This window comes from Salvelinus sp. IW2-2015, linkage group LG13 (genome assembly GCF_002910315.2).
Source record: "Salvelinus sp. IW2-2015 linkage group LG13, ASM291031v2, whole genome shotgun sequence".
Taxonomy (NCBI): domain Eukaryota; kingdom Metazoa; phylum Chordata; class Actinopteri; order Salmoniformes; family Salmonidae; genus Salvelinus; species Salvelinus sp. IW2-2015.
In genome coordinates this window covers 11,867,004-11,993,811 of record NC_036853.1, presented here as the reverse complement: position 1 = coordinate 11,993,811, position 126,808 = coordinate 11,867,004, and the positions used below count along the sequence as shown (strand labels likewise).

General features: G+C 42.2%; 2 protein-coding genes across 7 annotated transcripts; both read left to right on the top strand.

Moving 5' to 3' along the window:
- Positions 1 to 5,769: 5,769 nt before the first annotated feature.
- On the top strand, positions 5,770 to 69,160 carry LOC111972124 (guanine nucleotide binding protein (G protein), alpha 11b (Gq class)). 5 transcript variants are annotated; one of them, XM_023998985.2, is made up of 8 exons: positions 5,775 to 6,370; positions 6,779 to 7,015; positions 54,020 to 54,204; positions 55,383 to 55,537; positions 58,507 to 58,635; positions 61,141 to 61,270; positions 63,229 to 63,382; positions 63,766 to 69,160. In XM_023998985.2, the coding sequence occupies exons 2-8, from the start codon at positions 6,880 to 6,882 to the stop codon at positions 63,954 to 63,956; spliced, it is 1,080 nt and encodes a 359-aa protein (XP_023854753.1). In that variant the 5' UTR covers positions 5,775 to 6,370; positions 6,779 to 6,879; the 3' UTR covers positions 63,957 to 69,160. The 5 variants fall into 5 exon arrangements, with proteins under 5 accessions (XP_023854756.1, XP_023854753.1, XP_023854754.1 ...); XM_023998986.2 differs by having other exon boundaries at positions 5,775 to 6,723; positions 6,890 to 7,015; XM_023998987.2 differs by having other exon boundaries at positions 5,775 to 6,727; positions 6,890 to 7,015.
- A 291-nt stretch (positions 69,161 to 69,451) lies between these two features.
- On the top strand, positions 69,452 to 111,712 carry LOC111972121 (TLE family member 5). 2 transcript variants are annotated; one of them, XM_023998983.1, is made up of 7 exons: positions 69,452 to 70,433; positions 98,641 to 98,729; positions 101,462 to 101,525; positions 105,183 to 105,227; positions 106,687 to 106,749; positions 107,095 to 107,169; positions 108,218 to 111,712. In XM_023998983.1, exons 1-7 carry the CDS (start codon positions 70,407 to 70,409, stop codon positions 108,443 to 108,445), a joined length of 591 nt encoding a protein of 196 aa, XP_023854751.1. In that variant the 5' UTR covers positions 69,452 to 70,406; the 3' UTR covers positions 108,446 to 111,712. The 2 variants fall into 2 exon arrangements, with proteins under 2 accessions (XP_023854751.1, XP_023854752.1); XM_023998984.1 differs by having other exon boundaries at positions 69,454 to 70,433; positions 108,221 to 111,712.
- The last annotated feature ends 15,096 nt before the right edge of the window (positions 111,713 to 126,808 follow it).

Below are 126,808 nucleotides of genomic sequence, written 5' to 3'. Positions count from 1 at the left end.
TGTCAACCCCATAGAAAACATTTTGGGAAGGAGTGAAAGTCCGTGTTGGCCAGCAAAGCCCCAACATCAGTCAGAGGTAGATCTCTGGAGGAATGGCCAAAATACGAGAAAGTGGGTCAAACATTGGGTGAAGATTTAAATCCGTTACAGAAAACGGTTGACCTCTGTCATTGCCAACAAAGGGTATATAACAAAGTATTGAGATACACTTTTGTTATTGACCAAATACTTATTTTCCACCATAATTTGCAAATAAATTCATTAAAAATCTTACAATGTGATTTTCTGGATTTTTTTTCTCATTTTGTCTGTCATAGTTGAAGTGTACCTATGATGAACATTACAGGCCTCTCTCATCTTTTTAAGTGGGAGAACTTGCACAATTGGTGGCTGACTAAATACTTTTTTGCCCCACTGTATTTATCTTAATTTCAATTCCTGAGAATTTGTCCAATCCCCATTGCGGTGTTTTAAATGCCAAATAATGGGACATATAGTTGTTCAGTGTAAAGGAAAGGAAATATGTGCCAAGTGTGGAGGGGGACATGATTACGGTGAATATGGGAGCAATGTGAAGGTTAAGTGTTGTAATTGTTAAGGGGAACATAGTGCAGCATTTGGTGGATAACAGGTGCAGAGAGAGGCTAGAGAGGCTCACAGATATAGAATCAGTCATTATGTATTGTATGCAGAGTCTGTAAGATAGATAGGTGGAACTACAGTGCGGAATGATGGAGCTTCCATGGCTGCTCCTGTACTAAGTGGACCAAATGTCGTGCTGGTGAATCTGCTGGTCCTGGCATGGTTTCGAGACCTTTTCAGCAAATCTTGCACTCATTAATGTGCTGTGTCAAAGGACACTTTGATAGTGAATAAAGTTAACTTCATAGCTTTCATTGCTAAGGTTATCAACACGACTTGGGTTGTGGAAAGCAGAAATGCCAGGTTGAAGGTTATTGTGGATACGGCAAAAGAGTCACTGGGGGTAACAGATGTTACTTTTGAAAAGGTTGTAGACATGCTGAATAATCCTAATTGTTTCAGCATGATATAGATTAAGTTTAATGGGTTGGGGGGCTTGGGAGGTTGTTGTTTCACTTTGGACATCCACTTCCGCCATGCTCCTTCACCTTGTATGGTGTCTTATTTCCATTGTTAGAGCGGTAACTCTAATATCTTATAGGGTGTCCAATCAAAAATGCTTTTTTTGACAAATGGGTAACAAAATGTTAATTGTGTAGATACTCCTCTAGGGAAAACAAAGGTCTGAACCGCATGTCTTTACCATAATCCGTTCAAAAGTCATTGGAGTTTTAACGCTTGTAGGATAGCTAGAATTAGGGTGATTAAATCAATTGAGGCCAGAATGAAATCAGGAAAATTGCATCGCGTCAGCTAGAATGGATTCTGTCCAAGAATTAAGGCTAATGGCTACCTGACACGCCCACTTTCCTAATGAACTCATCATCTTACTTTACGAATCTGCAGAATGCAAAACAATATAGAGGTAAGATGGATATCGATTTTCAGACATGACATAGTATTTTCATGTTTTAGTAAACGCTTGTCCTATTAATTCAAAATCCCTGTTCTTTTTAGAAGATTTCTCACAAAAACAAGTGTATCTCAGTGAAATGTCAACGGAGCACTGAGCATATCAAGCTTTTTATTTTCAAAGCCTTTTACATTTAATTCAGCTCCTGTCATGCTAATTTTGCGACCCGCAGAAACAACTTTGAAGACAACGATCAAAAAGTGTAAAATCCTCAAAAGCTGTTACTAGAAACCTGCACCGCTACCGTCAACAGAGCTCCATGCTTATTTTCGGATGTATTAGGTTACGTAATTGCCTAAAAACACTTTTTGGATATAATGTTAATATGTTAGAGAAAGACCCCACTGAATGATTCAGAACTTTAATACTCATATTTATCTTGCCAAAACTGATTTTATACCATAAGGAAGTTAAATTCCACTACGGAAGGGGGTTTCATCACCTAGGCAGATATACAGTACCATTCAAAGGTTTTTCTTTATTTTTACTATTTTCTATATTGTAGAATAATAGTGAAGACATCAAAACTATGAAATAACACACATGGGATTATGTAGTAACCAAAAAAGTTCAAAGTAGCCACCCTTTGCCTTGATGACAGCTTTGCACAATCTTGGCATTCTCTCAACCAGCTTGATGAGGTAGTCACCTGGAATACTTTTGCAACAGTCTTGAAGGTGTTCCCACATATACTGAGCACTTGGCTGCTTTTCCTTCACTCTATGGTCCAACTCATCCCAAACCATCTCAATTGGGTTGAGGTCGGGTGATTGTGGAGGCCAGGTCATCTGATGCAGCACTCCATCACTCTCCTTCTAGGTCAAATAGCACTTACACAGCCTGGAGGTGTGTTTTGGGTCATTGTCCTGTTGAAAAACAAATTATAGTCCCACTAAGCCCAAACCAGATGGGATGGCGTATCACCATAGAATGTTGTGGTAGCTATGCTGGTTAAGTGTGCCTTGAATTCTAAATAAATCACAGACAGTGTCACCAGCAAAGCACCATCACTCCTCCTCCTCCATGCTTCACGGTGGGAACCACACATGCGGAGATAATCCGTTCACCTACTCGGCAGCTCACAAAGAGACAGAGGTTGGAACCCAAAAAATCTAATTTGGACTCATCAGACCAAAGTACAGATTTCCACCGGTCTTATGTCCATTGCTCATGTTTCTTGGCCTAAGCAAGTCTCTTCTTCTTATTGGTGTCCTATAGTAGTGGTTTCTTTGCAGCAATTCAACCATGAAAACCTGATTCATGCAGTCTCCTCTGAACAGTTGATGTTGAGATGTGTCTGTTACTTGAACTCCGTGAAGCATTTGTTTCTGAGGCTGATAACTCTAAAGAACTTGTCCTCTGCAGCAGAGGTAACTCTGGGTCTTCCTTTCCTGTGGCGGTCCTCATGAGAGCCAGTTTCATCATAGCGCTTGATGGTTTTTGCGACGACTTGAAGAAAGAATTCTAGTTCTTTGAAATGTTCCTGATTGACTGACCTTCATGTCTTAAAGTAATGATGGACTGTCATTTCTCTTTGCTTATTTGAGCTGTTCTTGCCATAATATGGACTTGGTCTTTTACCAAATAGGCATATCTTTCTGTATAATCAACCCTACTTTATCACAACACAACTGATGGCTCAAGACGCATTAAGAAGGAAAAATTCCACAAATTAACTTTTAACAAGGCACATCTGTTAATTGAATTGCATTCCAGATGAATACCTAATGGAGAAGGTTGTGAGAATGTCAGAAGTGTGCAAGCTGTCATCAAGGCAATTAGTGGCTACGTTGAAGAATCTCAAATATAAAATATATTTTTATTTGATTAACACTTCTTTGGTTACTACATGATTCCATATTTTGTTATTTCATAGTTTTGATTTATTCACTATTCTAATACAAACTAGTAAAAATCAGGAAAACCTTGAATGAGAGGTGTGGTCAAACTTTTGGCTGGTCCTGTAGTAACACTGCTCAAAAAAAATAAGGAACACTTAAACAACACAATGTAACTCCAAGTCAATCACACTTCTGTGAAATCAACAATGTCCACTTAGGAAGCAACACTGATTGAAAAAATTTCACATGCTGTTGTGCGCAAATGGAATAGACAAAAGGTGGAATTATAGGAATTAGCAAGACCCCCAAAAAAAGGAGTGATTCTGCAGTGGTGGACCACAGACCACTTCTCAGTTCCTATGCTTCCTGGCTGATGTTTTTGGTCACTTTTGAATGCTGGCGGTGTTCTCACTCTAGTGTGTAGCATGAGACGGAGTCTACAACCCACACAAGTGGCTCAGGTAGTGCAGCTCATCCAGGATGGCACATCAATGCGAACTGTTGGCAAGAAAGTTTGCTGTGTCTGTCAGCATAGTGTCCAGAGCATGGAGGCGCTTACCAGGAGACAGGCCAGTACATCAGGAGACGTGGAGGAGGCCGTAGGAGGGCAACAACCCAGCAGCAGGACGCTACCTCCGCCTTTGTGCAAGGAGGAGACTACCAGAGCCCTGCAAAATGACCTCCAGCAGGCACAAATGTGCATGTGTCTGCTCAAACGGTCAGAAACAGACTCCATGAGGGTGGTATGAGGGCCCGAGTCCACAGGTGGTGGTTGTGCTTTACAAGCCCAACACCGTGCAGGACGTTTGGCATTTGCCAGAAAACACCAATATTGGCAAATTCGCCTTGGCGCCCTGTGCACTTCACAGATGAGAGCAGGTTCACACTGAGCACATGAGCCAAATGGTGACAGACGTGACAGTCTGAGACGCCGTGGAGAACGTTCTGCTGCCTGCACCATCCTCCAGCATGACCGGTTTGGCGGTGGTGAGTCATGGGTGTGGGGTGTGCATTTCTTTGTGGGGGCCGCACAGCCCTCCATGTGCTCGCCAGAGGTAGCCTGACTGCCATTAGGTACCGAGATGAGATCCTCAGAGCCCTTGTGAGACCATATGCTGACACATGCACATTTGTGGCCTGCTGGAGGTCATTTTGCAGGGCTCTTGGTAGGGCTCCTCCTTGCACAAAGGCGGAGGTAGCGGTCCTGCTGCTGGGTTGTTGCCCTCCTACGGCCTCCTCCACGTCTCCTGATGTACTGGCCTGTCTCCTGGTAGCGCCTTCATGCTCTGGACACTACGCTGACAGACACAGCAACCTTCTTGCCACAGTTCGCATTGATTGTGCCATCCTGGATGAGCTGCACTACCTGAGCCACTTGTGGGTTGTAGACTCCATCTCATGCTACCACTAGAGTGAGAGCACCGCAGCATTCAAAAGTGACCAAAACATCAGCCAGGAAGCATAGGAACTGAGAAGTGGTCTGTGGTCACCACCTGCAGAATCACTCCTTTTTTGGGTGTCTTGCTAGTTGCCTATAATTTCCACCTTTTGTCATTCCATTTGCACAACAGCATGTGACATTTATGTCAATCAGTGTTGCTTCTAAGTGGGACAGTTTGATTTCACAGAAGTGTGATTGACTTGGAGTTACATTGTGTTGTTTAAGTGTTCCCTTTATTTTTTTGAGCCGTGTATAATAGACAATCTTTTATTAAACAATGTTGTATTCCTGACATCACAACTAGGAAATAGTAACTTCGATGAGTATATGAACATGGGCGGCAGGTAGCCTAGTGGTTAGAGCGTTAGGCCTGTAACCGAAAGGTTGCTGGAATAAATCCCTGAGCTGAGAAGGTAAAAATCTGTCGTTCTATCCCTGAACAATGCCGTTAACCCACTGTTTCCCGGTAGGACGTTATTGTAAATAAGAATTTGTACTCAACTAACTTACCTGGTAAAAAAAAAAAACCGCGGCAGTGACTAACGACGTTTGACAGGAGATGGGCGTTGTCCATCCAGTCATATCTGGAACGGTGGTTGACGTTCCTCGAAAGAATATAGTTCGTCACTAGTTGTCATAATTATATCTAAACCACGCCAATTTCTACAAATTACCGTCTTAAACTGTGATTTCAAACCTAACTATAACCACTGCTAACCTTTATATAATGACCAAAAAGTACATTTCTGATTTAATGAATTTGTACGAGCCAATTTCGACTTTGTGGCTGGGGTAACTAGTGACAACCAAAGGAAAGAGTTTGTAGGTTTCTCTAACAAACTTTTGAAACCTGCCCGTAGACAGCGTAAACCCCACCCATTCACTTATGATTAACCACCCCCATTCTCCGTTTTGATTTGCTTTCGCTCTGTCAGTCACTTTTTCCCGAAGTGTCGCCAGCAACAAAGTAGTGTGTACATCACACCGAGGGATGAAGGAAAAAAATTCAAAGGGGGGCGAAAAACAGATAAGGTCACTTTTGCTGTCAGTTAGGTTTTTATACATTTTTGATAGCTAGTTTGAGTCTACCTAGCTAGCTACGTTTTTGGAAAATGTTACCACAATGAAGAACGTTAGCTAGCCAAATTTGGCGTTTTAGCTGGGCTAAATGTAATATAAATGGCTAGCTATCCATTTTAGCCAGCTAGCTAACGTTACCGCTAGCGGGTAAGCCATATTTAGCTAGCTTGCAAAAGCAACACACGAGATAGCTAGCTTGCTATCCTAGCTAAATAATAAAAAGATTTAAGGATTATTTTGCGGCTTTTTATCTTTTTCTTAAATCCCTGTTGTGGTTTGCCTTTTGACAACTAGTTACTCCTTTAGTTAGCTGATGGACAGTTTCACAGACGTTCTTTGTCACTTCTCGGGCGTTTTAAGGTAACGTTATTGGTTCTGGGGCGGCTAGGCGAAGCAGGAGACTGTACAGATGTGGCAGCCAAGTTTGTCCCCTTGTCTCCGGGACCTGGGTTGGTAAGCACACGGCAATTTAGATGCGTTGGAGTTGATGCTACAGCCAACTACAACATTTGGCAAGAAATGTATTGTTCGTTTTTGGAGAGAAACGCAAAATAGCTAGCTAAGTTAGTTATCCAGATGACTGTCAAGTGTTAAGCTAGCAAATTCAGCTGTCGTCGCTGGCTAGTTGCTGTCGAGTTTAGCAGAGCTAACTGGGCCCTATTATCTATATTTGTGTCTGCTTCAACTATATTAACTCAAACTTGACAGTTGCACGAGACTTGCAGGCTGTGAAATATTCGGTGTAGCTGCTGCCAATGCTACAGTAGCTCGCACACAGGCGTCTTCGAAGGAGTGCAAACTTAATCGTAGGTAACTGACTACATTTGTTGCATCCACAACACTCATTTGTTTTTACCACAGGACTATCCATTCTGATTTACAAAAGGGATCAGAACAATTATTTGCTACTAAGTGTGAGGCGTGGGCGCCCCATTCAAGTCGGGCTTTTAAATACTGCGGTGATGACTTTAGAATCCATGATGGCTTGTTGCCTGAGCGAGGAGGCGAAGGAGTCCAAACGAATCAACGCCGAGATCGATAAGCAGCTTCGCCGAGACAAGCGAGACGCGAGGAGGGAACTCAAACTGCTTTTATTGGGTACAGTAACATTAAACCATTCTTCCTCCATACACACCCCAAACCCATAATTGAATTACGCAGAAAGATGCCTGAATTCTTCAATTGCTTGAATTCGTATGTGATTGCTCTAAATGTCGGAGTCAATAAGGCATCATTGCTGAAGTGATACCATTCATCAGGGCATAAATTATGCTGTTGCTATGTCTAATGATATGACAGTGTATTTGCTGTATAAATATTTATAGTATGCAAAGCAAGTTGCCCCCAATTACATAACAGGACTGCTGAAGTAAACCACAGTTTCCATATGTTGATAACGTTATCCGATTTATATAAAAAAGATTTCACTTCATAATTTGAATGGCATTGAGAAGAACACAGTACTCGAAATCCTGCTACTACATAGGCCCAACACCCATGATTCTACACAAATTATGGTAACATTGAAATGGCCCATCTGTCAAAGCTGTACATTCAACAACACCAGTGGTGCCTGGAGAAGTGGCTATACTGTAATTTTGCCAAAATGTTTTCCTATAGTTTTATTTTTTTCTGATCTTTCAGGTTTTCACTCTGTCACATTTTTGTTGTATAGAAAAAGGACACGTGATGTAAGTCCTCAACAATGCTTATCATCAGGAGACCATTTTTGAGGTCTGGGAAAAATTTGATGTTTTTGTTGTTGTTGTTACTGTATTGTTGTCATATTTATAAAAAAAAAATGTAACCTTTATTTAACTAGGCAAGTCAGTTAACCCACTGTTCAAAAGAATTTGTTCTTAACTGCCTTTTTCAGGGGCAGAACGACAGATTTTTACCTTGTCAGCTCTGGGATTTGATCCAGAAACCTTTCGGTTACTGGTCTAACCACTAGGCTACCTGCCGCCGTATGTGATGGCAGAGTTTGCAAATCAAATGCCATCCCGATTGATACAAATCATCATTATATCATTCTACCAATGATATAATGCAGTCAACATTTTAATTGGAAGGTTATTTTGGGAAAGCCTTAAGACATTTTTATTCAAACAGAGGATGATGACTGAATTACGCATGGCAAAGATTCAACCAAGGCTTCGGACCAAACTTATTCAATACCTGGTTAGCATATCCTGAGTTACCATTTACTGGTAGATATCATAAGTTCAAATTATTTTCTTACCAACCCTACCGGCTACCGATGTCGTTCTTCTCCGAGCTGCTCCATGCAATAACCAGTTGAGAGCTGTGCGCTCTTGCTGTCTAGATGCTAGTCTATTCCACTGAAACGGTGCGCATGTGAATGTATATTTCACGTTGGTTTGTGTAGGCAACTTTGTGCATGATTTCTCTCTTGTACTACATTTTTAATACGGCGTATACCTCCACTACACTACTTTGGGATTAAGAAGTGAAAAAGTGCCCACTGGAAGAAAAAGTGGGTATACCTGCGTATAGCCTCAACAACACCACTGAACAACAAACACTGGCTCAGTTGACCTTAGTTCACTCTAGATTTGTCCTCTGTTTTTATCAAAGATTAATTATGTTATCATAGATGTCTATAGTTTGAATGGCAAACTGAAATCAACTTTGCATGCATTACTAGAGTATAGGCTAGTTTACGCTGTTCAGTAAGTAAGCTACAGTGGGTTAAGTCTCATGGGTTCTGTAGTCAGAGCTAATGTCTCTTCAGATCGTTTTTGTGTTTTTATAGTTGAGGGAAAAGGAGCAGCAATTAAGAAAATAATTAGATCAGAGACATAATCTGGAGCTTGGGTCACAAAATCAGACATCCTCGTGGTGGGACTTGTGCCTCTAGGGCTGACATAACTGAGCTGTATCACAGTGACTGTCAGGTTGATGACATGGTTGTAAAAAATACAACATAGAGGCTTCTTGGACAACATAGAGGCATCACACAACTGACTTCACCTTGTTCATACTTTTCTCTTACACGCAGAGGAGTTTAGTAGGGAGCGAAGTGCCATAATTTAACCCATTGGTGATGGTAAGTAGGGCCATAAGTTTTACCTGACCACATAAACTCTGGTTTCTAGTTATAAATTATCAGGTTTTCTTGGTGAGGTTAGGAAAAACTAATGGCCCTAGTAATGGCTGGTTTGATCCTGATGGTTTCTGTAATAGTAGCAACTGACCTCTATAAGGAGTGACCAATGTACAGTATGAATACCAGCATGGACATAGTTTACTTTTACACAGCACTACAGCTTGGATCAGCACAAATGCTGGTGGAGTGGACATTAGTGTTGCGCTTATACCGAAACTGGTACTTTTTCAATAAATGGTTTGGTAGTAGAATTTGTTACGTTCGGTACTTCAGTCAAATGTGGCTCACGTGATAGACAGACTTGATCCTCTCAATCTGTGCAGCCCCTTTTATAGTGCAAAGTGTCTACTCTACTTACTCATTCATTGCTAGAGCTGTCTGGGCTGCATTGTTAGCTCCCCACTCATGCTGTACAGAAGTTAACACACTTCAATAAATGCAACACGGCATGTAGAGATGTTAAAACTGTTCATTACTGTTTTTGAAACAATGTCCATACAGGCTAGAACACTTTTATTATTTATTATTATTTTTATTTTATTTATTTTTTTACAATTCAAGAGATACCAGTAGCTTCCAGCTTTAATTGTAGGCTAACTTTCCATGCTAGTTTACAGATGAATTCATTACCCTAGTACTTTGTTTGTGATCATATTTAAACTGTAATGCAAAATATTCTGATTTCTAAGATGATTGTCACCAAAAAAGTATTAATTCACTTAGTCTCTCTCAACAAACTCATTCATGTCTTCGTCTCTGTCTCCCTCTCCTCCTGTCTGGTTTCCACTAGATTCCATAGCCACATTCTGCCTTGGAAATGACATCATTACTTTCTTAAAGAGACAGCGCACAATTTTATAAAAGAGAGCTTTTTGATGCAAATGTTGTTGATCAGTACAATAAAATGTTATATCAGTTGCCTATAAAATAAGTCCTAAATGGAAGGGATTGTCTCTAGCCCAATGAAATCACCTAATACAAGCTCAATAACTCTGCAGGCACACACTCCTATTGAGTAATAAGCATTCACCTGTATTGTGAATAGACCTAGGCTACATCTTGATTTACACAGTTTATGAATAGAGATTTACCATTGTTTTGTAGTTAGATTTGTAAAAAACAAAGTCAAATTGATTCATTAATGCATACATGTGCGGTCTCCAAAAAATGGACATACAATTTTTCAAGTGTAATGGTGTGGAACTCAAGATGCCCAACGATTGAACAGAGCAGTTGCTGAGTTTCTGTCTGGATCAAGTGCCATTCTATGACTTTGGCTAATAAACTTTATTTTTTGTTGTTGTGGTATCGCAAAGGGCTTCATTTAGAGTTCAGATATCAGCATTTTCAAAACGCAGACATCAAATTAACTTTTTAAACTATTTCACCTGCATTTGAAAGTCTTTTTTTGGTTCAATATAGTGATCAGGAGCGTGCAAATATAGTTTTCCTTTACAGAAAATACATTAGTGCAACACATTAGGCAGAAAATAGCTTAATTTTCAGAAGATGATGACAGAAATGCAACCCTGTTTGGCTAGCAGCCACAAATTAATTGACAGTTAAAAAGCAAGGTAGTTTTTGCAAAATTGATGCATGGTCATCATATTTAATGTTTATCATACAATGTATGATATATATATATTTGTAATAATGACAATTACAACAATACTGACAACACTTATTTTAACTTAATATAATACATAATAAAAATAAAAAAAAGTCTCAAATAAATAATGGAACATGTTCAATTTGGTTTAAATAATGCAAAAACACTGAAGAAAGTAAAAGTGCGATATGTGCCATGTAAAAAAGCTAACGTTTAAGTTCCTTGCTCAGAACATGAGAACTAATGAAAGCTGGTGGTTCCTTTTAACACGAGTCTTCAATATTCCCAGGTAAGAAGTTTTAGGTTGTAGGTATTATAGGACTATTTCATATACCTTTGGCTATTGGATGTTCTTATAGGCACTATAGTATTGCCAGCCTAATCTCGGGAGTTGATAGGCTTGAAGTAATAAACATTGCTGTATTCAAGCATTGCGAAGAGCTGCTGGCAAACGCAGTAAAGTGCTGTTTGAATGAATGCTTACGAGCATGCTGCTGCCTACCACTGCTCAGTCAGACTGCTCTATCAAATCATAGACTTAATTATAATATAATAAACACACAGAAATATGAGCCTTAGGTCATTAATAGTTTCCGGATTTGACCATATCATTTAGAAAACAAAACGTTTATTCTTTCAGTGAAATACGGAACCGTTACGTATTTTATCGAATGGGTGGCATCCATAAGTCTAAATATCTCTATTACATTGCACAACCTTCAATGTTATGTCATAATTATGTAAAATAATTACGGTCTTTGTTAGGAAGAAATGGTCTTCACACAGTTCGCAACGAGCCAGGCTCCCCGAACTGCTGCATATACCCTTGACTCTGCTTGCGCTGAACACAAGAGAAGTGACACAATTTCCCTAGTTAATATTGCCTGCTAACATGAATTTCTTAACTAAATATGCAGATTTAAAAAATATACTTGTGTATTGATTTTTAGAAAGGCATTGATGTTTATGGTTAGGTACATTGGTGCAACGACAGTGCTTTTTTCACGAATGCGCTTGTTAAATCATCACCCGTTTGGCGAAGTAGGCTGTGATTCGATGATAAATTGATTATTTGCAACGCACAACAAGCTAGTTAAACTAGTAATATCATCAACCATGTGTACCCTCACTTCACACCGATTGACTGTGCTGTTCATGCATTGAATCTGCTCCTCAAGGACATCATGGCACTGAAAACAATGGATACACTCTACAAGAGAGCCAAAGAAATGGTTAGGTATGTGAAGGGTCATCAAGCTATTGCAGCAATCTATCTCACCAAGCAAAGTGAGAAGAATAAGAGCACCACATTGAAGCTGCCCAGCAACACCCGTTGGGGTGGTGTTGTTATCATGTTTGACAGTCTCCTGGAGGGGAAGGAGTCTCCAAGAAATGGCCATATCGCAGTCTGCCGATATGGACAGCCCCATCAAGAGGATCCTCCTGGATGATGTATTTTGGGAGAGAGTGGTAAGCAGCCTGAAACTCCTGAAACCTATAGCAGTTGCCATTGCATGGATTGAGGGAGACAATGCCATCCTGTCTGATGTTCAGACTCGGCTTGCAGATGTAAGAGAAGAAATKCGTACCGCCCTGCCCACTTCACTGTTGCACCAGGCAGAGGAAACTGCAGTTCTGAAATACATCAAAAAGTGTGAAGACTTCTGCCTGAAGCCCAAACACGCCGCAGTGTACATGTTGGACCCCAAGTATGCTGGCAAGAGCATCCTGTCTGGTGCAGAGATCAACAAGGCCTATGGTGTCATCACTACCGTATCTTACCACCTTGGCCTGGATGAGGCCAAATTTTCCACCGTGCCAAATTTGAGGATTTTTGAGCCTAACAACAAGCCATTCTCAACAATGTTGGAATGTGTCAGTGAAGATGAGGCCTCAGTCTGATGTTCTCGGTGGACATTGAGGAGGTCCAGGGAGAAGACATGGAAGCCTGAGAGGAAGACAACCAAAGCTTTTGTTTCTAGACTATCATTTTACAGATGTATGTTGAAAACGTTTGTGGGAGATCATTCAGTATTCCCTTCTGTTGTTCAGTGAAATCATCCCATTTCATTAAAGTTCAATTTGAAACTACATTTTATTTGTTTTTCTATTGGAAGGATTTAGTAATTTCAATTATTTCAACTTATGTTATATGGTAAATATATCCAATACAAAAAACATCTCCATTTTAAATATTAATTTGCATATATTTCCGTTAATTCCCATATTCCCTTTAATTCCCACGGAAAGTTTCCACCTGAATATTCCCCCAAAATGTGCAAACCTAATCGTGATACTGAACCTGGTATCGACGTCAAAATTCTGATATTTCGACAACACTAGTGTACGTAATGTGAATTTGAAAATCAGTCTTTTGTACTTTACCAGGTCATGTTTTTGGTGCTCAAGAATTAAGTATTAGGCTTATTGTAGGTGACTATTTTATACTGGGAAATGTACAGTATTTTGAAGGTGTTACTGAAATGTTAGACAAATAGGCTATGTTTTGCTACATTATCAGGTAGATTTCCCCTCTAGAATGTAAAATGTAAATGTAATGTGTTAAACTTGTTCAGAAACTCTGTCCATGTCTCTACACACACTTGGAACTGCCAGTTTCCCTCTATTTGCTGCTCATAATTGCACGTCTTAATTGGTTCTTCTCAGTGTTAATGAGATTTGTTTGGAAGCCTATTTCTTAGTGTGTTTAAAACCATAGGCTTTAATCCGGAAACCCTGGATCATCAAGGTCTTTGTACAAGCTCATCTCTGTCAAGGGGCATTGGTTAAGCATACTAATAGTTTAATATAGCCAGCCGTTGATTTATTTTTTGACCACTGCCTTATTAATTCTGGAACAGTTATTGCCAATTCATAAGCCAACTAAGGCATGATGGCCTTTTATGAAAGGAAATGCGAAGAACAAGGCCTAGCTGCTACACTAGCAGTGTGTGAACAGAGGCCAGGAAACCTGGGCAATCTGGGAGATTCTAGCGACTGTCAAATCTTTTGTGTTTTTATGTTTCAGGTTAATTCAGGAGAGAATATAGTGTTTGGCCTATATCTGGATTAAGGGTGGCTTTTGGGAACAAATGGGTTTCCAGGGATTTGGAGAAAGTTGGGCAAATTGTACACATTTTAATGAATGGCCTTAGGCTGAGTCTACACCTGACATTAAAAATAACTTCTGAAATCCAATTACATTAAACCATTCAGATGACAATCCATTCATGGGCTTTGTTCTGCAAATGTATCCCATCTCAAATATACACAGACCTGCCAACATGCACTCATTTTGCGTACCAACTACCCAATTCTCTGTCCATGTACGAGATCTGAGTTAAAAGTACGCAGAAATGAATAGGGCCTGATTTTTATTTATTTCGCTTTTTAGTAAAAAAATTAATCCACTGAGTAAATCTAACATCCCGATTCTCGAGCTGCAACACACAGACATGTATGGAGTTTGTGTCAACGGAAATGGAGATTAATACATAATTATTCGACATAACCACCCAGTGTCTGCCCCTCCTACTGTTTGTTGTGATGCTGAGTTTGCCGACTGTCAGCTGTACGTAAACACATGGACAAATCCCTTTTCCACTCCGTGGAAAGGTAAACCCCAATTCGGTGCGTGCTACATCTCCAATTTGCCTCGTGCGTCTGGCACTCAAAAAAATTGGACAGGGTTGGCAGATCTCTACAAATGCATCTATGTTGTGATCGGCTAAAACATCTAGAAATTGCTACAACGCAGATTTAAAACATCCATGTCCATCAGTGGAGGTGGTCAATCACTATTAGATCCCAAGTATCCTTGGGATCTAATAGTGTCTTGGAATCTAATAGTGTCTTGGGATCTAATAGGGCTAGGCTTAATTGTCATACAAATGCCCACAGTTAGTCATTTTTGCTGAAACATGTTTTGAGCTTGTAATATATCATAATGCACCTTTTCAAAATTAGCTATGACATACCTAATGAATACAACATCGTTTTGGTGAAACCCCTGTCTCAAAAACAAATAGTTTTTACCGCTTGGAACTTTTGGAAATGTAGCTTCTCCTCCTGACTGTGCCATACTGCTGGTAATTTTTTTTATCATACAAGGGTAACTTAAATAAGGCTTTAGACTGGCAAGCAGTGGACTGATTGTCTTGTCAGATAAGGTTTTGAGACACACAGGTTGAAATATACTCAACAAAAATATAAAAGCAACATGCTACAATTTTAACTATTTTACTGAGTTAAAGTTCAAATAAGGAAATTGGTGAATTTACAAATTCATTAGGCCCTAATATATGAATTTCACATTACTGGGAATTCAGATATGCATCTGTTGGTCGCAGATACCTTAAAAAAAAAAAAAATAGGGGCGTGGATCAGAAAACCAGTCAGTATCTGGTGTGGCCACCATTTGCCTCATGCAGCACGACACCTCCTTCGCATAGAGTTGATCAGGCTGTTGATTGTCGCCTGTGGAATGTTGTTCCATTCTTCAAAGGCTGTGCGAAGTAGCTGGATATTTTGGCGGGAACTGGAACAAGTTGTCGATCCAGAGCATCCGAAACATGCTCAATGGGTGAGTGGAACATTTTCAGCTTCCAGCAATTGTGTACAGATCCTTGCGACATGGGGTTGTGCATTATCCTGCTGAAACATAAGGTGATGGGGTCGGATGAAAGGCATGACAATGGCCCTCAGGATCTCGTCACAGTATCTCTGTGCATTAAAATTGCCATCGGAAAAATGCAATTGTGTTCATTGTCCATAGCTTATACCTGCCAATACAATAACCCCACGACCACCATGGGGCACTCTGTTCACAATGTTGACATCCGCAAACCGCTCACCCACACAACACCATACACGTGGTCTGCGGTTGTGAGGACGGTTGGACATTCTCTAAAGTGACGTTGGAGGCAGCTAATGGTAGAGAAATTAATTCAGTTAACTTGCAACAGCTTTGGTGGACATTCATGTCAATTGCACGCTCCCTCAACTTGAGACATCTGTGGCATTGTGTTGTGACAATTGTCCCCAGCACAAGGTGCACCTGGGTAATGAGCATGCTGTTTTAATCAACTTCTTGATATGCCACACCTGTCAAGTGGATGGATTATCTTGGCAAAGGAGAAATGCTCGCTAACGGATGTAAATTTAAATATACACTACCATTCAAAAGTTTGGTCACTTAGAAATGTCCTTGTTCTTGAAAGAAAAGTAAAAAAAAATCTTAAAATAACATCATTGATCAGAAATGCAGTGTAGACATTGATGTCGCAAATTATTATTGTAGGTGGAAACGGCTGACTTATATTTTTTTTATGGAATATCTACATAGGCGTACAGGGGCCCATTATCAGCAACCACCACTCCTGTGTTCCAATGGCAAGTTGTTAGCTAATCCAAGTTTATAATAAAAAAAAAAATGGTAATTGATCATTTAGAAAACCCTTTTGCAATTATGTTAGCACAGCTGAAAATTGTTGTGCTGATTAGAAGCAATAAAACTGGCCTTCTTTAGACTAGTTGAGTATCTGGAGCATCAGCATTTGTGGGTTCTGAGAAATGAAGGCTATTCCATGTGAGAAATTGCCAAGAAACTGAAGATCTCGTACAAAGATGTGTACTACTCCCTTTAGAGCCAGTTTGTGCTACTCTGACCAGAATAGAAGGAGTGGGAGGCCCTGGTGCACAACTGCGCAAGAGGACAAGTACATTAGTGTCTAGATTGAGAAACCGACGCCTCACAAGTCCTCAACTGACAGCTTAATTAAATAGTACCCGCAAAACACCAGTCTCAACGTCAACAGTGAAGAGGCAACTCTGGGATGCTGGCCTTCTAGGCAGATTCCTCTGTCCAGTGTCTGTGTTCTTTTGCCCATCTTAATCTTTCATTTTTATTGGCCAGTCTGAGGCTTTTTCTTTGCAACTCTGCTTAGAAGGCCAGCATCCCGGAGTCGCCTGTTGACATTGAGACTGGTGTTTTGCGGGTACCATTTAATGAATTTCTTTCAAAAACAAGGACATTTCTAAGTGACCCCAAACTTTTGAACGATAGTGTATAATTGTTTTTATTTAACCTTTATTTACCTAGGCAAGTCAGTTAATACCAAATTCTTATTTACAATGACAACCTGCTGTTCCCCGGTAGGCCAACTGCCTTGTTCAGGGGCAGAATGACAGATTTTTACCTTGTCAGCTCGGGGATTAGATCTAGCAACCTTTCGGTTACTGGCCCAACGCTCTAGCCGCTAGGCTAACTGCAGCCCCATGTAAACAAATTTGTGCACAATGTTGAGAGAAATAAGCTTTTTGTGTGTATGGAACATTTCGGGGATCTTTTACTTCAGCTCATGAAACATGGGACCAACACTTAACATGGTGTGTTTTTTTGTTCAGTGTATGTTTCTGAACGTTTACCTTATGGCTTCATGGAAGAAATGACCACCATGTCACAGTTCTTCTGTCTGTAGTTCACATAAGTTCTTGTCATGACTAGATTAGTCAGTCATGCTAGTTAGCAGCTGGCTTTAAGTGTATGGCCCCAGTCATGAACACTGCTTCATACAATATCTCTCCTCAGAGAAAACAAGCCTGGCCTTCCTCAGCACAGTTGGCCTTGGTGAGGTCTCTGCAGAAAAGGAGGAAAGTAATCAAGATTCGACTTAACTGGTCCTTCTATAAGACCATAAAGTCAGGTTTCTTGTCGGTTGAAATGTGATGGGGAATTTCAACAAACCTCATTGGAGTTTTTCTTGATCATGTGACTCGTTTAGGAAAGCTACAGGCTGCATAGCTGATTCCTGGCCCTTCCCACTGGTTAATACAGATGTAGAAGGAGCAAGGAAAGACATAAGGTAGGCCAAGGTATAATCTTGCCAGAAGTGTGAACGGTTTTAGCAGCTCTGTTAAGAGTAAGGCTCCAACAACTCCCCAGTTCAGTGGCAGTGTGCAAGCAGGCATCTGAATTGGCAAGGATATTGTTAAACATTGACTAAAAATATCAAAGTAGAGGGGGAAATATTGCCCCGCTTTTCCTCCCAAATAAATAATGAGATGGTCAAATTAAAATGTTGAAAGATCAACTCTAAATTGCTGTAATCTTTCAGTTAGGGGATGGAAAAGGATGTCAAATTATGTTATTAGTATTCAAAGAATGACGGTGTGAAGCAATATGGCATCAAATGTAGTTTACGGAAGTTCAATCTTTAAGGCTGGTCTGAATGCTCATTTAACTTCATCCAGTAAGCATAACATAATTCACGTTGTTTCCTTTTCTACGGGCATAGTGGGAATGAATACAAACAGATCAGCAGAGCTTCTTGTTTTTTTCTCTTTCCTGTTATCCATGTGCACATTATTTACCTTATAGCCTCTAAGCACGGCATAATAATGCACATCCCTCATGCTAGCTGTTTAACCTATGGGCTTTTGCAATCATCACCTTTGTCTCTCATCCAATGTGCGTAAATCTTGATGTATTTATGTCAAATTACCCTCGTTCTCTCATAAGGTGATTTTCAACAACAGTTTTCGAAAACCATCCACCTCCCAACCACCAGCAGCTATAACCTCAAGGCCTGTCATTGGAACTCCTTTCCCCCTCGAGGCCCAAACTATTTAAATAATGTCATATTGTATTGCGTCTTTGTTCGTTCATTTAAGCCTGAACTCGATTGAACTTGAGTTCTATCTAATTCATTCTCACTTAATTTAGGATCCATATTCACTATTCTGTAGTGCATTGTGCTTGGTCGTTCTTGTATTAAGGTGGCATTTGTCACCCGCCTTTGCAACCATTAAAAACACGGCATGTGTTTTTGTTTATATTGAACGGTTTATGATTAAACAATGCAATTCCTTTATACTGCACATTTTTTACATTATTTTAAGGTACTTAGTGCAAGCAAATTGGGTTGTTTTTGAGAGTCTCTCTGCCCTACCGATTATCTCAAACGAGGTATGTGTGTTGCGCACGTGTAATAAACAGTCAAAATAATGAATTAACAGCTTTGGAAATTCATATTTTTCTAATCATTTATATAGCCTAGATATATATATATATTTTTTTTTTACTGACTGGGATAATTGACTGGCCCGAAACATTTCTAAATCTTCCCTGGGCCAGCGGGCAGCCTGGAATGTTGAGCCCTTTTCATTGGTGTTACTGCCTTGAAAATCACTAATTGCAAAGATGAACAAGGACCTTGAGGATTCCCTCCAGTAGCAAACTGTTATCAGGGGAGGGGTCTATATTACTATATATTTGTTTTTAGCTAATCACAGTCACATTTGAGAATTACGTTGATAATTTGTCTGAATAGTGTTCAGTACACACAGGTTGACAGTCTTTGTTACTCAGGGAAATTACATTGTGAGCAAAATGATTAGTCATTTCACTTTCATAAATTATTTTTAAAGGGTTAATGAACTTGGATTTGAGCATCTGTGGCCTCCATTTAAGAACGCCGATCTAGTGGTGGTGGTGTTCTGTTTCAGAACAAAATAAATGTGCTGTTGTGATTTGTCCTCTTCTCAGGGGTGTGGCTGATTGTGTTAGCTGTTTAGAGGAGCTGGCAGGCCGGCTTAGGAGGTGCACTCCTCGTTGTAGCAAATGAAAGTCACAAGTGAATAAATGTGTACAGAACTGAGCTGGAGAGCTGCAGCAGCAACAGCCGTGTATGAGGTTTACTCTGTTACACTTTCATTCATGCCAGACTCTGTGTGTGTGTGTGTGTGTGTGTGTGTGTGTGTGTGTGTGTGTGTGTGTGTGTGTGTGTTGGAGTGCATGTAATGTTCTTGTACACATGCCTTTTAGTTAGGTAGCTGTAATTATAGGTCAAGACAGATGGTTGCCTAGCCACCCAACCCCCCCGGTCCTACATTTTTGGTGTTTTGAAAGACTCTGCTCTCTGGAACAGAAGGAAGTGTATTTAGGCTGCTGAGCTCCAGACTCAGATCCCAGGCAGCTCAACTTGTTGATGTCCAAGACGAGCTCTCTTCTGGCTAATGAGAGGCTGCTCTGCTGTGAGTGGATTTGTGTCCCCAGCCCCCTCTGCCTCCCACTGGGTGGCCCACCTCTACCTCCCTCCACCGCCACTGTGCCAGGCAGCACATCCACTGACACACTTAGTCCCTGTGCTGAAACCCTCCAAGATATGTGTGTGTGTGAGAGGGGGAGCTGAGTGCCAGGACTCAGAAGTGTGCGTGTTCTCATCTCTCTGCTCTGTGTTTTCAGCTGACACATCGACTGCAGAGTAGGGATGTAGAGATTCGCCGATATGTATTGGTCCCCGATTTAGAAATTTTTTAAGATCCAGTGCATCAGTCTGCAGACCCCAAACCAATTCAAATGTAGCATGCATCTGTCAGAAAAGCGATTTCATTGTACCTTCCCAAAATACCTAATATTTTGTGACAACTGATGCGTCCTTTCCGCTCTCCTTCAGTGTCAAACTGCGTGTAATTGTGTTGAGTCATTGATCTACAAGTCATTTTGTATGTCGAACAGTCCCAGGCAATATCAGTAGGCTAGTCAAACTGCGCACTGTACTCAGCTTCAGGAGCTGAACAATGTGAGGTAGGTTGCCTGTTCCTGATCTGCATGGTACTTTCAGCTAAAATGGCTTATGTGATATTGGGCTTTATTAGTTGAGAAACCTATGTAATTTGCTAGGTTATCTACAGTGGCATGAAAAAGTATGTGAACCCTTTGGAATTATCTGGATTTCTGCATAAATTGGTCATAAAATTTGATATGATCTTAATCTAAGTCACAGCAATAGACAAACAGTCTGCTTAATCTAATAAAACACAAACAATTATATGTTTTCATGTCTTTATTGAACTCACAGTGCAGGGTGGGAAAAGTATGTGAACCCTTGGATTTAATAATTGGTTGACCCTCCTTTGGCAGCAATAACCTCAACCAAAAGTTGTATGTAGTTGCGGGTCAGACCTGCACAACAGTCAGGAGGAATTTTAGACCATTCCTTTTTACAAAACTGTTTAGTTCAGCAATATTCTTGGAATGTCTGGTGTGAACTGCTCTCTTGAGGTCAGGCCACAGCATCTCAATCGGATTGAGGTCATGGTTCTGACTTGGTCACTCCAGAAGATGTATTTTCTTCTGTTGAAGCCATTTTGTTGATTTACTTCTGTGTTTTGGGTCGTTGTCCTGTTGCATCACCCAACTTCTGTTGAGCTTCAATTGGCCTTAAATTCTCCTGCAAAATGTCTTGATAAACGTGGGAATTAATTTCTATCGATGATTGCAAGTTGTCCATGCCCTGAGGCAGCAAAGCAGCTCTAATCATGATGCTCCCTCCACCATACTTAAGAACTTCTTATGGCTGAGATCCCGTTAACGGGATCGACTTGACAACAGCCAGTGAAAGTGCAGGGCGCCAAATTCAAATAACAGAAATCTCATAATTAAAAATTCCTCAAACACAAGTATTTTACACCATTTTAAAGATAAACTTGTTAATCCCACCACAGTGTCCGATTTCAAAAAGCCTTTACGACGAAAGCACACCATCTGATTATGTTAGGTCAGTACCTAGTCACAGAAAAACACAGCCATTTTTCCAGCCAAAGAGAGGAGTCACAAAAAGCAGAAATAGAGAGAAAATTCATCACTAACCTTTGATGATCATCAGATGACACTCATAGGACTACATGTTACACAATACATGTGTGTTTTGTTCGATAAAGTTCATATTTATATCCAAAAATCTTTTTTACATTGGCACGCTATGTTCAGTAATGTTTTGCCTCCAAAACATCCAGTGATTTTGCAGAGAGCCACATCAATTTACAGAAATACTCATAATAAACATTGATAAAAGATACAAGTGTTTCACATGGAACTTTAGATAAACTTCTCCTTAATGCAACCGCTGTGTCAGATTTCAAAAAAACTTTATGGAAAAAGCACACCATGCAATAATCTGAGTACGGCGCTCAGACACAAAAAGAAGCCATACAGGTACCCGCCATGTTGTGGAGTCAACAGAAGTCAGAAATAGCATTATAAGTATTCACTTACCTTTGATGGTCTTCATCAGAATGCACTCACAGGAATCCCAGTTCCACAATAAATGTTTGTTTTATTTGATAAAGTCCATCATTTATGTCCAAATACCTAATTTTTGTTCGCGTTTAGTTCAAAAATCCAAATTCATGACGCGCAGGCCAAACGAAAAGTCAAATTCCTTTACAGTTCGTAGAAACATGTCAAACGATGTATAGAATCAATCTTTAGGATGTTCTTAACATAAATCTTCAATGTTTTAACCAGAGAATTCCTTTGTCTTCAGAAATGAAAAGGAACGCAGCTACCTCTCACGGGGGCGCGCCTGAGTGAGCTCGTGGCACTCTGCCAGACCCCTTACTCAATCAGCTCTTATTCCCCCATCCTTCACAGTAGAAGCCTGAAACAAGGTTCTAAAGACTATTGACATCTAGTGGAAGCCTTAGGAAGTGCATTATGACCCCATAGATACTGTATATTGGATAGGCAAACCTACAAACCTCAGATTTCCCACTTCCTGGTTGGATTATTTCTCAGGTCTTTGCCTGCCATATGAGTTCTGTTATACTCAGACATCATTCAAACAGTTTTAGAATCTTGAGTGTTTTTATCCAAATCTACTAATAATATGCATATCTTAGCTTCTAGGCCTGAGTAGCAGGCAGTTTACTCTGGGCACCTTATTCATCCAAGCTACTCAATACTGCCCCCAGCCATAAGAAGTTAACAGTTGGGATGAGGTTTTGATGATGGTGTGCTGTGCCATTTTTTTCTCCACACACAGGTTTGTGTGTTCCTTCCATACGACTTGAGTCTCGTCTGTCCACAGAATATTTTGGAACATCCAGGTGCTCTTTTGCGAATTTCAGACGTGCCGCAATGTTTTTTTTTGACAGCAGTGGCTTCTTCCATGGTGTCCTCCCATGAACACCATTCTTCATTAGTGTTTTACGTATCGTAGACTCGTCAACAGAGATGTTAGCATGTTCCAGAGATTTCTGTAAGTCTTTAGCTGACACTTTAGGATTCTTCTTAACCTCATTGAGCATTCTGCGCTGTGTTCTTGCAGTAATCTTTGCAGGACGGCCACTCCTAGGGAGAGTAGCAACAGTGCTGAACTTTCTCAATTTATAGACAGTTCAACTCACCGTGGACTGATGAACATCAAGGCTTTTAGAGATCCTTTTGTAACCCTTTCCAGCTTTATGCAAGTCAACAATTCTTAATAGTGATGCAACTGACATTTTTGCCGATACTGATATCCAATATTTTCCTTGCCCCCCAAAAAACGATACCGATATTGAAAATTTGAGGCCTTTTTTAGCATTCTATTACAGTTAAATAGTTAATACACACGGACGCAGCGGTCTAAGGCACCTCATCTCAGTGCAAGAGGCATCACTACAGTCCCTGGTTTGAATCCAGGCTGTATCACATCCAGCCGTGATTGGGAGTCCCATAGGGAGGCGCAAAATTGGCCCAGCGTCGTCCGTATTTGGCCGGGGTAGGCCGTCATTGTAAATAAGAATTTGTTCTTAACTGACTTGCCTAGTTAAATAAAGGTTACGCACCACACTGACCAAAAAGTTATTTTGTTGGCATTTACGTATGTCCCCATTACCAGTAAAACATAATCAAAACCCATTTCTTTCACTTACTTGCTGTTTCGTTGTTCAGTCGTTTCATTCTCAACCTGGATTTTTATGGAACACCATTTGGGTCTTTGCATGTAAAAAAAAATACACGTCAAATAACACTGTTTGACATGTCAGATAAGCTTGTTGACCAATCAGGACCTGAAAATTATTATGTGACGTGCAGTCATTTAACTCGTTCATAATTTTTTATGTAATTATTGCACATTGATTACAATCACTCGTATTTCATATGCCACAACGATTCATCGATACGTATTAGAGGTCGACCAATTATGATTTTATTTATTTATTTTTCTTCCTCCTTCTATAAATTTTACCCCCTTTTCTCCCCAATTTTCGTGGTATCCAATCGCTAGTAATTACTATCTTGTCTCATCGCTACAACTCCCGTGCGGGCTCGGGAGAGACGAAGGTCGAAAGCCATGCGTCCTCCGAAACACAACCCAACCAAGCCGCACTGCTTCTTAACACAGCGCGCCTCCAACCCGGAAGCCAGCCGCACCAATGTGTCGGAGGAAATACCGTGCACCTGGCCCCCTRGGTTAGCGCGCACTGCGCCCGGCCCGCCACAGGAGTCGCTGGWGCGCGATGAGACAAGGATATCCCTACCGGCCAAACCCTCCCTAACCCGGACGACGCTAGGCCAATTGTGCGTCGCCCCACGGACCTCCCGGTCGCGGCCGGCTGCGACAGAGCCTGGGCGCGAACCCAGAGACTCTGGTGGCACAGCTAGCGCTGCGATGCAGTGCCCTAGACCACTGCGCCACCCGGGAGGCCCCGGTTATGATTTTAACCAATTTGGTCCTCCAATAATTGGAGGACCAAAAAAAGCCGATGCCGATTAATCGACCCGATTTAAAATTAAAAATTATTTGTAATAATGACAATTACAACAATACTGAATGAACACTTATTTTAACTTAATATAATACATCAGTAAAATCAATTTAGCCTCAAATACATAAACATGTTCAATTTGGTTTAAATAATGCAAAAACAAAGTGTTGGAGAAGAAAGTAAAAGTGCAATATGTGACATGTAAGAATGCTAACGTTTAAGTTCCTTGCTCAGAACATGAGAAAGCTGGTGGTTCCTTTTAACATGAGTCTTCAATATTCCCAGGTAAGAAGTTTTAGGTTGTAGTTATTATAGGAATTATAGGACTATTTCTCTCTATACCATTTTGTATTTCATATACCTTTGACTATTGGATATTCTTATAGACACTTTAGTATTGCCAGTGTAACAGTATAGCTTCCGTCCCTCTCCTCGCTCCTACCTGGGCTCGAACGAGGAACACATCGACAACAGCCACCCTCGAAGCAGCGTTACCCATGCATAGCAAGGGGAACAACTACTCCAAGTCTGAGCGAGTGACGTTTGAAACGCTAGCCATTTCACATCGGTTACACGAGCCTAATCTCGGGAGTTGATAGGCTTGAATTCATAAACATCAGAGCTGCTGGCAAAACACACGAAAGTGCTGTTTGAATGAATGCTTACGAGCCTGCTGGTGCCTACCATCGCTCAGTCAGACTGCTCTATCAAATCATAGACTTAATTATAACATAATAACACACACAAATACGAGCCTTAGGTCATTAATATGGTCGAATCCGGAAACTATCATCTCGAAAACAAAACATTTATTATTTCAGTGAAATACGGAAGTGTTCCGTATTTTATCTAACGGGTGGCATCCATAAGTCTAAATATTCCTGTTACATTGCACAACCTTCAATGTTATGTCATAATTACGTAAGATTCTGGCAAATTAGTTCGCAACGAGCCAGGCAGCCCAAACTGTTGCATATACCCTGACTCTGCGTGCAATGAACGCAAGAGAAGTGACACAATTTCACCTGGTTAATATTGCCTGCTAACCTGGATTTCTTTTAGCTAAATATGCAGGTTTAAAAATATATACTTCTGTGTATTGATTTTAAGAAAGGCATTGATGTTTATGGTTAGGTGCAACGATTGTGCTTTTTTCACAAATGCGCTTTTGTTAAATCATCCCCTGTTTGGCGAAGTTGGCTGTCTTTGTTAGGAAGAAATAGTCTTCACACAGTTCGCAACGAGCCAGGCAGCCCAAACTGCTGCATATACACTGACTCTGTTGCAAGAGAAGTGACACAAAGAAATTCATGTTAGCAGGCAATATTAACTAAATATGCATGTTTAAAAATATAAACTTGTGTATTGATTTTAAGAAAGGCATTGATGTTTATGTTTAGGTACCCTTTTCGCGAATGCGCACCGTATCGATTATACGCAACACAGGACACGCTAGATAAACTAGTAATATCATCAACCATGTGTAGTTAACTAGTGATTATGATTGATTGTTTTTTATAAGTTTAATGCTAGCTAGCAACTTACCTTGGCTTCTTACTGCATTCACGTAACAGGCAGGCTCGTCGTGGAGTGCAATGAGAGGCAGGTGGTCAGAGCGTTGGACTAGTTAGTCGTAAGGTTGCAAGATTGAATCTCCGAGCTGACATGGTAAAAATCTGTCGTTCTGCCCCTGAACAAGGCAGTTAACCCACCGTTCCTAGGCCGTCATTGAAAATAAGAATGTGTTCTTAACTGACTTGCCTTGTTAAATAAAGGTGTAAAAATACAGATTTCCGATTGTTATGAAAACTTGATATCGGCCCTAATTAATCGGCCATTTCGATTAATCGGTCAAGCTCTAATACGAATGCTATGATGCTGGTAAAGTTGTCTCGCGCACCTACAGTGCTGGTCATATTTTAATTTCTTAAGCTAGCTAGTTCATGGATGCAAACAATGTCTTCCCCAAAAACATAGCAAAACGACATCCTTTTCAGTAGCTATATAGTTAGCTAGCTAACTATATAAGATTCCATTTCATACTCAATGGAGTATGGAAGAAGCAAGGCCAACATGGAAGCCTTAACCAATTAGCCTGATGGTTCAGTCTGTTTTAGCTAGCTAACTATATAGCTAGGTGTCATCTAAAATAACCTTAATTTATAAGACGTTCTTATTTGATTAATGGTCGGCCTCATCTATGTGAAGCTAGCCACAATAAGGATTAGCCACAATAGTGGACTTTGCGGTTAGCCTTCAAAATAAAAGTATGTAATTGACAGTGATGCAAATGAATACAAATAGTAGAATTATGCCTTAATTGAATAGATCATGCTAAACGAGGTTGGAATGTTACTTATTTCATACGTATTTCACTGTACAGCCTTACCTATGGATTGTGGCTCAATGATATGGGGTTTCAGTCTACTCCGTGACACCCAGAGAACATTAGCATTGTAGCTCTTATTGCAGGACTGTGAATTGAGACACATTTATTGTCAACTTATGTGTATTGATAACACTATTCCCGAGGAAAAATAATACTGCATGGTTGTTTTGGAGTCTGATAACTCTGAGGAGGACGTTAGGGAAAAAATATATTGGGTATTGAGTAGACTGATACCCCATTTCATTGTTCCCCAATCCTTAGGCAAAGCTGTACAGTGCAATATGAATGTCAATTGTAACCTTCTGCATCATTTTCAAAGAGGTACTTTTATTTTGAATGAAAACCGCAAATTCCACGATTGTGGCTAATCCTTATTGTGGCTAGCTTCACAACCCGGTCAGGTCGAGCCTCACTAGCCAGATGAAGCTAGCTGGCTGCTTATAACGTTAGCTTTGGGCAACAGGGTTAAGTAGCTGGCTAGCCATTTATTTTTATGAACTGAAGTTCAATTTCAATAGGCGAACAACAAGTGGCTACCTAGCTAATACTTAGCAATGATTTAAGAATTATTGTGACCTAAGAATAGTGAAAATGACTGCAGTTTCTACTGGTCATTGTTTTCAGGCTGGTTGTATTGGCGCTAGCTAGGTACCAAGCTAAAGCTAGCTAGCTACCCCAGAAGTTGCGGTGGACAAATAATGCTTTATTGCCAACACGGTATTGTAAACCCATCGTTCGTGGCCGGTGTTTGGTTGTTTGCAGACTTTTTTTGTACAGCTTTGACAGTGGTACTGATAGCAGTGGTGGTGCTTGGCTTGCACGTGCAAATTCAGAACACACAACATTCTATAATAGAACGGTGTTATTTGACGTGTCAAATTTAAAAAGCTTATTTAATGCGTCAAATGGTGTTATTTGACGTATATCAATTTTGACACGCAAAGACCCAAACGGCGTTCCATAGTATGTCGTGAAGCTAATAGCAGTGACGCTATTACTGTCTAACTCCGGTAGGGCAACATCTGAACAATGGCGCACTTGGTAATGTTGGTGTGTACCGGTGCTCGACCAGTCGCGAAAGCCAGCATCACCCACGACAGAACGGTTGATTGTCAAGGGCAATGAATTCCGTTATCTTGCCGTTAATGGATTTTGCCTTGAATTGTCTCGCTGAAATGTTTTTACTCTTTCAAATGACATCTCGACTTGTTGACTGCTCGATCCACACAGAAGACATTGTGGGCTAGGTCAGGAATGCTGTGTTGCACGTGTAGTGCAACATTTTATGTGGCGTCATTATGTGATGTACCTATGTTATGTAGGTATGCACGTCAGCTTTGACATCGTTTTTCACATCGGCGTTAAACTAGACATCGGGCAGATACCGATGTTGGCATTTTTTGCTAATATTGGCCGATTTCCAATATGTTCACCGATATATCGTGCATCCCTAATTCTTAATCTTAGGTCTTCTGAGATTTTGTTCGAGGCATGGTTCACATCAGGCAATGCTTCATGTGAATAGCAAACTCACATTTTGTGAGTTTTTTTTTATATTGCAGGGCAGCTCTAACCAACATCTCCAATCTCGTCTCATTGATTGGACTCCAGATTAGCTGACTCCTTTTGGAGAATTCATTAGCCTAGGGGTTCACATACTTTTTCCAACATACACTGTGAATGTTTAAATTATGTATTCAATATAGTCAAGAAAAAAACAATAATTTGTGTGTTAGTAGTTTAAGCACACTGTCTATTGTTGTGACAGAGGAAGATCAGATCACATTTTTTGACAAATTTATTTAGAAATCCAGGTTAATTCCAAAGGGTTCACACACTTTTTCTTGCAACTGTTGAAAATTGTAAGCTACCGGAGAGAGCTCATCTGGCTATACCTGCTGAACAGCGCTTACAGTAGATGTTCATGTTGACCATTTGTTCATGTTCACCATCACCAATAGTTTTGGTAATTTTGCTTTAAAGAATCAGAACGTATTCAGACCACTTGCCCTTTTCCACGTTACAGCCTTATTCTAAAATTGATTAAATTGTTTATTTCCCTCATCAATCCCTCATCAATCTACACACGTTACCCCATAATGACGAAGCAATACATTTATTTTAACATTTATTACAAATTTTTCAAAAACTGATTACATTTTACATAAGTACATTTACATTTTTACATTTAAGTCATTTAGCAGACGCTCTTATCCAGAGCGACTTACAAATTGGTGCATTCACCTTATGATATCCAGTGGAACAACCACTTTACAATAGTGCATCTAACTCTTTTAAGGGGGGGGGGGGTTAGAGGATTACTTTATCCTATCCTAGGTATTCCTTAAAGAGGTGGGGTTTCAGGGTGTCCGGAAGGTGTGATTGACTCCGCTGACCTGGCGCGTGAGGGAGTTTGTTCCACCATTGGGTGCCAGAGCAGCGAACAGTTTTGATGGGCTGAGCGGAACTGTACTTCCTCAGAGGGGGAGGCGAGCAGGCCAGAGGTGGATGAACGCAGTGCCCTTGTTTGGGTGTAGGGCCTGATCAGAGCCTGAAGGTACGGAGGGTGCGCTCCCTCACAGCTCCGTAGGCAAGCACCATGGTCTTGTAGCGGATGCGAGCTTCAACTGGAAGCCAGTGGAGAGAGCGAGGAGGGCGGTGACGTGAGAGAACTTGGGAAAGTTGAACACCAGACGGGCTGCGGCGTTCTGGATGAGTTGTAGGGTTTAATGGACAGGCAGGGAGCCCAGCCAACAGCGAGTTGCAGATAATCCAGACGGAGAATGACAAGTGCCTGGATTAGGACCTGCGCCGCTTCCTGCGTGAGGCAGGGTCGTACTCTTGCGAATGTTGTAGAGCAACCTGAACTACGAACGGGTCACCGCCTTGATGTTAGTTGAGACACAGAGGTGTTGTCCAGGATCACGCCAAGGTTCTTAGCACTCTGGAGAGAGGACACAATGGAGTTGTCAACCGTGATGGCGAGATCATGGAACGGGCAGTCCTTCCCCGGGAGGAAGAGCAGCTCCGTCTTGCCGAGGTTCAGCTTGAGGTGGTGATCCGTATCACACTGATATGTCTGCCAGACATGCAGAGATGCGATTCACCACCTGGTTATCAGAGGGGAAGAGAAAGATTAATTGTGTGTCGTCTGCATAGCAATGATAGGAGAGACCATGTGAGGATATGACAGAGCCAAGTGACTTGGTGTATAGCGAGAATAGGAGAGGCCTAGAACAGAGCCCTGGGGGACACCAGTGGTGAGAGCACGTGGTGCGAGACAGATCTCGCCACGCCACCTGGTAGGAGCACCTGTCAGGTAGGACGCAATCCAAGCTGGGCCGCGCCGGAGATGCCCAGCTCAGAGAGGGTGGAGAGGAGATCTGATGTTCACAGTATCAAAGGCAGCCGATAGGTCTAGAAGGGAGAGAAGGAGAGAGAGTTAGCTTTAGCAGTGCGGAGCGCCTCCGTGACACAGAGAAGAGCCAGTCTCAGTTGATATGACATGTCTTGAACCTGACTGATTTGGATCAAGAAGGTCATTCTGAGAGAGATAGCAGGAGAGCTGGCCAAGGACGGCACGTTCAGAGTTTTGGAGAGAAAGAAGAGGATACTGGTCTGTAGTTGTTGACATCGGAGGGATCGAGTGTAGGTTTTTTCAGAAGGGGTGCAACTCTCGCTCTCTTGAAGACGGAAGGGACGTAGCCGCGGTCAAGGATGAGTTGTGATGAGCGAGGTGAGTAAGGAGAAGGTCTCGGAAATGGTCTGGAGAAGGAGGGATAGGGTAAGGGCGTTGTTCGGCGGCCGTCAGACGCGAGATTTTCATCGAGAGAGAGGGGAGAAAGAGGTCAAAGCACAGGGTAGGGCAGTGTGAGCAGAACCAGCGGTGTCGTTTGACTAGCAAACGAGGATCGGATGTCGTCGACCTTCTTTTCAAAATGGTTGACGAAGTCTCAGAGAGAGGGAGAGGAAGGAGGAGGATTCAGAGGGAGGAAGGTGGCAAAGGCTTCCTAGGGTTAGAGCAGATGCTTGGAATTTAGAGTTGTAGAAATTGGCTTTAGCAGCAGAGACAGAAGAGGGAGATGTTAGGGAGGGTGAAAGGATGCAGGTCCGCAGGGAGGCGAGTTTTCTCATTTCGCTCGGCTGCCCGGAGCCCTGTTCTGTGAGCTCGCAATGAGTCGTCGAGCCACGGAGCAGGAGGGGAGACGCGGCCTGGAGGATAGGGGACATAGAGAGTCAAAGGATGCAGAAAGGGAGGAGAGGAGGGTTGAGGAGCAGAATCAGGAGATAGGTTGGAGAAGGTTGAGCAGAGGGAAGATGATAGGATGGAGAGAGATAGCGGGGGAGAGAGAGCGAAGTTGGACGGCCGGATACATCGAGTAGGGGCAGTGTGGGAAGTGTTGGATGAGAGCGAGAGGGAAAGATACAAGTATGTGGTGGAGACTTGGAGGGAGTTGCAGAGATTAGTGGAAGACAGCATCTAGAAAGATGAGTCAAGCGTATTGCCTGCTTGTGAGAGGGGGAAGTGAGAGGTGAGGTTAAGAGGAGAGGAGTGGAAGAAGGAGCAGAGAGGATGAGTCAAAGGTAGACGTGGGAGGAGTCACCAGAATGTGAGAGGTGAGCCATCTCAGGAAAGGAACTTATCAGGGCGTCAAGCTCATTGATGAACTTCCAAGGGAACCTGGAGGCGATATAATGATAAGGATGTTAAGCTTGAAAGGCTGGAACTGTGACAGCATGGATTAAAGAGGCATAGACAGATGGGTCAGGGAGAAAGAGAGAATGTCCATTGGGAGAGATGGGATCAGTACCACCCGCTGCCAGAAGCTCTCGGGGTGTGCGAGAACACTGGGCAAGACGAGGAAGGAGCAGTGAGTAGCAGTTTATCAGTGGTAATCCATGTTTCCGTCAGTGCCAAGAAAGTCGAGGGACTGGAGGAAGCATAGGCTGAGAATCTGCTTGTTGGCCGCAGATCGGCAGTTCAGAGCTGCCTGAGACCTGGAACTCCACGTGGTGCGCGCTGGACACCAGGTTAGAGTAGCAGCGGCCACGCGGTGTGAGCGTTTGTATGGTCTGTGCAGAGAGGAGAGACAGGGAAACAGACACATGTTGACAGGCTACAGAAGGGCTACGCTAATGCAAGAGATTGGATGACAAGTGGACTAACGTCTCGAATGTCAGAAAGTTAAGCTTACGTTGCAAAAAATCTTATTGACTAAAATGATATAGTACTGCTGGCTGGTGAATAGGCTTAGGCATGGCTCGTTGTGACTTTGTTTGAGTGTACTGGCTAGGTACCTCTAATGGCTAGGTAACCTCTACAATTCTCTAGACTACACAATTATTCTTGGATACAAACAGGCTATGTACCAGCTAAGATCAAACAATCAAACTGTGGTAATGAAATAATGAATACTACTGTAACTACCTGTGGGCAAAGCGGAATGCAACTACTCGCTCAAACAAACGGAAGTGCGTATCGTAAAGGGAAGGCAATAGAAGTGTTGTTTCTTGATTTGTCTTTTGTGTCTTTAGAGGACTGCTTCACCTTAATGTCCCCTTTCCCTTTTTTTCTATCCTTATTTTGTCCCACTTTGTCCCTTCTTTGTCCCTTCTTCTCTTCTGCCAACTAGACACTCCTTGTTAGCTAGCTAGCTTCTTTCAGGAATGTCCCTAGCAACTGCCTAGCAACAGGTAAACAACTTAGCTAGCTAAGAAAACGGTATAATTTTATGACAAATTTTTACTTTTTCAAAAGCCTTTCTTCTTTGTTTGCTGCTTGTTTGGTCTCCTATTCAGTTTGTAGTTTTCTTTTGATTTTTTTTCGATGTACTTTACTCTAAAAAAACATTTAAATTTCAATATTTGTAGGAGCTCATCTTTTCAYCTGCTGCTGCTTAATTTGGAACATTATTAGTATTCAGAACCTTTACTCAGTACTTTGTTGAAGCACCTTTGGCAGCAATTACAGCCTTGAGTCTTCTTGGGTATGACGCTACAGGCTTGGCACACCTGTATTCTTCTCTGTAGATCCTCTCAACCTCTGTCAGGTTGGATGGGGAGCGTTTCTGCACAGCCGTTTTCAGGTCTCTCCGGAGATATTCGATCGGTTTCAAGTCCGGGCTCTGGGTGGGCCACTCAAGGACATTGAGACTTGTCCCGAAGCCACTCCAGCATTGTCTTGGCTGTGTGCTAGGGGTCATTGGCCTGTTGGAAGGTGAACCCTTTGCCCCAGTCTGAGGTACTGAACGCACTGGAGCAGGTTTTCATCAAGTATCTCTCTGTACTTTGCTCCGTTCATCTTTGCCTCGATCCTGACTAGTCTCCCAGTCCCTGCCGCTGAAAAACACCCCCACAGCATGATGCTGCCACCACCATGCTTCACCGTAGGGATGGTGCCAGGTTTCTTCCAGACGTGACGCTTGGCATTCAGGCCAAATAGTTACATTTTGGTTTCATCAGACCCGATCATCTTTTTTTCTCATGGTCTGAGAGTCCTTTAGGTGCCTTTTGGCAAACTCTGAGGGCTGTCATGTGCCTTTTACTGAGGAGTGGCTTCCGTCAGGCCACTCTACCATGAAGGCCTGATTTGTTGGAATCATGCAGAGATGGTTGTCCTTCTCCCATCTCAACAGCGGAAATCTGGAGGTCTGTCAGAATGACCATCGAGTTCTTGGTCACCTCCATCTCGCTGTGGAAAAAGTGAAGGGGTCTGAATACTTTCTAAATGCACTGTATATGGTCATGTTTTAGATATACAGGGTGAAGTTAATCATTTCATAGCGAGGATGCTACAGCATTTGCTTTTGTGAGGCGTACTTCATGGCTGAAGCAAGGGAAGAGAAGACCACTAAACTTCCAAATGGTCAAAAACATTCGATTTTGAGATGGGGGATTAAATCCAAAGTTATTGGTCGTGTACACATTTTGTACCAGGTCGGCCCCCCCTTAGCATCCAGAACAGCCTGAATTCTTCAGTGTATGGAAAAGTTTCACAGGGATGTTGGTCCAGCAACTGCACGATGGCATCACACTGTTGCTGCAGGTTGGACAGTGGTACACTACCACCACCAGCCTGTACCGTTGATACCAGGCAGGATGGGTCCATGGACTCATGATGCTTACGCCAAATCCTGACTCTGCCATCAGCATGACACAACAGGAACCTTGATTTTGTCAGACCAGGCAACGTTTTCCACTCCTCAATTGTCCAGTGCTGGTGATTGCGTGCCCACTGGAGCTGCTTGTTGTTTTTAGCTGATACGAGAGGAACCTGGTGTGGTTGTCTGCTGCAATAGCCCTTTTGTGACAAGGATCGACAAGTTCTGTGTTACGAGATGCCGTTCTGCACACCACTGGTGTACTGCCCCGTTATTTGTCTGTGGTCACTGCTAGCTTGCACAATTCTTGCCATTCTCTTTCAACCGCTCTCATCAAAGAGCTGTTTTTACCTACAGGACTGCCGCTGACTGGATGTTTTTTGTCTCATCATTCTCTGTAAACTCTATACACTGCCGTGTGTGAAAAGTCCAGCAGGGCGGGCGTTTCTGAGATACAGTATCCGGCGCGCTTGGCACCAACAATCATACCCCACACAAAGTTGAAGGTGCAGAGCAGTGTACTGGGCGGAGCCAAGCTAGTGGTGACAATTTAAGTCTGATGGCCTGGAGATCTAAACTGTTTTTTAGTCTCTGTCCCAGCTTTGATGCACTTGTACTGTCTCCGCCTTCTAGATGGTAGTGGGGTGAACAGGCTATGGCTTGGGTGTCTGAGGTCCCTTTGCTCTTTATGGCCTTCTTGTGACACCGGGTGTTGTAGATGTCCTGGAGGGCACTCCTGGTGATGTGTTGTGCTGACTGGACCACCCTCTGGAGAGCCCTGCGGTTGGTGCAATTGGCGTACCAGGCGGTGATGCAGTACAGCCCGACAGAATGCTCTCAAGGGTGCATCTGTACACATTTGTGAGGCTCTTAGGGGCCAAGATGAATTTCTTCAGCCTTTGTTGTGCCTTCGCCACACTGTCTGTGGGAATGGAACATGTAGCTTTTCACCCTCTCCACTGTTGATGTGGGCTTGATGACTGCTGTCTCCTGAAGTCCACAATCCGCTCCTTTGTTTTATTGACGTTGAGGGGGAGAGCTAATCATTGTCTATGACACAGCTAATTTGTAAACAATCAATATTAATACATTAGTAGGTAAAACACTTGGCAAGGTAGTAGGGTGAAGGTGATTTCAGAACCAAAGTGTGTGGGGGTGACAAAACATGCTACATTGCCCCCCCCCCCCCAAATCTGTTAGTGGGTTGGTAGATGCCTAGTCTCCCTTATGGCTCAACTCATAGTACAGTACATACAACATTTACACAAACACAGTCAGCTCAGACTGATCCAACTCAGAGGCTGCGTTTACACAATCAGCCCAATTCAGTTTTTTTTTTCTCCACTAATTGTCCTTTTTGACCAATCAGATCCATTTTAGACAGTTGGAAAACTGAGCTAATTTGGGAATCTCGTCTTGTGTGAGTCATTTTAGGGGAACACTGATGCATTTATGTGAGTCAGGTCTACCCTAGACATTTCTAGGGGTGTGTGATTCTGCTCAGGGAAATAGACTAACTTATTTGCTTGTACCCCCCCCCCCCCCCCACGAGCTATTCATATTTACTTTGATAGGGCATATGTTAATTCTGTGTGTTATTTTATGGCTGGTTATCTGTTTAATTTGCACATACAGCACCTGTTGAGATGCAAAGGAGATTGGGTGGTAAGACAAAGTGTTTGTTTTTCGGCGCACCCAAATAATTGTCTTTGATTTGACACCCATTATGTATTACCAGCAACTGTACTGACTAAGGAGCACCAGGCTGACACTAAACTGCTTCATTTACTCATCCAAAGCTGCTAGTGGCCCACAACACATGGCCCGGTCCTGGCTGTTCTGCTGCCCCCACCTGAGACAAAAAAAAATCCCGCCCTCATGACATTGTCATAAATTTGATCTCCTACTGCTTACTCAATCGATAGTTTCATATCGGGAAATTTATTTTTGAGATGTATCGTTTGGACAATATTGCAATATTATTATTTTTGAACGTAGCTTTAGTTTTCAAGTTCAAATATACATGTGAAATTTCTTTGAAATCATACTACTTAGCAGTTACAGCTACTTTGCTGTACCTGCACCAAAATTCTAGTATTTTTACTTCATAACTTTTTACTTCATAACTTGTTATCCATCTTCTTTTTAAATAGGGAAACAATTTGTTTTCAGCACTTATTTCCATGACATATCAAAACTCGTTTTCTCATGGCTCTCTTGTCCATCTGCAGCAGACATATGGTGAGCAGTATGTTTTGAACATCGAATTGCAATCAAATCACAGTATCAAATCGCATTATGTATAGAATCACAATACATATCGTATCGTGATAATATGGTATAGTGAGTTCACTGGCAATTCCCAGCCCTACTAAATGGTAAGGTAGCCTATATGTGTTGTTGGAGGTGCGTCTTGGTCAGTTTAGCTCGGGAAATGCCGCTCCGTCGAATCCTGCCTAATGGGCCCTGCCCACTCATGAGCTTATTTGAAATATGAAATAGCTTGTACAGCCTGACCTGTCATTCTAGTTTATGGCACACAACATAGAGAATCCTAGATTTGTATTTAATACAGCTATCTGCTTCAGCCAACCACATGCATTTGTTTTGTGTACCAGTAGTCTCACTTGCCATTAATTATGGCCCCATCTCTCTTGAATGCTCTGAATTGTCTTTCATGTGTGAGCTGACTGCTGCTGCCATCAAAATGAATCCCCTGATTTTATCTATACAGAAGCTATCAATGTTCAAGACAATCTCCTTCCAGCTATTAATGGGCTGTAGGAAATCTTAGCAACATGTTAATCCTGACCCCGGGATGACTCGGCTAAATCTAGAGTACACCTTTGCCCACAGTGGGTGAGCTCAGTCTTCCACAGAGGGATAACTCAAACTGTTGCAGATAGAGGCATGCCTCTCTTTTGAGATGGGAAGCAGTGGCATTGTTTTTTTTCAAAGTGGTATATTATCGCTGTGTTAATGTTAACTGGTGGTGGCTACAGTGAGATGAGACCAGTGTTTTTTGTACCATTGAAATTCTTTGGCGGCCCGGCTAAGCATTTTTATTCGGGTCGCGTAAGTCCAAAGTGTACAAATATTCGGGATGGAAAATACTTTGTCTACTTAAACTTAAAAGATCACCAAAATAAAAGCTATACAGTCAAGGAGAATTTGAAAAATCTCAAAGCAATGATTTTAAGAGTATAGATTTTGTTTGAGCAAAAAAACACTGCATTAGCCATGGCAAAATGTGTAGAAAGGCAGGAAATTACCTTTAAAACGGCACAATTTTCTCTTCTCCATGGCAGAAATATGTAGAATCACAGGAAATGTGCTGTAAAACTGCAACCTATCTCTCAGCTGCATAGCACAATGAGTTGAATTGCAGGATATTGGCTTAGAAATATAAATGTTTCTCCACACCGCCATGATGGGGACTTCTAAAATTCAGCTGTGCTGACCGCACCCCCTGCCACGCCCACCACATTTTTGATCCAGAAAAACCCTGGAGACTAGAGGGTGTTTGCGTTGGAGCTTTATCGCCATGCAAACTGTAGAGTGGCCACAGGATTTCCATGTCTAATAATCACTAGCGTCCTAGACAGAGCTGAGACTGACCGGCATAGAACAGTTAGTGGTGGAGGCTGTGAGGTCTGCTCTGCTGCTGCTGAGGTAATGACCGTTCCAATGTCTTAGTGGCTTGGAGTGAGGTGTCAACAGCTGGCAAGTTGTGGCAACACCATGTCACCAAGGTTGTGGGTTTAATTCCTGCCTGGGCCTCCTACTCAAAATACTGTACAGTGTCGCTTTTGATAAAATCGTAAGGTAAATGGTAACCATATTATAGGTTCACCCACATAAGTATAGGCCTAAAATATATTCACTCACCTTATGGGCCACTGTGACTGCAGTGCTTCATCAATGGAGTTATTTTCATTTTGTTCTAATGAGATGTAGACCCAGCAATCTAGAAGTGTCACATTAGACATGGCTGTGATTTACACACTGACACTGAGCACCTAGGCCATCCTGATATATCAGCCTGTTCTAGGAAGTTATTCCTAGACACCGTGCTTCTACATCTGCATTGCTTGCTCTTGGGGTTTTAGGCTGGGTTTCTGTATAAGCACTTTGTGAGATCTGCTGATGTGAAAGGGCTTTATATATAAATTTGATTTGAAATGAATGAATAGACCGCATGAGATTGTGTATTTGGTATGAAAATTGCTCATTGATAACTGGGCAGTACTGTACTCTGTGCGAAGAAAGGCTATGGCCTGGTACTTGTCTACTGAACAAAAATAGAAACAACATGCAACAATTTCAACAATTTTACTGAGTTAGTTCATATAAGGAAATCAGTCAATTGAAATAAATAAATTAGGCCCTAATCTATGGATTTCACATGACTGGGCAGGGGCACAGTCACTGAGCCAGGCATACCCACTAGGGAGTCAGGCCCAGCCAATCGGAATGAGTTTTTCCCCACAAAAGGGCTTTATTACAGACAGAAATAATCCTCAGTTTCATCAGCTGTCTGGGTGGCTGGTCTCAGACGATCCCGCAGGTGAATAAGCCAGATGTGGAGGTCCTGGGCTGGCGTGGCTACACGTGGTCTGGGTTGTGAGGCCGGTTGGACGTACTGCCAAATTCTAAAAAATTACGTTGGAGGCGGCTTAAAGTAGAGAAATGAACATTCAGTTATCTGGCAACAACTCTGGTGGATGTTTTCTGCAGTCAGCATGCCAATTGTATGCTCCCTGTGGCATTGTCTTGTGTAGGGTTGACCCCATTTAGTCGATTGTTTGCTTGATAAGCTATTGGTTGACCAAGATTTCTTTAGTTGAGAAGTAGCAAAAAAACATTTTATCATGGTGTATAAGACACCCATCTGATTCGCGCTGAGTGGCCCGCCATTGTGGAGGCCTGGGGATGGCACAGTCCATCAGTCTGACGCGCTGTTGAAATTGTATATGGTTATTTTACATAGTGGTGCAACACTAATAAGAAAATACGGTGTCAACTCTCAGTGATTGCTTTTGTTTGTTTTGTGCATATGAATTGATCAGAAAAAAATATTGAGCCTATTTAATGCAACCCTTGCTGTTAATAGATCGCAAAGCAGCATACGACTGACCTTTAAAAAAAAAAAAAGCATCTAAAGTGCAATTGCACTGTTAAGCTCATGTCTGAAGCCTGGGGGATTTTAGGACGTACTGCGGATCGCTAAAATATCCTAATGATTATGATCACACTTCCTCAATTCAAGTATTATGGCAACACTATAGGAAAGATGGTTTACAAACTTGGGAATCACCTGGACATTTTGAAATACTGTATATTCACGCCTAGATGCCTAGAATTAAAATCCTCCAGGCTTCCATCATAACTGTCAATTTGTTGGGGGAAAAATCAAGAATTACAGGGTTCAGTTTAGAAAAAAATTATCCAGTCCGAATTGTTCTCTGGTATCCTGGACATTCTGGAGTAACAATTACAACCAACGTTCTCTAGTAATACTAGTCCCGTGCGAATAGGTCTTTGGTCACGTGCATTCGATGCATACATTGGTCAGGTAAAGAGAGCAAGGGTTGAGGGAATATAAAATGTTTTAACTAAACAAATTAGGGATTTCAGTAACAACTTTTCAGTCAGAAATGGCTGTAATTATGTTGCAGCTTCAGCAACACTGACAGCACGATAAACACTTATGTGGTGGTTGCTGCAGCAGGGAGCAGAGCAAGACAATGGGTGCTAGTCAGTCACTCACTGTCTTTAAAAAATATATATTATAATAATTTTTGACACAGCGCACCAAGTCTGAGGCCAGCCCGCACAATCAAATCAATTGCTGGTCGGACTCCCTCTAGTCATTTGTGTGTCTTAATTATTTAATCAAACTGTGTGCTTAAAGCATCAGACAAGCTCAGTGAATATAGTTGATTAAAAACACATAGGATGTGTCAATATATGGAAAAATGCACATTAAATGTTGACCAATCAATTGGTTGAAAGAACAGACGACTCTTAGTCAACCAATCTTTTTTTGTAGTCTGGGACAGCCCTAGTTGTGACAACTGCACTTTTTAGTGGCCTTTTATTGTCCCTGGCACAAGGTGCACCTGTGTAATGATCATGCTGTTTAATCCGCTTCTTGATATGCCACACCTGTCAAATGGATAGATTATCTTGGCAAAGGAGAAATGCTCACTAACAGTTATGTAAACAAATTTGTGCACAAACTGAGAGAAATAAGATTTTTGTCCGAACATTTCTGGGTTCTTTTATTTCAGCTCATGAAACATGGGACTAACCCTTTATATGTTGTGTTAATATTTTAGTTCAGTGTAGTTCTAACCTGTGTTTGACTGCTTTGTTGGTTGAGCAAACAGTGATATTGACACACCCCGAGTTTCGTCAGTTCTGTGGCAGCTTGTGAAAGCCTTAACCAGATAACCCTCTCCTATGTCACTCCCAGACATGGCATTGCTGCACACTTGTGTATCCCTGTCTGATCCTCCCTATTGGATCTAAGGTGAGTGAGTCTATCCAAATGTTAAATTCATTAGGATTATGATGATGCTATGATACCAAAACACTATTACACGACATGTAAGATATGGGGCTAGGCCACCCCTTGTGGCCTAGAAAGGCCTAAACCTTTAAGACCGTGTCTGATGTGTGTCTGCGTTGTCAGGCATCACCAGCGTGGGCTTCGCTTGCTCAGTCCCTGTGTTGCTTTCTCTGAGTTCCAGAAAGAGAAGTTAGACGGTCGGAGCGCATTTAGATTAACCCAAGGAGAGATTGCAAAGCCCACTAGTCCTTTACCCAGTGGGAAATATGTCTATTCCAGTACTGCTAGTTCTGATTTAAATGGGAACCAAAATAGGCAAAATAGATTGACATCTAAGTCCTTTAGAAGGAAAAGATTGTTGGGAACGCTCTCCAAACTGGAATAGAGCTGCTCTCCACAGAGAGATGCTCTCGCTCTCCCTCTCTGTCTCGCTCTGCCCACTCAGTGGATACTCAGATTACTCCTCTGATTTCAGTCAGCGGAACAAACAGAATCTGCTAAAGACAGACGAATCCACCCGGATGGCGATTTCTCTCCTCCGACCCACTCCCTCCCTCCTACCCTCCTGATGCTTATCATTGTGTGAGAGGCACGGGAGAAATGACTGTCATTTGGTCTTGTCGTAAGGCTGCAGCCTGTAGGATCCATGTCCAGGGCCTGAGGAAGTGCCTTGGCAGCGGGTGGTGAGGCCGGAGCTGCATCTTAAGTCTTAAACAGAGGCTAGGTGAATATGGAAGATGTCTACCAATTTGGTTTCGCCTGTCTAGTTCTTTGATCTTAGTGCATATGGAAGAAAGGAGACAAGAAGAGGACACAACGGAAGACTATTGAGATATAGGCTACCTAGTGCCTACAAGTCTGCTCCACGCAGGCAGGGACAGGAAGCAGCCTTGACCAAGCTGCTGCTGATACACCAGCACAGACAGAGGGGGAGGAGGGACTGGGGGAGGGAGGGATCATCTTGTGACAGGGTCACGGGAAATTAATAAGGAAGAATTGTATATATCAGTACTGCAAAACTTGTTTGGAGCAGCTGTCCAACATCAAGACGGGAATCTTAAATGCAAATCTCCCCGGCCGGGTGGGTCCCCAAGTGTTAGGGTTTTGAGTTCCTTTAAAACCTGGCCTGCTAACCGCCAAACCCATTGAAGCCTCCTTGTGAACACAGCCTGGGGCCTCGTATCCAGCCAGTGTTCTGATGACATTCTGTTGAACTGGCTGCCTCATCGCATCGCAGGGGAACATTATGGGAATAATTTACAAAAGGGGGCCTTACTCCTCTACTCTGTCAAACTTACTGCAGTTTTTTTCTCCTCAGTGAGGAAGCCAACCGCAGCCTCAAGTTATTGCCCTCCGTTAGTTTGGAGCGGAAAAGCATCCCTTTGCCTTCGGCAACCACCACAAAATGAAATGTATCTGTTTTGACTGATTTCTTTATCACTCCGAGCTCATGGTTATCAGAGAGGTTGAAGCCTGGTTCTGTGGTTAGGCATGACGCGTCTCTGCTTCACTAATCTCTGTTAACCCAGAAGTAAAATCTTGCGTAATTTGGTCAGCTGCGTAGTTAACTTCTGTGCTCATAAGTGTTAGAAATTGTTAGAACCGGCAACAGTCTCTACCATCACACAATAATCCTTCCTCCTGATTCGTTTGATTGCTCATGCCTTGTCCAGTTCTTCTAATCGCTGACTCTCACACAGTACCTGGTATGACATCTGGACATTTTTACTAGGTCCCTTCACTTCCCTCCCCGTCTCCCTGGGCTGCCTCCAGGGTTCCATTTGACTATCTGAGGTTCCTCTTCATTCAGTAGGATTCAGTGAGAGAGAGCGGTTTCAAGGACAGTGCACGTGAGACTAATTGTGTCCCTCTCATTGAAGTCAGACCGTCTGTAGGAAACACTGTCTAGCCTGAAAACAAGTTAACTGACTAGCAGAGCTCCTCTCTGAGGAAGACAAACTCCAGTCAGGGCTTTGACACATCAATGCAACTTTATCACAGCGAGGAGAGTAAAGCGTACAGCACTACAACACACACACACTATATATACAAAAGTATATGGTAACACGCGTTCAAATGAGTGCATTCGGCTATTTCAGCCACATCTGTTGCTGACAGGTGTATAAAATCGAGCACACAGCCATGCAATCTCCATAGACAAACATTACCAGTAGAATGGCCTTACCGAAAAGCTGTGACTTTCAACGTGGCACCGTCATAGGATGCCACCTTTCCAACAACTCAGTTCGTCAAATGTCTGCCCTGGTCAACTGTAAGTGCTGTTATTGTGAAGTAGAAAAGTCTAGGAGCAACAACTGCTCAGCCGCGAAGTGGTAGGCCACACAAGCTCACAGAACAGGACCGCTGAGTGCTCAAGCGTGTAAAAACACTCACTCCAGAGTTCCAAACTGCCTCTGGAAGCAATGTCAGAACTATTCTTTGGGAGCTTCATGAAATGGGTTTCCATGGCTGAACAGCCGCACGCACACAAGCCTAAGATCACTATGTGCAATGCCAAGAGTCAGCTAGAGTGGTGTAAAGCTCGCCGCCATTGGACTCTGGAGCAGTGGAAACTCGTTCTCTGGTGTGATGAATCACCCTTCACCACCTGGCAGTCCAACGGGTGAATCTGGGTTTGGCGGATGCCAGGAGAACGCTACCTGCCCAAATGCATAGTGCCAACTGTAAGGTTTGGTGGAGGGAGATATATAATAGTCTGGGGCTGTTTTTTTTCATGGTTCGGGCACCTTAGTTCCAGTGAAGGGAAATCTTAACCCAACAGCATACAATGACATTCTAGACGATTCTGTGCTTCCAACTTTGTGGCAACAGTTTGGGGATGGCCCTTTCCTGTTTCAGCATGACAATGCCACCGTGCACAAAGCGAGGTTCATGCAGAAATGGTTTGTCGAGATCAGTGTAGAAGAACTTGACTTGCCTGCACAGAGCCCTAACCCAATCCAACACCTTTGGGATGAATTGGAACGCCGACTGCGAGCCAGGCCTAATCGACCGACCTCACTATGCTGCAAGTTCCTGCAGCAATGTTCCAACATCTAGTGGAAAGCCTTCCCAGAAGAGAAGAGGCTGTTATAGAAGCAAAGGGTGGACCAACTCCATATTAATGCCCATGATATTGGAATGAGATGTTCGACGAGCAGGTGTCTACATACTTTTTGTCATGTAGTGTACATACACACACATTATACGCCTACTGATCATTCCTTTATTAGAGGCCGTAGAAAATAATTCCAGATGAAATATAATAGGCCCTGGTTGGCACATTGTCAAAATGGACAATGTCCTAAAAAAAAAAGGCTTATGTCCTCAATCCATCCACCTAACACTAGGCCTATCCTTTGTTAGCCTATGTGTTTTTTGTATTTTTTTCTCGGTGCATGAAATGACCTCGTTTCAAACGGTAGCTACTATCTGAAGAACTTGAGACTTTGACAATTTTTAGGGCCTTCCTCTGACACCGCCTGGTATAGAGGTCCTGGATGGCAGGAAGCTTGGCCCCAGTGATGTCATGGGCCGTTCACACTACCCTCTGTAGGCCGCGCAGTTGCCAAATCAGGCAGTGACGCAACCAATCAGGATGCTCTCGATGGTGCAGCTGAAGAACCTTTTGAGAATCTGAGGACCTATGCCAAATCTTTTCAGTCTCCTGAGGGGGTTTTGTCATGCCCTCTTCACGACTTTCTTGGTGTGCTTGGACCATGTTAGTTTGTTGGTGATGTGGACACCAAGGAACTTGAAGTTCTCAACGTGCTCCATTACAGCCCCATCGATGAGAATGGGAGCGTGCTCGGTCCCCCTTTTCCTGTAGTCCACAATCATCTCCTTTGTCTTGATCACGTTGAGGGAGAGGTTGTTGTCCTGACACCACACTGCCAGTTCTCTGACCTCCTCCCTAGAGGGTGTCTCATTGTTGTCGGTGATCAGGCCTACCACTGTTGTCATTGGAAAACTTAATGATGGTGTTGGAGTCGTGCCTGGCCGTGCAGTCATGAGTGAACAGGGAGTACAGGAGGGGACTGAGCATGCACCCCTGAGGAGACCCTGTGTTGAGGATCAGCGTGGTGGATGTGTTGTTACCTACCCTTATCACCTGGGGGCAGCCCGTCAGGAAGTCCAGGATCCAGTTGCAGAGAAAGGTGTTTAGTCCCAGGGTCCTTAGCTTATTGATGAGCTTTGAGGGCACTATGGTGTTGAACGCTGAGCTGTAGTCAATGAATAGCATTCTCACATAGGTGTTCCTTTTGTCCAGGTGGGAAAGGGCAGTGTGGAGGACAATAGAGATTGCATCATCTTTGGATATGTTGGGGCGCTATGCAAATTGGAGTGGGTCTACAGTTTCTGGGATGAAGGTGTTGATGTGAGCCATGACCACCCTTTCAAAGCACTTTATGGCTACAGTTGTGAGTGCTACAGGTCAGTAGTCATTTAAGCAGGTTACCTTAGTGTTCTTGGGCACAGGCACTATGGTGGTCTGCTTAAAACATGTTGGTATTACAGACTCGGACAGGGAGAGGTTGAAATGTCAGTGAAGACACTTGCCAGTTGGTCAGCGCATGCTCGCAGTACACGTCCTGGTAATCCGTCTGGCCCTGAGGCCTTGTGAATGTTGACCTGTTTAAAGGTCTTACTCACAACGGCTGAGCAGAGCGTGATCACACAGTCTTCTGGAACAGCTGGTGCTCTCATGCATGTTTCAATGTTATTTGCCTCGAGGCGAGCATAGAAGTAGTTTAGCTCGTCTGGTAGGCTCGTGTCACTGGTCAGCTCTCGGCTGTGCTTCCCTTTGTAGTCTGTAATGGTTTGCAAGCCCACTGCTTGCCTTGTCTTGCTGCTCGGGCTTCTGAGGTCTGAAAGGAGTAGCAGCAGCCGCCATGCAGCCAAGTCTACGGCGACAAAGAGAACAGATGTTAATGGGCTATTTCATGTTGCTCCCCAGCCTGGCATGTGTGCAACGATGGCAGAACAAACAGGGTGAGCGGGTAGCACTCAACACTGAAGAGGCAGAAGGACAGTGGGAGGGATAGAGTGGACGAAAGGATGGGTATTGAAGAGGAGACTACGTAGAGGGAGAAAGGAGGAGAACAGAGATCGAGAAGAGCTGCTGAAGCGGTGGAGACAGCCTGGATACTGGGAGTGGAGAGGATGGCTTGTTGGAGTGGGTGAAGGGCCGACCCTGCCCACCACACGTTTTCATTTGAGGAGGCTTTCCTGACAGAGGTGCGACGGTTTCCGTCATATGGATTCTAAATCTCTGGGGGAATGGGGGTGTCTGGTTTGAAGCATGTCTGTTTTATGGAAATATATTCCCAAATATTTTATCTTTTAAGCTGTGTTCAGTTGAAGGGAATTCTATAATACCCAGTGGCCCTCAACTCAAACAGTGGTGTGAAGCCTACTGTAGCTGCTGGCAAAGTAATTAAAAACTTCTACTTTATCACTCCAGTCAGGATGCAACTTTTCAGTGGTACTGTTTTTGCCATGTAATGTATAAAACAAAATCAGACAACCCCATAGTAAAATAGTTTACCTAGTCGGCTTGTTTGTTCTATGTGAGAGATTCTTCTTGCGGTGTATTCAAGTTACAATAGGGAGGGAAACATGTATTCTGACAAGCAGTCCGTGCACAACAATTCAGTATGCAATTGCGGGATTAAACTTTTGAAAGCAGTTTTGGAAAATCTATTAAAGACTTTTGGACTTTGTTAAAAAATTGGGCTCCCAGTTTTTTCCCCGTTGCACAATTGAAGGAGTAAATAAATAAAATGGTAGCAAATTCAGTTACTATCGGAGTTTCAAGCATGGTTTAGAAGCAGCTGCACAACAATAGTGATGGGTCGTTCATGAACGTAAGGCTTTTAAAATGTTGTTAAGTTTCTTTTTGGGGAATGTCGGGAACCGAATAGCATATGTGAAAGAGCTGTTCATTTGGCTCCCTGATTTGCATACTTTTAATATAGCTTTTTTTACTCCAGACATCGATTATCTGCAGATAAATTGTAAAAACATTCTCTGAATATGGTAATTCCTAAGTGCAGGAACAATATAGTGAGGTGAGAGCCTCATTCTGTTCCACGCTAATTTTTTCAGTGCATACATTTTCTTTTTGCAAGTCATCTAATTTTGTCAGGTAAAAATGTCTTAACTCACATTTCACCATCTGACATAATGGTAGGCAATGTTTTAGGCTTTCAATTTTCACACTTTTTCAAGTTACAAGACTGAACGAAGAGCTGTTTGAAAGCTAAATGATCCGGCTGACAGAAAAGACTCCCTCGCTACCCAACAGAGCTCAAAGGGCACAATGGTGTCTTAAAAGGGCGATGACATACATTGTAGTAGAAACCAAAAAAATCAAATTTTTCAAGTGAATAACAATCATACATTTTATATATTTAGAATAAAATTACTAATAATCACAATCAGGATGTGTCCAATGGGGTAAATGCAGATGGACAAACCCCATGCTTCAGCTTACAGTGCATTCGGGAAGTTTTCAGACCACTTTTTCCACATTTTATGTTTACATCCTTATTCTAAAATGTATTAATTGTTTTTCCCTCATCTACACACACTACCCCATGAGGACAAAGCGAAAACAGGTTTTAATTTTTTTTTGCAAATCTATTTAAAATTAAAATAAAAAACCTTATTTACAAAAGGATTCAGACCCCTTGCTATGAGACTCGAAATTGTGCTCAGATGCATCCTGTTTCTATTGATCATCCTTGAGTTTCTACACCTTGGAGTCCACTTGTGGTAAATTCAATTGATTGGAAATGATTTAGAAAGGCACACACCTGTCCTATGTAAGGTCCCACAGTTCACAGTGCATGGTCAGAGCAAAAACCAAGCCGTGAGATCAAAGCAATTGTCCGTAGAGCTCCGAGACAGGATTGTCGAGGCACAGATCTGTGGAAGGATACCAAAATAATGTCTGCAGCGTTGAAGGTCCACAAGAACACAGTGGCCTCAATCATTCTTAAATGGAAGAAGTATAGAACCACCAAGACTCTTCCTAGGCCAAACTGAGCAATTGTGGGAGAAGGGCCTTGGTCAGGGAGGTGACCAAGAACCCGATGGTCACTCTGACAGAGCTCCAGAGTTCCTCTGTGGAGATGGGAGAACCATCCACAAGGACAACCATCTCTGCAGCACTCCACCAATCAGGCCTTTTATGGTAGTGGCCATACGAAAGCCACTCCCCAGCAAAAGGCACATGACAGCGCTCTTGGAGTTTGCCAAAAGGCACCTAAAGACTCTCAGACCATGAGGAACAAGATTATCTGGTTTGATGAAACCAAGATTGAACCCTTTGGCCTGAATGCCAAGCGTCATGTCTGGAGGAAACCTGGCACCCATCCCTACCATGATTCATGGTGATGGCAGCATCATGCTGTGGGGAATGTTTTTCAGCGGCAGGGACTGGGAGACTAGTCAGGATCAAGGGAAGGATGAACAGAGCAAAGTACAGAGAGATACTTGATGAAAACCTGCTCCAGAGTCCTTAGTACCTCAGACTGGGGCGACGGTTCACCTTCCAACGACCCTGAACACACAGCCAAGACAATGCAGGAGTGACTTCGGGTCTACTCTCTGAATGTCCTTGAGTGGCCCAGCCAGAGCCTGGACTTGAACCTGATTGAACATCTCTGGAGAGACCTGAAAATAGCTGTGTAGTAACACTCCCCATCCAAACAGACAGAGCTTGAGAGGGTCTGCACAGAATAATGGGAGAAACTCCCCAAATACAGGTGTGCCAAGCTTGTAGCATCATACCCAAGAAGACTCGATGCTGTAATTGCTGCCAAAGGTGCTTCAACACAGTACTGAGTAAAGGGTCTGAATACTTATGTAAATGTGATTAACCTATTTTTGCTTTGTCATTATGGGTTTGAATCAGTTTTAGAATAATGCTGTAACGTAACAATGTGTAAAAAGTTAAGGGGTCTGAATTCTTTCCGAAGGCACTTGTAACTAGGAATAAAGAGGCCTATTCTGCACTTGAATTGCGTTCCCATGCAAAACTAGACAGATAGCTAACAACTAAGTCTTCAATAAAACTCCCAAGGCGTGACTTTTATTGAATTAATATATTGAAAACGTTTGTTGTGAAACCGCAAAATACAGAAAAGAATATACTTTATTATTCAATTCACATCGACATACTGTAGCTGTACATTATATATTTCAAGTTGAAGTTGCATAAATATAAAGCACGTGCTAATGTACCATGTATCTGGCACGATGCCAAACCATATAACTAATTTTTACTCAATTGGTAATTGGCTAACTCTTTTAATTACTCTAATGTGCAACCACCTCTGTACAATAACAAAGCATATTACACTAGAAACAGTTACAAAACTTCAGTATTGTATGTTTTACAATTCGTTTACATGACATACGAGCAAAGTAATACAGCTGACGGCATACATGAAAGGCAAGGCAATTTGTGTGAGTAAATGCAACCAACTAACATTGATAAGTAAGCAATTCTATCAATAACAAGATTATCATCACTAGCAATATGCTTGAATCGAACTTACAAACAAATATTTTCCGAGGCTGAAGCGTGACAAGAAATAACTGCACTGAAAGACCTGTTGTTGTTTTTAGCTGCTTCTATGCGTGCAGAACGAATTCTCTTCTACTTGTTTTCGTACAGTCTTTCTAAATACCAGAAAGCTCCAATAGGGGGCGATAAACACCATGGAACACAATGAAAATCCATTTTAACCACTAATAAAATAATCTGTTACCTTCTTACAGGATGGCAGCACATGGCCAATAGTAAACAGTAGCAGCAACATGTGTGATGAGTCAAAAGTTATTGCAAAAATCACTGCAGATAGTCCGGGTAGCAATTTGGTTAACTATTTAATTAACGATTTAGCAGTCTTATAGCTTGGGGGTAGAAACCGTTCAGGGTCCTTTTGGTTCCTGACTAGGTGCATCGGTACCGCTTGCCGTGGCGGTAGCAGAGAGAACAGTCTATGACTTGGGTGGCTGAAGTCTTTGAGTGATGTACTGGACTGTCCGCACTACCCTCTGTAGCGCCTTGCGGTCATACCAAGCAGTGATGGAGCCAGTCAAGATGCTCTCAATGGTGCAGCTGTAGAACTTTTTGAGGATCTGAGAGCCCATGCCAAATTTTTCAGCAAATGTAATCATGGTGTTGGAGTCGTTCGCAGCCACGCAGTCGTAGGTGAACAGTACAGGAGCGGACTAAGCTGCTTCAGGGCACCCTTGTTGAGGGTCAGCGTGGCGAATGTGTTGTTGCCTACCCTGTTGTTGCTACCCTCACCTGCGTCCCGTCAGGAGATCCAGTTGCAGAGGGAGATGTTTAGTCCCAGAGTCCTTATCTTAGTGATGAGCTTGGTAGGGCACTCTGGTGTTGAATGCAGATCTGTAGTCAATGAACAGCATTCTCACGTAGGTGTTCCTTTTGTCCAAGTGGAAAAGGGCAGTGTGGAGTGCAATAGAGATTGCGTCACCTGTGGATCTGTTTGGGCGGTATGCGAATTGGAGTGGGTCCGGAGTTTCTGGGATGATGTTGATGTGAGTCATGACCAGCCTTTCAGAGGATTTCATGGTTAGAGATGTGAGTGCTACGGGGCGATAGTCATTTAGACAGGCTACCTTAGTGTTCTTGGGCACAGGAAATATGGTTCTCTGCTTTAAACATGTAGGTATTACAGACTGGGTCAGGGAGAGGTTGAAAATGTCAGTGAAGATACTTGCCAGCTGGTCAGCGCATGTGCCGAGTATGTCTCCTGGTAATCCATCTGTCCTTGTGAATGTTAAGCTCTTTAAAGGTCTTAATCACATTGACCAAGGAGAGCATAATCACACTGTCATCTGGGATAGCTGGTACTCACCAACATCTGTAGCACCTTGCGGTCAGGTGCCTTGCAGTTGCCTTACTAAGCGGTGATGCTGTAGAACTGTGAGGATCTGAGGACCTTCTGCTGGGTACAATAAAAGGTCACTCTAAAATGTGCACACAGTACAATCCCACAGATGTCTCAAGTTGAGGGAGCATGCAATTGGCATGCTGACTGCAGTAATGTTCCACAGAGCTGTTGCCAGAGAATTGAATGTTTATTTCTGTACCATAAGCCACCTCAAGTCATTTTAGAGAATTTGGCAGTAAGCCCAACCGGCCTCAACAGCAGACCATGTGTACGGCTGATACACCAGCCTAGGACCTCTATCTGGCTTCTTTACCTGTGGGATCATCTGAGACCAGCAACCTGGACAGCTGATGAAACGGAGTATGCACAGCCGAAGAATTTCTGCACAAACTGTCAGAAACCGTCTCAAGGAAGCTCATCTGCATGGTTGTCATCCTCACCAGGGTTTTGACTTGACTGCAGTTTGGCATCGTAACTGACTTCGGTGGGCAAATGCTCACATTCGATGTCCACTGGCATGCTGGAGAAGTGTGCTCTTCACAGATTAATCTGGGTTTCAACTGTTCGGGGCAGATGGCAGACGGCGTGTATGGTGTCATGTGGATGAGCGGTTTGGTGATGTCAACGTTGTGAACAGAGTGCCCCATGGTGGCGGGGTTATGGTATGGGCATGCATAAGCTACGGACAAGGAACACAATTGCATTTTATCGATGGAAATTTGAATGCAGAGATATCGTGACGAGATCCTGGGACCCATTGTCATGCAATTCTTCCACCGCCATCACCTCATGTTTTAGCATGATAATGCACGGCCACATGCCGTAAGGATCTGTTCACAATTCCTGGAAGCTGAAAAATGTCCCAGTTCTTTCCTGGCATGCTTACTCAACAGACATGTCACCCATTGAGCAAGTTTGGGGGCTCTGGATCGACGTGTTCCAGTTCCCGCCAATATATAACAACTTCGCACAACCATTGAAGAGGAGTGGGACAACATTCCACAGGCCACAATCAACAGCCTGAAATATTTGTATGAACATAAGATTCAACAACTGAGACAAACTGAACAAGTTCCACAGACATGTGACTAACAGAAATTGAATAATGTGTCCCTGAACAAAGGTGGGCTCAAAAGTAAGGCAGTATCTGTTGAGGCCACCAGCTGCATTAAGTACTGCAGTGCATCTCATCCTCATGGATTGCACCAGATTTGCCAGTTCTTGCTGTGAGATGTTACCCCACTCTCCCACCAAGGCACCTGCAAGTTCCCGGACATTTCTGGGGGGAATGGCCCTAGCCCTCACCCTCCAATCGAACAGGTCCTAGACGTGCTCAATGGGATTGAGGTCCAGGCTCTTCGTTGGCCATGGCAGAACACTGACATTCCTGTCTTGCAGGAAATCACGCACAGAACAAGCAGTGTATAATTGTCATGCCAGAGGGTCATGTCAGGTTGAGCCTGCAGGAAGGGTACCACATGAGGGAGGACGATGTCTTCCCTGTAACGAACAGTGTTGAGATTGCCTGCAATGACAACAAGCTCAGTCCGATGATGCTGTGACACCGCCCCAGACCATGACGGACCTTCCACTTCCAAATCGATCCCGCTCCAGAGTACAGGCCTCAGTGTAATGCTCATTCCTTCGACAATAAACGCGAATCCGACCATCACCCCTGGTGAGACAAAACCGTGACTCGTCAGTGAAGAGCATTTTTTGACAGTCCTGTCTGGTCCAGCGACGGTGGGTTTGTGCCCATAGGCGACGTTGTTGCCGGTGATGTCTGGTCAGGACCTGCCTTACAACAGGCCTACAAGCCCTCAGTCCAGCCTCTCTCAGCCTATTGTGGACAGTCTGAGCACTGATGGAGGGATTGTGCGTTCCTGGTGTAACTCAGTTGTTGTTGCCATCCTGTACCTGTTCCGCAGGTGTGATGTTCGGATGTACCAATCCTGTGCAGGTGTTGTTACATGTGGTCTACCACTGTGAGGACGATCAGCTGTCCGTCCTGTCTCCCTGTAGCGCTGTCTTAGGCGTCTCACGGTACGGGCATTGCAATTTATTGCCCTGGCCACATCTGCAGTCCTCATGCCTCCTTGCAGCATGCCTAAGGCACGTTCACGCAGATGAGCAGGGAGCCTGGGCATCTTTATTTTGGTGTTTTTCTGAGTCAGTAGAAAGGCCTCTTTCGTGTCCTAAGTTTTCATAACTGTGACCTTAATTGCCTACCGTCTGTAAGCTGTTAGTGTCTTAACGACCGTTCCATAGGTGCATGTTCATTAATTGTTTATGGTTCATTGGACAAGCATGGGAAACGGTGTTTAAACCCTTTACAATGAAGATCTGTGAAGTTATTTGGATTTTTACGAATTATCTTGGAAAGACAGCGGGCGGGGTAGTGCTCTAATACTTAAATGTTCTTTACACCTGCTATTTTATGTGAAGACTCAACATTCTCAAATTTACCATTGTTGGACACAACCGTTAGAAATGTCTATATAAAGATGCACAAGGTTTGGGACCTGCACTGGGACAGTCTTTCACAACTTCCTTCACTCTCCAGGATGAACTCTGCTATTCTATGGTGCCTGATTCATTTAGTCTCAGGTCTGTAGTAGTAGTATGTGTGGGCATCGGGAATGTCTGCACACAATATCGGCCACCTGAGGCTGTTTCTCTGCACAAATCTCTTCAACCACCCCATGCACTTGTAGCATTATGCACCTGCAGCGTTTTACACTTGTAGCATTATGTGCTAAGCTTTAGGTCTCTTGGTAGAAAGGAAACTGGGTTGCCAGGGCAAGTTTCACCTGTGAGTGTGTGTCTGTGTTAGTGTGCCCACTAATTGTCTATGTAAAGTCTTTATTTTCCCCAGGGGGCCATTAATTTTGCAGCACATAGTAAAAACAATGTACAAATTACAATAAATATACTAAAATACAATATGTCCAGCAATATGTAGACAGGATAGCTAGAAAATATTTTTTCATTGTTTTGGCAATTCTCACACAAACGTCAGAATAGGGATGAAGCTTATTTGACATGCTTTTTACATTTGTATCACAAACAATTTTTGGGAAAATCTTGATGAAAGTGGCCATTTTAAAGTGCCCACTTTTTAGACCTATACATGCCTCCTGAAAGACCCTATGATCTGTGAACCGTACATGATACAGAAAATATATTGGTGTCCTTATACTCTTATAATGTTTACATATGGAATATGTCTAGATAAAGAAAATATATCAAATAAATGTACTAAACATTAAACATCTAGTGTACCTTTTCTATTTAGTTTATTTTAAGACCCTACTGTATTGTTTGAAACAATAAACTCTACAGGTATATCACATTTCCAGAGTGAGCTCTGCTAATTTTACTTTAATCTGAGATAACAAAAATATTTTCGCCCTAAAGCAGGAATCCACATTAGGTGAAACTGCCACTTGCCTAGGAGCCTTTCTTAATCTTTTTTTTTGGTTTATAAAAGGAGTACTGGAGCATCCATCATTCTTGGTAAACAAATTATTATAATAATCGTACATACCCTGCTGTTCAACTGCATGTGCAATGATGTCTGAGGGGAGAAAACGTGTTTGTTATTTCAAGTAACTTCCTCGTTGTAATTTTGCAAATGGACATGGCAGTTTCCCGGCTATGGATTCGATCTTAAACATAGGGAGCCTGTATCTGCGCTGTGAGGGATACAACATATTTCTCTGTGAATAAAAGAGTACCGCAGTGTCTTGGATAGTGGACTGCACTCTCAAACTGAATCCATTTGGGAGCCCCTGGTCTAATCTTTCCATTGTCCTGTCTGTCTACTCAGGCACTGGCGAGAGTGGCAAGAGCACATTCATCAAACAGATGCGCATCATCCATGGGACGGGCTACACTGACGAGGACAAAAGAGGCTTCACCAAGCTGGTGTACCAGAACATCTTCACCTCCATGCAGTCCATGATCCGGGCCTCCGAGACCCTCAAGATCCAGTACAAGTATGAACAGAACAAGGTGAGTCTGACTTGGGGTTAGGGAGAGGGGATGGGGATTGGGGTCCACTCATTGGACAATGACCATATTGGTCAATGTATTTCATTATATATCTATAGGCTACATTAGGGATCACTAATGGGAGCAGCAAATGGTTAGCGGCCAGTCTTTGCTGATTTCTTTTGATTTTCCCATGATGTCAAGCAAAGACGCGCTGAGTTTGAAGGTAGGCCTTGAAATGCATCCACAGGTACACCTCCAATTGACTCAAATGATGTCAATTAGCCTATCAGAAGCTTCTAAAGCTATAACATCWTTTTCTGGAATTTTCCAAGCTGTTTAAAGGCACAGTCAACTTAGTGTATGTAAACTTCTGACCCACTAGAATTGTGATACTGTGAAATAAGCTGTCTCTAAACAATTGTTGGAAATATTACTTGTGTCATGCACAAAGTAGATGTCCTAACTGACTTGCCAAAACTATAGTTTGTTAACAAGAAATTTTTGGAGTGGTTGAAAAACGAGTTTTAATGACTCCAACCTAAGTGTATGTAAACTTCCGACTTCAACTGTATGCATGTAACTTGGCGTTGCATGCAGATATCCATAGCAAGTGAAATTGATGTATTTGAATTAGGACTGGTGAACCGGAGGTGCGCACCCATCAGGACTTCTATAGCCTAGTCATAGTATAGCCTAGGTTGGGAATACTACTATAAAATCAGCTACGGACTAATTCCCTTCTGGCATTGTCTGAATTCTCATCCACTCATAGGACCGCTCACTGGCAACTGTTGGCTGGCAATCTCCGCATCGAATTGTCCAGCCACAGCTTTATATGTCCGCACCATCAAATGCAAACCGTATTCAAATAGACCATAAAAGTAGCTGTAAACCATGCCATAAAACGTAATGGACTGCTACAGCTACTCCAATCTGCTCTGTCCAGGTACAGACACTAAGTCACTGCCGAGGAGAGGCCTGGATGTATCAATGGCAAGACAGTCTGTCTTTAGGCCTAAATCTATCGATAATAATCTGTACAAATGACCTAACATGTTCTGATTTAACTTTGATCAGAATGCAGAAATGTGTAAATAATCCTGGAGCACTGGTACAGTGAATGTGAGTGACGCTGTCCAACCTTTTACTCTTTTCAAACTGTTTCCCATATCTGGTGTCCTCTTCCTCCCCCCCAGTCCAATGCGCTGCTCGTGCGAGAAGTGGACGTGGAGAAGGTGTGTTCCTTCGAACAGCCCTACATCAGTGCAATAAAGATGCTTTGGACAGACCCTGGCATCCAGGAGGCCTACGACCGCAGACGCGAATATCAGCTCTCGGACTCAACCAAATAGTAAGTCTATTTCTGGCATACACACACAATAGCTACAGTGGTTAGAGATTGAGAAGCGATAGAATGAGAGAGATTGAGATTTTTAAATTGAAGAGAATGAGTTACCATAATAGTGAATATCATCTCTCCCTGACTCTATTAAATAGTGTTTCGTAGGAGAAAGTGAAAGGGATTTAGAGACCAAAAGAAAGAGGAAAAAAACTGATGGAAAGAGGAAGAACAGACGGCAACGTTTCTCATCCTGCTCCACCTTAGTTCTATTTGAACTAACCTAACGAGACCTGAATTTCATGTTTGTTATGTAGAATTATAGGTCTGAATTTGTTCAACCCTAAAATGCAGAGTAAGCACTTTGTCACCATGACTAGTGCTTATAGCTTTCCAGGGACAAAACACTTTGTTGTAATATGACTCAGAATCAATGTAGTGATTAGACTACTCTGTATTTTTATGACTGATAAGGTTATCAAGACTGTAAAAATGAACCCAAATGTCCACATGGACCATTTTAGGATGTTATGATACTTGGCCCTAAAGACTTGCGCTATTGTGATTCAGCCCCCCTAACAGGGTTAGTGATAATTGTTACAAACAGATACTGCCTACCGTTAGTTTGTGAGGAGTAACAGGATACAGCTGTAATATATTAATGTACAGTGCCTTCAGAAAGTATTCATACCCCTTGACTTATTCCACATTTTATCAGTTTGAATTCCAAATGGATTCAATTATTTTTTTTCACCACACAATACCCCATAATGACAAAGTGAAAACATGCTTTTAGAAAGGTTAGCAAATGTATTGAACATTTAAGTACGGAAATATCGAATTTACATAAGTATTCACACCCCTGAGTCAATACCTGTTAGAATGACCTTTGGCAGCAGTGAGTCTTTCTGGGTAAGCCTCTTAAGAACACCTGGATTGTACAATATTTGCACCAATTTTTTTTTATTCTTCTGTCAAGTTGGTTGTTGATCATGGCTAGACAGCCATTTTCAAGTCTTGCCACAGATTTTTATGCCTATTTTAGGTCAGAACTGTAACTAGGCCACTCAAGAACATTCAATGTCTTCTTGGTAAGCAACTCCAGTGTAGATTTAGCCTTATGTTTTAGGTTATAGTCCTGCTGAAAGGTAAATTCATCTTCCAGTATCTGGTGGAAAGCAGACTGAACCAGGTTTTCTTCTAGGATTTTGCCTGTACTTAGCTCCATTCAGTTCATTTTTTTAAATTCTGTAACTCCTCAATTACAAGCATACCCATAACATGATGCAGCCACCACTATGCTTGAAAATATGAAGAGTGGTACTCGGTAATGTGTTGTATTGGATTTTCCCCAAACATAACACTTTGTATTCAGGACAAAAACTTAATTGCTTTGCGACATTTTTTGCAGTATTACTTTAGTGGCTTGTTGCAAACAGGATGCATGTTTTGGAATATTTGTATTCTATACAGGCTTCCTTCTTTTCACTCTGACATTTTAGGTTAGTATTGTGGAATAACCACAATGTTGATCAATCCTCAGTTTTCTCCTATCACAGCCATTAAACTCTGTCTGTTTTAAAGTCACTATTGGCCTCGTGGTGCAATCTCTGAACAGTTTCCTTCCTCTCCGGCAACTGAGTTAGGAAGGACGTCTGTATCCTTGTAGTGACTGGGTCTATTGATACACTCTCCAAAGTGTAATTAATAACTTCACCATGCTCAAAGGGATATTCAATGTCTGTTTAGTTTTTTTTTAACCAATAAGTGCCCTTTGTGAGGCATTCGAAAACCTCCCTGGTCTTTGTGGTTGAATCTGTGTTTGAAATTACTGCTCAACTGAGGGACTTTACAATTATCTGTATGTGTGGGGTACAGAGATGAGGTAGTCATTAAAATAATTATGTTAAACACTATTATTGCACACAGAGCGAGTTCCTGAAACTTATTATTTTACTTGTTAATTAAGCAACTTTCTACTGCTGAACTTATTTAGGCTTGCCATAAGGAACTGAAGACTTGACTTTTCATTTTTAATTCATTTGTAAAAATTGAAAAACATAATTCCACTTTGACATTATGGGGTACTGTGTGTGTGTGTGTGTAGGCCAGTGACTACACATCTTAATTAAATCAATTTCCAAAATCAGGCTGTATCACAACAAAATGTGGAAAAAGTCAAGGGGTGCAATGTATGTGATTATCTGTATGTATTTCTGTTTCCATGAGAAAGAGAGAGGGTGTGTGGCTGGTTTTTGTCTGTATGCATGTGTGCAGGTGATTGTGCAGCGTCGGGCACACGTGTCATGTGTCCCCCTTCATTCCACAGTTACCTTAGAGATTTAGAGCGAATAGCGACCAAGGGGTACGTGCCCACTCAGCAGGATGTGCTGCGGGTTCGAGTGCCCACTACTGGCATCATTGAGTACCCTTTTGACCTGGAGAATGTAATCTTCAGGTACTGGTGTGAAGTGCTGCCTATACCTGCGCCACTATTCTGGCTCCACCTCCCCCCTACTGCTGCTGGCCGCACAGCCCTGGGTCCTGGTAGCGTGCTCTCTGAGACTCCTTCCTATCAGCAGCTCTGAGTCTGTCTGAGGCCAAATCACTACTCCTAACTATAACCGAAAAAGGGTATTTAGTCCAGATCTTATTGAACTTGCGGACTGCCTCAATTTGAACCCAATATAATAAAGGTTTTATGGGAAAAGTTTTGGGAAAAGCAAAACAAATGCAAGGTTTTACAGAGTCTCTGAGAGCTGCGATCAGGTACTGTACTCACTTTCTCGGAGATGATTGGGGGGTTTAGTAGGTGGTAGAGGTGGCAGGTGAAGGGTCACCCCCCAGAGCTCTCAGGAATGGGTTCTCCTGTTTGGGACTGACTGGTCCCCTTGCTTTGGAGGGGGGTATCTGCTGTCATACTTCACTCTCTATCTCTGTCTCTCTTTGTCGTTCCTGTCTCTCTCTCTCCCGGTCTCTAGCTATCTAAGCGATCTGGATCGTATTGCTGAACCCAACTTTCTACCAACCCAACAAGATGTGCTTAGGGTTCGCATCCCCACCACAGGGATCATTGAATACCCTTTCGACTTGCAAAGCATCATTTTCAGGTAGAAAGACATTCACACTTGCTCCCTTCCCAGGGTTTTGTATTTCCTCTGAAATAAATAATTGTTTCAATATTCATGTTGACTGTGCATTGTGTGATACCATCAGAGAACATTGATCATTTTCTCCCTCACAAGATCAACATGAGCAATGAATATCACTGATTCACCTGCTGCTTAATTTTATTCCTCATTGTTGTTTGATCTCCAGTTTTTACTCACCCATCATAATTGTCTCAGGCCCATTAAGTCTTAATTTTCTATATGTAATCCACGAGATGAACACTAAACAACACTTCAGAATCCTTGCTTTGCATGGTACAATACTGGATGGAGTAGAATGATGAGCTAAATATCAGCTAGTCATCTGAAGATTTAGTCATCATAACAGGGATGTTGAGAAACCGTGTACTCCAGGACTGTAACCAGTCTGGTGTCATTATGATGTAACCAGGCATGCTGCCTGTTAGTGTCGTCTGGGCCAAGCCAGTCGAGCTGAGGGAGGGGGAGGCCTCCTGGAAGTGGCCAGGCGGAAGAGACTGATCACTGGGCACCAAGGTGTAGAACAGCCCCCTCCTCCTCCAAGAGGATAATCATGAGGAGATGAAACCAGCGAACAAGAGCGATTACAAAAGAGTGCAAATCGATAGGAAGCCAGCATGTCAGCCCCTCCTACGCGCAGCAACGCTAGAAATAACTCCCAGGCTCACAATGAGGTTGGACTCGAGGATCCCTCCATCGCTTCACTCTACTGCTACTGGATGGATAGGCTGTGAATCACTACAGCAGTGTTTAAGGACATGTAGCCTATATAATAATATATTACAGAGATATTCCTCAGGATTGAAGCAAATCCAGACGATCCGCATTTAAATCCAATGAGAATATTTGGCTAGTCAGATAGGGAGAGACTTGTGATGCAAGGAGCCCCCCTCTCCACCCCAACCCAATGTGTGTTAGAGTGATGGGGTCTGGTGCAGCCCAGCCCGGGTTGTACTCACAGCAGCTGCACAAGGCAGGCTTTCATGAGGACAAAGTAAACATGCATGTCTGCTGCGTTCGGCCGTGGCGCTTCCCTCTCTTAATTGCCTTTTTGAAGTGGTTGAGAATGTCATGATTTCTCTGGGCTCATCCTCCATAGGAGAGCCTATCCTTCTAAGTAGGTCACCCATCACTGCTACAGGAAAAGAGGTCGGCTGATGCGAAGGAGCTTTTATTTTAGGCAGGCGTCCTAGAGGACCCCATTTATCAACGCCCCCCCCCTTCTCACTTTGCGGAAGAGCCAGCCAGGGACGGACAGAGGTAGCTGCTGCTCACAAGGCTAGGAAAGAAACCCTGATCCTCCTTTGATAACATGGATATAGACTAATAGATCTCTCCCATCAACTAAACCACTGTTGGAAAATAGGAGGATTTCTGAGTTGCATGATGGCTAATCTGATCCATCATCTATGAATGCAAAATTCTATGAAATCCATGAAAATAATGTTTGGAAAATAAATGTAGCGGTATTCCCAAATCCTTGCCTCCACTCGGTACCCCTGCTTGATCTGTGATGGAGCTGCCCTCTGCTCTCCCATTCTTCCCCTCTCCCTGTATTCTTTCCTTCCCCCTGTGTATCTTCCCCTTCTCCCCCTCTAATCCACCCTTTCCTCTCTCCTTTTTGCACTGGCCTACCTCCCCACACTGCTGCTGGGCTTGTGCTCTGAATCTGAAGTCACTGGCTGACTTAGATGCTGCTTCCAAGCAGGGTAATGCCGTCCCGATCTGAGCTCTCTGGCACACCTGCATCCACTTGGCTGGGAATGGGCTGGGATGTGGCTCTGCACAGTGCACACCTTTTCTCTTTTCTTTTTGGTTCAACTTGGGTCGTTTAACCTGTCCTTGCACCTTCTTTGATTTACTGTATGTTGCATTAGTGCATAATAAGTTATCAAACTTAATTGTTATCAATTTAAGTTATTGATAGGATAATACATGTCGCATGTACAGTATGCAATGTTTAATTCTCATACGTTAACATATAACTGCCTAACTGACAATCCTGACCAGAAAGGAACATAATGTCCACATAATCATGTTTTCCAAATAGTTGTATATGATGGTGAACACAATCAAGTGTGTTTGAGTGCTTCTTTGCACTGATGTATTTTAAAAGCAGATCAGAAAGGTATACATCTTATTGCATTAAGTGTTGTTCTCAATTGTAACTAAACTGCAGTAATTTCCCAATGTAACAATCATTTTAATTCCTTGATATCCATTATATTTTTGCTTTGTTTGACAGTTAGCCGTATTCATTGCTAGATTTTGGGCATTATGAATCCTAAAAGGTAATCCTGAAACGGGACTAACCTCAAATGTTTAAGTTTCACCAAATGATTTAGTTGGATACCCTAGTTACCACAATAAAACCCCTTTTTAAATTGCCATCAATGTCTGAATTTAGCCTAATTTTGAAAACTGCTCTCCTATATTCATCTCTCCATACTGGTCCTGTCCAATCAGGATGGTGGATGTAGGGGGTCAGAGGTCAGAGAGGAGGAAGTGGATCCACTGCTTTGAGAACGTCACGTCCATCATGTTCCTGGTTGCCCTCAGCGAGTACGACCAGGTTCTGGTGGAGTCTGACAACGAGGTGAGATTGAACACACACACACACACCAGGCACACTGTCATTAGTCTCTTATTTACAGTCATTCGGTAGATAGTAGCTTCTTATATCCTGCTTGTTTGTGGATGAGTGTATTTTGTTTTGTTTTCCATTTTGCTGGTGTCCCTTTGACTGCAGCTCCAGATGAAATGAGGATAATATGATCAGGCTGTTTAGTCATCGGAGAGAGCTGGTTTAGAACAACAAACTGTCTGATGGGTCATATGACAGAGTGTTTCATACAGCACTGCACCACGTTGCCAGGCGGAGCAGAGCGGAGTATTTGGGAGGGTAGAGACATCCACATCCTCCTGCACTGCTCTCGCTACTGGATCTACCTGATCTGACAGTAAACATCATGTCACAGGAGCAGCAGAGCAGGCCCTCCTTACACAGACAGGATGGGTGCCTCTGCATGGAGAATGGGATTATATAATGCCAAAGATCTGCTCTCACATAGACTTAACGCAGACCACAGCAAACTCACAAGAGCAAAGTTAACCCTAACATGTGCATTACTCCATCCATTATATTTTTCAACTACAAATTTATTGATTCCTCCCCCAAAAATTGGTGAACTTATTTGGAGGATGGGAATAATACATCTCATCACTACCCCACCTTTATTTCCTATAAATGCCATGGGAGTCTTTGTAAATTGGTCTCTAGGGTACAATGATATTTTGTAAGCCATATGATTGTTTCACTAGACAATTTCATTGTTTTTATCAAGTGCAGTCAGGCATTTAAAATTACACTGAATTGAGTTGTATGCAGTGGCAATTGGCCATGTGTTTTCTAACCAGATTCTTCTTCTTTTTTTAGGCTAGATTCACTATTTTGTTAGAACTGCTATTAAATCAAGCCGTATCTTGGATTAATATGAGCTCATGAATGACCAAAGTTTTTATTATTTAACTAGGCAAGTCAGTTAAGAACAAATTCTTATTTACAATGATGGCCTACCGGGGAACAGTGCCTTGTTCAGGGGCATAACAACAGATTTTTACCTTGTTAGCTCGGGGATTTAATCTAGCAACCTTTCGGTTACTGGTTCAACGCTCTAACCACTAGGCTCCCTGCCACCAAATATATGGGTATGCTCTAGTAGAGAAGGGGTTGTTTCTTCATAGGAAAAGTAAGATTTACTGTCAAGTTTTTTTGGCCCAATAGATGAATTGAAAGCAATAAATTGGTTGATTTTAGGTAATTGAACAGAACAACATGTTAACACTAATTAGCATATTTGTTAATGTTTTTGCATGACATAGAATAATGAAAACATATGTTTGTTTTTCATTAACCTAATAATCACGCTAAAAACATCACCACTGTTGGCTCATTTCAAAGCAAGAAAACAATTGCATATTTGAATAATAGCTACATGTAATAAAAGTGTAGGTTTGTTTTACATTACCTAATTTTGTGCCTGCCATTTGGCTGTAGGCTACTCTGCTAGCAGCTTGCTAAAAACTGCAAGCAAGCTAGCATTTTAGCTTCTCACATCTCCCCCATGTGAAATAATCAGATTTATAATGAAATAATATACCCTGGCAAATATTCTTATACTTGCCAGTGCAACCTACACATTTTTTCCAGTTTTGATATACTGCTTGAATGTATTCGCTCCCATATCATCAAAAATAGAACATTTATCATGTTTGCTCAGAGAAAAAGCACATTGCTAGCAGCTGTTTTTACCGTTTCAAAATAGCCTGGAATCACGTAGATATTACTTCTAAACAAAATACCTTTTGGGTGGACTTGAAGGCCTCAAAGTTCTTTGGTTTATTGTTTAACAGTCGCTGTGATTATATTTTGTTATCTATGCAAAATAGACTACTTTGTGCATAGCCTATATAAATCAAATAAAGGAACCAAGTGAGTTCTGACCATCCTTTCCTTCCTGTCCCTATCGCTCTACCTCCCTCTTTCTCTGTCAGAATCGGATGGAGGAGAGCAAGGCTCTGTTCCGGACCATCATCACATATCCCTGGTTCCAGAACTCCTCCGTCATCCTGTTCCTCAACAAGAAGGACCTATTGGAGGAGAAGATCACTTACTCCCACCTGGTCGACTACTTCCCCGAGTTTGATGGTAAACAACTTTATTCTAGCACCTCTCTGCACTGGCTAATGTGGCCATGTCCAGTACCATGGCAGCTACTGAGGCAAATTATCAAATATAATGCATATGATATATTTATTTATTATTGGAACATTATTCATTTCAAACTCTATAGGTGGCATGAACAGACCTGAATGTATTTTTGTTAGTATTTAGTGACACCGTGTGGCTAGACAATGAACTGAAATGTAATACAAATTCACACCATTCAGGATTTAAATCGCTTACCTTTTGAGATCATGTAACGTCGTCCTTTCAATTTGAAATGTTGTGTGTTCGTTGGTAGCACAGGTACACAGTGATGTGTCCTGTTGCCTGTAGCTTTGGGATAATGTGTGTGTGTGTACCCCTAGGGCCCCAGAGAGACGCTCAGGCGGGCCGGGAGTTTATCCTAAAGATGTTTGTGGACCTGAACCCTGACAGCGACAAGATCATCTACTCCCACTTCACCTGCGCCACAGACACAGAGAACATCCGCTTTGTGTTCGCTGCCGTCAAAGACACCATCCTGCAGCTCAACCTGAAGGAGTACAACCTGGTGTGAGAGAGAGAAATTGAGAGAAACCGGCAGCCCACGCAGAGTACACACACACACCAACAAATGAAACAGTACACACACTAACACACACACACCTGCACTAACACACACACATGCAGACACATTCACCAACATGCATTTACACACACACACACACACACACACACACACACACACACACACACACACACAAACACTCGATCACACATGCGTAATATATTCCAGGTTCTATTCACCCCTGGTCCCAACATCATCCTGCTTCTTGTCTATGGTTTAATTGGATGTGTTTTTCCAGCTCCAGTCATTCCCCCCACTCCTCTCTTCCCTGCCCACTGCAGCCTGACATCCCTCCTAATGTCACCCGCGCACACAAACACCTATATATATATATAATATATATATATACTCGGAGGCTGCTCTGACTTGACTTGGTGGTTGACAGCTCTCATTTGTCACCTGGTTTGGCTTGCGTCTCTGGGTCACCCCTGTTAAAGGAGGGGGGCTTGGGGGTGGGTGGGTAGGTAGGTAGGTAGAGGTCTGTTTTGATTTGGTTGCTTGGATGCTGGTGTGATTTAAAGGAAGGAGAGATGAGCTGAGGTGTAGGAAAGCAGGAAAATGCCAGTGTCCCCCCTTCACAGTCAGCAGGGTCTGTCTGCGGGATGGGGGGGACTGGGCACCCACCAGTCTGCAGGGGGTTGTGGGTAACTGCATAGAATATCGTTGGAGCAGGTGCGGGTGGTGCTGAGGAAGCTCAACTCTACATGGTCTTTGAGGTGTGTTTTTTCCAAACCTCACGCTAGGCTAGAAGTCACCTTGCACTCTTGAATGTAAAAAGTGTGTGTTACAATCAAGTGGATGCTCACACAGACAGAGCAAGGGTGGGAGAGATGAAGTAAATTGATCTGTGTATATTAAGAATTATTTTAGGTGAGTTTATTGACTATTACTATTGCTACTACCGCTTTCCCGATGAAGATGTTAATTAAAGATGAACAAGACCGCAGTGTTTCTCATTTCCAAGAGGAAAGTCACAATTATCCAATAGAGGATGTAACCTACATGTTTCCTCAATCCACTGCTCCCTGTCCCTTAGACAAAAAATCATTTAAATTTTTCACAGAACCACTTGTTGAATTGGCAGCATCTTGTAACATTCTAAAACTAAAACAACAATATGAATAAACTGCAGCACTATTTATATTTAATTTGTCATGATTTTTACTCCTTAAAATGCTGTACCATTTGCCAAATGTATTATGTTTTGTTTGCTGTAGATACAATCAAGTTGCCAGTATCAGTTACATCCCCCAAGACTGTTCAGATACGATGAACAAAACCAACTCGTTGGGGAATGGGGTGATGGAGATGACTGAAACGAAATGTGTATATTTACATGTGTGTCTTCTCTCATAGTTGCATTGAAAAGTTTGGTACATTAATTTAGGCCGAACTAATTTATATTTGCCGTACTATACAGTTTCTTTTGGACAATTGCCTAATTAATTACAATTGTTTGATACTGTTTCTGTGAATTTTTTTACATTTTGGTTATCTTCCAATGAAAGTAAACAACTTGCTGTACTTGTGCAGATGACATAAAGGAGCAATAGTTTGTTGTAATAAAGAAATCTTTAGTGCTGCCAGTTAACTTAAGTCACAAGTTGGTCCTCCACCCGGTGTCAGTACAGCTTCTCTTTGTTAAAGGTATTGGATATTTCATCCCTATTTGGCCAATATTTTGAGAAATGATAGTGATAAATAAGAGTAAGTCTTTTTTAAATTTGTCTAATTTATGGACCAGAGCTCTAGATGTTGTTCGTCTGACTCTTCCTCCCTGCTTCCATCTAGAAGTGTCTCCATCAGATGGGAGACTGGGAGAGACGGGGTCCATACTGCTGTAAAAAAAAAAGATTTTATTGGCAAGTGATCTACCTTTCTTTAGAGACATCATACTTGGTAGTTGCAGTTATGTTCTGTTTCAATTTTGAAATGCTTGAGAATGGGAAGATTCTTTTCCATTTTGGGTTGGTGCATTATGCAAATAGAAAAAAAAACTCATCAGTGGTTGAATTTAACTGGTCTGTGCTTGCATTTTTGTAATTTAAGATTTTAGTTTGGTATTGGTTTTAATCCCATATCTTGTCTTTTGCTTGATAGTTAAGATTCCATAGCTAACAATATGTCGATAGGTTGCTATTTTGTCTTCAACGTAATTCAGGTGAGTTTTCATAACTTTTCATTATAAGGGCTACTACTAGCAAAGTTGACAGATAATTAAAGGACTCTATGGGTGATATAGAGCAATAGGTGCAATTAAAGTGGGTGTTATGAATCAGGGAGCCAGTGTTGGGGTGTGTTGATGCCAAGGGGAAGGCCATTGCCACAGGTTGAGTGCAAACTGTCCAGGGATGCCAGTTGGTGATCATTGGAGGATGAATTCTGCTGGCTATTTGCCTGTGAACTTTGACCAGCCCGTTTGTGCCCGAGCAGAGCCTAGTAAAATCACAAGGGGATCGCATAGCTGCCTGCCTCAGCCAATCTTTAGTGTGCTCTTCCGTTCCCACCTGCCATTCATGTCTTCAGCTTGGCTTTAGTCCATTGTTGTGGATGGTTTGTGTTTTATGTGCCCTACTAGTCATGTTTCTATGCTTGACATTTATATACTAAGAAAGACCATGACTGGAAGACATATGATTGCCACAGTGCTATTTGCACTCCAGAGAGCGTAGGGTGAGAGCGGTTAGGTGAAACTTAACACTTTAGAGAGTTATCATGATGACAGACTTGTTTTTCATATCTTGTATTTTTGGTGCCAAAAATAATGGCCAAACTGAGTGCAGGGTGCCCAAATATTTTTCACATTCTACTGTACATGGCAAGCACTTACCCTGCAAAGTGAAGTTTGTGCTCTGTTTAAGATCTTGCTGTGTGTTTACAATTACATTGAATTGCAACCTAAGAATGTTTTGCCCATAATGTTGGCTTGGGTATACTCTTCAGTCCCCCTTAACTAATGTCCACTGTATACTAGCCTGGCTGAAAGGTCCAACTTTTACCTTTCCTCTACATTGTCTCTACGTCAGTTGTTAAATGGTTTGTGCAATTCATGGAAATATCTAAATGTTGCTTTCATTGAAGGTGGAAAAGTATTACCTTTTTTTGGACTTAGTTTAATTAAGTGCCACAGTGTTTTAAAAATGTTGAAACATGTTGGACATTTTGTAATAACTTGTCATTTGGCCAACCCACGGTGGATGTGGCCTTGTCGTGAAGGCAGCTTGCGAGTTGTCAGGGATGTTTGGTGTTGCACAACTTGTATTTGAAGGCCTTTCTTTGTTAATTAATGGTCCCACACCTAATACTTTATATACCACATTATTTGTGAACTGTACATAAGAAGCAGAAATATGAATGCTTCCTGTGCAACTGCAGATGAGGTTTTCAACTAAATTTGAAATTCTCGTGATTGCATATGTCTGAACGGATGTTTTTGGTTTAACTTGTTGAGCTTGTAGGCAAGTTTTAATTTCTCTCAGGAGTACGAAGGTCTCTTGCCAGGGCAGGCTGGACTGAGATGTTGCCAGTGGTACTTCAGATCACGACCAACAAGGCAGCTTGTTTTTGAATTGTTTTAGAGTGGTTACTGCTTCTCTGCTGCTCTGTTACCTCAAGAAGCACACTCCCTTTGACCTGTGGTTTACTTGCTTAGGTAGAGTAGGGTTTAGTTCTACACATGACACTCATGCTGGGCTCTCTTCATGCTTGTAACCCCCCAGTGGTTTTGCATTCATTTAGTTACATTGTACACCTTTTGCGCTCTTTACTGTAGGTATCTGCATCAGCTTGTGATCCAGTGGTTTTGAGGTGTATGATGTGCTGTGTGGTTGCTTCGCTCCAAAAAACACTCTACGAATGTCTGGCGCAGGCCTCCCTCCCTGCTGTTGGCAGATATGAGAATGCTACCATGGGTTTTCTGGGCATACAGTCAGTGTCAGTTTAAACCAAGTACATTGGTTTTCTCCACATGTGGACTATGGACAGTGTGTATGTAGCTGTGTTATGTGCACCCTCTACAGCACACTAATTGAACATCACAATAACTAGTAAGAGAACATGAAAGAAGTACTGTCGTCACTAAAACCAGCACAGTGGGGATTGAGGAAGGGATACACTACTAGAGGCAAGTCCATGCCATAGACTGACTAGCACTACAGTATATACAAACAGTTGCCACCATTTTTCCATACAGTTCATTTTGAAATAAGCCTGTTAAACTTTATTTATTGTAATGCTTTGCCAAGTGAAGGTACCGAAGGGGTAATATACTGTAGCAGTTGGATTCATCGGTGAATTAATGAATGGTGTTTTTTAGAATATCAGCTGTTGTCTCCTCTTACTTGATCTTTAATCCTTTCTTTCTCCCGGGTCAATGCACTGAACCTGCGCTGCAGCAATGGGACTTCCTGCATTCATGCAACTTACATGTTCATTCATGCACGTTTTGTTGGTACTATGAGATGTGTATACACTTTTGATGGTTAATGCTTTTTCTTGAGATCCATACTGATGTGATGGATGCACAGAAATGCTAAAAGCTATCATTGCATCTTTGTTTCTTTTGTAAGGCTGATGCATTACCTGAACTCTTGTATTTAGGAGCACTTAATATGATAGATTTTTAAATAAGAGGTTAAATAAACTTTGTGTAGTGGTGTATAAATTGAAAGTAATGTATTTTTTTCTTAAGTATACCAAATGTAAATTATGTACAATAATGAATGTGCCAATCCCCTTTCTTTGTAGAGCCAGACTCTTAACAAGTGCCAATGTTGTGAAAAATCATAAGGACCTATGTATTTCATGGTCCACTTTTTAAAACAAATAAACACTAAGTATGTGATTTAAGATGAATAAATAAATGAAAAAGGTGACTTTTATTCTGTATTTAATGATAAACTGCTGTTTTTAAAGAAATCACATTTTAATTGCATGTGTTGGTTTGGGTGGGGGGAGGGGGAGAAACTGTATTAATGCAAAGCCCTTCAGAAAAGGGACCTAATGGGTATTGATTTTCAGTATTTTTCTTTTGTATGTTTCATTTCAACCACTGTTGCCTGAACCTCATTCAAACATGAAAATGATTTTCATAGCCTTCTCCTTTAAAGAAAAAGTATGTTTTAAATTGGAATAAAATGTGTTCCTATACTCTGTGCTGGTGTTCTGTCTGTATATTATGAACTCATTTATGAACAATTAGCTTTTGAAACATAGCCTATGCTACACCTTTTAATGAGGCTTTATGATTTAAACAAAAAAATAATCCAGAAGACAAATTTGATACATTTTATGTGGTTGACACCACAGTGGGAAACAATAGAAAACAAAAATTAAATGCAGCTAGTGTACTCATTCAAGGTGGGATTTGTGTTCCCTTCCACGAGGGGCGCTAGTTATTTAGCCATTACATTTCTGGGATGACGTTTGGGGCATGTTTAGAAGTGCAACGTAGAACGTTTCAGATAGAAATACATTTTCTTTAACACCCACTGCGTTCTATTCCAATTGGCATAGAATATGATTTGTTCTGTACGGTGGATATCTTTGTGGGGCGTTTTGTAATGTCGCAACTTGCCTCAGGAATGGAATGTCGACTCTTCAGCCTCAGCCACAAATTCGGATTTCGGCTAGGGACAGATTTGACAGAGGCTGAGCAAGTGTATACTTTAAAGTTTACTATAAGATTTGTTAATGTAATGATTTAAGCTTAAGTCGTTTTTTTGCGCCAACTTTGTTTACCAGCACTAGTTAATAAACGGGAGGAATTCAATTTAAGCGAATACGGAGATCCATTTTGTTATTTTTGCGAATTCGAACAATTTCCCCTCTGAAGCGTTGTGTGTTAACGGACATATAGCTTTAGCTGGCTTTGTTGCGTTGGCGAAAACACACGGTGAAAGAAGACCGAACAAAAGAAACCACGAAAAGACCTAGCGTTATCCATAACATTTGTAGTTATATGCATATTATATTTAGCTAGCTAGTGTACTAGTTAAGTTACCTATAAACTGAAAACTAACGTTAGCAACAGCGATTAATCATTTTGAGCGACAGCCTTTGAAGAATTAAGAAAGGACCATTCAAATGGTCGAGGTTTGTATTTCATCACCAACGAAAACGAGATTCCAGCTGGTAGCTACTAGGCTACTTTTGTCGAGTGATATACACCTGGACAAACAAGAGATATTGATTAGCTAGCTAACGCCAGCTGGATCACCAATTTTGGGGACAATAACTAGCGTTCGCTAGTGATCTGGTCAACTCGTGCGATTATTGGCTAGATTCGAGCTTGCAAATACGGACAAAGAGGGGAACAACAAGCCAATATTTTTGTGGCTGCATTTTGAATACTCATCATTCATCGTATTTGGGAAGGAAAACAATAAACAAGGAATTGACATGATGTTTCCACAATCCAGACATTCAGTAAGTGGATTTAATGTCATATTCGGAGAATCACTAGATTATCTTCTGTATTAAACTTGTTTGTCTGCGTGTGCCAGTTAGATTGTATCTAGTTATATAATGAGCATACATCGTTACATTGTATTGCATCAAAGGTTTTTATGCTTTCAGCATGTCACTTCCATCAAGAAAAATGATCGTCACATTTTGTTTCAAATCTGAATTAAGCAGACCCCCTGGGGCAATTTGATTACCAAACCAGACATAAGTTAGGGCCTATTTATGCCTAACTACCATGACCCGTATTATGCTTAACTTGTTGTGCCCATACATTTGTATGCCGTTTGTTGACTGCGATTTCACAGGTTATTAGTTAAAGTGGAAAAGAATCATGCTCATTTCCAAGTATTTACATCAAACTGTCGGTGACACAATTACAATATTTGTTCTGTTCAATACAGAATCGGCATGATTTGCATTGCTAATGAATTTGGATTGCAAGGCAGATGGGAAATGTAGAACGGGTGGCTATTTGTAGAACGGGTGGCTATTTTACTGTAGCTACAAGTATACAAGCCCGACAACGTAATGCATACAGTGTAGCGATTACTCTTACAGGGAGCCCCAAATGATGACATTGAAGAAGTTGATGGACTTTGCAGACATGATACAGGAACTGGGGGGAGATTTGGTTCATGTCCAATGTTAAAACATTTAACATAATTAACTTTCGAAAGACAGGCAGTTCTGATATGATTTGTTGGCAATGGAATTTATAGTTTCTTTGACAACGATAAGTACGGCTGTCTCTACATGATTCTCTTGACAATAAGATACTTAAGTTGAGTATCTACCTTAGTATCCAGAATATACTGAGGGGTAGAGCTGGCACTGGCTTGTGATTCATGGCCTGCAACCCATGTAGTAGGTCTGTGTTGTGCCTTAATAACCACGTTTACATCCAGTTGTTATGCAAGTATAGTAATGGCGTATTAATAAATAACATGAAAAACACGACAGGTGTTATGGAAACATGAAGTGTCGGTACAATTTCGTTTTTTTGTCGGTAAAATTAATTGTGTGAAAATTGATGGCGTAAACCATCACTTGGAGTCACGGGATGATATGCCAAGTTGTACTACAACAACGTGGGAAAGCATTAAGGGCCTGATTCAGACTTAGGAAATGAACGCTTTTTATAGGCACGCCTTTCCTACGAACTTCTCAGTAGTACTTTTTCAGGCTTACGCTTCGAACACACCGGCAGTGTCATTGCATTTTGGTACACCAGAATTACTTTCATTTCCAATGAAACGCTGCGTTTGCCTTGCAGCGTTGCAGACGCAGTTGCAGTGCGTTTACTCTTGTCTATACATTGGATTTATCGAACCTATGCGTCAAACTATGCATAGATGGCTTGACAGAAATGGTAGCAGAAGTTGAATGTTGAACCTTTGTTGCATGTGCAGATGATGCTGCATTCTATTTTGCACAATGATGCTGGCCGTGTGATCGACAGCATCATTGCATTTTGGTACACCAGAAGTAATTAATTTCCAGTGGAACGCTGCGTTTGCCTTGTAGCATTGCTGTTGCAGTGCGTTCTGTGTGGTGCATACTTTGGATTTATCGAATGTATGCTCAAACTGTATGCGTAGACGACTTGACAGAAATGGTAGCAGAAGGTGAATGTTGAACTTTTGTTTCATACACATCCAGATGATCCTGCATACTATTTTGCACAATGACACTATCGGTGTGATCAAGGCGTTATCTTATGCCGGTGCGTAATTGGCTTTGCAGGCGTTGTTCCCTTGCACGCACTGAATAAATGTAATTCACCTGGTGAAAACCCTCCCACTTGCTGGGTTTTTTCCTCATGGAGTTGTCATTCAATAGGGGTTTCAGTACATTTATATAAAGACATCTTTAAAAAATAAAACTTATTAGAGCATATGGAGAGAAGGCCATGTAAATACAGACATTCGTCGCCTTTTCAGCACCAATTGGTACATTCAAAATACTCTATTGTATATTATTTGGGGTTAGGAAAGTATTTATGAATAATTAAAAAACAAGTTTGGATGCCTTTACACAAAATATATTGGTTTATCAAAAATACACTGGTTTGATTCATCCTTAAAATTACCATATTCAACTGTTCAATCCATGACATATTGGAAGGTGAGAAAAGTGTAGAATATGGTTTGAACAGTAGTCTATAAATCTACCTTAATATTCTTCACTTATCATGGAACTGTGACAATGGTCCAGATGTAACGGATGTGAAATGGCTAGCTAGTTAGCGGGTACGCGCTAATAGCGTTTCAATCAGTTACGTCACTTGCTCTGAAACCTAGAAGTAGTGTTTCCCTTTGCTCTGCAAGGGCCGCGGCTTTTGTGGAGCGATGGGTAACGACGCTTCGTGGGTGTCAGTTGTTGTGTGCAGAAGGTCCCTGGTTCGCGCCCGAGGTCGGGGCGAGGGGACGGTCTAAAGTTATACTGTTACACAGACATCATGAACCGTGCACCAGGCTCCAGGTTTAAACTGATACATATGGTCTGCATTCCATAATGATTCAAATAGGCTACAAGTCCCAAAGTATTTCACAACTTGTAATACATTAGCCTACTATGAACCACTATTGCTAGCGATCCTCAGGAACAGACACGCGAACGTGACAGAGGAAACGTAAACAAACAATATATAATGGTGCAAAGTGTAAGGAAAATAACAAGGTTATAAATGCATGCGGGTATAACTGACGGTGGCTACTGCTAGTGGCTAATATTTAACACAATACATTGTACTTTTTTAAATAATTTTTTTATATATACAGTGAAAAAGTCCAGGCATATAAATTAAACATTCTAGAAATCAAATAGGGTGTATCTGTAGACACATATTAATTTCTTTGATCTCCACCTAAAACAAATAGCGGGTGAATAGCATGCTAATGTCATGCTTAAGATCAAGGTCAGACTACGCATAGAGAGAAGTACTTAACTAGCGTCGGACCCCCCCGACCCCCACCAAAAGAGTTTGATGATGAGCTTGATGCAAATTTCCTATAAATATTGATGGTATTATTTGAATGCTGGTGAGATGATGATCAATGCTTGGCTGCAAGTTATCAAATAAAAATGATATTGCTCTTATCCATATCTTATAACCTACCCTGTCGACTTTATCAGAGAAATGTCTAGAGAGCATGCGGCAAAAACAGATTGGGCAAGTTTGCAACTTATCGCAAAAGATTTGGCAGCCATCGGTAGATGGAAACACATTGAACTTCTTGGTTTTTGCAAAAGTTTTTTTTATGTGCACTACGTCATCACACACAGCATTTTGTCCTCAATAAGTCAGTTTAATGGAAACACCTCTCGTGGGAAAATGTGAATATTCTTTATGCATATTTTAGAAAATTCACCCAAAAAATCTGTCTCCATTTGTATTAAAACCAAGCTATTGTGTGTATTGGAATGCATATTTCCCAGCATGAAAACAACTAACCCTGGTGGGTGCCTTTTTATGACTGGAATAGGCCAAATCTTTTTCCCAAATCCCAATTTCCCATGGTAATAGAAAGTGGTCTATGGTATAAAAAAAAACTGACTCTCAACCCATGATCACATAACTCATATTTGTGTACATATTCAAGTAAAAAATGAACACTTCAGTAAACGTCTATTTGAAATGTTCACATCACTGTCATGTGCTAAACAAGCAATTGCATTTGCATGGTGTTGGTGCTGTGTAGACCCTGTCGTTCACAGCACAAATAAAACCTGAAATGAAAGTTTTGGAATACAATGTCGGCAAAAACTATTACAAGGCTATTATGTTACCACGGTGTGCTTGCTCCATAGCAACAATTTGTCACTGCCAGTGCCAACGTAGAAGGGGGAGGAATTGTTTGCTCAGGCTAGAGCCTGGATGTCTCATGATATGAATGGTGTGCCCTTGTGCATGCAGCCGCGGGATGCGTCTCTGTTCTAAGACAGGCAGTGTGTCTGAGAAGACTGCAAAGGTTCCAACCACTTCATCAGTGTGCAGAGGAGAAGGAAAGTGCTCCTAATTGTGTGAGAGACCTAACTGGATCCCCATCCCATTCTACAGAACCCTTCAACTGACTGAGACACTTTTTGTATTTTGAAAGTTATATCTTAAACTTGCTGACAAGCAAAAAATTGTGGGACTCTTTCAACAGTGCACTAATGAAACAAATACCAAAATATAGTTTGGGAGTTTCCTTTTAAGGTCAACGGCATCATGAACTTTGCAAGTACCAGGACATTTTAGCCAAAAACCTGGTTGCCTCTGCCAAGAGGTTGAAACTTGGCTTCAAGTGAATCTTCCAGAAAGATGTCAACATTGAACCACGCCCCATGGTGGCGGTGGGGTTATGGTATGGGCAGGCATAAGCTACAGACAACTAACACAAATGCATTTTATCAATGGCAATTTAAGTGCACAAAAATATGAGATTGTGAGGCCCATGCTCATAATTTTTATTTTAAGGTATCTATGACCAACCGATGCATATCTGTATTCCTAGACATGTGAAATCCATAGATTAGGGCCTAATGAATTTATTTAAATTGACTGATTCCCTCATATGAACTGTAACTAAGTCAAATCAATGAAATTGTTGCGTTTGAACAAAAACAGTGTAATTGAGAGTGAAAAGGAATCTTGTACAGAATCAAAATATTACAAAACAGTCATCCTGTTTGCAACAAGGCACTAAAGTAATACTGAAAAAAATGTGGCAAAGCAAATTAACTTTGTCATGAATATAACGTTTTATGTTTAAGGTAAACCTAATACAACACATTACTGAATACCATTCTCCATTTTCTTCAAGCATAATGGTGGCTGCATCATGTTATGGGTATGCTTGTAATCGTTAAGGACTGGGGAATTTTTCAGGATAGAAAATAAACAAATGGAGAGTTAAGAAAAAAAGACAGCAGCTAAGCACAGGCAAAATCCTTGAGGAAAACCTGCTTCAGTCTGCTTTACACCCCCAGACACTGGGAAATGAATTCACGTTTCAGCAGGACAATAACCTGAAACACAGGGGCAAATCTACACTGGCGTTGCTTACCAAAAAGACAGTGAGTGGCCGAGTTACAGTTTTTACTTAAATCTATGGCAAGACCTGAAAATGGTTGTCTAGCAATGATCAACAACCAGACTTTTTTGAATTTTGAAAAGAATAATGGGCAATGTTGGTGTGAATACTTACAGTTGAAGTCGGGAAGTTCACATACACCTTAGCCAAATACATTTCAACTCCGTTTTTCACAATTTCTGACATTTAATCATAGTAAAAAAATCCCTGTCTTAGGTCAGTTAGGATCACCACTTTATTTTAAGAATGTGAAATGTCAGAATAATAGTGATTTATTTCAGATTTTATTTCGTTCATCACATTCCCAGTGGGTCAGAAGTTTACATACACTCAATTAGTATTTGGTAGCATTGCCTTTAAATTTTTTCATTTGGGTCAAATGTTTCGGGTAGCCTTCCACAAGCTTCCTACAATAAGTTGGGTGAATTTTGTCCCATTCCTCCTGACAGAGCTGGTGTAAGTGAGTCAGGTTTGTAGGCCTCCTTGCTCGCACACGCTTTTTTAGTTCAGCCCACAAATCTTCTATAGGATTGAGGTCAGGGCTTTGTGATGGCCACTTCAATACCTTGACTTTGTTGTCCTTAAGCCATTTTGCCACAACTTTGGAACTATGCTTGGGGACATTGTTCATTTGGAAGACCCATTTGCGACCAAGCTTTAACTTCCTGACTGATGTCTTGAGATGTTGCTTCAATAAATCCACATAGTTTTCCTTTCTCATGAAGCCCCTCCTGCAGCGAAGCACCCCCACAACATGATGCTGCCGCCCCCGTGCTTCACGGTTGGGATTGTGTTCTTCAGCTTGTAAGCCTCCCCCATTTTCATCCAAACATAACAATTAGAGGTCGACCAATTAATTAGGGCCGATTTCAAGTTTTTATAACAATCGGTAATCGGCATTTTTGTACACCGATCATGGCCGATTACATTGCACTCCACGAGGAGACTGCGTGGCAGGCTGACTACCTGTTATGCGAGTGCAGCAAGGAGCCATGGTAAGGTGCTAGCTAGCATTAAACGTATCTTATAAAAAACAGTCACTCTTAACATAATCACTAGTTAACTACACATGGTTGATGATATTACTAGTTTATCTAGCTTGTCCTGCGTTGCATATAATCGATGCGGTGCCTGTTAATTTATCAATGAATCACAGCCTACTTCGCCAACGGGTGATTTAACAAGCGCATTCACGAAAAAAGCACTGTCGTTGCACCAATGTGTACCTAACCATAAACATCAACGCCTTTCTTAAAATCAATACACAAGTATATATTTTTAAACTTGCATATTTAGTTAATATTGCCTGCTAACATGAATTTCTTTTAACTAGTGTGCAGCAATTTGGGCCACCTGGCTCGTTGCGAGCTGTGTGAAGACCATTTCTTCCTAACAAAGACAGCCAACTTCGCCAAACGGGGGATGATTTAACAAAAGCGCATTATCAAAAAAAGCACAATCGTTGCACGAATGTACCTAACCATAAACCTCAAAGCCTTTCTTAAAATCAATACACAGAAGTATATATTTTTTTTAACCTGCATATTTAGTTAAAAGAAATTCATGTTAGCAGGCAATATTAAACTAGGAAAATTGTGTCACTTCTCTTGCGTTCATTGCACGTAGAGTCAGGGTATATGCAACAGTTTGGGCCGCCTGGCTCGTTGCGAACTAATTTGCCAGAATTTTACGTAATTATGACAAAACATTGCAGGTTGTGCAATGTAACAGGAATATTTAGACTTATGGATGCCACCCGTTAGATAAAATACGGAACGGTTCCGTATTTCACTGAATTTATAAACGTTTTGGTTTCGAAATGATAGTTTATGGATTTGACCATATTAATGACCTACGGCTTGTATTTCTGTGTGTTATTATAATTAAGTCTATGATTTGATAGAGCAGTCTGACTGAGCGGTGGTAGGCAGCAGCAGGCTCGTAAGCATTCATTCAAACAGCACTTTCGTGCGTTTGCCAGCAGCTCTTCGCAATGCTTCAAGCATTGAGCTGTTTATGACTTCAAGCCTATCAACTCCCGAGATTAGGCTGGCAATACTAAAGTACCTATTAGAACATCCAATAGTCAAAGGTATATGAAATACAAATGGTATAGAGAGAAATAGTCCTATAATAACTACAACCTAAAACTTCTTACCTGGGAATATTGAAGACTCATGTTAAAAGGAACCACCAGCTTTCATATGTTCTCATGTTCTGAGCAAGGAACTTAAACGTTAGCTTTTTTACATGGCACATATTGCACTTTTACTTTCTTCTCCAACACTTTGTTTTTGCATTATTTAAACCAAATTGAACATGTTTCGTTATTTATTTGAGACTAAATTGATTTTATTCATGTATTATATTAACTTAAAATAAAAGTGTTCATTCAGTATTGTTGTAATTGTCATTATTACAAATATATATAAAATCGTCCGATTAATCGGAATCAGCTTTTTTTGGTCCTCCAATAATCGGTATCGGCGTTGAAAAATCATAATCGTTCGACCTCTAATGTAAACTTCTGACTTCAACTGTATATAAGAGATTTCTGTTTTAATTTTCAATACATTTTATGAAAATGTCTACAAACATGTTTTCACTTTGTCATGGGATATTGTGTGTAGATTTTTTTAATCCATTTTGATTTCAGGTTTTAACACAGTAAAGTGTAATAAGTCAAGGGGTTTAATACTTTTTGAAGGCACTGTAGATACAATACCATTCAAAAGTTTGGGGTCACTTAGAAATGTCCTTGTTTTCCATGAAAACATACATGAAATTAATTGCAAAAGGAATAGGAAATATAGTCAAGAAGTTGACAAAGTTATAAATAATGATTTGTAATTGAAATAATAGTGTCCTTCAAACTTTGCTTTCGTCAAAGAATCCTCCATTTGCAGCCTTGCAGGCCTTTGGCATTCTAGTTGTCAATTTGTTGAGGTAATCTGAAGAGATTTCACCCCATGCTTCCTGAAGCACCTCCCACAAGTTGGATTGGCTTGATGGGCTACTCCCACAACAGCTCAATAGGGTAGCGATCCTATGACTGTGCTGGCCACTCTATTATAGACAGAATACCAGCTGACTGCTTCTTCCCTAAATAGTTATTGCTTAGTTTGGAGCTGTGCTTTGCGTCATTGTCCTGTTGTAGGAGGAAATTGGCTCCAATTAAGCGCCGTCCACAGGGTATGGCGTTGCAAAATGGATTATAGCCTTCCTTCTACAAGATCCCTTTTACCCTGTACAAATCTCCCACTTTACCACCACCAAAGCACCCCCAGACCATCACATTGCCTCCACCATGGTTGACAGATGACGTCAAGCACTCCTCCAGCAACTTTTCATTTTTTCTGCATCTCACGAATGTTCTTCTTTGTGATCCAAACACCTCAAACTTAGATTTGTCTGACCATAACACTTTTTTCCAATCTTCCTCTGTCCAGTGTCTGTGTTCTTTTGCCCATCTTAATCTTTTTATTTTTATTGGCCAGTCTGAGATATGGCTTTTTCTTTGCAACTCTGCCTAGAAGGCCAGCATCCCGGTACTATTTAATGAAGCTGCCAGTTAAGGACTTGTGAGGCATCTGTTTCTCAAACTAGACACACTAATGTACTTGTCCTCTTGCTCAGTTGTGCACCGGTGCCTCCCACTCTTTCTATTCTGGTTAGTGCCAGTTTGCGCTGTTCTGTGAAGGCAGTAGTACCCAGCGATGTACGAGATCTTCAGTATCTTAGCAATTTTTCGCATGGAATAGCCTTCATTTCTCAGAACAAGAATAGGCTGATGAGTTTCAGAAGAAAGTTTTTTGTTTCTGGCCATTTTGAGTCTGTAATCGAACCCACAAATGCTGATGCACCTGATACTCAACAAGTCTAAAGTAAAATCATTTTTAAAAAAAGAGGCCAGTTTTATTTCTTCTTTAATTAGAACAACAGTTTTCAGCTGTACTAACATAATTGCAAAATGGTTTTCTAATGATCAATTGGCCTTTTAAAATGATAAACTTGGATTAGCTAACACAACATGCCATTGGAACACAGAAGTGATGGTTGCTGATAATGGTCCTCTGTAGTCCTATGTAGTTATTCCATTAAAAAATCAGCTGTTTCCAGCTACAATAGTATTATGCAACATTACCAATGTCTACACTCTATTGCTGATCAATTTTATGTTATTTTAATGGGCTTTAAAAAATAAAAAAGGACTTTTCTAAGTGACCCCAAACTTTTGAAGGTAGTGTATGTGTCAGATTAGAACTGTCATGATGGAAGATTTAAACTGGAGATTAAGATGTGAGATGCTCTCTCAAACTGTGAAATGCTTAAAGTAGAATATTTCTCCTTCATATATTTCTGTAATAAACTAAGTATATTCCAAGTTATGGTGACAATTTTAAGTTTACGCTATTTTACCTTGATTCCTATGCAATTAAGGTGTTATAATTTGAATGGTTTAAAGCCCTATTCACACAGGACTAGTATTACTAGAACATTGGTTATGTAAGTATTACCCCTTCATTCTGGGCGTGATGATATTTCAACATGTCCAGGCGATAACAGGTTACACTGATAACTTGAGCTTGGCTTCCCAAGTTTCTAAATCGCACCAAACCGTCTTTGGTGTAGCGTCGCCATAATATTTGAATGAAGGAAGTGTGATCATAATCATTCGAATATTTTAGCCATCCAAAGTGGAAGACGTCCTAAAATCCCCCCAGCCTTCAGATGTGTGCTAAACAGTGCACTTTCACTTGAGATGCATGTGTTATGGATGATAGTGAACTTGTCATTTCAAAAAGTTTACCTTAGTTGAATTGCTGCTTTGCGATCTATTAACAGCAAGGGTTGCATTAAATATACACTTTTTTTACTTGTGCATTTGCCGATGTTCAATTAATTCATTGTCGCAACATATAAACAAACGCATTCACTGTGAAAGTTTATACATGTAGGCCCTTCATATATAGGCTTTGCACAGCACATTTGTTTTAAGCATTCATTTATTGAATCAGTTGTTTTCTTGCTCAAACTTCAAGTAACACCTGTCAACCTTGGACATGTCTCTCAAAACACAGGGATGTCGAGTCGCACAGGACTAGTAGTATCAGAGGACCTTGGAGTTAGTAGGTTTTCGGCTGGAATTTTCGGCAGATTTGGATGGGACTTAAATTACTGATGTGGTAATTTGTGCACGTGCACATAATTATCTCCCCCAATAAAACTACTCCCGTGCAAATGGGGTTTAAGAAAGCGAATGTGCTTCCAGTCCATGTGGTACTGTAGCAGTTACAGCATAATATCTCATCTTTCAAGCCCTTGTGACCAGCACCAGGTGTTTAAACCCAGGTGTATTTGCATACATTTGGTTGTGAGTGACTAACACAGATAAGCAAATGGCAGATGATGGATAAAACAATTTCTGCTGTAAGTAGAACCCACAGAACAGCTTGTCGCCACTGCTGCTAAATTTGGCAATATGGGAGTAAAATCTCAAACCTATAGACAATACAAGAAGTTTGGCCTTGATTCACAGGTGCATGATCACACACACACACCCAGCTCATTTAGCTTTATCATGCGTTCCCAGATCTGATGCCGTATTGGGAGGGTCGGGGCAGAGGATGCACAGGCATTATTAAGGCCACTTGAATTAATAGTACAGCTCCCAGACTATCTCTAAAGCCTCCAACCGGGGTTGGGAGCTTAATCCCTGGTCCCCTGTATCGCCCATTAAATAAACTCCCACCCACCCCTGCTCAATCGCTCACTCTCTCTCTCTCTCACACACACACACTGTCTCACGCACACACATAAGGGTGCCATCTTCACCTTTCTCTAGCCAAAGCTGACATCCACTCGTCAATGCACTAATGATTGCACACCCATTTTTAAAATAAAGATTTCCCATGTCTTTCACTCTCTCCTACTCACCCATACACAACCTCAATAACAAGGGTACAGACATGTCTTAAAACACACACACAGATATCCTTAGTGGCTTCAATGGTCTCATCTGCTTTCTGTTTTTTTTTAACAAATTAAATGTGGAGTTTGACACACACAGCCAGCAGATGTCAGGGCTGCTCATTAGCATGCCAGAGGGCCCAGTGCCCCACCAACCCCGCGGGGGGGCACAGCTATTGAGGGGCTGAGTGCAGGCCACGGGTCACAGGTGATATGGATTTTTGTGCAGGGCCACACTGGCTGGTTTTTAAGTGACTATGGGGTTGGGGGATTGTGACAGTCCAATTCCCCATCATGAACACACACATTCTATGCAGGGTATGCACACCATACACCTCTCCCCATCCTGGGTTCATACATCCCAGTTATGGAGGACTAACACACGAGACTGGTTCTGCCCCCCAAAAAACATTTATTTCACTAAAAGCAATTTCAGTGATTGCCAACTAGATGAAATGCTAACGCTAAATAATGTGGAAAATTTGACTTTGCCATTGCTGCAAGTGAGTATGTAAAAAAATTTTTTTTTTTTGAGCTCCTGGTTAGAATTCATTACTTCTCAAATCCTCCGAGAAGTGAAAGAACCACAGCATTTATATTGTGCTACCTGAAAGAGTTGTTTCTCTTATTATTCAGAGACCTGAAGATTGCATGAAGAGACACCTGTTACCGCCCATCTGGCCGCTCTCTCTATGATTGATGTGTATGTGTGGAGGTAGATTTTATGAGCCTCTGTTTTATGTGTTCATAAATAATTGCATGCTTTGTTTGTGGGGGTTGGCCTTTTGTTGTCTGCATACCTTATTCCCGAACCTGCTAAAGTGTGTGTGTGTGAGAGAGGAGAAAGAAAAGGACAAAGTGGAGGATGATGAAAGAGAGAAAGCAGAGCATGATGAGGATGTTTGTATGTGTGTGTGTCAGTGAGGGTACAAGCAGTATGTGTGGGAGTGTGTGAGGAGGGGGGGTTAGAAGTGGAGCAGTGCCTCCATCAGTATTCAGCAGTGGCTGTGTGGGTGGGGGGGTGTAACCGCACCCCTGAGCAGTGCACTGGACTGGAACAAAGCGGCTAGGCGAGGGGGCTTTTGATTGGCCAACCCCGGCACAGGCCCCAGACCTGCCAGAACACAGGCACTGCAGAGGACAGACAAGAGAATTAGCTGTACTCTCTCCCTTCATACACGCAAGGCAGGAGAAAGACTTGAGCAACAAAACACCTCATCTTGGAGCTCATTGAAAACCCCAGAGATCTATGGCAGGAAGCCCTCCCAGACTGGACTGGTAGTGCCCAGGGTTAGGCTGTGGGCCAGCTAGGTCTAACAATCCAGGTAGCTACCTTCGTTGTTTAGCAGATAGGAGTCAGGGTCCAGAGGGAGCATTTTAGTGTCCGATGCATGTCAGGTCTTCCAGCCTTCTACTTTCATTGTCCATTTTTTTTATTTGTTTCTGAAGCTGGGAGTAATCATTGTACTGCCCTTTTGGACCCTTGTAAGTAATAACCTTGCTTTTTAGAACGAGACATCAATCACAGGCACAACCACACACACACTAATCTCACAGCCTCCTTCACCAGGATATTTTTAATCTTGCCCATGGTCTCCAAACCTACGGCCCTGTTGCCCTCACTGCTTTCCCCGCTCGTGACAAATTTCCCCTTGCGTGGCTGTCTCCTTCGGCTTGTTACAGCCCCTGTGCTCTTGCCCTGGCGTGTGTGTGTGTGCTGGTATGCCCTCCATGTCATTGCGTTGTGCGTTTGGACTGCCATGCTTGGCCGGCTTTGCGGTGGGGTGGGGGCTGCCTATGTATGCGAGTGCACTTCACTAGAAGTGATAAAAGTAAAATAATCACATTTTAAAGCATCTTAACTGCGTCTCTGGAATGGGGGTAAGCCCCAGCCTGGTCCATGGCGATAATAATCAAATTCCTGGCCCAAACCGGATTAGACTCCCTGTTGCTGTGTCTAAAGCCCAGTCCGGCGCTTAAGACACAATCCAATTCCTCAGCCCCTAACATGCAGGGGTTAGCCCTGAGCCAGCCAGCTCACTCTACTGGGTACACTGGCTTTACAACCTCTAAGCTGGGGCGTTTAGATGGAATTGTTTGTGGGAGCTCTTCTTGGATGGAAGATCTTATCGTCCGTTGTAGTGTAGTCCTTGTTATGTAGGTCTGTGTGCAACACTGTAACTTTGGTGGATATTGGGGGGGGGGTCAGGGTCAATGAGTTCCAGTGTCAACGCCCCTCTAGGGTGGTCCAAGGGCATGCCCCCCTCCACACCAATGTTTCTATATTACTTTAAACTGTGTTCTTACTCTTAAGTTCAGAAAGTCACCACCCCACCCCTTTAGCGACATTTAAATGTCAACCCATTATTCTATTTGTGCACCCTTTACTACGCTTGTATAGTATATGGTCTTGAATAACTAATTTATTATACCTAGTTCATTTAAAAGGAGTCGAGGCAGTCTGAGTCCAGAAACTTCTTACTTGGTTACATAATTTAATTGCTGTATTAATTCATAAAATAATTCAGTGACAGTCAAAACCTAATGCTTCAATATGGATCAAGCAGTAGACTTCAACATGAATATCAGTATGGCGTCATGCTCAAGCAATAGATTAAAAAAAAAATACATAGCAACAACTCATCATTCACCATAAAGTAAAAAACATACACATTCAAAACAGTCAATAACCGGTTGCAACCTTATACAAAGGTGGGCATATAGTGGTACAGAGAGGGGTCAGCTCTACAGCCTCAATTCACTTAAATGCACCAAATACCTGTTTATGCTGGTCACTGCCAGAAATGAAATTTGGGCATATTGTTTTCCTATCTATGGTATCCAGCTTCTCCTGGTGGATATGACAGACGGCAACAGTTCAATCTGCTTTGTGTCATTGTTAAGCGCAGCCACGTCTTCAATCTCCATGACAACCAAATGAAATCAAAATGCAGGCAACAACATTTGTTATAGCACTTGGGCTACAGTCAGTGAAGATGAGTTGAACTGATAGTGCTTTTATAACTCATTCTCACCTGATGACCTGTTCGTCATCTCCCTGCCTCAACGTGAGCGGTGCTCTCTCTCTCTCCTATCTTTGAACCCTGCCATAATCACATGACCAAATACCATTATAATATGAAAAAAAATTGATGGCCTTAACAATGATTGGGTTAGCTTATTAACCAGATTTTTTATTTTTTATTAGCTAAATTATTTATTTACTATGTGGCAATAGGTATAGCTAGTGTCATGATGTTGCCAGGTTGGGGGTGGTTTATGACCCCCCCCACCCCCCATAAATACCTTTCCCCCTTTTTCTCTCCACTCTACAGAATGGACTCTTGGAAAGCCCTTTGTTAACCTCTCTAGGTTATGTGGGACGGTAGCGTCTCACCTCATCAACAGCCAGTGAAACTGCAGGGCGCCAAATTCAAAACAACAGAAATCCCATAATTAAAATTCCTCAAACATACAAGTATTTTACTCCATTTTAAAGATACACTTGTTGTAAATCCAGCCACAGTGTCCGATTTCAAAAAGGCTTCACGACAAAAGCACACCAAACGATTATGTTAGGTCAGAGCCAAGTCACAGAAAAACACAGCCATTTTTCCAGCTAAAGAGAGGAGTCACAAAAAGCAGAAATAGAGATAAAATGAATCACTAACCTTTGATCTTTATGCAGATGACACTCATAGGACTTCATGTTACACAATACATGTATGTTTTGTTCGGTAAAGTTCATATTTATATCCAAAAATCTGAGTTTCCATTGGCGCGTTATGTTCAGTAGTTCCAAAACATCCGGTGATTTTGCAGAGAGCCACATCAATTTACAGAAATACTCATAATAAACATTGCTAAAAGATACAACTGTTATGCATGGAATTTTAGATCCACTTCTTCTTAACTTCTTTGATATAGGGGGCAGCATTTTCACTTTTGGATGAATTGCGTGCCCATAGTGAACTGCCTCCTACTTTGTCCCAGATACTAATATATGCATATTATTATTACTAATGGATATAAAACACTCTGAAGTTTCTAAAACTGTTTGAATGATGTCTGTGAGTATAACAGAACTCATATGGCAGGCAAAAACCTGAGAAAAAATCCAAACAGGAAGTGAGAATTCTGAGACTGGTCATTGTTAAACTCATCGCCTATTCAATTCCCTGTAATATATGGATCTGTTTGGACTTCCTACACCTTCCACTAGATGTCAATAGTCTGTAGAATGCTGAATGAAGCCTATACTGTGATGTGGGACCGGATGGGAGGTGTTTGAGTCAGTGGTCTGGCAGATTGGCAGTTCTTGGTCACGCGCATTCCTCATGATATCGCCATTACTAAGAGACTGAAAAGAATTCTCCGGTTGAAACCTTATTGGATATAAATGATAACAACATCCTGAAGATTGATTCTCTACTAAGTTTGACCAGTTTATTCGACTTGTAATATAACTTTTTGAAGTTTTCGTCCGACGTTTGCCTGCATCTGCGCGAGTGTTTGGACACGTGTACTACACATGGTAACAAAAATAGCTAATTGGACATAAGTAATGGACATTATCGAACAAAACAATGATTTATTGTGGAACTAGGATTCCTGGCAGTGCATTCTGATGAACATAATCAAAGGTAAGGGAATATTTATGATGTAATTTCGTATTTCTGTTGACTCCAACATGGCGGAGAAATGTTGTTAAATCTGAGCGGCATCTCAGATTATTGCATGGTGTGCTTTTTACGTAAAGTTTTTTTTAAATCTGACACAGCGGTTGCATTAAGAACAAGTGTATCTTTAATTCTGTGTAAAACATGTATCTTTCATCAAAGTTTATGATGAGTATTTCTGTTATTTGACGTGGCTCTGCAATTACTCCGGATATTTTGGAGGCATTTCTGAACATGGCGCCAATGTAAACCGAGATTTGTGGATATAAATATGCACATTATCGAACAAAACATAAATGTATTGTGTAACATGATGTCKTATGAGTGTCATCTGATGAAGATCATCAAAGGTTAGTGAATAATTTTATCTCTATTTCTGCTTTTTGTGACTATCTTTTGCTGGGAAAAAGGCTGTGTTTTTCTGTGGCTATGTACTGAGCGTGGCGTGCTTTCCCCGTAAATCCTTTTTGAAATCAGACATGTTGGCTGGATTCACAACATGTGTAGCTTTACTTTGGTGTCTTTCATGTGTGATTTCTTGAAAGATTGATTTTTATAGTAATATATTTGAATTAAGCGCTACATTTTTTTCTGGATTTTGGCCAAGTGGGACGCTACCGTCCCACCTATCCCAGAGAAGTTAATGTAACCGCTGTGTCAGATTTCAAAAAAACTTTACGGAAAAAGCACACCATGCAATAATCTGAGTACAGCGCTCAGAGACCAACACAACCCAAACAGATATCCGCCATGTTGTGTAGTCTACAGATGTCAGAGTAGCATTATAAATATTCACTTACCTTTGATCTTCATCAGAATGCACTCCCAGGAATCCCAGTTCCACAATAAATGTTTGTTTTGTTCGATGAAGTCCATCATTTATGTCCAAATACCTCCTTTTTGTTAGCGTGTTTAGCCCAGTAATCAAAATTCATGACGCGCGATCACTAGGTGCAGACGAAAAGTCAAAAAGTTCCGTTACAGTCCGTAGAAACATGTCAAACGATGTATAGAATCTATCTTTAGGATGTTTTTAACATAAATCTTCAATAATGTTCCAACCGGAGAATTCCTTTGTCTTCAGAAATGCAATGGAACGCAAGCTAACTCTCTCACGTGAACGCGCCTGGTCAGCTCGTGGCTCTCTGGCAGACCTCTGACTCATTCCCCTCTCACAGTAGAAGCCTCAAACAAGGTTCTAAAGACTGTTGACATCTAGTGGAAGTTTTAGGAAGTGCAATATGACCCCATTTCCACTGTATCTTGGATAAGCAAAGAGTTGAAAAACTACAAACCTCAGATTTCCCACTTCCTGTTTTTTTTCTCAGGTTTTTGCCTCTCATATGAGTTCTGTTATACTCACAGACATCATTCAAACAGTTTTAGAAACTTCAGAGTGTTTTCTATCCAAATCTACTAATAATATGCACATCCTAGCATCTGGGCCTGAGTAGCAGGCAGTTTACTCTGGGCACACTTTTCATCCTCACGTGAAAATACTGCCCCCTACCCAAGAGAGGTTAACATAGAGAGAGTATTGTAACATCAAAAGGTTGGGGAAAAGAACAATCTTTAGGTAATCCAACCAGTTGAAAGTATCCGTTGGTACTTAAAGAATATGATGTCAGATCAGTTGTCGTCTGAGACATTATTACTGATGATAGGATGACAAACTGTATCTTGGAAAGTCTACACATTCTAGTTATCAGATTCATATAGAATCAACTTAAATGTTTAAATATGAAACCATTTGTGAAAAGATTAAATGCAGTTTTAGTTTTTAAAACGAGATAATTGTTTTCATAAGAAAAAAATGCTCAATCAGTGGCCACGCCCACGTGAATAGGCATTGGTTGGAAATGATGAACCAACCCCTTTTCTCCACTTCTATAAGAGACCCCGTGACCCAATTGACTGCGAACTAAGCCAACCTCAGCGTGAGCTTTGGTTGCGAATGGTTGAACGAAATAAACATTGTGTTCCCGACGACGTGAGGACTGATGTCCATACGTTTAGAAGGGCGAATTTCAACGTGGATGTGACGATTGCAACGCTGGAAGGATGAATTTTGACGATACCAGCCAGAAAATAGCATGAGCTTATATTAGGGCAACTTGGTATGAACTTTGAACTCTTATTCAGTAAAGAAGTGATACATCCTAGACGTCGAGTTATCAGCAGCCGCTGTAAACGTGCGTGGCCTAGGAAAGGACGAACAATCTCTTCGGAAAGACCGGGTACTACAACGTATCCGTTGTACTACAAGACGACAGACTACAACGTATCCTCCCAGAAATATTCTTCAAAGGACAAGGGAGATCTCTGCTGGGCAACCCAGCCTTCCATCTTCGACCAATCTATTGAAGCGCAGCTCAGAGTAAATATATTTCTTGCATTTTCCTTTTCCGAATGGGCGGTTATTTAGAATGCATACGATTCTGTATTTACGATGGCATAGCTTCATAAGGTCCGATAGAGACCCAATCCTTTTTGTTTCTGTTTTCCCACGCTTTCATTCAAACCCAACCCCCTTTCTTTTTGTAACCAGCCGTCATATCAGTTTCGTCCGCTAGCGATGTTTTCTTTTATGACATAATTAGTAATCAATGTATGATCCTTCCTGTGTATATGTAATTCTGTGTGATTTATTTAGTAAATAAATAAATTGTATTGCTGATTCAACTTGTTAGTCAGGGTTCGTGGAGATAACCAAGAATTTACGACGTTCAGATGAGACTGAATAAGGCGACGATTTAATAATTGACTGCTATTGATATAAAAGATTACCAGGTCTTTAAGAGTTTATTCGGCAGACAACAGCTCTATAAACATTATTCTGTGGTGCCCCGACTTCCTAGTTAATTACCTTTACATGATTAGTTTATTCAGGTAATATTAATTAGAAAATTGATTTTATAAAATAGCATGTCATATCATTTAATCCATAGCAAAGACACAACACTAGCTAGCTAACTACATAGTGCCAGTCTATTCTGAATTGTACAGTGAAGTTAGCTAGCTAGCTATGTAGCCATTCATTCAGTTAGTTCTCAGCACTCCTCCCAAAATATTATGTCCTGCACTTTTATCCTCTTTGACATTGTCACCTCTTTTTAAGGGCTCTAGCTACTTTTTCACTAGAGTGAACAATGACTCACTGAGTGCTGCTCATTTGAAACTGCAGATACTGTGCTAGCTAGCCATCTAACGTTAGCCTAACTAAAATATACAACTTAGCATTGCATCAGTCGGTACAACTCTTTTTACACAATATCTCATCACCAATAGTTTACTAGTTTCACAACATAGGAATACATTTATGAACTGTTCATTGTTTATTTTTGTTTTGAAATGCCAACATGGGTTTACTCATGGACCTAGGTCATTCAGTGATTTTTAAAAGGCGAATAAGAGTACTACTGAAATAAATAAATGGGTCTGTCAAATGAGCAAGAAATTCACATTAAAAAAATTTGCCTCTAAAAAGGCCAACACTGGAATAATATTCAAATAAATGTTTCATAAATGGACAGGTAACAGACAAAATAAAAGAACTTGAGTAAATGAGGGATACAAAGTAGGCTGTATTGAAAGCAGCTGCTTCCACACGGCTGGTTTGTGAGGTTAAGTAATTAATTAACATCCCATCATGCTTAGGGTGATGTATAAAAATGCCCAGTTGCCTATTATTTTGGCTACCATGGCTAGAAGAAGAGGTCTCAGTGACTTTGAAAGACACTCTCAAAGGAGCATAGGGGTTTAAAGTGTGTGGAATTTCTTGTTGAAGAATGTTGTTCCAGTCCTCCAATAGAGTTCCTGACACTTGTAGAATCTATGCCACGGTGTATTGAAGCTGTTCTGGCTCATGGTGGCCCAACGCCCTATTAAGACACTTTATGTTGGTGTTTCCTTTATTTTGGCAGTTACCTGTACATAAATCATTTGTCTACATCTCAAAGTGTAGCCTATATGATAAGTCCACACCAATGTTAACATGAGGGAGGCGCCAGAAAATGTAACCAAACTTGAATGAGACTTTTAATTACATCAATATAGGCTAAACGCCAGTCATGTTTGACAAATGTAATGTAGGATAATAAACATTCACGTCTAAAGGCTATATTCTGTTGACCCAGGCCTACTCGAGGCACAGTTTGTTCAGAATTAAATGGTCACGAGCGGAGAGAAAGGCCAGTTACTATTGTGCACCGACCACACCCATCACCCACCTTGCAATCTGAGAGGAGGCAGTCAGCATTTTGAAACTATTTAACCATAAATGTAATTGTATTAAAACCTGGAGATTTTGTCATTTTCTGAGGCACGTTTTAGGCCTACCTTTCGAAGTAGCCTTGCCAAATTCAGACCATAGAAATGTTGATGGATTTTTTTTTATAAACACTTCCTTATGCCATTGTAACCAGCATTTCTCTCATGTTCTATTACTTTTCAAATCAACATTCTTTCATTATTCAACAGACACTGCTGTGTGCGCATTGGTGCGCTTATAATGTGAAGGAATACATTTATAATAATTTTAAGCTAAACGTTCTGATCTGTGGCATCAACCTCATTTGCATTTTTAACATGTTTTGATGTAAGCCTACAGTGGTTGTATGGATTTTGGATCTATGGTGCCAGAACCATCCCAGACATATTTTTTACGGCACGCCCTTAATTATGATCCCTGTAGCTACCTCTCCTCAGCGCACACCACAAAGAGAGAGAGCAAGTGCGTGCCGCTGAACTGTTACTGCAGATCAAAGCAATATGTCAGCCGGCTGCCTCTGGGGACCGGGCGCAACCGAAAGCATATTTGGTGGTTGGGGATCCAATCATATACTGAACAAAAATATAAACGCAACATGTGAAGTGTTGGTTTCATGAGCTGAAATTTAATGATCCCCGAATTTTTCCATATGCACAAAAATGTATTTATCTAAAATGTTGTGCACAAATGTGTTTACATCCCTGTTAGTGAACATTTCTCCTTTGCCAAGATAAATAATCCACCTGACCGGTGTGGTATATCAAGAAGCTGATTAAACAGCATGATCATTACACAGGTGCACCTTGTGCTGGGGACAACAAAAGGCCACTCTAAAATGTGCAGTTTTGTCACACAACACAATGCCACAGATATCTAAATTTTTGAGGGAGTGTGCAATTGGCATGCTGACTGCAGGAATGTCCACCAAGGCTGTTGTCATTTTTGTTCAGTATACTTTTGTTTTGTAGAAAATGAGGAACTGAGTCCGTTTTAAAGCCACATAAAGCCAGTAGCTGCCTGGTGCTTTACAGTCTGAAAATATTTTCAAATCCATCAAACTGATCATGGTATAATATTGGGGATGGGGTCAAATTTACGTGTTTCTAATATTGGGGGGGCGTCATGTCCCCGTCCCCCAAGTTACGCACATCTGTGTGCTATGTTTGTTTACTGTCACTATAGCAGTCCATCTAAGGCAGTAAACAATGTGTTTCAGGTAGGTTTGTGTTGAGGTTGTGTTGTTCATATGCATTAGTAAGCAGATTTGCGTTGCGTATCATATTTCCCTTATCCCCCTCTAATTATCTGTCTATGAGATATTCCCTGCTGGTTCTGTTCCACCCTGAATGTGGTGATGCAGAAGTTGGTCATGGCAATATCCTGTCATTGGTGACTGATTAGAACCCCCCCCCCCCCTTCCTCTACTCCTCTCTCGCTCTCTCCTCAGTCTTCCCGTGGAGATGTAAACAGGGAGCCGGAGCTCCAGGAAATGCAATCCCCACACTGCTGTTCCCCTCAGGCAGGATTTACAATTGAGGAGGATGTTTTCTGATGATACTCTGTGTTATTGTCGGCGTGTGTGCGCATGCATGAAGCATAGCCTGTGGTCTGATCTGCCGAGCAGAAACAGGATTGGGTTTGTAATCCTTGTTTAAGATAGACATTATGGTGCGGAGTAGATTTCACTTGGATTATATGATTTTCTTTTTTCAATAGTTGGGCTGGGTGGGGGAGGAGGAAAGGGATGGGTGGGGGCTGCACATTTCCTGAAATGATGAATCCCATGTAGTCAGTGAAGACTATTGCCCCACCAGAGCACAAATCTTTTTAATGCTTTAATTTCATCTCAAAGGAGTGGGGAAGAATCAAATTAGGGATTGTCCTACATTTTGGAGCTGTGTGTGAACAGTACTTGTGTGTGTTTGTGAGAGAGGCAGTGTAAAAGTAGGCTGGATTTATTTATGTATGCGTGTACATGATTCATTCCAAGGACTAGGTGTTGGCTTCACTGGCAGCAGCAGAGCATCTTTATGGAGGCTTATCTCTCTCTGCATTGAGACGTGCTGACTTCACAAACTAAAACACACATTTGCGCACTTACACACTCATACTTACAATACACATTCTCACATGCACGTACACACACGCACACACATTTTACACTCTCACAGCGAGCAGGCACCTTTTTTCGTCACACCAGATGGCATGTGTCACAATATTACGGCAGTATTTCATTAACATTATGTGCATCCATCTGTTGTGTGCTCTAAGGCCCCATAGAGCCTCTTGTTTAGGTCACTTTGCAGCACTGCACCATCAACAGTAGACTCAGTACTACTGCATGTTTATATAGCCTAGAGTACCTCAAATCGAATCAGTTTATTGGTTGCGTACACAGATTTGCCGATGTTATCGCCGGTGAAGCGAAATGCTTATGTTTTTAGTTCCAACAGTTCAGTAATACCTAGCAATACAATAACAATCCACACATAATCCAAAAAGTGAAAAGTAAAAGTTTGACATTTCGTAACGAGTAATATCAGAATGAGCAATGTCAGGGTATATAAATTCTGGGGGAAAATCAGACATCACATGTGGGTGAGGTTAAGGGTAAGGGGCCTACATGGTTGGGGGTGCTCGAGCCACAGATCTAGGATCAGAATACCCTACCTCAAACCCCAGCCTTTACCATTTAGATTTAGATGACCCTGTATCAGTGGTTAGGGGTAGCTTCTACCTACTCCTGGTTGGAGCTTTGTTCAAAGCAAGGCTGATAAACTACTGTGGGAGGAACACTGCCCCCCCCCCCCCGGAATGCGCTACCTGAGGCTATTGACTCCGATAACCTTTTGGTATATTAAGTTTTTGCATACTGTTACACACTGAGGAAGCCAGAATCCCTCCCCCTCCCCAGTCCTAGCTCTGTCTGGGGGCTACCTGCAGGGTCAGGCTGACTATAGCCACGGTTTGCTTTGTCTTTGCAACGGTTGGCTGGATAGATGTTAAAGGTTAGATCAATTGGAATTTGGAGCCTGTAGGCTATGTTTGTGTAGAGATTTTGCTTAGTGATAACTATGATTGTAATGGATGAGGCCTACTTGTATGTAGCGGTTTTCACTTGTTCTCCAAGTGTTTTGATTGTAGGGAATGAGGCTTAGCATTTAGTCTTCCTTTGTTTTAGGATTGTTAACATACTGGCTATCAAAAGTCTGTAAATCTTTTCAAAGTTAAAACGGGTTTGGCAAAACCTCAAGTCAGTCAATCTGTCAGATCTGGAACCAGTTGTGTTCTTTTTAGGAAAAGGTGTCTACTATTAGGCGTACCTCCTGACGTCACATTATCTACAGCAAGACAGAGGGTGCACATTTCCAAACTGGTTGAATTGTTGAAATTATAAGGAAAATAATTGTGTTTCAACATGTTGTAAGTGTTGTCCAAACTCCCAATGTAGTGAGACTCCTTTTAGTGAAGAAGCCCATTTATGATTCATCACAAACTTCAATTCTGCAATGTGTTGAATGGGATTCTGAATGTGACAGGTCATTTTTTTGTATAGCTGTTATTATTGCAGATTTGCAAAATAATATATGCAGTTATGCCTTGCTTTGAAACTCTTTAGAGTGGGAACATTTTAGAGATTTCCCACTTGACCCATTATGCAGTCTGCAAAAAAAAAAAAAAAGTGAAAACGTTCCTATTTGGCTTTAAAGCTGCAGTGAGTCTGGCACAAAGACGCAACTAAACTGAACAAAAAAAAACACAACATGCAACAATTTCAAAGATAAGGAAATCTGTCAATTGAAATTAATTTATTAGGCCCTAATCTATGGTTTCAAATGACTGGGAATACAGATATGCATCTGTTAGTCACAGATGCCTTCAATAAAAGGTAGGAGAAAACCAGTCAGTATCTGGTGTGACCACCATTTGCCTCAAGCTGCACGAGACATCTCCTTCGCATAGTTGATCAGGCTGTTGATTGTGGCCTGTGAATGTTGCCCCATTCCTCTTCAATGGCTGTGTAAAGTTTCTGGATATTGGCTAGAACTGAAATGTTGTTGTACGCGTTGATCCAGAGCATCCCAAACATGCTCATTGGGTGACATGTCTGAGTATGCAGGCCATTTTCAGCTTCCAGGAATTGTGTACAGATCCTTGCAACATTGGGCCGTGCATTATCATGCTGAAACATGAAGTGATGGCGGCGGGTGAATGGCACGACAATTGGCTTCAGGATCTCGTCACGGTATCTCTGTACATTCAAATTACCATCGATAAAATGCAGTTGTGTTCGTTGTCTGTTGCTTATGCCTTCCCATACCATAACCAATGTTCCCTCTTAAGCCGCACACCACCTCCAGGACTGCCACGCTGAAGAAATGCCAGGCCGCGCAGAGAAAGACTTCAATGAGTTCGCCCCATTTAGTTTGTACTATATAGATGTTTTTTTCTGTGAGCGAATCAACATCATAGCAGCCCCTTTTTCAATACAACAACAAAAAATCTAACTTTGCAAAATTCAGTCTGTGACTTTGTTGTAGGCAGAGCCAATGCGCAACAGTGTAGAATTCTATTGGCAGGTAGCCCACGAGTGGGCTTTCAATCACCCGTGAGTTAATGCATGTTTCAGAGCAGAGCGTGTGCACATTTATTGATATTCTTTGCTAGTTAGCGAGTAATTATCCCAATTAATCAGCAGAGGGGTAGCCTACATTGTCTAATTCTCTGTATGGTAATAATAAATCATTTTATTTTGAAGTGGTTTCTTGCATCATACAATGTACAGTTACCTATTTGGCCCATGGCGTTACAGCCTAAGTAAAAAAACATTCAAGCCCTTCATAATCTAAACTTTTTAAGTCTCATGCAATGTAGGCCAGCATTGAACTCCACATATAGGTGTAGGCTATATATGTGAAAATGTTACGGGATTTGCTCCATTGGTTTTGTTGGTATGCCTACATTATGCTTGATAGCCACAATAGTCTATTGGCTACTGTCTATTGATAGTCTATTGGCTACTGTCTAAAACTGTAGGGGTACAGCCTCAGTGGTCACTGTAAACGCGCACTGGAAGTTCTCGCAACGGTCATGGTGCACTCTGTTCACAACGTTGACATCAGCAAACCGCTCACCCACATGACGCCATACACGCAGTCTGCCATCTGCCCAGTACAGTTGAAACCAGGATTCATCCGTGAAGAGCACACTTCTCCAGTGTGCCAGTGGCCACCAATGGCGAGACTTTTCCCACTGAACGCCGAACTGCAGTCAGGTCAAGACAACAAGCACGCAGATGTACTTCCCTGGGATTATTTCTGACAGTTTATGCAGAAATTCTTCGCTTGTCCAAACCCAGTTTCATCAGCTGTCCAGGTGGCTGGTCTCAGACGATCCCGCAGGTGAAAAAGCTGGATGTGGTGGTCCTGGGCTGGTGTGGTTGTGAAGCCAGTTGGACGTACTGCCAAATTCTATAAAACGACATTGGAGGCAGCTTTTGGTAGAGAAATTAACACTCAACTCTGTGGCAACAGCTCTGGTGAACAGTCCTACAGTCAGCATGCCAATTGGACTTTCCCTCAACTTGAGACATCTGTGGTGTTGTGTGACAAAACTGCACATTTTAGAGTGACCTTTTATTGTCCCCCGCACAAGGTGCACCTGTGTAATGATCATGTTGTTTAATCAGCTTCCTGATATCACATACCTGTCAGGTGGATGGATTATCTTGGCAAAGGAGAAATGCTCACTAACAGGGATGTAAACAAATTTCTGCACATTTTAGAGACTGGAATATTTCTGGGATATTTTATTTCAGCTCATGAAACATGGGACCAGCACTTAACATGTGGCATTTATATTTTACATCCACTACCACCACTGCTTGTAAAGTGTAATGACCATACAATACCCACTCGTACTGTTGAGTCATTTCAGCAAACCATGACACCCACCATCGCAGATTTTTCTGAAATTGTTTCTGTAGTTAGAAACCGGTAAGATTGACATTATTTTGTATACTTCTTTTAAAATCTGAAAATGTAAGCTAATTGACTGCACCCAAATTGGCCATTTTAACTTAATAGGATTCAAATAAGTTCAATAAATATAGTACCCTACATCCGATTGGGACAAAACTTCTTCCTACCAATGCGTAAGATGAGGGATCCCCCCCAAAAATTCTCTAGCCACCCACAGACCCCACGCCAATTCCACCCAACAACCAGTATACAGTATCAGTTCTCTGTTTGACAAGTAGTATGATGCTGGGGCTTGGAGTATTGCTTCTTCATACTCTGTTCAGAGACATTAGCAATTGATGTCTCTTGCATTATTTACCATAAAGTTTTGAAAGTATCAGGTTTTGACCACTAGATGCCGCTGTTCCTGCTATACCACCACACTTATCTATTGCGCTGGTCTCTTGTGTTTTTTTATCAACTAGATCACAACATTTCCTTTGCAACTTTGAGTAGGAAACTAAGATTTGGCTCATGATGAAAGTAAATTGTGGTCATCCTCACAATTCAAGCCAGTCCTCCATAAAAGCACATTTCACCCTGAGGCCAACGGGGACTTTCTAAAACAGTTAGTTTAATGGCTGTGATTGGGGCGGCAGTTAGCCTCGTTGTTAGAGCATTGGGCCAGTAACCGAAAGGTTGCTAGATCGAATCCCCGAGCTGACAAGGTAAAAATCTGTCTGTCTGCCCCTGAACAAGGCAGTTAACCCACTGTTCCTAGGCTGTCATTGTAAATAAGAATTTGTTCTTAACTGACTTGCCTAGTAAAATAAAGGTTAAATAAATAAATAGGAGAAAACTGAGGATGGATCAACAACATTGTAGTTACTCCACAATACTCACAAAAATTACAGAATGAAAAACATGAAGCCTGTACAAAATAAAATATTCCTAAACATACATCCTGTTTGCAGTCAGGCACTAAAGTAATACTGCAAAAAATGTGGCAAAGAAATTAACTTTTTGTCCTGAATACAAAGCATTATGTTTGGGGCAAATCCAACACAACACAACAACACATCACTGAGAACAACTCTTCATATTTTCAAGCCTGGTGGTGGCTGCATCATGTTAAGGGGATGCTTGTCATCGGCAAGCACTAGGACGTTTATTAGGATTAAAAGAAACAATAGAGCCAAGCACAAAATCCTAGAGGGAATACCTGGTTATCTGCTTTCCAACAGACACTGGGAGATTCACCTTTCAGCAGTACGATTACCTAAAACACAAGGCCAAATATACACTGGAGTTCCTGAGTGGCCTAGTTACAGTTTTGACCTAAATTGGCTTGAAAATCTATGGCTGTCTAGCAATAGTCAACAACCAACTTGACAGAGCTTGAATTTTTTAAAATAATGAATATACAAATATTGTAAAATCCATGTGTGCAAAGCTCTTAGACTTACCCAGAAAGACTCACAGCTCTAATCATTGCCAAAGATGGTTCTAACATGTATTGAATCATGGGTTTGACTACCTATCTATTCAAGATATATTTATTTTATTTTCCATCAATTAAAAAAATAAACAATGTTTCTTCCATTTTGGCATTCAAATATTTTGTGTAGGGTCATTGACAATTTAAATCCAATTAATTAAAATCATTTACATTTAATCCCACTTTGTAACACAATTTTTGGGGGAAACGGTTGAGGGTGTGAATACTTTCTGAAGGCACTGTATTATTGCACACTGAGTCCATGCAACATTTTTACTTATGCTTGCCATAACAAATGTGTTGAATACTTATTGACTCAAGACATATCAGCTTTTCATTTTTTATTAATTGGTAAACATGTCTATATAAATCCACTTTGACATTGTGTCACTTGCCCCATAATGCCATAATCTCAATTTAATCAATTTTAAAGTCTGGCTGTAACACAAAATGTGGAAAAAGTCAAGGCGTGAATGCTTTCTGAAGGCACTGTATCTGAATCCTATAATTTTAAATGGTACATTTGGGTGCAATCAATTGGCTTAATTTCTCCTTAATGTTTCAACAGTAACTACAGAAACGATCATCTCAGATGGTTTCTGTCAATCCCCATGTGCTTTTTGAGGTGGAACGACCCTAGTGTGAGCCAGGCCAGACTGGTTTTATTTCACTGACGTGTTTTGATGGTGTTTGTCTGTCTGTCCGTCTTGCAGGCTTCATCGCAGCAGCTGAAATTCACAACCTCCGATTCGTGTGACCGAATCAAGGACGAGTTCCAGTTCCTCCAAGCACAATACCACAGGTATCCATTTAGCACTGTTTCTCACACAAACCCTTCAACCAAGGCTTATCTGAGGAACTAGGGGTTAAGATACTAAACCTGTCTGCTATTTGCAAATACTCTGAGCATAACCATATCTTTGTAGGTGAGTGTACAGATTAGAACACTTGAATTATATTCTGCTATGAGTTATGTTGCGTAAGTATACCGTGTGCAGTACTAGAGTACACTGCTGCACATGGTTCTGTGCAAAAGCCCACTGGAATAACCTACATGATTAGAATATCAAATAAATCACAGCAAGACTAATACATTTTATTTCTCCCCACTGTTTAACCCCCTTCAGAGGCAGATGGAAGCAGGTGAAAGAATACGTATTCTAGGAGTGTGCTGTTGCTCCAGAGGAGAAGACATGACAATAGGGCATATGTTTTAAGAGCAGCCCAATGGATGTGTGTGTCAGTTCTATTTAGAACCCTAGTCTAGAACTTTGTTCTCTTTCATGTAATAGAAAGCACTGTTATTGATGTCCTGCTATAACCACAACCTAACAAAATTGGCAATTGCTAGATGGTACAAGGTCATTTATTTGACCTGGATTGAGATGTACCAGAGAGTACAGTGTATTGCTCTGTTTGATTCATGACTAAATGTGTGGAATTTGTGGATCTCATGTTACCCGAGGAAGGTTTCCGCTTTATGGATTTCTAGCCTTTGAAGCAGCAGGGCTACAACTGCCTCTGATTCCCTCCCTCTATTTACCTGTGGTATAGGAACTAGGAAGTGTATTGGCTGAGGTTTTCTTTCCTCCCTGTTCTATTGAGCTTCATCAGAGGAGAAGCAGATAAAAGCCTGCATGTTTGTTCATTGTGTGAAATTTCTGTCTCTGATCATCAGTCCATTCCTAGTGTAGTAGGAACACCTCAGAGCCTGGGCTTTGGTGTGTAATTCCCTAGACAACCCACCGCCCCACCGTTTAACCCCCTTCAGAAGCAGTTGAAAGAATACCTTTTCTCTACGCCGTATTCAGAGCTTGCATACACGCTGCCTAATGACTTGAGCTGAGGAGCCATAGACGAGGCTTTGTAGAACGCTGCGTTCAGCCCTTTTAGGGAAATGTTCTGCAGGTGGCCTCCTGAGCATAGTAGTGAGCATTGTAACTGTTGCCCCCCCCTCCCCCCTCACATGCATAAATAGATCAGGGAATACATAAATCAAAATAAAGATGACAGCAGGAGCGATTTAGAGGCGGAAGGAGCGGCAATAAAACTCCATCAAAGTGTCGTTTGAGAGTGTCTCTCCTAGCCCCCGGGCCACCTCCACCAATCACAGGCGCACAAAGACAATCACAATCCGCTCTCAGGTAGGGTGGCAGCAGGGGAGGCTGGTCGTCATGACAACCAACCCCTGTGTTTGCGCACGCGCTGCTGCAGATATTATTATTTATTTTAGGAGGGAAAAGCGATTTGGCTAAGTGAAGGCTGCAGGCGAAAGAGGAGTAGAGACGGATGGATGGAGGGAGGGAGAGCTGTCTGAATGAAATGCGCCCCCCTGAGCACTTGTTTGGTCAGAGAATCTGAGGACTGCTGTTGAATTGTAATGAGGTTTATTCTTTAAAGGAAAATATTTGTTTGTAAAAAATAACTAAATTTTAGATGTAAATGGCATGTTATAGAAGGGTCCAGACACCTGTTTTTTTTGGGTGATTTCACTTGTTTTTGATAGACTTACCCCAAACAACGAATCACTTCGTCATTCTCGAGTTGTGCGTTATGAGGGCCCTGAAAAAACATGAACAAACACAAATGCCTCCTTTTTCGAAAACTGCAAAGCTCTGTGTATTGTCATTCTGAATCTCATCCCTAATCTTCTAGTCCCCTATGCAGAAGTCCAGACCGGGTTTGTCCTTATAGTATAAACTTATGTTTATCAAAAACAAGTGAAATCACAAAGGTGTCTGGACCCATCTATAACATGGCATATACATCAAAAATAGAGATTTGGTTGTAAAAAAAAAGAAAGAAAAAAAGAATCCTTTAACCTTTTCACTTTGGGCTGAGTTAACAGCACCGCTGATATGATCCCATTTGCATCAACTATTTTTCCATGTCAGTGACGGAATCAGCGGTGGCTATGAGCAGCATTTTCCCAGTTAGGGACAATGATGAGGATTCGCCACAGCTAACGCTCTGCCTAATTTGAGTCTTCATTCACAGTGACGCTGACGGCACAGATCTAGATCCCAAAAACAATCTTAACGTAAACACACCATTATAAACCCTGGTCTGATATTCAGAACTGCTCCCTCCTGGTTAATGTTGATGCACTGGAACGCTCTACAGAGGGGGATGTCAACACTGATGCCATGCCAATATGAAAGCTTGTGATAAGTGGTGTGACAGTAGAGACTTGGCCTCCTTTGTCCTGTCACCTCCTGTAACTCTTGCAGCGAGCGCTGTGACATGATTACAGCTAATGGCTGTCTGCGACGCATCACAGAGCAGAGCTGCACATCCACGTCATCCACATCCACCAACCGTCCACTTTTTATAGGCAGGACATTTAAATCACTCTGGGTATACATATGGGTATTTTATTAGGGTTTATTTGGGAGGCTTTTTTTATCTTTTGGTGGATTGACACCTTGATAGATCCGATGAGGGAAGGATGAAGTCATTTCCTGTCTTCCTGAAGAGGTATGAGTGACGCTTCCTGGAGCCTAAAGATTTTCTATTTTGATTTCTTCTCTGCAGTTTGAAGCTGGAGTGTGACAAGCTGGCCAGTGAGAAGTCTGAGATGCAACGTCATTATATCATGGTGAGGTTTTTTGTGTGTGAGTGCTACTGTGAGTGACCCTGCTCTGTCAATGTCACTTTTTAAAAGGACATTCTACTCAAATGCATTAAAATGTAATGATGTTGACACCATCTGAAATATAACTGATGCACTGTAGGGAGATGAGGAGCAAGCGCTCATGTGTGCGACTGCTAGGTCTGTTTGGTACAGATATACACTGAGTACAAAATATTAAGAACTGTTCTTTCCATGACGTAGACTGACCAGGTGAAAGCTATGACCCCTTATTGATGTCATCATATCACTTCAATCAGTGTAGATGAAGGGGAGGAGACAGGTTAAAGAAGGATTGTTAAGCCTTGAGACATAGGTGTGTGTATGGGTGCCATTCAGATGGTGAATGGGCATGACAAAATGTTTAATTAAGTGCCTTTGAATGGGGTATAGTAGTAGGTGCCGGGCGCACCGGTTTGAGTGTGTGAAGAACTGCAACGCTGCTGGGTTTTTCACGTTCCACAGTTTCCTGTGTGTATCAAGAATGGTCCACTCTCCAAAGGACATCCAGCCAGTGGTCGAAAACAGATCATTGATGGAAGAGGACAACGGAGGCTGACACAAATTGTGCAGAGCAACGGATGGGCTACAGTTAGTCAACTGACAGTCCAGTACAACATTGTTGCCCAAAGACCCATAAAACAATGCACAACTCGTCATACCTTGACACAAATGGGGTATGGCAGCCGACGACCTTAGCGTTCAACTATTTTCAGCAAAAAGACAAGGAACTGCGGTTCCAGTGGGCTAAGGAACGAAAACACTGGACACTGGAGAATTGAAAAACATTGCCTGGTCTGATGAGTCCCGGGTTCCTGCTCTTTCAAGCTGATGGGAGGATTAGGGTATGGAGAAAACCACATGAGTACTGTACATGCATCCATTATGCCATGTGTTGACATTACAGGCTGTTGGTGGTGTTATGTTGTGGGGTGTGTTTTCATGGCACTCATTGGGAGCCTTGAGCAGTGTTTGAATGCCACAGGTAGGGCTGGGCGATATGACGATATATATCGTGTGACGATAGAAAAACGTCTATCGTTTCATATTATGCTCTATCGTTTATTTTGTTGTCGCAAATCACGCTCTTTACAGCAATATTTTTCGTCAATTGGACGTCGCTTTGCGCTTTTCACCTGTGGAAGGAAATTTGCAACACAAACAAACATGGAGGAGAGTGAACGTGACACAGACCACGGAGCTCTTACCTAAAAGAGGGGCTACTTCGGTCGCATGGGCGTGGTTTGGGTATGAAAAGTCTGACACGGACCAGAAAACCGTCCTCCGCAAAATATGCCGCAGGCCGGTCCCGACAACAGGCTCAAACACCACTAACCTCTTTTACCACCTACGCAAGAATCATGTGAAACAGTACGGAGAGAGTCTACGGATGAGATGCAAAAAGTACAGTTGCACCGCGGCACACCATATGGCAAAGAATCACGAAGATGGAAGGAGATAACAGCTGCCGTTACAACTTACATCTGCAAAGACATGGCCCCAATTTACACGGTCGAGAAACAGGCGTTTCGTGAGTTGGTGCTAACACTCGACCCAAGGTACCAAATACAAATACATTTTATTTGTTGAGTATAATTCAAAATGTAATAAGAAATAGGCCTTTACATGTGGTCATTTTATATAAATTATTTATTCATTGAATTTACAGAAAATGTGTATGTCGTGTTATTTATCGGGATATGAAATGAGCGATGTCGGATATGAGATTTTGGCCATATCGCCCAGCCCTAGCCACAGGATATCTGAACATCATTGCCAATCAAGTGCATCCCTCTGCAAATTTTTTTTTTTTTTCGTCTCAGGGAAGCTCATCGCGTGCTTGTCGTCCTCACCAGAGTCTTGACCTGACTGCAGACTGCTGGAAAAGTGTGCTCTTCATGGATGAATCCCGGTTTCTACTGTACTGGGCTGACGGTGTGTATGTCGTCATGTGGACAAGCGGTTTGCTGATGTCAACGTTGTGAACAGAGTGCCCCATGGTGGTGGTGGGGTTATGTTATGGGGAGGCATAAGCTAAGGACAATGAACACACTTGCATTTTATCAATGGCAATTTGGATGCACAGTTACCGTGACAAGTAACTGAGGCCAATAGTTGTGCCATTCATCCGCTGCCATCACCTCATGTTTTAGCATGATAATGCACGGCCCACTGTTGCAAGGATCTCTACACAATTCCTGGAAGCTGAAAATGTTCCAGTTCTTCCATGACCTGCATACTCACCAGATATGTCACCCATTGAGCATGTTTGGGATGCTCTGGATCGACGCGTACGACAGTGTTTCCGCCAATATCCAGCAACTTCACACAGCCATTGAAGAGGAGTGGGACAACATTCCACAAGCCACAATCAACAGTCTGATCAACTCTATGTGAAGGAGATGTGTCACGCTGCATGAGCCAAATACAGATGCATATCTATATTCCTAGTCATGTGAAATGATTAGGGCCTATTTCATTTAAATTTACTGATTTCTTTGTATGAACTGTTGATGAACTGTTGCGTTTTTAATTTTTGTTCAGTGTATATTTGGGGCACCGCTGCTAAATTAATATAGGGGAAACACTGCATTCATACCACCTACCACCACCTCTACAGGCAGGGGGATGTTTAACACTGCAACAATATGTCAACAAAACATATTTTCACCTTTTATTCTAGGACATTTTTTTTTACAACAAGGCATTGAATTTGGCACCATTTCAGTCTAGCAACTACAACATACAGCAATATTGGAAATACCATCTCGCTCTTTTACCTTTGTCTCCTGTCTATACTCTCCCACCCCTTCCTCTCTAGCCCTGTGCCCATCTCTCTCTCTTTTTTCCATGTCATTGTTCTCTGTCTTTCTGTCTCTCTCCTCCCTCTTATGATTCCTCCTCTAGTCTCTTCTGTGGTCCTTTTGTCTCTGGTGTTGTCATCCTCTCTTCTCTTCCCCCCAACACATACTCTCCACCTCTAGCTAATCTCATTGTCTCCGGCAAGGCCCGTGTAGCTGTCTGATTCTGTCTCTAATTGATCCGTTGACTGGCTTAATCTCATCTAATCTGTGCAGCGCTGCACTCCTATCCATCAGCGGATCAGTGTGTGTGTAGCCCCAGCCTGGTCCACCCTCCCTTAATTGCCTATCGGGTTCCCCTGCTTCACCGGCTGCTATCGCCAGCACCTCCATTTCCCCAGCACCATAATTGCTTTAGGGACGTGCAGTTTCGGCTGGACAGCCTGCACTCCTCGTCGTGCGTGCGTGTTTTTGAACGCTGGAGCCTGTGCCCTCACAGACAGAGCTGGTGATTTAACAGGGCTAATGCTGAGCCACTGGCCTGCTCATTAACACCGAACACACACACACACACACACACACACACACACCATCACTTTCCGTCTCACAGCGACACAGGAGGACAACAGGGTGGGTGGGTGTAAAGGGTTTTACCTGGTGTAACAGTAATGACATGATGCATGACAACCAGGAGATGTCTCTGTGGGACAGAAGGAATGCATATAGCTAGACAATCTGTCTATACTTTACAGGGCATAATGGAGTTTCCCTCTTTCTGTTATTATACTGTATAACAACGCCTCATCTTCCTTCTGCTTTACAGTACTATGAGATGTCCTATGGGCTGAACATCGAAATGCACAAGCAGGTAAGTCTCTCTCTGTCTACGTTAATAGGAAACCCTTCTTCAGCAGTGCTGTCAGAGATGGGAATCGGTTCTTATCATCATGCCCCCTGTAGACAGACAGTGAAACATCTCTCTCTGGCATCGCTGAGAAAACATCCCTATTCAGAGGGATTGTTCTAAAGGAAGGAGCAGTACAGTACTGCGCAGGATAAAGCTCTAGTCTCTATATTACTACATGGTCAGTGAAGACAGCAGTATGCTACTCTAAGGGGCTAATCCGGTGCCTACAGATCGGGGGGGTTTTGCTGGGGGGTGTGGGGTGGTAATTTATGGGCCGGCTACTGGGGGAGAGCGATGGGCCTCTGTGGACCCGGCCTTATCTGTGACCTTGTCTGGCGCGCTAAAAGATTGACGGCTCCTCCCTGACAGCCACACCGGCAGCAAAGAACACGCAGTGAAAAATCTAGTCGCACACACACGCTTGAGAACATACAAGCACACAAGCTCATACACACACAGCCCCCCGCTCTGCCTCATGAGTACAATTCATCACCCCTACTCCTTTATCTGGCGGGGATGAAATATTTAGAAAATCAGGGGGGGCGCTGTGTGTGCGCTTGTGTGTGGATCCCCAATTATGTTAGCGTGTGTGTGACTGGGTGCAGATGAACTGTGGCAGCATTAGAGGGTTGAAATTGAAGGGGATGTGTAGAACTGAATGTCGGGGAGAATTCACCTCTGTGTTTTGTGTTCAGCCTGCTCTTTCTCTCTCACTGTTTTCTCTAAATTTTTCTCTTTCTCCATTTCTATATTTTTCTTTCTCTTTTTAATTTTTCTCTTTCTCCCTTTCTTTCGTTCTCATTTTCTTTCGTTCTTTCTCCCTTTTTTTCTTTCGTTCTCTCTTTCTCCTCCCTAAGCTTTCTCTTCTCTCCAGCTGAGGAGTTCCAGACAGTTTAGTCAGCTTGTGCTGGGGATATATTCAAAAGGGGTTATTGTTTCTTCTTTGTCTCCCTCCACTTAAAAAAATAATAATAATCCCATCCCTGCCAGTTGCAAGACCCCCTCTCCGGTTAGCTTGAATGAATTGTTCTCCCACCTGACAGAACATTTGGCATTTCCTCTTACTTTCGTGTGTGTGTGTGCATCATATTCTTCCTCACATATAGAAAGAGGCACAACATGCATTTTAAGAGGAGCGCGAGATGTCAGTGTGCATGATGATGGAGTGATAAGTGTGGTGTTTCGTCTGGAATGGCGGTGCGTAGTAAATGAGTGTCTTCTCAGATATCACACTGAATTAGAAAGTAACACAATTAACACTGCTTTGCATATTGGAGCTTGTTATGATAATTACTGCTGGAACGTAAGGTAATATATATGTGTGCTTGTGAAGTGCTCTTTGGGAGGGTGGGGTGTGTGTTAATGTGAGACTGAGGCGGTGTTAAATGAAGCTAAAGGCTGATGTGTTTTATCTCCTCAGGCTGAGATTGTGAAGAGATTGAACGGGATCTGTGCCCAAGTCCTCCCCTATCTGTCCCAGGAGGTAAGAACACCCTCTAACCCCTGACCCCTAACCCCACGTGGTGCCCTGCAGCCTGGAATGAGATCATTCTTATTTGAATCCTCTCCCCCATATATATCTCTATTCATCATTGCGAGCCCTGTAATGAAAGGGTCCAGAGCGCTCTGCTGTGATCCAGATAAGATATGCTAATTTGTGTCCATGACGAGATGACACATTACAACATGGGAGTGGATCATTGATTCTCCATCAAAGCCCAGCCTTGTGTTAGTGACTTAATAATTGAATGAGCGATGAGCACAGGGTCAGTGTTGGTAGTATTGAGCCATCCAACCCCCCCCCCGCATGTGTGTGTGTGTGTCCCAGCACCAGCAGCAGGTCCTGGGAGCCATTGAGAGGGCCAAGCAGGTCACCCCTCCAGAGATGAACTCCATCATCCGGGTAGGCTGCTCCCTCCAGGATGTCCTCTATGGGTTTGACACTCATCACTATCTAGCTATCAATCCATCATTATGATGATGCATCTGATGCTCTGGGTTTTAATGGAGCTTTTGTTTGGTGCTTTACATGATGATGATGATGATAAAAAGGTCTTTGTCTGGAATTGTCAAGGCCCAGTTGTACATTTTGTGGAATGGATGTGCACAGTTTGTACACTTTCTTTTGTAAACTTAAGTTGAAAATTGTAATTTAGCAAATAAAGACTAACGGCATTGACAAAATGATTGGCAACAACGACCAAATGAAGCATTCAATGACAAGAACACTCCCTACAATCAAACATGGGGTTGCTTTGCTGCCCCTGGTCCTGAATGTGTGCAGGACCTTGTGAAATCAGTCAATCATCAAGGTTTTTTGGAATCCAATGTTTAAAAAAACTGGGTGTCAAAAAAAAAAAGTGTTTATAAACTGTGACTGTTAAAGGTTGTTGGTCATCCAACAGGACAACGACCCCAAACACACATCAAAAGCCCCCTGGAATGGTTCCAGAAGAAGCCCTGGACTGTTCTGGACTGGCCAGTGAAGAGTCCAGATCTGAACCACATCCATAACCTATGGCAAGAGCTAGAAACAGCAGTTGGAGAAGTTTGCTGTAGAAAAGTGGGCTAAATTGCCAATTAAAGTTGCAGCAAGCTCATTGGTGGCTACAATAAGCATTTGTTGGGAGTTATCTTGGCCAAAGGCTGTGCAGTGAAATTACTAGCTCCATGGTGCCAATATGTTTACCCATGCCATTTGTCTTTAATTTTTTACATTTCAAATTGTCAACTTCAGTTTACAATATAATGTATGGTTCTGCGATGTTGAAAATCCAATAACGTTTGGAGACCAAAAGTTGTATTCAATTTGAACTTATTTTCAAAGAAATAGGTAGTTCTTTTAAGAAAAGTGCATGGCTGCCAATATATGTGTGTGTGCACGTGTTAGAGCCATATGTACCCATCTCTGTGTCTCCCCTGTGTTTGAGCTGTGTGTGTGTTGTCCACAGCAGCAGCTCCAGGCTCACCAGCTGTCCCAGCTCCAGGGTCTGGCCCTGCCCATGACCCCTATGCCTCTGGGCCTGAGTCAGTCAACCCTGCCGGCCGTCACCTCCTCTTCAGGCCTATTCTCCCTCTCCTCCATCCTGGCCTCGCAGGCCCAGCTGGCAAAGGAGGAGAAGGCTTCTCGCGAGGGAGCTGACAGCCACCGTGAGGAGGACGGGGACAAGTCCGACTAGAGCTCCCTCCCGCCCTCCACCGCATATTAACTACCGCTGCGTCAGAGGGCTGTGGTCCTGTCGGTCCTGTATATCTGCTATCTATCCATGCCAGTCCCTCTCCTCTACCCCATCTCCCCCTTTAGTCCTCCCACTTAGAATTCTACGGCCTATCTGCCTATCTGATGCATTTGCCGTCATTCCAACTGCTCCAATTTGTGTACAGTATAGATTTTTTTACTATCATTTCTTTCATGTATATATCTTTTTATTTTATTTTTGTGATTTGAGCTTGACTTGTCTTTTTGCTCATTTGTTTTTCCCTCATTCTGCTCCCTTTATGGCCCAGTGGTAAATGGATCTGTGTTTTTACACCACCCTGTCTGAGCGTCTCCTTCCTCTCTTTTTTACCAAGGCCCACCTGGGAGCCTGAATGTCACATAGTATAAGTGGAATAACAAACCAGAAGAGATCCAACAGACAGGCTCGCGTCACCCAGATCTCTAGCCTCTGTTATGTCAACTTGATTCAGTTGGTTGATGTGGGGTAACTCACAATACTGTTTTCATAAACAGACTTTTAGACAAGCAACAGCAAAAACTGTCTGTGAATGTCTGAATCCTAACGTCAAAATCCTGCATTGATATCAGTGAGAAAATGTTCTGAAAATTTGTTGTCCTCACTTTGATTTTCAGGTTAGGATTCCTCCCCAGGTTAAGGAGAGTAGTTGAAAGATGTCAGTCTTCTTGGTGAAGCGTGTAACTTGGTAACTCCAGTCCCCAGACAGCCCTGTCTAACTAACTGAGCTACTTTAGATCGCTTCCATGAAAGGCATGCTATCAATACTATCATAACAGTTTGAATGTACAGATCGCAGCGATGATTAACATTGTGCGAGATAGAAAACATCCTTCAGATCTTTTCTCTCCCTGGTGGTGATGCAGTAGGAGAGTGCACGTTGCCTCTTCAACACTAGAAAGCAGTAAGTCTTTTAGAAAGCAGCTCTGACATCCACTGAGTCACCTCTTTTGAACGGGGATCTCTGGTCTATTCTAGGAAACAGGTTGACATCTCGGTCTCATGTAAGGCAGCGGCATAGAACAAAATGTCCACTGCGCACGCTATCTTTTCACTCAAAAGATGAGTCTCTGTAAGAAGAAATGATGCATGATTTAGCTCTCGTATAGAATACATATACAGCACTCACAAATGTGGATGCATTGTCCATGGCCAATGAATAGTTTTAGATGAAAGTTTTTGATCAGTCATTTGAGTAGATAAAGCACAAATTGCCATCATTTTGGTGTGTATTTACATTTAAAAAAAAATCTATATATATTTTCTACAAACCCCAACATGTTTCTCTCAGCCTGTTGGAGAAAGTGTGCGATTATTAGCTGGACCTGTAAGTGCCGCTGTAGGCTAGAACTAAAGGTCGAGGCATCTTTAGAGCTATGGAGAATGGTATAGAAGATGTGAAGCTGACTGCTGGTTTTACTGTACGATTGGGAAGGGATTGGTGTTATTGTCTAACCATTGTTTTGATCCCAGCCTGTTATACAGCGTGTGATGTATTGTATGTTTTTTGTATTCCCCTTATATTAATAGACATCCTCTCTGTTTGATGGTGGGTTACACTGTGAGGGTGTAGAGATCTGTGTAAATGTCTTAGATAACTGATTTCATAGCCGTATGTGAATGCATTCATAAACCTCTGTAATATAGATTTGAACTTTGGTCAGTCAGTGGTGAACCTGGGATTGACATGTGGCTTTTGTTTTAAGTCTAATACTGCTTGTGAACAGCACAACTTACTCTTATCGACATAAACAGTAGTGATATGCAATGCGTGTGGGTAGATGCACACAAACGCATGTCTCTTGGAACTGTATTCCTTTCTATTAGCGAAGAAATGTTTTAAAGTTTGGTCCACATTTTCTGTGATCAATACACTTGTTTGAATATTATCGCTATGAAATAGAATGAGAGTAAAAAGCTTTTAAAGATTCCGCTAAATGAACAATGTATTTGTTTAGTAGTGGAGGGCCAGTTTATGTATACAGTTATACTTCTAAAGCTTTATGTGTATATGTAGGGTGTCCACCCACTCTGCTCAGAGTGGGTGAAAACACGCTTTGGTGATCATTTCACTTGTGTTATAAAATACATTTTACCAAGACAAAAAAGATTCTTCATGTTCTGAATCTGTCAGTGGGGTCTCTAACATATCATTTCCATTATATCCCAAAAGTTGGATTTCGTAAACTAATTCATCTGATAATAAGCACTGAGTTCTGTTGACATAGCGGTGGTGGTTTTGCATAACAACATTTGAGGATTTGACATTTTGTGGTTGTCTTCAAAGTTTCCGCTGGTCGCATGAAGCTAAATTGGCATGAGTTGAATTAAATGTAAAATGCTTTGAAAATACTCTCATTGCTCTGTTGACATTTTGGAGATACGCTTGTTTTTGTGAGGAATCTTCAAAAAGGAATAGGAATTTTGAATTAATATGGAAACCGTATGCTAAAATATGAAAGTACTACATCATGTCTCAAATCGATATCCATATTACCTCTAATTTATGTCCTGCGGCTTCGAGAAGGAAGATGTGTTCAACGGGAAAGTGAGCCTGTCAGGTAACCAGTAGCCTTAATTCTTGCACAGAATCCAGCCTAGCTGACACAATGCAATTTTCCAGATTTTTGACCCTGTTTTTTCTCTGGCTTCCATTGATTGTCGCCCTAATTCTGGCCATCCTACAAGGTTACACACTCCAATAACTTTTGAATTGATTATGATAGAGAGATGAGGTTTGGACCAATGGTTTTCTTAGATGAGTAACATTGTTTTGCCAAAATATGCGTTTTTGATTGGACCACAGGTATATGGCTGCATCTTCTGTGTCTGTCCTGGATGATTCCTGTGCTCTGTTCTACAGTACTAATGTGACACTAGAGGAACTGCAGTACTTTGACCTATACCTGTCCCTCTTTAACCTCTGACCCACTGTTTGCCCTTTACCCGTTGCCCCGTAGCGTGAACCATTGTAAGCATTTTGAGCTTTGTATAGGTCATTTTTTGAATACATATTTTGTGTATAATGAAAAAAAAACTGAAGTTCATACTTTGGCGCCCAAAAAAACAAACAATTTGTGTCATGTAATTATAGCTTCATTTAAAGAAATGGTGAAATGTAAAAATAACAAACATTTACTATAAATAAATAAAATGTTCTGCAGTAAGGAAGTACTTCTGGTGCCTTTACAAATAAAGTCAATCAAATCACTTGTTGTCTGTCCTGTTTTGTTCTTGTGCATCTTGTCCCAGAGGCAATGCAGTGGAGCTGAAGCATCAAGGGTGTAATGTTACTACATTTCTCAGTATTACTACTAAATGAAGGATGACCTTTTGATGACTAATTCTAGCCTAGTAGTCTGAATGCCTGTGGAGCTTTGAGGTCCCTGTAGTTCATTGTCACTCCACACGGCGGAAGTGTTGATTTAAAAACATCCTGTGTCATTTCTACACTGTGCTGGATAATTGCTGAGGTGTCCCTCCATGTGTGTCTGTGGCAGATGCATGGAGTAGTAGAAGAATGGTAGTGCGTGTCTGTTCCATGGTGTTCCTGAGTTGTGGTTTAGCTTTTCACCACCAGATGTTCTGTTTTATTATTGTACCCCAGTTGGTACCAGTTGGTACCGCTGCACAACCCTCATGTAGATATCCCATCTATCTGTCAAACGCACAACTTGTGTCATTGCATTCATGGCTATTTGTATTACACACACACACCCAGATAGTGTTACGCGCACACACAGGCGGTTACACACACCCTATCCATATTGGTTATTTCTGCTGTGCGTGTTGAATGACAGTGTGCCCTTGGCAGTGTGAGTGTTGAATGACTGTGCCCTTGGCTGCGTGTGTTTGTGTGCTCGGAGGCAGTGTTGGTGAAACCTCAGCTACTGTGGCTCCAACCCGCTTCCTCCTCTCCTGCCTGCTCTGTCTCTCCCCAAGGACTCTGGATCTGAGCCCAGTACTTAAATAAATATGAAAGTGCCCTATTTTCTGTGTCAGGATACAGGACTCCTCTGAGAAGCACTGATGTGGTGGGAAGTTTTTTTCCCCTCTGCGACACAGCACATCGTACGTAAAGGCTGAGAAAATCATTTGGATTTCACTTCAATGGCTATATTAGCAACACTAACACATCATATACAGTGTCTTTTTAGATGTGTGAATTGTTAGATACTACTGCACCGTTGGAGCCAGGAACACAAGCATTTCACTACACCCGCAATACATCTGCTAAATATGTGTATGTGACCGACAACATTTGATTTGATGGAAATGCCCAGAAGACCATATTGTGATGTTGTTGAGTAACCATGTGCATGTACTGAGCAGAGGAGATAGAGGGGAGCGCCTGAATGGAGAGCAAGAAGCGTTTTGATTAATCATGATTGACTCATTCAGAGCCGTCGCTGCTTCCCCCATCACTCCCTCGCTCCTGCTCTCCTTGATGGCTTGATTATGGAGATGCTCTCTCTTCATCTCCTCCTTTCTCTCCCCTCTCTTGCCTCTCTCCTCACTCTCTCTCATCCCTATCTCTCTGTCATCCCTCTCTCTCCAAGGCGATATATGTTGTGCTGGTTTATTCATGTGTCCCAGGGAACGGAAGCTGTCAATCTCTGTCTGCTTCTCATCCATCCTCCTCCCCTCCATCCCTCCGTCTATCTCTCCTCCTGTCATTCCCTCACTGACTCCCTCTGTCACTCTCCCTCTCTTTTGTTCTGTCTCTTACATCTGTGGCGGTCTTTTTGTTTTTTTTATGCAAAGGCCTCCCTATTTATCTTAATCTTCATTTATTTCTCATGTCTTTCTTTTACACACACACACACACACACACACACACACACATACAGACAGTCCCAATTTAACCCTTGTTTCCTCCCTGTCAATCTCTTTTGTTTTTTCTCATCTGTTTTCTCTCTGTGTCTGTCTTCATCTTCAGTCTCTGTATGAGTGGAGTGTATGGTATGGCTCATCCCAGCTGGAGAAGTCCATGTTGACACGACCCAGCTGGAGGAGTCCATGTTGACACGACCCAGCTGGAGGAGTCCATGTTGACACGACCCAGCTGGAGGAGTCCACATGTGAACAGCCGACCCAGCCTGGAAGTCCATGTTGACACGACCCAGCGGAGGAGTCTATGTTGACAATTCATTCGCGTAACACGAAATTGGGAATAGTCAAAGGGTATGAATACTTCCTGAAGGCACTGTATCCTCTTCTCACTGCCTCTCTATTCTGTCCCTTAGGTAGGTGTGTGTGTTGTGTGGTGTGTGTGTGTGTGTGTGTGGGTTGTGTGTGTGTGTGTGTGTGTGTGTGTGTGTGTGTGTGTGTTGTGTGTGTGTGTGTGTGTGTGTGTGTGTGTGTGTGTGTGTGTGTGTGTGAGAGAGAGAGGGATGGGTCATCCATTGGTCGGCTGTGGGATTTGCGGTAGCTGTTTTGGTGATCTATTAGCAGGAAACCTAACTGGAGAAATGAGGACTTAAAAGTTTAATGGAGTCATGTGAAATACAAACAACACCCCCCCCCCTTTTTTCTTCATGCCTATCCATTCTCCTTCACTGTCCTTCCCGCTCTATCTCCCCTCTCTCTCATGTCCTCCTCTCTATAATTCCCTCTCATCCTTCATCTGTTCTTCTTTTATCTCTGTTTCTGTGCTCAACATCTTCCTCTCTCATTTCCCTCTCTCACCCTACCTCCCAATCTATCCTGACCAACTCTATCCCCGCCTCACTCTCTCCACCCTCTATCGTTCTCTCTTCCCCTCTCTCTATGATCATCCTCCCCCTCCTCCAGTGCTAGTGAGAGAAAAAAAGAGTGAATGAGAGGAGAGGCAGTACTTTTGGTGTTCAGTGTAAGAAGCCCTCCCCAGTGTGGGAGTGAGCTGTTACCCAGCTGTCTGTGGGGCTTCCTGCCTGTCACTTCCCCATCCCAGTGCAACCACAGCTACAACATACAGAGCTAGCTAGAGTTCCACCTGGCCCCATCCTTACACACACCCCTCCTCTCCACCACCTACTCTCTGGCTTTTCATAGACACACAACACACACACAAACACACACACACACACACACACACACACACACAACAACACACACACACACACACACACACACAGCAAAAACACAACACACACACCACACCTGACCACATCAATCACGGACACACACACCACTGACACAGTGTTGTAGACTCCCCTTGCTCAAAGACAAATTCATTCAGTGTGCACTCCTCCTCCTAGCTATTAGCAGCGGCCTCCTCACCCCAAACTCTCTGCTGGCTGGCTAGCAGTCCTCCTTCCTCCTCCCTCCTCACCCCAAACTCTCTGACTGGCTGGCTAGCAGTCCTCTCATCCTCCCTCCCTCCTCACCCCTACCTCACTGACTGGCTGGCTGGCAGTCCCCTCTCTTCTCCCTCCTTCCTCACCCCCACCTCTTTGGCTGGCTGGCTGGCAGTCCCTCTCTCTTCCTCCCTCCCTCCACACCCTACCTCTCTGACTGGCTGGCTGGCAGTCCTCCTCTCTTCCTCTCTTCCTCCCTCCCCCACCCCACCCTCTCTGGCTGGCTGGCTGGCTGGCACCCTCTCTTCCACCCTCTCCCACCCCACCCTCTCTAGCTGGCTGGCAGTCCTCTTCTCTTCCTCCTCCCTCACCCCGCACCTCTCTACTGGCTGGCAGTCCCTCTCTCTCTTCCTCCTCCTCACCCCCACCTCTGGCTGAGCGTGGCAGTCCTGCTCTCTTCCTCCTCCCCACCTCTCTGCTGACTGCAGTCCTGCTCTCTCTTCCTCCCTCCTCACCCACCTCTCTGGCTGGCTGGCAGTCCTCCTCTCTTCCTCCCTCCCTCCCTCCCTCCCTCCCTCCCTCTGACTCTCATGTCAACTGGGGCTGGGTATAGGGTTAGGTCGGAGCTGGAATCTGGATTCTTGGGAGGTGTGTGTTTGTGTGACTGCATATGACTGTGTGTGTTTGTTACTTTGTGTGTGTGTCTGTGTTGATCAGTGAGGCTGGCTGTGGTGTGGTGTGGCCCGGTAGGCTCAGGGGTCTCAGCCCAGCTGTGTGACTAAGGCTGCTGTTTCTGGAAAGCCCTTTCATCCTGATCCTCATCTCTTATTCATCCCTTTACAACCTCCATCCATCACGACTCTGAAGTAGGAAAGCACCTCCAGCTACATGTACAATAGTGCCTTTCTTCACTATATCTTTCTGTCACACGGTCTCTCCTCTTATTAACTCCTGTCTTTTTGCTAATGTTCCCTTGTACCAGATAGTAAGCAACAGTGTGAGTGTCAATGGCATGATAATGATAGGGTTATTACTGTTGTAAACACAGACAAGCTAAAGTAACATCTTCTCCAGTTGGATCCCCCTCTTTCAGTCAGTCAGTCAATCAGCCCTGTGAGTCTTAGTACTGTATGATGGTACTGTTGTCCCAGTTTGCCCTCCCTCTCCAGTCTCCACTCCCAGAGGGCCGTGCTCTGGCGCTGGCCTGCCCCTAAGCTGTGGTCTTTGGGCGAGTGGCGTGTGGTTGTGGTGTGGTCATACTGTGGTCTCGTTGCACTGCCAGTGTGGTTCTTCCTGCTCTCTCAGACTGGGGTCTGTGACTTTCTGTCTGCTGACTGGCGTTTCCCAATGACACCCTCTGTGGTTCTGCTGTGTGATTAGAAAGCCAGTGTACATACATGCATACACACACACATTCTCTCACTCTTTTCGAGGGCTCCCGAGTGGCGGAGCAGTCTAAGACACTGCATCTCAGTGCAAGAGGCGTCACTATAGTACCTGGTTCGAATCCAGGCTGTATCACATCTGGCTGTGATTGGGAGTCCCATATGGTGGCGCACAATTGGCCCAGCGTCGTCGGGGTTTGGCCGGAGTAGGCCGTCATTGTAAATAAGAATTTGTTCTTAACTGACTTGTCTAATTAAATAAAGGTCAAAATAAAAAATGTAAATGTACACTCTACCTTCTCTGGACATCTCATAGCTCTCTTTCCTACTGTCGATCATCTCATTATTACACTATGAGAGCTAGTGTGCTCCACATCCTGAATAATCTGGCAATGAGCAGAGAAAAGTAATTTACCATCATAGCCTGCCATTAGGCTAGCCTGTAAGTCATAATGATCTGGGAGAAAATGATACATGTCATAAATGATCTTGCAGAAATGATGCTTTTCACCAAAAGACAAATTTGAACTGCATGTTAATTTGATTATCTCCTTCAGAGGGAACAATCTCATCCAAGAAGGACTGAAAACTATGGCCATGTTCCAAAACTGTGAAATGCCTCCATCCTCACTCTTTTGAGATATTTGCTGATTAGTATGTGATTGGATTAAAGGTCAGCTCTCCATTCCAGGTTATATGATGGTGAAGACAGGTAAGGATAGAAGCACACACTACAGCACCAGTCTATCCACAGTGAAGCAGCGGCAGTAGCCAGTGTCTAATGAGTACAGGTAGTGTATGTCACGGCTGCATGTGTAGAAGCCATTAGAGGCTCTATGGGAGATTTGTGAGACAGGTGGCCAGGGGGTCAGATGCTGCACAGATACGCCCCACTGTGAGGTCAGAGACAGGGCAGAGGATGGGGAAGGGGGATAGGGAGAGAGAAGAGTGACAGAGAGGTGTAGAGAGAGTGAGGTATAGGGAGGGAAGAAGCGAGAGGGAAGGAGAGAGTTGTGGAGAAATGGGAGAGAGGGATCTGAGGGTCACCGAGAGGGGAGAGGTACAGCTGGGAGGCGGTTGGAAATAGACAGAAGGGGAGGGGTTGGCATGATTTGATTTAATTCAGTTCAGTTATATTTGTATAATTTTCTCTGCAGAGGACTCAACAAAGCCACACAATCCCACTGAAAGTACTGTATGTCTACAGCGACAGTGATGATACCTCATTGACATGAAGTATTGGGACAGATTCAGGGTAGTATTAGTCTTATTTGGGGGTGAAGTGTGTGTCCTGTATATGGTGTGTGTGTATCCATGTATGCATTTGTGTGTGTGGGCTTTGGGGTCTGGTGTGTGACGATAGTGGTCACTAGTGTGACAAGGGGTGTCATTCTGCAGTCATAGAGTGTGTGTGTGTGTGTACGATCGTGTTTGTGCAGTGTGTGTGAGATTATCCGTGTGTGTGAGAGTGTCAGTGTGTGAGTCAGTGGTGTCTAGTGGTGAGTCAATGGCTGCTGACAGCTGTGGAACATGCAGTCACAGTGCTCCAGTCCTGAGGGAATCCCTGACTGGTGCAACCTACAGAGCCTCACCAGACAATGCCGCTGCTACCCGCTCAATCACTCTGACATTTACTCTCACAGGGAAACAACCACACTGAAGGGAACTCAATGCAAAATGGCAGCTCACATACTGTACACGCTGATAAGAATTCAATACAAAACAGAAGCCCACTATACAGGTGTATTTTTACCCTAACTGTGGGAAAAGTGTCAAGTATCAGCACTACAGGAAAAGGAGGGCCGAACACGCCCCCATTCACATCTACAGAGCTGTAGTCAAGCGGGTTGAGAGTTTCAAATTCCTTGGTGTCCACATCAACGACAAACTATTATGGTCCAAATACACCAAGAAACTTGTGAAGAGGGCACGACAATGCCTTTTTCCCCTCAGGAGACTGAAAAGATTTGGCATGGGTCACCAGATCCTCAGAAAGTTATGCAGCTGCACCATCGAGAGCATCCTGACCAGTTGCATCACCGCCTGGTATGGCAACTGCTCGACATCCGGCCGTAAGGCGCTGTAGAGGGTAGTGCGTACGGCCCAATACGTCACTGGGGCCAAGCTTCCCCAAAAATTGTCAAAGACTCCAGTCACCCAAGTCATAGACTGTTTTCTCATTTGACCCCTTCCTACATGTACAAATTACCTTGACTAACCTGTACCCCCGCACATTGACTCGGTACTGATACCCCCTGTATATAGCCTCATTATTGTTATTTAATTGTGTAACTTTTTACTTTAATTTATTTAGATAATATTTTCTTAACTATATTTTCTTAAAACTGCATTGTTCATTAAGGGGTTGTAAGTAAGTATTTCACAGAAAGGTCTACACCTGTATTCGGCGCATGTGACAAATACATTTGGACTTTATTTTATTTGAAAACTGAATTTTCTCATAAGTGCTTTTCCCCCAGAACCAAATTCTTCATTACACTTCACCCACTTCCCTCCTCTTTGTGTGAGTGTGATCTGGATGTCCCTACCATCCACCAGATGGTGTCATTAGGCCAAATGATGTAGATGTCTCTCTGGGTCCCTCTCTCAACACCCCCCTCCCCATACCCCACCACCATCCATCCCACAATCATGTCTCTCTTTCCATAATTTTCACTTCCTTTGTTGATGTACTGTATCTCATTTCCGCCGTTGTGCTTTGATGATATTGAGAACATGTTCAAATGGAATGTGGGAGAGGGGGATGTAACATCTGGATTTCTATTTGGAACATGTTTTAAATGTGCATAATTGAGTGAGGGTCGGTTTTTGTATAAATGATTGTGGCTGTGTTTACGTGTGTTCTGTAAATGTATATTTGTATGTATATTTATCAGAGGAGGCTGGTGGGAGATTAAGATCAATATCACTTTATTGCTGAATTACCCACAAGCTCCAACCCAAATTTTACTTCTGCTTTTAACAAACACACGCACATACACATTAATAAATATTTATGTATCTGCATCTGCGTGTGTGTATGTGTTCGTCACAGCATGCCTGCCCATTTCCATGCATGTGAGAGTGTGTATTAGTTACTCTCAGTTCAGGGAAGGGTTCATGTTGCCTGTAACAGGATGGATTCCCAAATGGAAGACTATTAACTGCTGAACTTAATTGGCATGACATGACCCAGGCACCCAGCCAACCTGCCTGGACATTCCACAGCTGTGTGTGTGGAGAGAGGGATGGATGGGGAGAGAGAGGGAGAGGAAGACCGGTAAGGAGGGAGAGAGGGAGATAGGGAGAGAAAAAGGGAGGGAGGGAAAGAGATGGGAGGGATATTAGTACCTCATCTGTTTATCAGTCCATCTATCTTTCCACTTCTATCTGCTTCCATTCTGTAAAACAATACATATTTGAGGCCTATAATGTTTTGCATGTGAATAATAATACAAATAGACGATTAAGCAGCTTATCACATACGTGTGTTGTGTAGTCAGTTTCCATTACCGGATTGCCTGTAGTGTTTTAACTGTTCTGTTTTAACATTTGGACTTGGCTGGGTACAACAAAGTAAGCCTTCCTCAATGCGGTTTTCTGTTGAACATAGGACATTTCAGGGCTTTATCTGGTGTAATGCACCAGATCTTGTGTAATGCAGTTCCTCTCTCGAGACTTTTTTTTAATGAGCTTTAATGGCCTTATTTCTATTACAGCATGTTGGATGACTGTCATTCATATTCCATTCACCCAGCTTAATGGAACTTTGAGAAGTTTAGGCTACTACATAATATTGCAGTTTTCCCTATACCAATCATGAGGTTGCTACAACCTAGCCTATGAATGAAAGTTTACAACGTAGGTGCAGAGGTCGAGAGAAATTTGAGTAATCAAGGTAACAGACAGTGACACATTCAATACAGCCTTGCACACTCTTGCCTGCATCTAGCTGATCTAGGGTGTAATCATTAGTCCAACAGTTGCAAACGAGAGTTTCTATTGGACATATTCAGGTATGTCTATCTTCGTTCCATTTGCTTCCATTTAAGAAACGTTTTTCAACAGAATCGGCGGAACGAATACACGCCTGATCAAACACAGTTTACTTTCATAGCAGCCACAAACAAACAGCATGATCATGTTGCTCGTTGTATAATTCCTTCTAGCATCTACACGCTCTCGTCCTCTCACCTTTTCCATTCGCTTGTGGATTTCAGTACACAACACATCAGCTGGCTGCGACCAGGCGTAAAAACCTTTCCAAGCCAAACTTTCATATCATTACCGCTAACCACTACACACAGCCTACATCGTTGTCACCATATTAGCTAACATCATAGTCAACATAGCTACTAGAACTAACGTGTTAGTAAACCCGCTACAATCATGCAGTACGCTGTAGTCAGCAAGCAGTTTAGCAGTTACATTGGCAAGCCCTGATAGAAGTAAATTAATAAAACCAAAAGCTTACCCTGACTTGGAAGAGTTCCAGTGTTGGATAGCCAGATAGCTAACATTGCATCCTTCTCTGTTTGAGCCGGGTGTTTGAGTAGACTAAACTAGCTCGCTGCATTCACTAGCTAAGTGAAAGTGAAAGAAATACAAAGAAATATAGCTAGCTCTCTCTCTCTCTGAGTCAACTACTCACCACATTTTATGCACTGCAGTGCTAACTAACTGTAGCTTATGCTTTCAGTACTAGATTAATTATCTGATCCTTTGATTGGGAGGACAACATGTCAATTCATGCTGCAAGAGCTCTGATGGGTTAGAGGACGTCCTCCGGAAGATGTCTTAATTACTGTGTAAGTCTATGGAAGGGGTTGAGAACCATGAACCTCCTAGGATTTGTATTGAAATCAATGTACCCAGCGGAGGATGGAAACTAGGTGTCCTCTGGCTACACCATGACGCAACCCTACAGAGTGCTGTTGAGGCTACTGGAGACCTTCATTGCAAAACAGTATGTTTTAATCAATTATTTGGTGACATGAATATATTTAGTATAGTTTTATCTAAAAAGGATAACTTTAATGTTCCACTATTTCTATGAAATTGACTGAGTAGGATGGTCCTCCCCTTCCTCCTCTGAGGAGCCTCCACTGGTTCACACACAGACAGGCACTCCTACTACTTTCTTGTTACGTGTGCATATTGTACACACACACACACACACACACACACACACACACACACACATCACACATCCCACACACCACACACACACACACACACACACACACACACACACACACACACACACACACACACACACACAACACACACACACACACACACACACACACACACACACACACACACACACACACACACACACACACACACACACACACGTTTATTTTTACCATACTTGTACGGACTAAACAGTTGATTCGCCACAATCATATTTCCCTTAACCCCTAACTAGACATCTTCACGGGTCCAAAAAGTTTTCACCTGGACCCGATATACATAAATAAATGTTTTTAAATATAGAGACGCGTTCCGAACGGAGCGGAGGACAACTAGACCCGTTCTGTATAGACCTGGTCAAATCCAGACCCGTTCCGATCAGAGTGAGGGAAGAAGCAGAAAATAAATGTTTTAAGCTACTTTATTAACCGGAGCTGATAAAGCATGAGAGAGAGAGAGGTGCTGCTCTAGCAGCCGGGGGAGGAGCCGTACTGTGAGTGAGTGACAGGAGCAGAGAGGAGGGAGAGATGAGAGACAGCAACCAACCAAGCCGACTCACACTATAGTAGACTAATAGCTGCCATAGCTAGGTTATTTATCCTAAAATTTGATTACGTAGTACTTGTTAGCTGGCTAATGTTAGATAGCTAGGATAATTGAGGCTGCAGTGCATGCGCTTTGTCATCCTACAGTTACAAATATCAACAACTCCAGAATATTAAGTAGCAGCCTACCTGTTGGCTCTTGGTCGTTGTAGCCTGTTCTTCTCCTTTAACTTTTAATTCCGTAATTTTAATTCCATCTTCCATTGATTAGATATCTCCTAACCTTTTACACACACGGAGGCTCTGGACTGTAGCTATTGCTGCTTTGATGACTTATGATTGGCCAACAACAAGCAATACACGCCAAGCTCCACTCTCGTGAAATACAAGAGAATTATAAAATGTCTCTCTACTGTAGCAGTAAGATTATAATTACCTGAGACCCCTGACAAACATATCAGATCCAACCCAGAACCGTGATGTTATTTCAAATTCTAACTCCAAACCCTTAACCAAGCTTTTTCGGGATATGATGTTTATTTGTGTCAACTCAAAAACAGAATACTTGAGTATCCAGAATAATAACTGGATATTGGAGTGCATGTAAATGTGGTCAGTGTTGTCCACACTCTCCCGTAGCACAGTTGTTTTGGGCCAGTTAAACAACAGAGCTCCCCCAAGGATTTTCCAAACATGGTATCATGATTTTTTCAACATTGACATCCACTGTCTGCCCCTCAGCCAGCAGGCACACGCTCTCGCTCTCTCAATTCAATTCAAGGGCCTTTATTGGCATAGGAAACATATGTTTACATTGCCAAAGCAAGTGAAATGGTTAAACAAAAGTGAAATAAGCAATAAAAAGTGGACAGTAAATATTACACTCACACAAGTTCCAAAATGAATAAAGACATTTCAAATGTCATATTATTATACAGTGTTGTAGCGATGTGCAAATAGTTAAAGTACAAAAGGGAAAATAAACATGGCTTGTATTTGCAATGGTGTTTGTTCTTCACTGGTTGCCACTTTCTTGTGGCAACAGGTCACAAATCTTGCTGCTGTGATTGCACACCGTGGTATTTCACACAATAGATATGGGAATTGATCAAAATTGGATTTGTTTTCGAATTCTTTGTGTAATCTGAGGGAAATATGTGTCTCTAATACGGTCATACATTGGGCAGGAGGTTAGGAAGTGCAGCTCAGTTTCCACCTCATTTTGTGGGCAATGTGCACATAGCCTGTCTTTTCTTGAGGGCTAGGTCTGCCTACGGCAATCTTTCTCAATAGCAAGGCTATGCTCACTGAGTCTGTACATAGTCAAAGCTTTCCTTAATTTTGGGTCAATTACAGTGTACTCTCTGTTTAGGGCCAAATAGCATTCTAGTTTGCTCTGTATTTTTGTTAATTCTTTCCAATGTGTCAAGTAAATATCTTTCTGTTTTCTCATGATTTTGTTGGGTCTAATTGTGTTGCTGTCCTGGGGCTCTGTGGTATCTGTTTGTGTTTTATAACAGAGCCCAAGGACCAGCTTGTTTAGGGGGCTCTTCTCCAGGTCCATCTCTCTGTAGGTGATGACTTTGTTATGGAAGGTTTGGGAATCAATTCCTTTTAGGTGGTTGTAGAATTTGTCTCTTTTAGCGGGTATTGGCCTAATTCTGTTCTGCATGCATTATTTAGTGTTTTACGTTGTACACAAATGATATTTTTGCAGAATTGTGCATGCAGAGTCTCAATCTGGTCTTTTTCCCATTTTGTGAATTCTTGGTCGGTGAGTAGACCCCAGACCTCACAAACATGAAGGGCAATGGGTTCTATAACTGATTCAAGTATTTTTTGCCAGATCCTAATTGGTATGTCAAATTTTATGTTCCTTTTGATGGCATGTTCCAGGCTGTATCACAACCAGACGTGACTGGGAGTCCCATAGGGCGGCGCCCAATTGGCCAAGCGTCATCCGGCTTAGGGTTTGGCAGGGGTAGGCCGTCATTGTAAATAATAATTTGTTCTTAACTGACTTGCCTAGTTTAAATAAAGGTTAAATAAAAAATATATAAAATAAATAGAAGGCCCTTCTTGCCTTGTCTCTCCGATCGTTCATAGCTTTGTGGCGCTGATGTACATGGATTTTACACTGCTCAAAAAAATAAAGGGAACACTTAAACAACACAATGTAACTCCAAGTCAATCACACTTCTGTGAAATCAAACTGTCCACTTAGGAAGCAACACTGATTGACAATAAATTTCACATGCTGTTGTGCAAATGGAATAGACAACAGGTGGAAATTAAGGCAATTAGCAAGACACCCCCAATAAAGGAGTGGTTCTGCAGGTGGTGACCACAGACCACTTCTCAGTTCCTATGCTTCCTGGCTGATGTTTTTTGTCACTTTTGAATGCTGGCGGTGCTTTTCACTCTAGTGGTAGCATGAGACGGAGTCTTACAACCCACACAAGTTGGCCAGGTTAGTGCAGGCTCATATCCAGGACTAGGCCACATCAGCGAGCTGTGGCAGAAGAAAGTTTGCTGTGTCTGTCAGCGTTAGTGTCAGAGAGCATGAGAGGCGCTACCAGAGGACAGGCCAGTACATCAGGAGGACGTGGAGGAGCCGTAGGAGGCACAAACCCGCAGCAGGAAACAACCCAGCAGCAAGGACCGCTACCTCGCCTTTGTGCAAGAAGGAGGCAGGAGGGAGCACGCCAGAGCCCTGCAAAATGACCTCCGGCGAGGCACAAATTGCATGTGTCTGCTCAAACGGTCAGGAAACAGAGCGCGTGGATGATGGTTTGATGGAGTGCCGCGACGTCAACAGGTGGGTTGTGCTTACAGCCAACACGCAGACGTTTGGCATTTGCCAGAGAACACCGAAAGATTGGCAAATGTCGCCACTGGCGCCCTGGGGCTCTTTTCAATGAAAGGGGCAGGTTCACACTGAGCAACATGTGAACAGACGTGACAGTCTGGAGACGCCGTGGAAGAACGTTCTGCTGCCTGCAACATCCTCCAGAGACCGGTTTGGCGGTGGGTCCATCATGGTGTGGGGTGGAATTTCTTTGGGGGCGCACAGCCCTCCATGGCGTCGGCAAAGGTAGCCTGACTGGCCATTAGGTCCGAGATGAGATCCGTCAGACCCCTTGCTGAGACCATATGCTGGTCCGGTTGGCTCTGGGTTTCCTCTAAATGCAAGGAACAATGCTAGACCTCATGTGGCTGGAGTGTTCAGCAGTTCCTGCAAGAGGAGGCATTGATGGCTTGGACTGGCCCGCCCGTTCCCCAGACCTGAATCCAATTTAGCACATCTGGACATCATGCTCGCTCCATCCACCAACGCCACGTTGCACCACAGACTGTCCTGAGTTGGCGATGCTTTAGTCCAGGTCTGGGAGGAGATCCTCAGAGACCATCCGCCACCTCATCAGGACCATGCCCAGGCGTGTAGGGAGGTCATTACAGGCACGTGGAGCCACACACACTACTGAGCCTCATTTGTGATTGTTTTAAGGGACATTACATCAAAGTTGGATCAGCCTGTAGTGTGGTTTTCCACTTTAATTTTGAGTGTGACTCCAAATCCAGACCTCCATGGGTTGATAAATTTGATTTCCATTGATAATTTTTGTGTGATTTTGTTGTCAGCACATTCAACTATGTAAAGAAAAAAGTATTTAATAAGAATAGTTCATTCATTCAGATCTAGGATGTGTTATTTTAGTGTTCCCTTTATTTTTTTGAACGGTGTATAATGTTGTATGTTTTTCCCCCAACACCACTTTCCATCAATTTGTATAGCAGACTGTCATGCCAAATTGAGTCAAAAGTTTTTTCTAAGAAGACTTTGCCTTTGTTTTGTTTAGTTTGTTTGTCAATTAGGATGTGCAGGGTGAATACGTGGTCTGTCGTACGGTAATGTAGTAAAAAGCCAATTTGACATTTGCTCAGTACATTGCTTTCACTGAGGAAATGTACAAGTCTGCTGTTCATGATAATGCAGAGGATTTTCCCAAGGTTGCTGTTGACGCATATCCCACAGTAGTAATTGTGGTCAAATTTGTGGATTGGGGTTATCAGTCCTTGGTTCCAAATATTTGGGAATGTACCATCAACACCACAGGCCTTTTTGGGTTAGAGGGTTTTGTATTTAGTCCTATAGTTCATTCAATGTAATTGGAGAATCCAGTGGGCTCTGGTAGTCTTTAACAGTTGATTATAAGATTTGTAATTTATCATGCATATCTTTTTGCTGGTTGTTCCTTATTATAGAACCAGAAAGATTGGAGAAGTGGTTTGTCAACACATCTACAAGTTGAAGTCGGAAGTTTACATAAACCTTAGCCAAATACATTTAAAAATTCCCTGTCTTAGGTCAGTTAGAATCACCACTTTATTTTAAGAATGTGAAATGTCAGAATAATAATAGAGAAAATTATATATTTCTTTTACATCTTTTATTTCTTTCATTACATTCCCAGTGGGTCAGAAGTTTACATACACTCAATTAGTATTTGGTTGCATTGCCTTTAAATTGTTTAACTTGGGTCAAACGTTTTGGGTAGCCTTCCACAAGCTTCCCACAATAATTTGGGTGAATTTTGGCCCATTCCTCCTGACAGAGCTGGTGTAACTGAGTCAGGTTTTGTAGGCCTCCTTGCTCGCACACGCTTTTTCAGTTCTGCCCACAAATTTCTATAGGATTGAGGTCAGGGCTTTGTGATGGCCACTCCAATACCTTGACTTCATTGTCCTTAAGCCATTTTGCCACAACTTTGGAAATATGCTTGGGGTCATTGTCCATTTGGAAGACCCATTTGTAACCAATCTTTAACTTCTTGACTGATGTCTTGAGATGTTGCTTCAATATATCCACATCATTTTTCTTCCTCATGAAGACATCTATTT

Bases quoted from the DNA above. Each gene is read 5' to 3' on its own strand.
- LOC111972124 (XM_023998988.2), top strand. From the start codon at position 6,880: ATGACTTTAGAATCCATGATGGCTTGTTGCCTGAGCGAGGAGGCGAAG. The intron at 55,538-57,854 runs GTAAGTCTATTT...TTCATTCCACAG, and splicing joins CTCTCGGACTCAACCAAATA to TTACCTTAGAGATTTAGAGC. The intron at 63,383-63,765 runs GTAAACAACTTT...GTGTACCCCTAG, and splicing joins CTACTTCCCCGAGTTTGATG to GGCCCCAGAGAGACGCTCAG.
- LOC111972121 (XM_023998983.1), top strand. From the start codon at position 70,407: ATGATGTTTCCACAATCCAGACATTCA. The intron at 70,434-98,640 runs GTAAGTGGATTT...TCCGTCTTGCAG, and splicing joins TTCCACAATCCAGACATTCA to GCTTCATCGCAGCAGCTGAA. The intron at 101,526-105,182 runs GTGAGGTTTTTT...TCTGCTTTACAG, and splicing joins TGCAACGTCATTATATCATG to TACTATGAGATGTCCTATGG.